The sequence below is a fragment of the Eleutherodactylus coqui genome, chromosome 10 (assembly GCF_035609145.1).
Source record: "Eleutherodactylus coqui strain aEleCoq1 chromosome 10, aEleCoq1.hap1, whole genome shotgun sequence".
In the NCBI taxonomy this organism is placed as follows: Eukaryota; Metazoa; Chordata; class Amphibia; order Anura; family Eleutherodactylidae; genus Eleutherodactylus; species Eleutherodactylus coqui.
The window spans coordinates 143167277-143311455 of NC_089846.1; the positions used below are offsets into that span (position 1 = coordinate 143167277).

Here is a 144179-nt window from a genome sequence, read left to right on the forward strand (position 1 = left end):
GTTTAGGAGGGCCCAAACGCTACAAAATATATTGGCACCTAGCAGGTTAAAAAAATAAAAACCCTCCCAATTTTCAATTTCCCCTCCCCCCACTATTGTAGGCTGCTACAAATGTATTATCCTAAAATGTAAATGCCATACTAACATTAAAAATAAGGCGATCCCATCCAAAAGCAAGAATACTAACGAAGTATTACGAATCAAAACTTCCATCCGTTGCTCCACCAGTTATGTTCTCTATTTACTAGAATGCTCATGCGGCCTACAATACATTGGAAGAACCACGCAGTGTCTACACACCAGAATAAACAAGCATGGGTCCAATACCAGTATTGGCTGTTTAACACACAGTGGTTTTTAAGGTATGGAGCAATAATGCACAACTGTGATCTTAATGCTTTTACTATCCCGGCGGTGGAGCAGGTACCATCTAACACGATGAATAGGTCCGATATTATGAAAAACGGGAGATCACTGGATATATTGATTAAGTACACTAGTGCCGCTAGGACTGAATGATTAATATTCATTACTAATATGTTATTAATATTTCCATCTTTTTAAAATAATTATATGAATATATTTTTTTTACTTATTTATTTAAAAAATGTTTATTAATTCAATAATTAATTGTTCATTTTCTCTTTTTCCAATTTATATAGCAATGCTACTAGGCCAGCCAGTATATATAAACATCCACAGAACCTGACATTTCTGCCAATATTCCTATTTTTTCAATATCTAGGTTTCAGCTTTAATGTGCATGCTCCATAAAAAAGAAAAAACAACACTGCGGGATTTAAACGCGCTTCAACTGCCCTCCTCCCAAGAACCCGCCATTTCTTCTTTCCTGGAAGTACAAGACATGAATATCCAGTAACATCCCTGGTAAGTCCCATTCTGTCTTTTCTCTCCACTTGCTCTTCTGGACATTGCCTGGTGATCCTTACATTTACAAGCACTGATTACACTCCCTGGTGTCCTTACAATTTGTTCAATGATGGTCAAATACCAATGAAGACAATAGTGCTTATTAGTCATTGTCATTTGTACTAACTGTATGAATTCCCTTCTCCACTACCAACCAGCCCTGCCCAACAATTAAACCCCGCAATTTGTCCAGGGATCTGCAGGAAGGACTCACAGAACTAATGCTGAAGGCCCTTTTACACGCAACAATTATCACTCAAAATTCTTTCAAACGGCCGAAAAGTGAGCGATAATCAGTACGTGTAAGCGCGGGCAGTTGTGCATTATTCGTTCATCGCTGACTTTTAGTCCAAATAAAAACTGTTGTTTGGCTGTTCGCTTTTTGCTTGGCTTAAATGACAATCGTTCAGTGATTTGTGGGGAGGGGTTATCATTTTGCGGGGCGTACTTGCTTGCGTCCAAAAAGGCACAGCAAATCATAGGCCGTCCTGATGTTCACCTCAGAAACTACAAAAAGCATTAAAAATACATTCTCCATCTTCAACTTCGCAAACTAACGTCACGGCATCTACATCAAGGATTTATCTGTGGCCGCCAGCTGCTTTCGCTACTTTTTCCAACTAAAGATCTGTGATAATAAACGCTTCAAATGTCAATTTAGAAAACTCCTTGTTTACTGATACCTACCGCCTCCTGATTCTTTCACAATGCCAATTCAGAGAACGCCTAAATCGGATACCTAGAGATTCTTTCAAATGTCAATTCACAAAGCTTTTTTTTGCACACAAATTATACACATCCATCTACTTTCAAAGGCCAATCCACACTTGCACAATAACAATGTTTTTTTCATCGCCGTATGAACGAATTTTGAGCGATAATAGTTGCGTGTAAAAGGGCCTTTAAGGATACCTGCTCAGGCTCAGGTATTCCTGTGTAAATCACCTTATCACCTTATGCAAACTAGTGCCTAAACTAATACTAGTGTAACGTCCCGCAGCAACGAAGACACAAGGCCTATGCTGAGGAGCTGGCGGGGTAGAGATTGCACTTGTCACGGTGGCTCTACCTGATTCCTCCCCAGAGGGATGCATACAACCACAGGCCAAGGTCTCTTCCAGGAAACTCTGGGACAGCAGTTACCTGTATAGGGTTGTGTAGTCGGCCATCGAAGTCGTCACTCGAGACGTCACCGTTCCTTCACACTGTTGATTATCCAGCGGTAAAAATAAGAGAGTTCACACACTGTTATGCTTAAACACCTAAATCACTGGGAACGGGCAGTGACTGGAACAGTGAGGTAGTAGTAGGGGCAGTAAGTCCGAGGGAGGAGCGCACAGAGGATTCAAAGGAAGAGCAGCTGGCCGATGAGGTGACTGACCCCACCTGGTTTGCAACGCCTACTCAGGACAGGTCTTCAGAGGGGGAGGCAAGGGCAGCAGCAGGGCAGGTTGCAAGAGGCAGTGCAGTGGCCAGGGGTAGAGGCAGGGCCAGACCGAATAATCCACCAAGTGTTTCCCAAAGCACACCCTCGCGCCAAGCCTCCGTGCAGAGGGCTTGGTGTTTAAAGGTGTGGATGTTTTTCAGTGAGTGCGCGGACGACCGAAGAACAGTGGTGTGCAAGCTGTGTTGCACCAAGATCAGCCGGGGAGCCACCAGTACCAGCCTCACCACCACCAGGATGCGCAGGCATATGATGGCCAAGCACCCCACAAGGTGGGACGAAGGCCATTCACCGCCTCCGGGTCACACCACTCCCTCTTCCCCTGTGCCACAACCTGGCACATAGATCCAATCCCCCTCCCAGGACACAGGCACGAGTGCCTCCTGGCCTACACCCACACCCTCACCTCCACTCCATCCAGCAATGTCTCTCAGCACAGCGTTCAGCTGTCGCTAACACAAGCATTGGAACGAAAGCGGAAATATGCCGCCACCCACCCGCATGCACAAGCTTTAAATGTGCACATTGCCGTGCTACTTGGTCCCCAGTCGCCATTATTTTTCCCGGTGTGCCGTCCAAGCCCTACACCAGCACGTCTCCCGCTACATTGTACGTGCCCTCACCAAAGAGGTTACTGGGAAGATCCACTTAACGACGGACACGTGGACAAGTACTGGCGGGGAGGGCCACTATATCTACCTGACGGCACATTGGGTGAACTTGGTGGAGGCTGGGACCGAGTCAGAGCCTGGGACCGCTCACGTCCTACCCACACCCAGATCAGCGGGTCCTACCTCAGTGTTGGTATCTGCGGCCTTTTATGTCACCTCCACCACCTCTACCTCTCAATCAAGAAGTGTGAGCACGTTGCCAGCAGACGGTAGAGCGCAGCGCGGCAGCACAGTGGTGGGCAAACGTCAGCAAGCCGTGCTGAAACTAATCATCTTAGGTGACAAGAGGCATACGGCCCCTGAGCTGTTACAGGGTCTGACAGAGCAGACGGACCTCTGGCTTTCGCCGCTGAGCCTCCAACCGGGCATTGTCGTGTGTGACAACGGCCCTAACCTGGTGGTGGCTCTGCAGCTTGGCAGCCTCACACACGTGCCATGCCTGGCCCACGTCTTCAATATGGTGGATCAGCAGTTTCTGAAAAACTTGTCTGACCTGCTCGGCAAGGTGCGCCGCATCACATTTCCGCAAGTCCACCACGGACGCTGCCACCCTCAAGACCCTGCAACGTCGGTTTCAGCTGCCAGAGCACCAACTGCTGTGAGATGTGCCCACACGCTGGAATTTTATGCTTTGCCTGCTGAGAAGTTTGCTGCTAAGCTTAAAGGCTGATGCTTTGCGGTTGGAACAGGAGATGGGGGATAACAGTATGTCACTTGATAGCCAGACTACCCTCATGGCTATATCTCAGCGCGTTTTGGAGGAGGAGAAGGAGGGGGAAGAGACAGCTGGCCACACTGCAGAGGGTACCCATGCTGCTTGCCTCTCATCTGTTCAGTGTGTATGGGCTAAAGAGGAGGAGGAGGATTCCGAAAGGGACAGCAATGTGTTGCATACTGGAACCCTGGCACACATGGCTGACTTCATGTAAGCTGCCTTTCCCGTGACCCTTGCGTTAGACGCATTCTGTCCAACATGGATTACTGGGTGTACACCCTTCTAGACCAACGGTATAAGGCGAACCTTTCCACTCTCATTCCCGAAGAAGAAAGGGGTACGAGAGTGATGCAAAACCACAGGGCCCTGGTGGAAAAAGTGAGGCTAAAGTTCCCATCTGACAGCGCTAGTGGCAGAATACGCAGTTCAGAGGGCCAACTAGCAGGGGAGGCACGGGGATCAGGCAGTATGTCCAGCGCAGGCAGGGGAACACTCTCCAAGGCCTTTGCCATCTTTATGGCTCCCCAGCAAGACAGTGTCACCACTCCCCCATCAAGGCTGAGTCGGAGGGAACACTGTAAAAAGATGGTGAGGGAGTACGTAGCTGATCATACCACCGTCCTCCGTGATGCATCTGCTCCATACAACTATTGGGTGTCAAAGCTGGACACGTGGCACGAACTTGCGCTGTACACCCTGGAGATGCTGGCCTGCCCTGCTGCTAGCGTCTTGTTAGAGAGGATGTTTAGTGCAGCTGGGGGAATCATCACGGATAAGCATACCTCCAGGCTCTGTTACAAATTAACCAAGAACGAGCTGTATCTTCAAAAAATGTTTGTGGGTTTTACCTGCCCTCGGTGCTCAGCAATTTTTCAGGGGTACACTTGTACTCTTGGTACGCCAATTTTTTCATGAGATTGCCAATACTGTTAGCAAACTAGTTTTTCCAGGCTTTGCCTATACTCTTGGTAAACAAATTTTTACTGGGGTCCGTCTATACTCTTGGTACACCAATGTTACTGGGGTCCGCCTATACTGTTGCTACAGAAATGTTACTGGGGTCCGCCTATACTGTTGCTACAGAAATGTTACTGGGGTTCGCCTATACAATTGCTACAGAAATGTTAGAGGTGTTCGCCTATACTTTTGCTATAGAAATGTTACTGGGGTCTGCCTATACTTTGGCTACAGAAATGTTACTGGGGTCTGCCTATACCTTTTATACTGAATGGTTTGAGGGGTTCGCCTATACTTTTGCTACAGAAATGTTACAGGGGTTCGCCTATAGTCTTGCTACAGAAAAGTTACTGGGGTCCGCCTATACTCTTGCTACAGAAATGTTACTGGGGTCCACCTATACTCTTGCTACAGAAATGTTACTGGGGTCCGCCTATACTCTTGCTACAGAAATGTTACAGGGGTTTGCCTATACTCTTGCTACAGAAATGTTACTGGGGTCTGCCTATACTTTGGCTGCAGAAATGTTACTGGGGTCTGCCTATACAGTTTCTACTGAATGGTTTGAGGGGTTCGCCTATACTTTTGCCACAGAAATGTTACTGGACTCCGCCTATACTCTTGGTACAGAAATGTTACTGGGGTCCACCTATACTCTTGCTACAGAAATGTTACAGGGGTCTGCTTATACTTTTGCTACAGAAATGTTACTGGGGTCTGCCTATACAGTTTCTTCTGAATGGTTTGAGGGGTTCGCCTATACTCTTGCTACAGAAATGTTACAGGGGTTCACCTATACTTTTGCTACAGAAATGTTACTGGGGTCCGCCTATACTTTGGCTACAGTAATGTTACTGTGGTCTGCCTATGCTGTGGGTGCACAAAGACTTCCCATCGCGATGTTTTACCTATTTGGCACAAGTACACTGACTGACTTGGGCAGAAATGTGGGTCGAGGCCGAGGTCCTTGCCGGGGTGAAACTCTGCCATGTTTGGGTACTCTGATTTCCTTATGTGTAATACCATCTTTGTGCATCCATGGCATAGGCGAGCCCAAAGAACTCAAAGACTTCCCATTGCGGTGTTGAGCTATCTGACACCTACACAGAATGAATTGCTATGTAACTCGCGACACCTTGGGTCACACAAAGTGGAGGCTGGGACCGAGCCTGACCCAGGGCGCCCTCACGTACTTCCCACACAGAGTATTGCGGGTCCTACCTCAGTCATGTTTTATTGGCCTTATTATGCCACCTGCTTTTCCTGATCGGGGTCTGGGGATCAGTGCTGGGCAACATGTATTTTCTCTCATGTTACCACAGTTATCTGAGACACTGGTTTTGGCCAAACAAAAGGAGTGTTACTGCATTAATGAGAAGTTCACAGCTGCACTAGCATCCAAGTCCGCTTTTTGCCCACGATTACTGACGGTGTGAGCCGAGGTTGAGGTCCTTGACAGGGTGAAACTGCCTTGTTTGGGCGCTCTGATTTCCTTATGTGTAATACTTTTTACTTCACCAGAAAGCAAATGACGACAGCACACGCCAAACCTCAATGTGGAGAGTGAGGAAACCGCTGGGCAAGAAACTGCACGCTTCTTTGCCGGTCCGTCCATTCATAGGGTCTATTTCATGTTTATGGGTGTTTTTAATATATTCACTTTTATGTTGGGTTTTTGTATTGGTTAAGGGGAGTGGTTTATTTACATATAAGTCTGTGTCTGTGTATTGTGTCATTTGAACTTGACAAAGACCATAGCATGGTTGAAACGTTGTTTTATGCTGGATGAATTAAAGTGTTGAGATAAATATCCATGGATGCTGCTTCTCTTCTGATACATTGGTTCTTAATACTTTTTACTTGGGTTCCCGGGGCTTGCCTATGCTGTGGGTGCACAAAGACTTCCCATTGCGTTGTTTTACCTGTCTGGCACAAATACGCTGATTGACTAGGGCAGAAATGTGGGCCGAGGCCGAGGCCCTTAGCAGGGTGAAACTCTGCCATTTTTGGGCACTCTGATTTCCTCATGTGTAATATCATGTTTGAGTTCCTTGGGCTCGCCTATGCTGTGGGTGCACAAAGACTTCCCATCAGACTGTTTTACCTATCTGGCACAAATACACTCTCTTGGGCAGAAATGTGGGCCGAGGCCGAGGTCCTTGGCGGGGTGAAACTCTGCCATGTTTGGGCACTCTGATTTCTTCCTGTGTAGTACCATCTTTGTGCACCGACAGCATAGGCGAGCGCAAGGAACTTAAAGACTTCCTATTGCATTGTTAAGCTATCTGACACCTACACAGAATGAATTGTGTGGGGACACATGGATTTCCCATTGCTATGTAATTCCCGGCACCTTGGGTCACACAAGGTGGAGGCTGGGACCGAGCCTGACCCATGGCCCACTCATGTGCTTCCCACACAGAGTATTGCTGCATTGTGGAGATGTGTAGAAGTGCTGGCACCTGAGTCCCCTTTATGCCCACGTTTGCGGCTTCTGACAATTTTGTGACGGAGGTGGCACGGGATTGGAATGATGATCGTACGTCAGTCTATCATCAATTCTCAACAGCATTGTGGGTTATCGCCCCGCCCCTTTTAAAGAGGGTCGCTGCCTAGCCCTGCCAACCCTCTGCAGTGTGTGCCTCCGGTTCCTCCTCATCCATTACGCACTTATAAATAGACATGAGGGTGGTGTGGCTATGAAGCGAGTGTGTGGCATGAGGCCAGCTGAACGTTGTGCAGGGAAATTTTCGTGTGCGCTGTGGACGCAGGGTCGTGCGGGGAGGTGGGAGTTGGACAGCAATGCCAGCATGTAACCCAGGAGAAGAGGCAGCGGTGTCACCCGCAGGCAGTGATTGTCCAGGGTTGCAGGTAATGTGCTGCTTAGCTAAGATGTGCCAGCGCGTGTGCCTTTTTGATGAGGGTTTGTCCCAAGTAAATTGTTAGGGGGGTGACGCCAGACTCTTGCCACCATTTTGGCTTAATAGTGGGACCTGGGAGCCTCAGATGCACCCATGCATGCTGCCCCTGCCCTTCCCTATCCGTTTCTGTGGTGTTTCCATGACTTTCTGATGTTTTCTAGTGTTTGACAAGTCATCAGATATGCGGAGCATCGGTCCTATACAAAAAGCGGAATTGTGGAATCCAATATATTTCATTGAACAGCGTACGTATTATTGCGGATCATACGATCGCGGAATCCACAATTCAAATCCTGTCTTGTGAGAGCGGCCTGTGTGTACTGACCTACAGAATAAAGATAACGTCATTTTATTGCATCATGAACGCCACAAAAGCAGAAGCAGACGTGTGCAGGGTCACCTTAAAGAGGAGATAAGAGCTCTGCTGCCTCGGGGTAACATGATGTCTACAGGAAGGACTGTTAGTAAGATCCCCGGAGCCAGATGAGCCTGACGTCAGTTCTTGACAAGTTGGTTCTTTCTTACACACAAGTATGTGATATAATGGGCCGCATGCATCCTGTGCTGACATATGCAGTCCTGCCCCATCATATATAGTGACGTCCTACTGAGCTTTACACAACAGATCCCTCCCGGGCCCCGGACTGGAGTTTTCTGGTATTCCTCTACTTGGCCTCCCGGATATATATATACTCTTGATGGTAATTCTCTGAATACTAGAAATATCCGGACCAGTTGGAATTCTGTTGACTTTATTCCGAGGACAAGAAGTGCTGATGTAGTAGCCCAGAGTTAGGGCCTTCTCGTCTCTTGTTTGTCCCCATGCAAATCGCTTGTGTGTGTACGTCTGGTGTCTGCTTTACCCAACTTGAGTGTGGCTGTTCCCTTGTCTCCTCAACTTGGTTGGTGTTACATTTTTTACGTGTGTTTAGGGTGGGCGTGGTAGAAGGGGCGGAGTTGAGTTGGGGAAAGAAAAAAAAAGAGAGATGTAGTTGGCAGAGGAGGATGTGTGGAGAGGGCTTAGGCTCCGACGAAGCCATCCAGGCTAAACTCCATCCTCCCCCACTTGATCATGAGAGGCGATTCCTTGGGAAAATTTGGAAGGAGAAAGAGAGGCAGCATAGTGAGGAGCTGCTGCTACCAGAGGAAGGTTTCCGGAGGTCAGGAGGCAGAGGGTGGTGTTGGGCACACAAGAGAGACCTACAAAACGTGAGTGTAGCTTGCCCCTATGTAAAACAAGGGTCAGGCAATCCTGCAGCAGATCCACCTTTACCTCCATGAACCGACCATCCAGATAACTGAGACTGGCGGGTGGACCCCGTTCAAGTGGAAGAGAGTAGAAAATAGGTAGAAGTGATTTTGCATTGATTAAATGAACTGTTAAAGTAAATGTGTCTCAAGATTTGCAAATTGTGAACTGTTTATGGAAGTTTATCCCAAGAGTTGAATAAACTGTGTACCTTCGGTTTACCTTATCCGCTCTGGTCTGGACTCTTTATTTAGTGCGGGAGAGTTCGGGCAGCCTACAGCTTCCACCTCTATTTTCAAACTCCTGCACTCTGGCACAGAATTTGGCTGCCAAAGAGGGTGAAGAAATCTGCCTTGGTTAGTCGCAGCTACGCTCCGTGCTGCCGAGTGTAGTTGTTCCTATGGCAGTGTGAATCCAGCCCTGAGATGTGATTTAGAGCTCGTTCTCACTGGCATGTATATTTTATTACTAGAGATGAGCGAGCACCAAAATGCTCGGGTGCTCGTTACTCGAGTCGAACTTTTCGCGATGCTCGAGGGTTCGTTTTGAGTAACGAACCCCATTGTAGTCAATGGGCGACCCGAGCATTTTTGTATATCGCCGATGCTCGCTAAGGTTTTCATTTGTGAAAATCTGCAAAATCCAAGAAAGTGCTGGAAACAACACAGAAACGGATAGTGCAGGCGAGGGGCAACATGCTGGGCTGCATTTCAGGTTCCCAGGTCCCACTAATAAGCCACAATAGCGGCAAGAGTGCCCCCCCCCCCCCCCCTACCAATTTTTACTTCGGACAAACCCTCATTAGCATGGCATACCTTAGCTAAGCACCACACTACCTCCGACAAAGCACAATCACTGCCTGCGGGAAACACGTTGCCTCTTCTCCTGGGTTACATGCTGCCAAACCCCCCCGCACGACCCAGTATCCACAGCGCACACCAAAGTGTCCCTGCGCAGCCTTCAGCTGCCCTCATGCCACACACTGGTCTCATAGCCACACCACCCTCATGTCTATTTTTAAGTGTGTCTGCCATGAGGAGGAACCGCAGGCACACACTGCAGAGGGTTGGCAGGGCCAGGCAGCGACCCTCTTTAAAAGGGGCAGGGCCATAGCCCACAATGCTGTACAGAACAATGAGAAATCCAATGCTGTGCCACCTCCATCAGGAGCTGTAAACGTGGGCATAGCAATGGGGAATCCATGTGCCACACAGTATTCATTCTGTCAAGGTGTCGCAGAGCTCAATCCACACTGCAAGGGGAAAGCCGTCTGCGCTCTGCCATCTACCTAAGTCAGTCAGTGTCTTTGTGCCAGACAGGTCAAACACCGCAATGGGAACTAAGTTTGCACCAACAGCATAGGGGGGTCCTAGGAAGCCCAAGACATGAACCAAAAGTGATCTGAGCGGCCAAACATGGCAGACTTGCACCGCGCCCATGGCATAGGCCTCAGCCCACAGATTCAGCAATCCTAGGCTGAAAGCGGACTTTCACTGCACCCAGGACATAGGCCTCTGCACAAACCCTCAGCAATCGCATGCCTACAGCGGACTCCAATGCTAGCGTAGCTGTGCACGTCTCATTAGCGCTGTATTGCTCCTGTAGTTTGTCCCAATGCAGTGCCCCGGATAGTAGAGCTAACGTCAGATTAAATACAGGTGGGCTTCGGCCCACACTGCATGCCCCAGTCAGACCGGGGTTTTTAATACATAGACACAGGCAGGTACAACTCACTAATGTGAAGTCCGTGTGGACCGACAGCATAGGTGGGTCCCAGGAAGCCACCGGCGGTACATAAATATATCCCATTGCATTGCCCAGCCCAGCTGAGGTTACGTCCGAAGAAATGCAGGTGGGCTTCGGCCCACACTGCATGCCCCAGTCTGACCAGGGTTTTTAATACATAGACACTGGCATGTACAACTCCCTAATGTGAAGTCCGTGTGGACCCACAGCATGGGTGGCTCCCTGGAACCCACCGGCGGTACATAAATAAATCCCATTGCAGTGCCCAGCACAGCTGAGTTAACGTCAGGTTTAATGCAGGTGGGCTTCGGCCCACAGTGCATGCCCCAGTCAGACTGGTAATATGTACCTTAACAGTAACCGCGTTGGTGGGAATGTGGTGGCGACTGCGGACCTAGTAGCGTGGTTTTATTTAGTTGGTTTTCGGAATGTGGCCAGGATTAAGTGGGCCATGGTGGGGGGGCTCTGTTGTTGTGTCGGTAAAGGTGAAATTCTTGGACTGCCACCAGACGGACCAATGCAAAGGTATTTGCCAAGAATGTTTTCATTTTTGGAGGAGGAGGGGGATGTTTTTGAGGCACTACGTGTCCGTGGTTATATGCACCTTAACAGTAACCGCGTTGGTGGGAAATGGCCTCGCCACCATCATGTCTTTGGGAAGCCTCCGTTTCCACACCCCAGTGACATAGCATTAGCAGCGGTATAGGCAGAGCCCAGAATTAGTAACATTTCAGTAGTAGCATTAGGGACAGGCCCAAGTAACATATCACTAGCAGCATTATAGGGGGAGCACAGTATTAGTTCCATTTCAGTAATAGTAGCAGTCCAGACAGGCCCCAGTAACAATTCCGAAGCAGCAGTATAGGGGGAGCACAGTATTAGTTCCATTTCAGTAGTAGTAGCAGTCAAGACAGGCCACAGTAACAATTCCGAAGCAGCAGTATAGGGGGAGCACAGTCTTAGTTCCATTTCAGTAATAGTAGCAGTCAAGACAGGCCACAGTAACAATTCCGAAGTAGCAGTATAGGGGGATCACAGTATTAGTTCCATTTCAGTAGTAGTAGCAGTCAAGACAGGCCCCAGTAACAATTCCGAAGCAGCAGTATAGGGGGAGCACAGTATTAGTTCCATTTCAGTAGTAGTAGCAGTCAAGACAGGCCCCAGTAACAATTCCAAAGCAGCAGTATAGGGGGAGCACAGTATTAGTTCCATTTCAGTAGTAGTAGCAGTCAAGACAGGCCCCAGTAACAATTCCAAAGCAGCAGTATAGGGGGAGCACAGTATTAGTTCCATTTCAGTAGTAGTAGCAGTCAAGACAGGCCACAGTAACATTCCCGTTGCACCAGTTTAGGGAGATAACAGTCTCTTTCACATTTCAGTAGTTGCAGTATAGACAAGGCCCCAGTTACATTTATGTAGCAAAAGTGTAGGCCAACCCCACACACCTTGCGTGTTGCAGGGTCCGCAGGGTGTCAGCGTCCGTGTTGGACTTGCGGAAATGTGCGCTGACCCGGCGCACCTTTCCAAGCAGGTCTGACAAGCGTGGGTAGCTTTTCAGAAACCGCTGAACCACCAAATTAAAGACGTGGGCCAGGCATGGCACGTGCGTGAGGCTGCCGAGCTGCAGAGCCGCCACCAAGTTACGGCCGTTGTCACACACGACCATGCCCGGTTGGAGGCTCAGCGGCGAAAGCCAGCGGTCGGTCTGCTCTGTCAGACCCTGCAGCAGTTCGTGGGCCGTGTGCCTCTTCTCTCCTAAGCTGAGTAGTTTCAGCACGGCCTGCTGGAGCTTGCCCACCGCTGTGCTGCCACGCCGTGCGACACCGACTGCTGGCGACGTGCTGCTGCTGACACATCTTGATTGCGAAACAGAGGTTGCGTAGGAGGAGGAGGAGGAGGGTGGTTTAGTGGAGGAAGCATACACCGCCGCAGATACCACCACCGAGCTGGGGCCCGCAATTCTGGGGGTGAGTAGAACGTGAGCGGTCCCAGGCTCTGACTCGGTTCCAGCCTCCACTAAATTCACCCAATGTGCCGTCAGGGAGATATAGTAGCCCTGCCCGCCTGTGCTTGTCCACGTGTCCGTAGTTAAGTGGACCTTGGCGGTAACCGCGTTGGTGAGGGCGCGTACAATGTTGCGGGAGATGAGGTTGTGCAGGGCTGGGACGGCACATCGGGAAAAGTAGTGGCGACTGGGAACCGAGTAGCGCGGGGCCGCCACCGCCATCATGCTTTTGAAAGCCTCCGTTTCCACAACCCTATACGGCAGCATCTCCAGGCTGATCAATTTGGCAATGTGCACGTTTAACGCTTGAGCGTGCAGGTGCGTGGCAGCGTACTTGCGCTTGCGCTCAAACAGTTGCGCTAGCGACGGCTGGACGCTGCGCTGAAAGACATTGCTGGATGGGGCCGAGGACAGCGGAGGTGAGGGTGTGGGTGCAGGCCAGGAGACGGTAGTGCCTGTGTCCTGAGAGGGGGGTTGGATCTCAGTGGCAGGTTGGGGCACAGGGGGAGAGGCAGTGGTGCAAACCGGAGGCGGTGAACGGCCTTCGTCCCACCTTGTGGGGTGCTTGGCCATCATATGCCTGCGCATGCTGGTGGTGGTGAGGCTGTTGGTGGTGGCCTCCCGGCTGATCTTGGCGTGACAAAGGTTGCACACCACAGTTTGTCGGTCGTCTGCACTCTCAGTGAAAAACTGCCACACCTTTGAGCACCTCGGCCTCTGCAGGGTGGCATGGCGCGAGGGAGCGCTTTGGGAAACAGTTGGTGGATTATTTGGTCTGGCCCTGCCTCTACCCCTGGCCACCCCACTGCCTCTTCAAACCTGTGCTGCGGCTGCAATTGCCTCCCCCTCTGAAGACCGGTCCTCAGTTGGCTTATCACACCAGGTGGGGTCAGTCACCTCATCGTCCAGCTGCTCTTCCTCCGAATCCTCTGTGCGCTCCTCCCTCAGACTTACTGCCCTTACTACTATCCCACTGATAGACAACTGTGTCTCATCGTCATCGTCCTCCTCACCCACTGAAAGCTCTTGAGACAGTTGCCGGAAGTCCCCAGCCTCATCCCCCGGACCCCGGGAACTTTCCAAAGGTTGGGCATCGGTCACGACAAACTCCTCCGGTGGGAGAGGAACCATTGCTGCCCATTCTGGGCAGGGGCCCGAGAACAGTTCCTGGGAGTCTGCCTGCTCCTCAGAATGTATCATTGTAATGGAGTGAGGAGGCTGGGAGGAAGGAGGAGCAGCAGCCAGAGGATTCAGAGTTGCAGCAGTGGACGGCGTAGAAGTCTGGGTGGTCGCTAGATTGCTGGATGCACTTTCTGCCATCCACGACAGGACCTGCTCACACTGCTCATTTTCTAATAAAGGTCTACCGCGTGGACCCATTAATTGTGAGATGAATGTGGGGACGCCAGAAGCGTGCCTCTCTCCTAATCCCGCAGCAGTCGGCTGCGATACACCTGGATCAGGAGCTCGGCCTGTGCCCACACCCTGACTTGGGCCTCCGCGTCCTCGCCCCCGTCCACGTCCTCTAGGCCTACCCCTACCCCTCAGCATGGTGTATTACGAGATTAGCAGAAACAGAACGCTGTAATTAAATGTGCCGCTTATTGGCCTGTGGTTGGAGGCTGACTTCGCGTACGTAACGCACTGCAGAGACAGGCAACAATTATGCGCAAGGCTGGGTATTAATTCAACAACTACTCCCCCCAGCAGAGACGCAGTAAACTGAAGGCAGTGACAGGCAGGCCTAATATAGTATTTTTTGGAAGTTTTTGTGAACAACCACACTGCCTGTGATATACAGTGTATTTCGATTTCCCTGTTGGAGGCTGACTTTGCGTACATAATGCACTGCAGAGGCAGGCAACAATTATGCGCAAGGCTGGGTATTAATTCAACAACTACTCCCCCAGCAGAGACGCAGTAAACTGAAGGCAGTGACAGGCAGGCCTAATATAGTATTTTTTGGAAGTTTTGGGGAAAAAGCCCACTGCCTATATAGCCAGTATACCTCTTTCCCTGCCTCACCAGTACTGCCCCTATACTCTGTAAAATGACTGCAGACTGAGGACGCTATGGTCTGCACGCCGGATATACAAAAATAAAAATTGTGCAACACTGCTAAAAGCAGCCTACACAGTACTGCACACGGTCAGATGTGGCCCTAAGAAGGACCGTTGGGGTTCTTGAAGCCTACAATAACTCCTAACACTCTCCCTATAGCAGCAGCAGCATCAGCAGCACTTTCCCTGATCTCTGTCAGAATGCATCTGAGGCGAGCCGCGGGAGGGGCAGATTTAAATACTCGGGTGTCATCTGATCTCCCCAGCCACTCACTGCAGGGGGGTGGTATAGGGCTGGAACGTCACAGGAGGAAGTTGTAATGCCTTCCATGTCTTTCTATTGGCCAGAAAAGCGCGCAAATTTCTCAGAGATGAAAGTGAAAGTAACTCGAACATCGCGTGGTGCTCGCCTCTAGTAACGAGCATCTCGAACACGCTAATACTCGAACGAGCATCAAGCTCGGACGAGTATGCTCGCTCATCTCTATTTATTACATGCGTAATATGCTGCACTGAATCCCCATTGATTTACATTGGGGTATTTTTTACATGACTTTTGGTAGCGTGACAAAAGTGCAGCATGTCCTGTTTCATTGCATATTATTCACCGAAATAGGCCGTAGAAGTGAATGTGGCAGCACAAATATGCAACCAGCAGATGGGTTGAAATACGCAAGGAATAGGCATTTGCTCGCCTGACAAGACGTAGAGATGAATGTGCCGTAGAATATGCCAGTTTGCTCAGCCGGTAGGGACAACGTGCGGGCATGATGGAAGCCCGGTCAAGCTGCTCATTTCTGCCATCAATTTTAAATACAAGTCCTGTTCCTTTAGTGATGCAGTTAGTAGGCGCAGCAGTAAAGTGGCAGCAACACACAGTACAGACTTCAGGTTGTTCAGAGACATTGTGGGAAACGCCTTGAAGGAGGATTGCTGTTTTCCTGAAGTGATGCAAGGCGTTTTAACACAAAAACGCCTCACATTCCGCGGGGACATCGCATGTTGGAGAGCGCGATATCGGGCCAAGTTTTACAGCCCGACATCGCACTCCCCCGTGTGAAATTAGCCTTACAGATGTTTTTGCCTATAAAAGAATAGCCATTACAGATGTGTTTGCCTGTAACTGCCTAACAAAGCTTCTAAATAAATGAGTTTTATTGTTTAACCGTTACCCTGTTTCCTGGAGCACCTTCTCACCCAATACCACCTGTACTGAGTACTACACCATCCTGCAGGGAAGGGGGCAACAACCCCAACATGACCTCTTCCCTTTTTGCTCGTAGCGGGCTCAGGCCTGAATAGGAGAAACTGTCACAACAAAATATCATTCCCTACCCAACCATGTCAGATTTCTGTCAGTCACGCTGTTTTAGGGGAAAGCGGAGCGAGGATGGGTAGCTACCCTGAATGGGTGTCAAGCCCTTAGACTACCACTCGCATCATACACCAAAACACCATCCCCATTCTGGCACACCACAGATTTTGGCGTCACAAACAGGATTAGCCTCTGCAAAACTACCAGCCCCATTGTGGTGTGCACTACAACTGAAGCACTGCTTGGCCATCTGGATGAAGGTAGTTTTCTAATCTTAAATGTCCATCATGTTGACTTCCCATTTGTGTCCAAGTAAATCGAATTTGCACATCAAAAGAGGGGACATCTCTTCTGATTGGCACATGAAACTGGTTTAGCCATCTACTCAGTATATTCCAATCAAAGATTTCAAATCATAATTAAATGGCTCAATAAAATCTAAATAATCATACATTCAGTATTTTCCTAATAGCCTCAGACACATCGCTATGCAGGTTGTAACAGTGCAGTCTGTCATCGGAGGCATCCTCGGAGAACTGTCCTCCCTCCAGCAGTGAGGAGAGGCTGTCTTCCGGTGTTGAGGTTCAGGTCACTTCACTTCATGGACAGTGCCATCTCTTCTCTCCAGCATCTGCAGAAACCCTCAGGATCTGTTGCTTCTATGAAGTTGGGTGCAGATGGGGCCCCTTTTGTATTCTTCTGCTGATCGATTAGCTGGGCTAATCTGTGAGTCGCTGGGGAAAGTGGACTTGATGAATATTTTAAGGCCTCTAGAAGCCATATTATTTCCTTATAAATGGATAAAACCAACCAATCTAAAGTATAACACCACAGTTTCTCCAAACAGTCTTTAAAGTGATATTTAGTATGCTGCTCTTCAATGTTGGAAAGTTCATCAATGGTGGATAGATCCCTTCCTTTGACATCAGAACCTCCTATATCAAATTCTGAATCTTTTAACACTGAAACTTGAATCCCACCCACGGAACATCCCCCCCCCCCCCCCTAACCAAAGTGATTCTATCAAGTTCCCGAACGTTTTTTAGAACTAAGTGACTCTTGCATACAGTGGGAGTCTGAAACAGTAATCAACAAACCCAGAGTTACCCGTAGCTTGTCAATGACCCTCCACCCCAGGTTGAAGACTACAACCAAATCCAACATAGCCAGCCCAGGAGTAACAAAGATCACGCATTTCTGCCGCTCCCTGGTGGGGGGCTCACATATCCCCAAATTAAGAAAAATAACAGAAGAAAGGGGAAACGAGAAGAAAGAAGAACCCATAGGAAGACTAAAACCACCTCGTTTAACGCAGAAATTACAGTCTCCCAGGATAAAGCTGCAAAATTAGGCATATTTAATTTGTCCAAATACACCCTAAATAAGGGCAAGATTCAAGTCCTTTTAAAAGGACTGTCTTTTAGCCCTTTTAGTGAACTAGACCTATTCGAGTTGTATATAGATCTCAATCGGTTTATCTGGAAGTTAACCTTGAAGAGATACTTTTCACAAAAGGAAGTTGAACTTGACTCTGTGGAGAATTCACCATCTGATGAACTGGATCTGAATGACACGGCAGGAGCAGTAATGGAAGCCTCATCACCACCGATTTAAAATGTACGAGTACATTTTACCCTATTGAACATAAATAATAAAGTCTTGGAGGATTTTAAAAAACTAACCAAAAAAGCAGGAGCAAAACATCACTACACTAGGAATTTCAATCCTAAACAATGGAACTTAGCAATAAAGTCTATCCAAAACCAAATAGATAGTGATTAAAAGTGCAGACAAGGGAAGGGGGGATGGGGTAGGTGGTTATAATGGACAAAGAGTATTACAATATGGAAGCTCATAGAATTCTGGATAACCATCATTATTACCAGATCCTCCCTGCTGACCCTAGCCCCCTACTAAAGGAGACCTAAAGAATATAATTGAAAAAACATTTAATACTGAGTGCATAACTAAAACTGAAAGAGATTTGTATCTGAAACAACTGGAAGTAGCCTATTTCTACTTCCTTCCTAAAATACATAAGTCCCTGACTAGACTTCCTGGTAGACCCATTGTGGCCGGTGTCGGGGGTCTGTCAACGGAGACCAAATGCGAATGTTGCCTGAGTCCAAATTAAGAGGAAATATTATATTGAGTACTCATAGTTGAGAACCATTATAATCCACTACACACAGACAGTCTAGTAAATCAGAATGAGTTCTAGTTTATTTTTGAATGTTTGCTAGTTTTTATGCAAGATGGAAAGAAGGCGTTTCCAAATGTTACCTGATACTTAGTTTCAGTCTACTTTTGCTCACCAAGTCCACATTCCAACAGATTACAACATGGCTGTAAATCAAAAGCCTTCTAAACAAAAGGTATTAGCAAAACGGTTTGAAGTGAACATCAAACAGTTACATATGATAATAAAGATTGACTCCCTACTGTCTGAGTACATTCTTAATTACATTTCTTCCCAAACCAGAATGTAATCTTCAAGGTCCATCAACCATTTGCACATCAAAAGAGGGGGCATTGTTTCTAGTTTACACATAAAGAACTGGTTCAGCCACCTACTTAGTATTCAGTACCTGGTCAAGGGTTCAGACTTGTAAGATAGCTGAATAAAATCTAATTAATCATACATTTAGTATTTTAAAGTCATCATCCAAATAAACGCTTGAATATACCTTTTTACATATGATTCTATATCCAAATTCTACTAGCAACTTCCGGAATGTTTTACATATTTTTCATTTCCATAATACATAACATTATATAACCAAATAACTAATGTCACATTTATTACACTGTTTCCTTATCTTTCTTATGTTAGGTTATTAAAAATATGATTGACCCCTATCACCGGCATAGGTTTCTTGACCAGCTGTTTGTCTGAATACGTTGACAAAGAGCTTCAGAGATTCTTCAAGTACCTTCCGGCCTACCTTAGAGACACTGTCATTATTACAGGACATCTCTTGGGAAAAGTCCTATATCCGGGTCAGTCTTCATGTCAGTTCCTTATACTCATGATATCCTGCATGTAATTGGATACAAGCAGTTCAACATTTTTTAGATCAGGATCAGCTAATGCCTGAACGCCAGAAGAATTTTATACTTGAGGTGATTAGTTTTATTTTAAATAATAACTATTTTACCTGTGATAACCAGTTTTATATTCAAACAAGGGGTATGGCGATGAGGACTAAATTTGCCCCACTTACGCTAACTTGTCTATGGGGGCATTTGAAAAGCAGATAACTAGCCCTCATATAAAATTTTATAAGTGTTATATAAACGCGATATCCTTTTTATATGGGAAGCCACACTTGAGGAAGTAGTTGTGCAAGCCAGGATCCTTTGCTTCTCTCACCTTGTGTACAATCAGTTCCTTTTCTTTATAAAAAATGAATGCGACACACAACTTCGTGTGGAAGAGCTGGGTCAGAGGACCTGGGACCTAGGGTATGGAGGATTCTCTCAAGCTCTATAAGGTTTTCAGGTGGACGTTGGTTAAGGTCACAAAACATTTTTGAGCCCATGACTCCTAGTGTGATGCCCCTATGTCCTCACTGAGGCCTCTGATTTTCAAGTTATTTCAGTGGTGGCAATTTTCCAGGTCGTCAATGTACAGAAACGGTTCAGATACTTGGACCGCTTGATTCTGTAAAGCCTGCCTATGTGTATTCTCAGTGGCTCCTGTACTTCCTCGATCTCTTCGATTCTGTGTCTTACATGTTAGCTATCCTGGTGTAAAGCTGAAACGTCTCTTTTGTGGGAAACTTCCATCCTCTGATGGAGACTGTTGATCTCTGTGTCAGTTGGTAGCATCCTTATATGGGCTTTCCAATGCCAGCTGTCATCCAGATCAGGGTCTGGGCAGGGGTGTAGCTATAGGGTGTGCAGAGCTAGCAGTCGCTACCAGGCCACGGAGCCTTGTGGGACCCAAAGTCCCCTCTATCATATCAGAAAGCACCAGCATTATAAATGGCACATACATGGTTCAGGGGCCATGTTACAGATTTTCCATTGAGACCCCCTACATTTAGCGTCTGCCTAATCATTTAAGATTCTAGCAATGTCCTTGCTTGCTAGTGTTACATTGATGGGCTTATTAAGAAACCAGACGTTGCAGAGGAAAGTTGGACTGGGGTTGGGGGGTGGGGCATGCTGAACTTTTGCATTCGAGCCCCTGAACCTTTAGCTACTCATCTGGGTCTGGGCTATGTTGGGTACTATGAGATGGAGCAGTGCTCTGCTGTACTGGGGCTGATGTTTGGACAGAGGCTGCTCCAGGCAGTGAAGGTTTATCTCCCCTGCTAGTTGCAGCTGATATATGGTCTGAGGATGCTGTGTCACTGTCTGCAGCTCCCAGCTCTCTCCCATCAGGGCTCTGCAGGAATGGGAGTGAGGGGAGCTGCACTGATGAGGTCTGTTTAATGCTACATGGAGCTCCTGGTGGTGTGCTTTGTGTTTTCTTGGTGATTACTTGGTTTCTCTTGCTGGGAACAATCACATTTTGTCTTTTCTGCAGACCGCCGGCTGAGCATGAGGCACAGGGAGATGTAGTGCCTGCATTCTCCTTGCTCAGTGAAGCGCCCAGCTCCCCTGCCAGCATGGGCACCATATGCCTGCCAGTGGCAGAGGCTTCTTGGGACTTTCATGACGGGACCTCCTAAGAGGAGCAAAGATACAGCTCCATCTGTCCTCTGTCTTCACCCGTGGGCAGCCGCGGGATGCCAGGACCCTTTCGCTTGCTCATACTTGCAGGGATGGAGCCCATAGCAGTCTGCAGGTGAATGAATATGGTAGGGCGTTCAGGAGCGCAGAGACTCGCATGCTACCCAGACATCAGTAGGCCACGCCCCTTCTTGTGAAATTAATTTTAAAAGTTGGTGCAGATAACCCAAAAGTACCTTTATTTCTTATGTTGGATAAGATAAAAAATATACATAAATTTGGTATCACTATAATGGTACTGACCCAAAGAATAAAGATAACATGTTCTTTTTATTGTAATGTGAATGCTGTAAAACCCACCCAAAAATGTCACAATTGCATTTTTTTTGCATTTCGCCCCCTTAGAAGTTTTTAAATGTTTCTTGATCACTTTTATGGCTTGTTAAATGGTACCATTACAATTTGTATCACAAAACACGAAGCCTCTGTGGGTCAGTACTAGTACGGTGATACAAAATGATAGGGATCACCCAGCACAAAATGGGTTAATACTGTCCTGTTCTTTCATCTACTACAGGGCTGTTTTTTATGTCCATCTCACAGGATATGTCTACACCTATGTCAACAGCGTGATTTCGCAACAACAGAATGGGTGGGGGTGGTGCTGAAAGTTATGGGGAGGGGGCTTCATATCCAGATCATCCCCTCCCCAAATCTGCCCATATAAATATAGCTACTGCTAAGGACCAACAGAGGGAAAGGAGTCAAGTCTATAGGACAAGATGCGCCTTCTACTGATCCTAGCTGTGTGCGTCCTGCCGAGCCACGCTGCCAGTCTGGTGAGTACCCACAATAAACGTAGAGAGAATCAGAAGCCCGGAAACAGATCAGCAAAGGTATAGCTCAACGCGTTTCCCCCTTGATGAAGAGCGGTTCATCAGGAGCTAGAAGGAGCTGACTCGATTAGATAAACTCAGATGTATTATGTTGTTTTTGTAGAATTTGAGAAAAACAACTACCCCTATATCTTCTTACAAAAAGATATAAAATGATATAAAACAGATGATGGCTGATTCTTTAGTATGGATGTAAAGACAAAGACTGATCCTGGATAGGAAAATGGGAAACCCATATAGGCAGGAGTTTCAGTAAAGGGATCCTAGTAGCCTAATAGCCAACATCTTGACTTAAAGTCCTAGATAGGAAATACAAAATTAAGGCTAGAGTGAGGCACACCGGCAGATTGCAGTGTGCAAAGGGCATACTGATTGGAGAAGTGTCAATTGGTTTGCTGACACTGACACTTCTACACTACCCCTTGATGTCTATAGATGAGACCAAGAGGGTTCTAAGAAGAGAGGTCTACCAGAAAAAAAGGGGGAAAAAAGTTCAATTCCCCTAAGAGACACTAGATAGCAATATTCTATATTAACCCCAATGTAGAGGCTAGAACGAAATCTCGAGTATGCCAAGCAGATTACCCTAAATCTAAGGATCCTAATTAAATTCTAGCCAGAGCACCAGAACATGCAATGATACAGACAGACAGATAAGACCTGTGGCTCTGATGGTGAACCACAGGTTGTGATCTCTGTCTCAGCCGCTGTGCTAGATATACCCCGTAGAGAACCTCCCCTAGTGGCGGGGTGAGCTTCTGATTCTCTCTAAGTTTCATCTACATATACACTGTCAACCACATGGTTAGACACTCAGAGCTGTATATCTATATAAATTGACTTATCACACCTATTTGGACATTATAAGTGATCCCGTTATTGTTCCAGGTTTTCCATTAGGTGTTTTCGTACCCCAAGTTCTATGTTGAGTCTGTCTGTCGGCCCGTATACGTTATTTTAAAGCATACCAAATAAAGATTATATTTTTTAAGTCTATATCTGTGAAGGGCTTCCGCTAAAAGTACTTATAGACATTCCCGTCTCTGTGATCTGTGGTCCAATCACAGCGCAGCTTTCATGTTACCTCAGTATAATATATAACAACCAATCACAGCACAGCTTTCATGTTACCTCAGTATAATATATAACAACCAATCACAGTGCAGCTTTCATGTTACCTCAGCATTCTCAATATCCAGGAATTGTCTTGTGATACGTTCGGCGGATGCATCATCTTGTAGTTGAACACGCCTCCCGTTGCTCGTAATGCCTTTTGCTTTCGTGCTTGAGATGGAAATCAAACTATCTTTGTCTGGGGGGCATAACTGTCGACGATGCTTGCACGCGCGCCACCTATCGTAGGATAAATGTACTATGCCAGTAATCTTCCCAGGAGTGTACTCAACAACTTCCCACAGTTTCATGGCGATTGGATTAATGGTGTAGTAATGCATAAAGGACAAACAGACAGAGAGACAGACAGACAGACAGACATTCATTTTTATATATATAGATGACATCATGTAGCGAGAGAATTAGATCCGCACATAAAATGTGGACGCTAATTCTTTTGCGCTTTAAATTGAAAAATCGAGCTGGGACCCATTAGCTTTTCCTGTTTATGACATAATCAATGCTCGTGCCAAATTTCATGCTTCTACCACATCGGGAAGTGAGAGAATTGGTGGCAATGATGGAAATCGAACGATCTACGTGGGGGGGGGGGGCGGTAACTGTCGTGCCACCTATCGTAGGATAGATGTACTATGCCAGTAATCTTCCCAGGAGTGTACTCAACAACTTCCCAAAGTTTCATGCGATCGGATGAATGGTGTAGTAATGCATAAAGGACAAACAGACAGACAGACAGACAGACAGACAGACACACACACACGCATACATTAATTTTTATATGTATAGAAAAGGTCCACAAATAAAATCTGCATGCTTTAATCCATTCGCGGATGGCCATGCATCTCTATGGGCGGCTTGACCTGTGGATCTCGTGTGTGGGTTCCCCTGTGCAGCTTCCGCAAATCAAATTTGCCCGTGGCCGTCGGGTCTAATATGGGCATTATCTTATTAACTATCCCTGATTACATTATGTTCCAGATATTTACTATCTCTGCTTTTTCCACTCCCGGTACAGCAGGAAATATATTTATTGTTATATTATACATCAATATTGCTAATTACTTTGCTTTCACATGAGTATTAATGCTTTATTTTACATAGATATTAACTATTCCCTAACCGGGCACTGAAGTTTACGAATAACCCAACAGCAGACCTGTAGAGATGAGCGAACGTGCTCGTTTAGAGCAATTACTTGATGGAGCATCGCTTTTTTTGAGTAACTGCCTAATCAAGCGAAAAGATTCAGGGGGCGCTGGGGTGAGCGGGGGGATGGGGTGGGGAGTGGGGGGGAGAGAGAGAGAGCTCCCTCCTGTTCCCCCTGCCCCCCGCTGTCCCCCGAATATTTTCGCCTGAGTAGGCAGTTACACAAAAAAAGCGTTGCTCGATCGAGTAATTGTCGCTCATCTCTACAGACCTGCAATTTTTTTTCTATCACTAAGATATTTTATTTGAATTACTATAAAGAAATGTATTTATTGATCTATTTATATATTTTAGTTATTTCATGTATTTATTGTCTCTAGTAACATTATTCAAAGGGTTAATTTATTATTGCTCGAAATTACTGATTTTTATTGTTGTCTCTTGTTCTTCCAACCTTCTACTTTCCATTTCTGAAGAAGGGGCTGCGTCCCTGAAACCCGTAATCTGTGCTGGTTATAATTTAATTAATAAAGAAGAAATGTGGTTAATCCCTTTCCTTTAATGCGCTTAACATTACCAGGGTTTGCGCCCCCGGTCCATCATTTTCTCCTTTCTACAATGAATCATGTAATTTGGCATCAAGCCCCTGCTGAAGCCGGTGTGCCGACGGAATATTTTGAAGGCTCATTTTTTATATAAGTAAGCAGCACAGCAATGCCCATAAAGTCCATAGATTCCCTGGGTAGGCAGCAATGTACCCGGATTTACTCATAGCAGTTAGCAGTTAGCTGAATAGACCTGTTGGATGATTTTTTCATCACCTTGATAAAGGACACTGTGCTGCCACCTAGTGGTTTAATCACCTCAGTTCATGTTTGTTTTTCTAGGAATTTGTCTCTTTTATTTTTTAAAATATTAAACTTTATGCTGCTTTGAACCAAATAGCTGATTTTCACTTCCTAATGGCAGGTTTGGGGTTAGTATTGCATCCAGCACATTTACTGCTTCTTGTGAATAGACCATGTAGTCCTATATTATGTGTCTTGCACGTTTGAACTCATTAATGAGTTTTCAGAGTCCAAATTCAATTATTCTTCAACATAAATAAAGACAATAAATGTGTGTCATGTAAACATATTGCAATAGAGAACTATAAGGCCATATCTTACTTAAAGGGCAGATCTCATCAAGACAACTGCTTTTTATGAACATGTAAGGTGGTGGAAAAGCATGTCCTTCCATTGATGATTGTCCAACCAAAGCCACGCTCCCTACCAGTGAGACCGTTGGGTCGAAAATACCGACAGGCACTCAATAGAGAGGGAGACCCTGTCCCTCTATGATATAGGCTGTGATGTGGCCCCTATGTTAGGGATGTGTTGGGACTAAGCTGCTCTCTGAGGTGACGTGGATTGTGTGTTAGTCAGGGGAAAGAAGAGAGATTATAAAAGTGCCGGAAAGTGGCGGAGGCCGACTGCAACCAAGATGCGCAGAGAGTGGCCAGGGAACCCAAATAAGCACAGGTCATTAATATTATATTAGCGGGGGTTTGCCATTTGGGACCTTCTCAGATCAGCTCTCCCAAGTGGCTGCAGTGCTTGGGCGAGCACTGCAGCCACTTGGCTTGAAATGGACTGAGCTGCTCTTAGGCCATGTTGCCGATGACCATGAGGTCACAGGCCTTTAAAGAGGCCACAACACTAACCTGAGTGCTGCAGCCTCTTCGGTCAGCTAATCAGTGGGGTTCCCAAGTAGCTGATCCTGCTGATTGATATTGATGATCTTTACGTGAGGGCGGGCCATTGATATCTTAGTGCAGGAAAACCACTTGAAATATATTGACTAGAGATGAGCGAGTATACTCGCTAAAGGCAATTGTTCGAGCGAGCATTGCCTTTAGCGAGTATCTCCCCGCTCAAGACAGCAGGTTCGGGTGTCGGCGCGGGGGAGCGGTGAGTAGCGGCTGTCAGCAGGGGGGAGCGGGGGGGGGGGGAGAGAGGGAGAGAGAGATCTCCCCTCCGTTCCGCCCCGCTCTTCCCCGCAGCTCCCTGCCCGCCGCCGACACCCGAACCTGCTGTCTCGAGCGGGGAGATACTCGCTAAAGGCAATGCTCGCTCGAACAATTGCCTTTAGCGAGTATACTCGCTCATCTCTAATATTGACAGGTTCCCTCTAAGCTTATTTTTTACTTGTGTTAATAAATGTCATTAATACTATAACAAGATGTTTCCAGAATTCCAAAGCCCGTTTTTCTCTCTCTGCTCTGTAATGATTTTTTATATGATGTAAACATATCAACGCTGGAAATATAGGAGATAAATATTTAATATCTCATCCCTGCATCACGGAGACGGTCTAATCCCGCCTACAGGGTACTCCATCAGGTTAATGAGCTACTTATAAACTAATACAATCACTTATGCAGTAGCAGTATTAAAGTAAAGGCTCCTCCCCTATGAGACAAAGTATTAACAGCTTCCAGTCTCGTGGACCCGTTCTGACCTTCATGCAAGGACTTGGACTTACAGCAGGGAAGACCGTGGGGCTCACCAACTACTCCATTCTTACATGGACCTCAACTGGGAAGTGTTTTGCAAAGGGACGGTCGCAGGCCTTGCCAGGTTTGGTAGTGGATCAGTACATCATCACGAACAGACCACATGGTCTTTCTTGCTCAATGTAGCTTTATATTAACAGGCACTTCAGGTGCCAGAAACAGCAGGAACCTTTTTCGATCCCTTCAGCATCCAGCACTGAGCTTCGTGAGCAGATGGTGCAGAGTCTTCGGTAATAAGCAGCTTCTAGCACAGATACACTGCTCGGTTTAGTAACGCTTGGTCTATGAGATTCATGGCAGGCCTCAAGAGTAGATTTGCCCCGGTCAGCTGTAAGTGTTATTATTGTGAAGTGGAAGACTCTAAGAGCAGCAACAGCTAAGACCATGGAAAATCACGAATGGGGCTGCGGAGTGCGAATCACCTATCTTCTGTTGCATCATTCACTATAGAGTTCCAAGCTACTGCTAGAAGTGACAATAGCAGCACAGGAATTCTGTGTTGGGAGCTTCATGAAAGGCTTTTTCATGGTAGAGAATCCTAGGATTACCATGTTAAAGGGGTTGTCTCGCGAAAGCAAGTGGGGGTAAGCACTTCTGTATGGCCATATTAATGCACTTTGTAAAATACATCGTGCATTAAATATGAGCCATACAGAAGTTATTCACTTACCTTCCCTGCGCTGGCGTCCCCGTCTCCATGGCTCTGTCTAACTTCAGCGTCTAATCGCCCGATTAGACGCGCTTGCGCAGAAGGGTCTTCTGCCTTCGGGTCTGTCCGGCAGCAGCGGCGTTCTGGCTCCGCCCCTTCTACGCGTCATCGCGTAGCTCCGCCCCATCACCTGTGCCAATTCCAGCCTCCTGATTGGCTGGAATCGGCACACGTGACGGGGCGGAGCTACGTGATGACGCGTAGAAGAGGGCGGAGCCAGAACGCCGCTGCTGCCGGACAGACCCGAAGGCAGAAGACCCTTCTGCGCAAGCGCGTCTAATCCAGGGAGAAGGCGACTTTGGTCGGCGCCATGGAGACGGGGACGCCAGCACCGGAGGGGGTAAGTATATAACGTCTGTATGGCCAATATTTAATGCACGATGTATATTACAAAGTGCATTAATATGGCCATACAGAAGTGCTGAACCCCACTTGCTTTCGCGAGACAACCCCTTTAATTCTCGTGACAGAGATACAATCCTACAGGCTGCTAGGAAGGGAGGCCCTCTATGCTACGACAATGCTGCAGTATCCATCTTCCCAGATTTTTCAGCGGAGAGCATTATTCTCCGGCATTAAACGACAACTCCGAGACCTACAGCTCCCATACTCCATGGCATATCCGGCGCGCCTGCGAGTGGTGGATGGAGACCGTACCCGCTTCTTCTCTTCATCATCGGAGGCGGAAGATTGGCTGAACACCAGACGCCGACCAGAATGACTGTAATGTATACATAACCACCTCTTTCTTTCTCTTTAGGTGCTGGGACTCCTGCACAATATACGGACATACCTTTAAACCACCTAAATACAATCCAGAAACCTTATTCTGGATATAACTTTACCACAGTTGAGCCTGCGGTCGACCATCGGGACTGTCATTGCTTGCTACAGATCACCATGCTCCCTCTCCCTGCAGGCAGCGGCGAGTCACCCCCCCCCCCCCCGAAATTCTTGACCTCCTTCTCCCACCCCCCCTTCCTCCTTCCCCCTCCCATTCCTTTCCCCCCATCCTCTCCCTCTTCTCCCCACTCTGCTGACACTGCAACTCAGCATTAATATAAGAGAAATGATCTTGGGGTGTTGGAGAGAGGGATAGATCCCACCCCACCCCCTCCTTTTAAAAGGGCTCACCCAGTCAACACTCATTAGGTTAATGCCGTTTTTTGTTTGTTTATTGTCTACAGATTACAAACATAATTGTACTTCAAGTATAGCCAAGATTTAAGCTATGCTATGTAGGTTCCCCCTAATTCTAGTTTGCCACGAATACGTAGGCCTCCCTCACACAGGGCGTTTGCAGAAACGCAGCGTTTTTCAACGCTGCGTTTACTGCAGATTCCACTCGGTTTCAGCAGCGCCGGCAAGCTCTGATTGGCTGAAACAGTCAATGAAGGGCTGTGATTGGGCATCGAGCCAGCGCCAACAATCAATCACAGCACTCTATTGCTGGAGGCGGGGTTCTCAAACCTGGCCTATGGCAATAGACTTGTGAGTGCAGGGGAAGCCCAGATCAGCGGCAGAGAGCAGCGGCCCCGACCCAGACCGCAGCGGCTAGGTGAGTATTACTTTCTTTTTTTCTTTAGCCTAGCTGGGACAGATTTTCAGGGTAGGGCTTCTATTGCAAGCCCTTCCCCCGAAAATCGGTGAGCGGTTAACGCTGCCAAAAACGCGGCGCCAAGTGTTGCCGTGTTTTCAGCAGTGCTGAAACCGCTGCCCATTCGTTTCAATGGGTGCGCAGGGCTGAAAACGCCCCAAAATAGAACCTGCATCGCTGTCATAGCACAGCGTTGGAAGGCCTGTGTGAGCAGCCCCATGGGAATGAATGGGAGTGTTGTACAGCGTTTAGCGCTGGGCTGAAAAGGCAGCACTAAACGCTGTACAAAACGCCCTGTGTGAGGGAGGCCTAACTTTACAGAGAAAGTATTTGGTGACTGTTTAATCACAAGTTATTTAAGTTCTAGAGTTGATCGTTCCCTGCCATAATGTTAACATACTGTATGCATCAAGTGCTCCATATTTGTCTTAAAAATACATTGAAATACTATTACATGGTGTATGATAGGAATGTCATTGGGTGTTGTGGAGGGGCACCTGGCAGACAGAAACATATAGGAAGTTTTATCCGGACTCGATTGACCTGTCATCGCCCATGGTGGAGGTAATCATTGTGTCCTGGAATGTCAGAGGCATGGGATCAGCCAGAAAGCGATCGATAATAAATTCCCTGGTACGCTCCTGGAGACCACATATATTATGCTTGCAGGAGACCCACCTCACACCTGATACCACGAGAGTTCTGTCCAAACCATCGGTCCAGCAGTCCGCCCACTCATGTCACACGTCATACTCCAGGGGGGTGTCTTTATTGATAGGGAGATCCCTTAGGGGGGAGGTGGAACAGCTAAAAAAGATCCAGAGGGTAGCTTTATATTTGTGAGAGCCAAAATTAATAATGACCCCTATGTTCTCTAATGCTATTATAACCCGCCATCTGCATCGACAGCCCTCCTAGCTGAGGTATTCTATTTGCCTCATTTTCGCCAGATGCAGCGATTATCTGCATGGGAGATATGAATATGGTAATGGACCCCCTCTTAGATAGATTTGGGGACAGTGCCCGGAGGGAGGGAGACACGAGTATAACCCGACTAGCCTCCATGATCTCAGTGACAGGATGGCCAGATTTATGGTGGGTATTCCACCCACAACAACTGGAATTCTCTTGCCATGCAGCCCACAACCATGCTCTTAGTGGCATAGACTATATGTTCGGATCCCCCTCACTATTCCTGAAAATTAACTCTATAGAATTTCTTCCCCGGGAGATTTCGGATAATTCGCCGATCCGTATGGTCCTGGGAAACCCAGGTCCAGCCGCCATTAAGAGGATGAAAATACACCCGTTTTGGCTCTCGCTAATCGGTCCTAACGAACGCATACCGGACCAGATTGAAATGTACTATGAGGCACATAGAACACACTCCGATATGATGCTGGTATGGGATCCGATTAGGCCTTAGCTCAGAGGCTGCTTTAGATCCTCAATCTCTTTTATTAAAAAGGCCACGGCACGGGAAGGAGAACACCTAGCGGAACAATGTCAACTACTAGAAAAAGAATTTATCTCTGACCCCTCTGACACTAAAAGAGACAGATGGTTACAGATAGGCAGAGATTATCTGCTATACTTGAGAGAAAAGGCCCAAAGGAACCTATTTTTCACTCAACAGTCATTCATCGAGCTGGGTAATCAGTCTAGCAAATTATTAGCCTTTATAGCCCGACAGGAGACCGCTCCCCCATCAATGCTGTGAGACAGTGACCGGAAAAGTGCTGGAGGGCAGATATATTTCGCCTAGGATGCCCTCATATGAGGCTTTAGGGAGCACCTGGGCAGATACGTGCCACCGAGCAGCCTAGGCTCGGTGGAGGAAGCCAACATTTGTGTGTCAGTAACACTAAGTTACTGACATGGTGTAGTTTGTAAGTGGCTCCAAGCAGCATAGTCCGGGCCGGCTTTTCATGGAGTGGTCAAAGCGAAGGGTGGGATGGCCACTTCCACATACCAGGTGAGGCTGGTACCAGGCCTTATAAAGCCTGGGCCTGCAGGTCTTGGAGGGTGTGGTGAGACCTCTGCAGGTCTGAGGACCAGACTGGCTGTGCGCAGCAAGCAGTGTTTTCAAAGTGAGTAGTCAGGATCAACCTATGCATAGCGAGTGCTCAGACGAGTAGGTGTTCATTTCTGTTGGCCTGGAATTAAGGTCTGTTTTACTTCATTTGCTGCTGAATAAACCCAGGCAAAGCCTGGACTAAAGAACTTTATCTCCTTGTGTCACTGTCTCTGGCCGTGGACGCCCGGCTGCTACCTTATCCTGACGCTAATCCCTCACAGTGCTTAGGATCAAATCAACCGAAGGAATAATATTTCCAGATCCCAAAGATATTCTAGATAGATTCCAACAATTTTATAGTGACCTATACTAGTCCTAAACAAACTATTCCCCCATAGAAGTAGAAAATTACCTAACCAACATAAAATTCCCAATATTGCAAGACACTCGCAAATCCCTACTAGACTCCCCTATTACATTAGAAGAAATCAAAGAGGCAATGAGAGACATGGCGAAAGGTAAGACCCCAGGATCAGATGGCCTGCCAATAGAGGTTTACCTACACTACAAAGAAGAAATTACACCGCACCTACTTACTTTGTATAGACATATATTTGAGAAAAACTGCATTCCAGAATCCATGTTGGAAGCCAACATTATCCTTATACTAAAGCCAGATAAAGACCCGGAGGAATGCGGCTCATATAGGCCTATCTCTCTCCTAAATACAGACTACAAAATCCTCACTAAAATACTAGCTATCCATTTCAATCAAGTCATAAAAGATATCATACACCCAGATCAGGCCGGCTTCATCCCTGGAATGTCCACATCGGATAACATCAGAAGGACACAGGTGATCACGCAGGTGGGCTGGAGGTGGAGAGCAGACTGGGCCTTGGCCTCGCTATATGCTGCTAAGGCATTTGACTCTGTAGAATGGCCATACTTAATGGGGGCCCTCCGAGGATTCGGATTTGGAGACTCATTTATTAAGTGGATCTCTATTCTGTACTGATCACCGATGGCCAGAGCAGTGGTGAACAATCTGACCTCCACCTCCTTCCCACTCCATAGGGGGACTCGACAAGGCTGACCAATCTCCCCACTTCTATTTGCAATTGCCATAGAACCCCTGGCTCTGAGAGTCCGACAACATCCATCGTACAAGGGCATTCAGATAGGACCCAGAGAAGATAGGATAGGATTATACGCAGACGATATAATATTATACATGTCGGACCCCAGATACACTCTACCATTGGCTATCTCTCTAATAGACGACTTTGGGAATTTTTCAGGATCACGCATAAACTGGCAGAAATCTGCTTTTATGCCCCTAAAACCAGAGAGGTGGCTAATGGAGGACGTATTTTGCAAACTACAAATCACCCCCCAATTTAAATACCTCGGGATCCATATCACCAGAGACCACACCCTAAGCCTCGACCTGAACATTACCCCTTTATTAACAACCCTACAATCCAAACTAAAGACCTGGAGCTCCTTACCGCTGTCTGTGGCTGGCAGAATAAACTTCATCAAAATGATAATCCTCCCCAAATATCTATACTGTCTAGAACACGCTGAAACAACTATGTCACAGGAATTCTTCAAAAAAACAAACTCGCTGATAGTATCATTTATCTGGAGGAAATCTAGAGCCAAGCTCCGTATGGATACCCTACAGCAGTGATGGCGAACCTTTTAGAGACCGAGTGCCCAAACTGCAACCAAAAAACCCACTTATTTATCTCAAAGTGCCAACATGTCAGGGGGCGGGGCTTATCACAACATATTATTTTTACCTCTGTCATTCTTAAAATGACATGGTTGCTTCAAAATAGACCGGGTGCAGGTTTTGACTGATTTCGGATGCGAAAATGCTGTGGAGTTTGCATTTGAAATTTCCGCTGAGGACACTCTGCTGCATTTCCGTCTCGTGTAAACATATCCTAGCAGTGATAGTGTCCCCACCAGAGCGGCCCCAGCAGTAATTGTGATCCCCCAGAGTGGCCCCAGCGGTAATCATAACCCCCCCCCCCCCAGAGCAGCCCCAGTGGTAATAGTGACCTATCAAGGGGGTCCCCAGCGGTAATAGTGATCCCCCCAGAGGGGCTTCAGCGGTTATAGTGACCCCCCAGAGTGTCCCTAGCAGTAATAGTGACACCGCACAGTGGCCCCAGCGGTAATAGTGACATCCCACAGAGGCCCCCAGCAGTACTAGTGACCCCCCCGAGCTGCTTCAGCAGTAATAGTGACACCCCCCCCCCCCCCCAGAGCAGCTTCATCGGTTATAGTGACCCCCCCAGAGCGGCTTCAGTGGTTATAGTTACACCCCTTCCCCCAGCAGCCCCAGCGGTAATAGTGACATCCCACAGCGGCCCCAATGGAAATAGTCACACCCCACAGTGGCCCCCAGTAGTAATAGTGACATCCCAAAGCGTCCCCAGTAGTAATAGTGACATCCCACAGCGGCCCCCAGTAGTAATAGTGACACCCCACAGCGGGCCCCAGCAGTAATAGCACCCCTCCTGAGACCCATATACTTGGCCCCCATCCTCTCTTCGGCGCTGCTAGAAGTGCTGATCCTGGGTGCACACTGTGTCGTCAGTGTGTGCTGCCATTCGCCTCCTTCCCTGCTTTCATGGAACCAAGTAGGAGATGTCAGGGAAGGGGATCCCAGCTAAATACTGACATCACAGGGTGCGCCGGGATCAGCGCTACTGAGTGAATACTGGCAGGGAAGCCGCGGCTGCTGACAGTATTCACTAGCGTGGTGAGTGGCCGACGGTGGCACGTGCCAGCAGGGAGGGCTCTGCGTGCTGCCTCTGGCATGCGTGCCATAGGTTCGCCACCACTGCCCTACAGCGACCTAAAGAGATGGCAGGAATGGCATTACCTGATTTTAAGATCTATTACCTAGCAGGACACGTCAGATACATCCGTCACTGGTTGTCGGGCGCCTCCCTCTCAAACTCCGAACGCCATCTAATGACTATCGCTTTCGATCCTCCTGGAAAAACCAGAGCTACTGACCAGACAGATGTTAACTATCCATAAGCTCGCGGTTAACGTATGGCGGCATGTAAACGGCTGACTAAACAGGTGGGCACCCCACTGGAAACCCCCTTATGGGACAATAGAACGCTACCCCACCTGATGAATCTGCCAGATAAACAGTTCTGGTTGAATCTGGGAATTACTACACTGGAACACTTGTATATTGATGGGGTACTGGCCTCCTTTGAACAACTACAGCAGATATACCAAGTCCCAAGAACTGTCTTTTTTAGATATTTGCAACTCAGACACGCCCTTACAACACAATTCCCAGAACCCAGGCAATCCTTCTCCCTATACCCATTGATAGGTATATTGCATACCCAAGGACCTAAAGGCGTCATACCGGTGCTATATACTCATCTATTACACTCCAAGATCCCTGATACACAATGGCAGTAGTAGAGAGATGGAAAGAGCTTATTCCCTTCCTCACCACTGTGGACTGGGAGTCTGCAATGGCCATATACACCACGGTATCACCAGCTGCAAATAATAAATTAACCCAATTATATATTCTACACCAATGTTACTTGACACCGACCAGGCTTCATAAAATGAACAGGACGGTGACTAGCCAATGCCATCGCTGCTGGACACCCAATGCAAACTTCAACCACTTAATATGGATCTGCCCAGACATTTACATTACTGGGGAGAAGTCACTGAATTCTTGAGCCAACTACTGGAGCTGCCGGTGCCACTTGATCCAGCCATATGTTTATTGGGCATACTGGATGAAGAGCAGTGGCAGTTCCACGATAGGATATTTCTTACCAAGGCATTATTTTATGCCCGTAAAGTGATAGCACTACGTTGGATGGACAGGCGCCCCCCGATGGTATTGAAATGGCAGAATATTATGAACTCTACCTTACCATACGAAAGAATAGTCTACAAAAACAGAAAATGTCCAGAAAAGTTTAATAAGGTATGGGGGAGATGTGCGGGTCAACAAATACAATCTTTACACAAGAAGTGTTTCAAAACTTATTAGCGGGAGCCATGTCCAGATCTACCTCCTAAAGCGAGTACTAAATACTGAGCCACACTGACACCATGGATAGATGAACACACTGTGTATGTATATATACAAGATATGCAATGTACCTTGTTTTCAACACTTGATCTCAAAGAGCCTCTGATGTATGCAATGTTTGTTTACCACATATTGTACGAAATATATATCGTTCAATAAAACGAGTTAAAAAAAAATAGGCTGATTAGTACCGATGCAAAATGATCGCTCAAAACTGTCAGTTTCTGATGAATTTTGAGCGATCATCTGTGGGTGTAAATGTACCTCAAGTCTGGGTGATATTGCAGTGAACAAGACACAAGGCCCACGTTGAGGTGCTGACGTGGGTACAGATGGCACTTGTCATGGTGGCTCTACCAGACTCCTCCCCGGAGGGAGGTATGCAACCTCCGCCAAGGCACCGATAGGCTTCTTTCAGGCAACGCTGGGACAGCAGTTACCTGTATATGGGTGTAGGGCCGTGATGGCGAACCTATGACACGCGTAGCCATAGTCGCTGACACGCGGCCGCTCTCCCGTTAATGAATACTGGCAGGGGCCGCGGCTCCCCTGCCGGTATTCATTAACCAGCACTACTAACAGCGCTGATCCCGACGCACACTGTGATGTCAGTGTGCACCAGGATCCTCCTCCCCCCGTCCCCCGACGTCTCCTACCTGTTGGTTCCGCGGGAGCGTCCGGGGAGAAGGCGTCCTGCAACACACTGACGTCACAGTGTGCGCCGGAGATCATCGCTGCTGGCGGCGCGCCGGGCACAGGAGGAGCGGAGCATGCACAAGGTAAGTACATGGGTCGGGGGTGGGTCCGCTGTGAGGGGGCAGTCACCGCTGGGGGAGGGCATCTGTGTGTGGGCCAGGTAATGCTGGGGGCTGCTGTGTGTGGGGCAGGTAATGCTGCTGGGTGCCGCTGTGTGTGGGGCAGGTAATGCTGGGGGCCGCTGTGTGTGGGGCAGGTAATGCTGGGGGGGCGCAGTGTGTGGGGCAGGTAATGCCGGGGGCCGCTGTGTGGGGCGCAGGTAATGCTGCTGGGGGCCGCTGTGGGGGGCAGGTAATGCTGCTGGGGGCCACTGTGGGGGGGTGGGCGCTGTCGCTGCTGGGGGGCGCTGTCGCCGCTGGGGGCTCATCATTACTAAGATAAGTGAGGGGGAGGCAGCGAGAGGCGAGGGCTTGTGCTATGGGTATTTTGGGTTTATTAAATACAGTTATATATTACAATTATACATATTTGTTATTTAAACTATAAATATCGCGAATTTATGGATTTTTTTCTCGAAGTGACACACCAACCGTGTTATGCTCGGTTTTTTGGCGAATTCTGACACACCGAGCTCAAAAGGTTGCCCATCACTGGTGTAGGGACTAAGAGCCTGATGCCACCGTTCCTGCTCACCGTTGATTCTCCAACAGTAGAAATAATGGGATCCACACCCGATTTAACTTTAGAAAACTCAATCACTGGGAAGGACAGTGACTGTAAAACTTTACTTCTTGATTTCAAGAAACAGTTTTACTCACGATTGCAGATAAGACAGTTTAGCAGATGGTCAGGGAGGAGGACACGGCTTTCTGTATGACTCACACACTCTGGGATGCAGGATGACACCGGAGGGGGACACAACACTCCGCAGACACTCACTTGAAAATTAGCAGATTAATTGCGGCACGGCGGACACCTTCTCCTCTCTCACTCCTCAAAGATGGTTCCTGGAATTGGGGACCTCAGGATACCTCTCCCCAGCTGTTTGAAGGTGCCCCCATGTGGCCAACACTCTGACTCCACTCTCAACCGTTGAACAAGTTAGAAGACCCAGACATCCCTCACACATATCTATATCATACAACATCATGTGACTAGACAAACTTGTTACTGTTCCAGACATATCCCAGCTACTTTCAAACATTAACCTCTTGCATGCTGCAGCTGTGCAATATACATGACAAGACAAGACACTTTGCACAGTGCATCCACATAAAAGACATGACATGTATGACAATTATGGAGGGGCCAGACGTAGATATCACTACAGCTCTAAGAAAACATTCCCTACACTATTACTCCACCTCCACCAGTCTGAGCAGTAACACAGGAAGGGGTCATTGATTCATACTGCTTGCACCAAGTTATGACCTCCCATCAGCGCAACAGAAATCTGGATTCATCTGACCAGGTGATGTTTTTCCATCTGCTCAGTGATCTGATTTTTGTGCTCTTTTGTCCACTGGAGTCTTTGCTTTCTGTTTGTGTGAGAGAACAATGGCGCTGGAATCCATGGCCTACTGTCAAGGCCCATTTATACGCAGCAATCATTGTTTACAATTCGTTTACAAATGAGTGAATGTGAGCGATAAATTTTGCGTGTAAATGTGAAGCCGCCATCATTTGTGTACTTGTCATTTATCGCTGAGTTTCAGCCTGCATAAAAATAGTCGCTAGTTCGTTCGCTTGTCATTAGGTTTAAGCAGCAGTCTTTCAGGGAGGGGTGATTGTTTGCCCAGATAAACAACATGACTCAGGCAGCAGAAGACAATGGCTCTTTCTTCATACTAATTAAAACCTCCCACCTAGAGATTCTTCGCATATACACATGCCAACCTGAGCAAACAACGTGTACAGTTTTTACATATAAACACTACCAAACGACCCAATTAACGCAGGAAATGGCAAGGATTTCAAGCAATTATCTTTATGTGTAAACACTCATCATTTGAAAGCAAAAAAGTTGTTGAGTTGTTCATTCGTTCAAACGACAATCATTGCGTGTAAACGGGCCATTAGTGTTCATACAACTTTGCACTTGTTCACGACTATAGACAATTTACTGAAATAATGAATTAGTACAAGGATGTGTTTCCTACTTAACTTCAGACTGCCCTATATCTTTAAACATTGCGCTGATTCATATATGACTGCAGAGACATTTATATATGTCTATGCAGAGCTTGCGGCTGCATGGAGATTGTGGAGCTGTAGGGAGGGCTGTTAGTCCAGGCTCACACAACCATATGCAGAAAATGACACGTGAGTCACACAGGATTTCCCCCTGTGAAGCTGGTGGTGAGCCTATTGCTGCCCATGGCATCGATTTTGTCCTACCCATTAAAGCGTATCTCACGCACGCTGTCATGCGCAGTCTTCCTGATTTCTTTTTTTGTTTAAATTTCCCGTTCAGTCATTTCCCAGCGGCGTGTATAAACGCCATTCATGCGCAATCTAATTGCATTTTTGCAGCGTTGATTACGCACCAATAAAGAACAAAGAATAAAATAGTCCAATACCAGAAAAGTATATTTTGGAACAAAACCGGGAATGGTTGATCTTGTCCGTTTACTCAAACTTCTAAGGTCAATAACAGTTGCAGAAATCACAGCAGACAAGACTTCTATCTCGGTGGAGCTCACGGGTATTGGAATAATCCACAGTCCAAGTTATCTGCAGGTCCTTTCACTCAGCAATCACTTTTTCCATCGGCAACAACACTCACACTTGCTTTATTCTCTTCTCACTAATAAGCGGTTCCATTCTCTCCGTACTCAGCAGTAGTACAGAGGATTCCTGAGTTGAATTGGCCCAGGCTGAGTAGCAGGCAATCGCTTGGCCCCCTCCATTGCTCCATACACACAGACTGACAGTATCTCAGATTTTCTCCTCTCTTGACGCAACTGCACTCTCTGACTGCTGCATTGCCTTCTTGCAAAGACATATATCAAGCATCATCATGCGCTCACAAACGACACATACAAAATGATACATTTTCCAGACAGTACTAGACATACCAGACATTAACCCTTTCCAATCCACTGTCTGACGTCTGAAGACTGAAGCCTGTACAGCTCTGATGTCAGAAGACGTCCAGCAGGGTATTCTTACTGTATATTATTGGCTACTCTATTGTTGAGGGACCTCTCCGGCATGTCACATACCGCAGTACTGGCTCTAGCCAGCAGATGGTGCCATTGTAAAATGGCATAAAGAGAAAGACCCCTAGGAAACCCTGAATCCGAAATTGGATTGCAAAGGGTTAACTCTAAGTCCTGCAAACATCCAATACACATAAATCAAATGCACTCCACAAACAAGACAGTGACAAGACAGTGACACGAGACAGACATAGAGCATTCTGGAGGGGACCCCATTAACTCTGGGCCACTACATTGGAAAGCGGAGTAACTCGGTGTGTGACTAAAAAGATGAGAGAGAAGACATATTTTTGAGCTGAAGCTCTAGGTAGAAGACGTTCCTCTTGCTGAGAGACGGCAGAGAACTGTGCAGAAAGGATACAGCCACCACGCGAAGCGAGTGCCACACGCCACTACCATTATTAAGGGGAACCTCAGTATCCCGGACAAGGACTTTGTAATTTGTTTGACTGGAATGAAGTTTGTTCAGTAACGTTTTGTTGCAGGCAATGTGGCCACTTGCTGTTTTTGACCTCCACATTGGCTGTTTCCTCTCAACCAGTGTACCCAGAGCTGCTTCATCCTGTATTTCCATGCCATGGTTCTACCGAGGGTATGGGAACAGTCCAGCCTTCCTCAACACTGAGCCATGCCATGACTTAAGTGGAACACTACATTAGTCCAACTCTTGGCACCCCCACTGATCAGCAGACTTAAGGGGCTGCGAAATGTGCTTCATTTTTTTAAACCAGAGACGACTCTACAATATTTGATTAAAAATAAGCATTTATTTAAACATCCAAACTTTTCTATCAGCCGAGTGTAAAGAAATATATATTTCATTTCATATACAAAAAATATGCAGGTACATTCATAACAAAATGGGTTGTAAAAAGGAACCAGAACATCCGCTCGTGGATAATTCTGTAAGGTAAATATGTCACTTCGTCCCAAAGAGGTTTCTCCACATGAATGTATATGTAGGAACATTTGATTGCACTTGTACAGTTAATACAACTACTGGAATGTCATATATAATAACACATAGTGGTCCCTTTGCTTTCAATCTGTACAGACGATTTTTCAAGCTTCTACAAACCTTGTAAAAGCTTAAAAGTGAGAATCCGCCTTCACAACCTTTTTAATTGCTCCAAACATCTCAAAGGAAAAAGTGAAGCAGCTTTACAAAAGAGTCTCATAAAAACTTATATTGTCTTATGTCTACAGTTCCAATGATGAGCTATGTGTCTCCATAGTAACAGACTACAAATCCTCTGTAGTCTCATCCTGCAGGTATACTACCATCCATCTGTCCCCTAAATTTGCTAACCTACTGAATGCTTGTTAGTAAGAAGTAGACAGATGGCAATATGGCTGCAGGGTCTGACTACCGTCTTCCTGCAGTCTGATACCACAGAGACACATCAGTACTGTAGACATAAAGAGATAGGAGAGTTTTATCTAGACTATTTTCAGAACTGCCTATTTTTTCATTTTGAGTACATTGGAATCGGTTGTGAAGGTGGTAAGACAACTTCCTGCCCCTTTTTATTTTTTAAGCTGAAGAAGGAGATTGGAGCTTGTGTAAATCTTAGTTGGTAATAAGCAGCCTCTTAGTAAGACCAGTCTTAGGGATGATGCTTCTGGTTGAGAATATCTCCTAATACAGTGCCATACCAGGGCACCATACGCCGGCACATGGATTGAGTATGGCTACATGCTACCGAGTCAAGGAACTCTGTGTGATGTTCAGGGCCATAAGAAGCATCTTACCAATAGAATACTACACAGCAATAGGTCCGTAACTTCTTGGATCCTCTGTTCACAGAAGGGGTGTTTATAATGTGCACACATTCTTCTTATCATTATCTTATCGACACATTTTATATTACTATGTGGAGCTTTGTCTCAGCAAGAATTTTCATATCATTAGTCCAGATTTACATGACCATAATGCGCTGACCCCACACGATTGTACCAAACTTAACTTAAACCATAATAGGGTTCCATGATGCTCTAAGGTATGTTAAACCTTGTATGATCCTGGCATTGTAGTTGTCTTATGGCCTCTTAAAGGGATTGCTCCAAGAAGATAACCCCTGTTCACATGTGCTGTTAGGGCATATGGACATCATAAAGCAGGCTCTCCTATGCAGAACCCCCATCTACGAGTCAGAACACAGAGCGGCTCTATAAGAGAGGCCACGGCTCTAGCAGACTTTGAGCCGCCCTTATATTTCAAGAACAGACAGTTATCTGAATGTCCGCCATGTAATACTACTTTTCCCCACTGCAGAGAAATTGCTGGCCGCGGCTTCCCCCACAGTATCACCTGTATACCAGTGATGTCAGGACTGACCACATCCTAGAAGGGGTTACGTCTGATGGGACAACCCTTTTAGGCTAGACTGTACTACCAGTGGCCCTGGCCCTTTTAGGCTAGACTGTACTACCAGTGGCCCTGGCCTTACACAGGAGAACTGGGATGTCCCATATGTATATTCAGTATAGTTGAGGTTTGACTGGTTAAACTAAAATAGTATGTGGTATTTCCTCTCTAGCACCGATAAGACAATACTCTCCATTTTGCATTGTTAAAGGGGTTATCCGGGATATGAAAACCAGGTCTTATTTATTTATTAAAAGAGCACCACTCCACTCCATAGGCTGTATTTGGTATTGCAGCTCGTTCCCTTTCTCTTAAATGTGGATGAGATGTAATACCAATCACACCCCATGGACACAAATGGTGCTATTTCCAGAGGGGAAAAAATAAAACTTTTTTTTTCATTTCCAGACAGTGCCCTTTAAGTAATGGAGAAAGGCGTTGGGGACAAGTCATAAAAATAGGTATACAAAGAGTGCATTGGTTTGCGGCAGTGACAACTAGCTGGTGCTACATACATTACAAACAGAAAAGTGGTAACAACATGTTGTATATCAAAGAGTTTATCCTCCCAATAGAGAGTGTCGGAAACAGAAAGAATCAGTGAGACGGAGTCCATCCATCACAGACAGAAGTGGCCATTCTACTAACCCCTCCCACTGCAGGGTCACCTTGACTCCAATATATTAGAATACATAGAAGCTGTACATCCCACTGCAAACTGGCAGATAAACAAGGATGTCATTAAAGGGAATTCTGAAGGACTTGTTGGTGGAATGACGATAATTTACATACTAGTTTTTGAAAAATGTAAATGTCTTTTTTAAAGCATTTTTCTAAAATATTTGCATCTCAAAAAAATAAATTCTGTATACATTTTTATAGGACGATTTCATATTTTATACACAGTAAATTATGTACATTGATAACTTCTAGATGGTTGTGAAATTTTATATGGTAGCGGCCGTGCAGGTTACAAAGAATTCAACGCTAGGGACATTCCTTAGAGACCCCCCCCCCCCCCCCCCCCCCCCACAATGATGGCAGTAAAGACCACCTATATAACCCACTACTGTCAAGAACCAGCAAGCTACTGGCCCTATGTGGAGCCAACCCAAATTTAGTTTTCTGTGTTACTGGCTCTCGAAAGTTTAGCTAGGTTTCCTTTACTTGCTGCAAATTATTTTTTTTCTGCCCTAGCCCTGTAGCTAAATATTTTGGCAAAGGTATAATGGGTTGTTGGCACCCACCTTACACCCATCATCTGGGGCACCGGTCCCTGGCTATGCCCCTATGGCACGCTCTTTTTGTAAAATAACGGGTAATGTGATGTAAAATAAAGGATGATCCCAAAACTAAGACAAAAACTGCCCTCATCCTTTATACAGAAACCCATCTTGGATGGTGTTCCCTTTTCTGAAGTTTGAATTCATATTCTGTGAGAGCGACTATATCATAGTGCAACATCACTCTCCATACACAGTTACGTCATAATACTGATAATGACATCATCCAGTAAGGAGTCTTGCTCATTGGATTTGTTCATTTAGCGTAGCTGTTCCTTTTATTTTACCATAGTTCCTCTTCAGGACAAGATGATAAATTGCTTGAGGCACTCAACAGGAGTAATGTTGGTACTAAAGTGCTGCTTACACATCTCCATAGAGGCCAAAGTCAGAAAAATAATCTATTTTGTTCATATTTGCACCTAAAATCAATACTATTAAATAAAAGTTACCTAAAATATGGTAAAAGATGTAGCAGATGTCGGCTGCATGTGTCATAGAGAACCAACTACCCATCAAACTATGGAAGAAGCCATTTCAACAGGCACATAGTAATAGGGGGTGCAAAGTAGTAGTTACACTGGGACTTGGTGAATAAGCGGCCCAAAGGTCTCTCTGATACATTGGAAGACACCAGTATTATAAATGGCACTTTGTAGGTGGGGGCCCAGAATCTGTGTTCTGCCATACTGGGTCTGTGCATGGGCCTTTTAAGACAACCACACTCAACTTTAGCAACCATCCATCTCCCCAGTGGAGGCTGACATTTTTGATAAGGCTAAAATAGAAATGTATATTAAAGTATCTCAACCTCCATAGTTCAGATGTGGAATATACTGCCTTGCAAAAAAGCAATACCCTTGTTGGTCTATTGCCAGCGCTCATCTCTCTTCACTTGTAAATGTAAAATGACCTAATTGATTTGTGAGGGTAGAGTTAAAGGGGTTGTCCGATTTCATCTTTTTCACATTCAATGGGGTTGTCCTACTTCTAGTTGTTCTTTTGCAGAAAGCAAGCAGCTCCATAGACTGTGCAGTGGCCCAGGTTGGTACTGCATGTTGCGTCCTGAAGTGAATGGGTGTGCAGTACCATTGTGGCCACATATGGAGCTATCTGCTTCCAGTGCAAGCCTTTAGGGCTATCTAAAAAGAAAATCTTATCTTAGAATCATTAGTGGTCCCACAAACAAAATGAACACATTACCCTTATTTGTAGCAGATTATCACGTATGATGGTATGACGTACAGTAGATGGAGAAAAATATTGTAAAATAAATGTAAAGTGTGACTCTTACGAAATCTTGTAAGTCATATGTAATTCGAAAAGATAAAAAGTCAAGAAGTACTTGTGTCCGTGTCATTATTCATTGATTACGTTTCCCTTTGACCATGGGATGGAAATGGTGTTTTTATTGGAGTTGTAGAATCATCAAGGACAAAAGAATGAAAGCCACCCGGAAGCGCAAGTCCTCGGCCCAACTCAATAATATTTCATTGTATGTTGAGTTCACGTATTATTGGGATGGTCTAAGTCTCTGTACAATTTTTTACACAGTTTATTGTACCATAATATAAATGGCATGTGCAGCCATCGTCAAGGTTGTGCCGTCATGACCTTCTAGCCATTCTTCATATATCATCATCTTTTTACCAGAATTGGTGATCAGCACTGTAAGGATTGAAAAGGTGGAAGACTGGGGAAACGTTTGGCTTCAGAAGTGCCTTAGTATGGAAAAGGAATGCTTGGGGTCATTTAAGAAGGTAGTATTTCACCTAAGTCAAGAATAAAACTCTTGGAGAAGTCTTTAAAAAACATTTAACTTGTGCTGATTATCTGGATCCTTGTCCAGCCAAGAGCTCTTCCAAAGTTCCCTCCTCTATAGTAGAACTGGAACGTGGATGTTCTGTGGATACATTTGTGAGGAGTCTTGTGGCTTCATGACTGGGGCACATCACATACCGGTTGGTGTTCTCAGGTTGATGAACCTCAGCTGTCACAGAAGTGGCTTTTAAGAATAGGTCATCGCCAAAATCCTTGGCATCTAAACCACCTACAGCTCCAAGTTCCCCATCATCATTAAAGGATGAGGAAAGAGGCTCTTCCATGTTTACGTAGAGAATTTCTTCAGGGTCTTTAGCCGGAGGCAAATTCTTAAGAATTTTCTCCAGTTCTCTATGGAGTGTTTCAAAACTTGGACGATCCTTGGAATTTAACTGCCAACAGCTAGCCATCAACTCATATCTAGAGAGAAGAGAGAGATCAGTAATCAGACAAAAAGTAGTTTATCAACTGGAGAAAGCATAAAGGACATAACTAATATTTTGTAGCTTGTAAGAATAAGGAAGCATACTAGTATTTCTATCACTGTAAGTAATAGGAATATCTTAGTAGACCAAGCAATGAAGACTGAGATTTAAGGGCCATTTACACCGGACGATTATCGTGCAAAATTAATTTGAACGAACATAAATGCGCAATAATCGTTACATCTAAATGCAAAACATCATTTACTATTCATTGGTCGCTCACTTTCAACCAGCATACAAATCGTTGCTGGATCGCTGACTTCCCGCTGCGTATAAACGTTCCCCAAGGAGTCAGCAATAGTCAGTGATGATCTGCCTGTATAAACGCTCTGCACAAGCGCTAACAACTTAGCGGTGGCGTCAGTGCTTGTGCAGTCGTTGAGCCAACCGTCCCTTGTAAATGAAGTGTTAATCACATGCAGTTTTTGGAGCACCTTTTTTCAGCTAAGCACAATCGGGAATGCATAAGGGGGGGGGGGGGGGGGAATTGTATCCACAGCAGTGTATGGTTCCAGTCTTATGGCTCCAAGACTTTAACATCACTGTCTCATTAGCTAAGATCTGACCTCTAAGAATTGCTCCAATAGAAGCACAATCCTCTTCATTGCTTACACATACAGGTATTCGGTACTACATTCAAGTGAGTAGAATGAGCTACAGTACATAAGATAATTACCCATATGGATAAACTGCTCTGACTGTTAACATCAAAAGGGTCACTGCTTTGTTCAGTAGGGTTTTTATAATTTGGACTCCAAGGATGATACATTGATGGCCTACACTAATAATAACAATCTTCATTTATATAGCACTAACATATTCCACAACGCTTACAAAGCAGGGGAAACAAACAAAACCGCGGCTACATAGTAATCAATTGATGGAAACAATAGGGGTGCGGGTCCTGCTACAACGAGCTTACATACTACAAGTAATGGGGTGATACAGAGGGTAAAGGGGCTGGAGATGTGGCTGGTATGGCGAGGCGGAGAGTGAGGGATGCTATACACACAGACAATGGTCAGACTTAAATCAATCAATCAGCTGTGTAAGCAACATGTTATCAGGAGGAGTAAAGAGGGATTTGGTTTAGAAGATGCGGTATGCCTTCCTGAAGAGGTGCGTTTTTAGAGCACGCCTGAAGTTGTGTGAGTCAGGATTGCTCGGATAGTTTTGGGTAGCGCATTCCAGAGGACTGGAGCTTCTCTGGAGAAGTTTTGGGGGTGGGAAAAAGAGGTTCGAGTTATAGGATGATAATGTCCTGGAGAACCCACATATGCTAGATGAAACACTGGGAACAATCAGCTTGCTTTGGGGTTGTATGCGTGTGTAGATATGTATTTAGATGACATATATGGATAAAGTACATGATATAAGAGCTGGTATTTTTTGCATTTGATTTTATTTTATGTGGGTAGCATAGATTTTGTCCAGTGCATTCGGTTCTTGTGAGTTGTTCATTTTGGTAAGGTAAGCTGTCCTGGCTATCTATTATTTCATACATTATATTTGAAGCAAAAGGTCTGAAATTACATGATAAACAGTTCAGGACTTAATGTACCATTGGAGACCATTTTACTAACTATACAAAAAGTTTTGAAATATTTTTACATTGGTTTTATATATTTTGTATTTATCTTAAGTCACAGTCTGTATTATAGTTCATTCTGCTTTATTGAAGTTCATTTGTTACTTGTTTCTGAGCTCAGATCTCCTACATTCCCTGCTTGTTCAGCATTAGTACAGAACTTCCACTGCCAATTTATAATCCAAGCGCAGTCTTTCCACTATAATAATATGAATTTGCAATGTACATTTTGGTTATTCTGTGAGAATCATAGTGGGTTTAACCGTGGCACACCAACACGTACACATTCCTTCACAGACAATGTGGTTCGACCTTCAAAAGCTTCTGTCAGGAATCTTTTTGTCAGACATCCTAGATGGCTTGACTAACAGGATGTGGCTTAATGTCTTTCAGATCAGGAATGAAATAATTTCCTATTCTGGTTCAAAACCAAGGTGGATGGCAATCAGCTATCTGAGACGAGTTAATGATTATTGTAGAGAAAGGCAATCTAATAACTTTCAGAGGAAATTCAACTGGAATTTTCCAAAAAGTTAATACAATGTATAAGAATTTACATTAAGAAAAATTGTGTGAATTACAAAACCTATTTGGTAATTCATTATCCCGTGGAGCTCACAGTCAAGCCTAAATATGTGGCAGCACTTAGCAATATACTTACTTCATCAATATAGAACATTAGTAATGCTGCTCATGTTATTTTCAAATTTTTTTTAAAAAATGGAAAAATATCTTTAAAAATAACCTAAAGATAAGTTCAGTCCATGACAATATTACAATCAAATTCACCCAAAAAATATCCGTTTACCTACATTGTAAAATCAGAGGGACACAGAGGTAAAATATGGGCTAGAAGAGTTACATAGATGGCATGAGCCATGGATCCCTTTAATATGGCCGGTGCTTGGAGCTTACTCCAATCCTTGACTTGTCAAACAAACATTCTTGATGGTGGATTGGTTTCTTCTTTGGAAAGCCAATTTGGTTAAACTTTTGAACCAGCCAATGACAACGCTAATCATCTTTATACACCGTATCACAATGGCCACCCAAGACATACTCGAAGGACCTCCATAAAAAATACAACAGTGTGGTCTTACAAGTGTTCAGGATATGAGGGGATTACAGGTCCACTAAAACTTCTGTGCTAGAAAAATTGCCGATTTTTTTTTTTACTCTAGTGCCATATTTGGAGAGTGAAAAAACAAAAAACCCTGAATTAGGATGGTTTCACATGATCTTTTTTGTAAAAACACTGCATTTTTGTGGCCTTTTTGCTGGCATTCCTCTTTTCATGTTTTTTGTGGTAACCCCCACCTTTTCTGCATCCACATGTTACTTGTAAGTCAATAGGGAATTATAAAATGCACAACACGAGAGTGAGAGGTTTTTTATGGTGCATTTCTTCATTATTTGGGGATATCTCAGCATGCTCTACAGGCAAAACAAAACACCCTCCAAAAACTCTGTGGTACCAAAATGCTTGCAGAAAAACACATGAGGTTTATTTTTCTTTTTCTAAAAAGCCTCATAACCTTCGGCAAGGAGACTCTGTGTGAGGCGGCAGCGCATGACTCCGAGAGTCAATTAACACCGAAGAGTGGATCCCTTTATCATGCCCCTCCCTCTGAGGTTATGTACTGGGTGTATAACGTTTAGTACTCCTCCAAGGGATTCCTATTGCTGCACATACAGTAACAGTGTGGTTCTCGCTCCAACAGTAAATGTATAGTAAATTAGATCAGAAGGTTCTGTCCTTATAGTTACAGTAGAACAAAAACCAATACTCACAATCCATCCAGGCAATCTGGTGGCTGCTTAAGCCGGTTCCCTTGTCTCAAGTAGTCATAGATTTCACTGTTTTCCACCCCAGGATATGGTGTTTGGCCCCGTGTTGCAATTTCCCACATGGAGACTCCAAACGACCACTGACAAGAGAAGAACATCAGTCACTTTATGCAACTTTGGACCATCCCTATTTTTCAGAAGGGTCCCAGACAATCAACGGATCTCAGGGAGTGGAATCAACTTTAATCGGTAGGGAAACCTGGGAACAGGAATTCAACTTATCTGCAGTGCCCCATCAGGTGAAATGAAGCATTACACATTACTCACTGAACTCAATAAGCTGTCTGTTTAATGTGTAGAAATGTTGTGTTCTCCTGAAGGAAAGGTGCTTTTTGGAACTTTGCTTTGACCAATTAGGATCCTGATTGGGTGTCTGTCTATTAACTCAGAATTCCCTAATAGCATATTTGAAAATGTGTTTAATGAAAAAGTCTACTCTTAAAAAAGTTCAATCACTCCAGCAGCTGTGGTTATTTTTTACAAAAATTTACATTTCCGTAACCCTAGGATTTCAAGGCATGCTAGTTACATATTAACTACGCAGAATTACATTTGGCCTCATACAATAGCATTACACAGCGATTTGACTCACCACATCACTCTTGGTGGTGTACACACGGTCTGCCAGGCTTTCTATTGCAATCCACTTGACTGGCATTTTGGCAATCCGACCTTGCCTATAATAATCTCCATTGTAGATTTTCTTGGACAGACCAAAGTCGGCCACACAGACATTCATGTTCTCATTTAACCTGGGTGAAGTGATAGAGATTATTTGTGAGATGGAGGACAAAAACTGAAGGACGGAGAAATCGTCACTAAAGTAGTAGTACTCAACCAGACCCCAACACCTTGGGGGCCGGCGGGCCATCCAGCCGATTATAAGAAGGTTGGGCAATGGTCCTTTGACCAATAAATATACAATATTGTATAATTAATGGAGGCTCTAGAACGTATGGCAGCAATATGTCTGAGGGCTACATGGAGGGTGCAGATATTACTTTAGCACTAGATTAAAAACCAACCCAGTGACATCCTTGACTTACGCTTGGCCCCATGGGCTCTATGTATTGGGAGTGTCTGTGCCTTTATTTCATGCACAGACACTCCCACATCTATAGATTCTTGCATCTTCTGTCTTCGAGATTGGACATCAGATGTACTTTCAAAACACACTGATAAATACTATTAGATGAATTACACTTTTTTGCCTCTGAAGATGGTAACAAAGGTCTACCCAAGATGGCTGAACCATTACAGAACATTGTTAAAACATTGCAAGAATATGTAAGAATCTTACATGCAGTTTCGGGCAGCCAGGTCTCGGTGGATGAAGTTCTTGCTGCTCAGATACTCCATGCCACTAGCTATATCTGTCATGAACTTCACCAGCATCTGTGTTGGAAGGTACTGCAAGCAAATATATTATACAAGGTCACAAATTGTTATCTAATTCATAACTTTAACTGTCTACTTGCATGGATTCCTAGGCCCCCTGCCAGTGTGGACAATGCTGGAAGCACATAGTGCTATCCATATTGCAGTGGCCCAGGTTGGTACTGCAGGCACACCTCCCACTGAATTTAATTGGAGCTGCACCTTCCATACCAACTTGAGCCATTGCAATGTTCACAGCACTATGTGCTGCCAGTGTTGTCTGCACCATGCAATAGGCATGGCAATCAGCTGATCAGTGTGGATCCCAAGTGGTGGACCCCCAACAATCCTGAGGATAGATCATCAATAGTAAAGTCCCTTTAAGGACTTGTTATCTCTCTTGGCATGTCTGTTTTGGTAGGAACAACTCTCCATTGTGTTGTTCCCCAGTTACTCCTCCTAGAAATATATACATAAACGAACAACTGGGTATCACCATTCTACTTGGTAATAGGGCACTCCGACACTGTCACCACTAATTGGATATTGTCAGTCTTTGTAGGGACTCGCCCCAATGACAAGAAGAATAGCAATACCCAGTTGTAAATTTATTCATGCATTTCCAGGAAGAATAACAGAGGCCCCATCTGCATTACACATTGCAACAGTATTACATACCAAGGGGGCATCTCCGAGTCGAGAATATAGAAGGAAGCTGTGCAGATCTCCATGTTTCATGAATGGCAAAATAACAACAGGTGACGGATATCCTTCATTCTCTGTATTCTGAAGACAAACCCCTGAATGATGGAGAGAAGAAAAAAAGGGCAGTATTAGACAAACTGTTCACTATAGATGGATTATTCAGGTCTGCCATGGTTGCAGGGGAATCCTGTGAACTGTGGTCCTTACAGGTGGTCTACATTGCAAGAAAAAAATAAGTGAACCCTTTGGAACTACCTGGAATTATACACTGTTTACTAACAAAATGTGTTCTGATTGTTATCCAAGACACAATCATAAAGAAACACAATGTAACAAAGCTAATAACACACAAACAGTTGTACCGTTCATGTGTTTTATTGAACATAATGAAGAACATCCACAGAACAGGGAGAAAAAGTAAGTGAACCCTTTAAATTAATAAGCTTTCAATTCCACTTTAGCAGCAATGTATGTCCAGGATTCAACCAGTATCCTCTATAAACATCAGCCAAGCTGTATGGACACAGGAATGAATGCATGAATGTTTGTACACGAGTTTTCTAGTGTACAAAAGTTGCAATTTTGTCGCTTTCACGCCAGGCCCTGTTACATTTTTCAAAAAGTGGGGGGTGTCTAGGGTGAGAACGTGCGGCTAAGTGCGGTCCGTCACATTTACTATAAAGTACACCAGAAACTGGCATAAATTATAGCAGGAACCTTCAGCAGCTTGGAGCTGACATACCTTTCAGTTTGATGTATGGTGGAGGTGCTGACGCACGCGACAAGTGTAGTGAAAGGCTTGCGCACCGCTGGCACGTTACTTAAGGCCAATTTAGACACAACGATTATTGCTCAAAATTCACTCAAAAGCCGTCTTTTGAGCGATAATCGTTGTCTCTAACTGCACAAAGACAACAATGAGCCTTATCAGGGATTCACAGCGGGATACAGCGGATACTATTGTTTCATCCCGATCCCTGATGACAGGCGGAGAATGAAGAACAGAGCAGTCCAGCTGTGTTCTCCATACCCCACATGGAGCGCTCCGCTGTATAACAGCCAGGTGCTCTGTGCAGAGAACAGCTGGATGCAGAAGACAAGCGGGGCCTCCCTGCTTGTCTTCTGTATCCTCCGCTCGCAGCGCTCGGCTGTATAACAAGTTTATTACTTGGGGATGAAGGATATTAACATACAAAATTAAAATACAGACATATTGGGCATATTTCTATAGACCAAAGTTTCACACATCAGTCTAATGAAACTATGCATCAGGCCAAAGTGACAAATGTCTTAACAGGTGCAAAGAGGTGCCAGATCTTAATTTTTGAAAAAGTGGCAGGGATTGGCCAAAAATCTCGAAAAGCTGCAATTTTGGCTTGTGCACCAAAACTGTAACTTGTGTATGCCAGAAAACTGTCATACAGCACTTGAAGTGAGGACACGTGGCCCCTTTAAATAACATGAGACGTGTTACATTTCGTAACTAAGAAAATCTATTTAAAAAAATTCTTGGACATCATTTCGCAAAGCTGTCTGTTTTTCTCAGAAGTTAAATGGCCATAAGGCAAGTGGTGCCATAACTTAAAGACATCTATTACGAATTGAAAAACACTGTGGTAATGGCGGCACACCCAAAATCAGATGGTTTTGGTGGAGAAAAATATCTTGTTAGAATCCAGGGATTGCAGTTCAGAAATGATAGATTGTGTAAGGAGGGTGGAGGCTGCAGTGTGCTTTGCCAGATGAGTTTTTATGAAAAGTGCAGTGAACCACGTCTGCCACTAGGTGGCGACAAATGACTTGCTTTATTATACAAGAAAGGGAATATTGGGCAATAGAAACTATGTAACGGTCTTGAACAAACCAAGTTTCTAATACAATTTGCCACTATAATAAACTCCATTATAATGTATTGCTTGATTCTGGTTGGATAACAGGCAGATCTACAGATGTCAAACTATTAAAATATTCATTATCATAGAATATCAATGCATTGGCTACCAACACACTAATGAACGTGTCTCATGCAGCCTTGGAAACATTCATATAACATTATATTAAAAAGTTGCTAAAGAGGCTTTACAAAAGTGAAGCTAAACTTTTGCAAAAGGAAACGTTTTACAAATCTCCAATGTCCTTTATTGTACATTGCTGTCAGTGAATGGAAACATTCTAAGAGATTAAAAAATCTTTCCTGGTCATATCCCCTGAAAGCTATTGTACCAGAAAAGACTTTTTTCTATTATGCGCCGAGTCCCCCCACCTACACCATTAGTCAGGGTTACATGTCCCCTTCTTCTCCTCATTGCGGGCTTGCTGCACCCCCACAGTGAGGAGGAGATTGGATGCAGCGGCAGTCACGCATGCACGGTGCCGCTCCATTCATTTGCAATGGGACTGCTGAAGATAGTTTAGCGCATGTACTTGGCCACTTCTGTCAACTCAATTGAAATGCTGTGCATGTGCAACCGCTGTTCCATTCAATCTGCCGTCACTGCGGGGGGGTGTAGCGAGCAGCGAGACCCCCACCGATTAGACTTGTTTTCCCTATCCTATCGATAGAGGATAAAAGTCTATTGTGGTAAATTCCTTTACCAGCCCACATCTGCATGGGGACATGATCTGGGTAGATGTACAATCTCTGGATGTGCATAAAATGCTTCCATTCATTGATAGCAAGCTGAAATTTTAGAGAGGACAGAGATAATTACTCTAATTACATATCAATTAGTTCAGCTGCATTAGTGGTCATGTCACACTGGTACCGCCACTCACCAATGAGACGCATGACATTGGGATGATCAAATTCCTTCATACACACGGCCTCGCTCAGGAAATCCTCCATCTCGGTGCGGGTGCAGATGGCAACTAACAGAAGGAGAAAAAGAAATTGCAAAAACTCACAAGCAAGAATCTTCCCAACGAACAGATACAGTTCCATAGAAAATACAGAATGATTTAACTATTGGGAGAATCATAAAAGTAGACCAAAAACAGAGTGCCCCCCCCCTCCCAATTTCTATGAGATGCAGGCTCTAGAGGAATCAACCAAAATAGCCAATCACTTACTCTTCATGGTCTTCACAGCCACCTTGAGAATGTAATCATCTTGATTCAACTGACCCTCCATGACCGAGCCAAACTCTCCTAAGAAACAGGATCAAAAATCATCCTTATGGGTTGTCTGTTCTCTCCCGTTACACCAAGGTGCTCATACATACAGAATAAAAGGTGCCCATGACATTCATACAACTGGCGGTGTAAAGTGACAAACATCAAGCCGTGATGACATCATTTGGAAATATCAGCTGCTTATTTGTAAAGCGTTGTATCTCATTGCAATATCAGTATATGTCATCCATAGTTGATGGGACGGGCTCTGCTGCTCAGGATTCTTGTCTATCAATTGTTTGCCCAGACTGCTGTCATTGCAGACAGAGGTGGAAGCAGGTAGCTCTGTCAATATTGTAGCGGTGGGTTGGTAATGCAGACACACTGAATCCAGTTCAATACTAACCCAGGCCACTGCAGCATGGACAGAGCTACCTGCTTCTGCCTCTGTCCCCAATGACACTGGGCCCGATAATAGCTGATCACTGGGGATATGAAGTAGCAGACACCCGCCAATCAACTACTGATGACTTACCCTAAGAATAGGTCATCAATAGTAAAGTCCCAGAAAACCCTGTAAGGAAGAGAGTTGTCTCTACTGCCACCTATAGGTAACTGTTCTGCAAGTTAATGTCCAATCCTTTTAAGAGTCTTGAAATATGGCTGAACTGATGAGGGGCAAGAATCCCAAAACAACTGCCAACAGATGGGTACGTCATGTTTTAGGGCTTTTTAATGGGTCAGACATGGATTTATATTGTAGCTACCTATAGAAGGCACTAGAGAGATACTGCAGTTTTATTCCTTTTTGAGGAGAGCGACTGTAATTTGAATACTCTCTCTACCTAAAACGAAACCTCTCTAAAACTGACTTACTGGTATTTCCGCCCTCCACTAACCGACCTCATCCTGACATCTCCATCTCAGTGTGTGGCACCACCATAACTCCCAAACAACATGCCCGCTGCCTTGGGGTCATATTCGACTCCGATCTCTCATTTACCCCATACATCCAATCTCTGGCCCGAACATGTCAGCTGCACCTCAAGAACATCGCAAGAATCCGCTCTTTTCTCACCATAGACACGCTGAAAACACTTACTATTGCCCTCATCCACTCACGACTCGCTTATTGCAACTCATTGCTGATCGGCCTCCCCTGCACCAGACTCTACCCTCTCCAATCCATCCTGAATGCGGCAGCCAGGCTCATCTTCCTGTCCAGCCGCTACTCGGACGCCTCTGCCCTGTGCCAGTCACTGCACTGGCTGCCCGTTAAATACAGAATTCAATTTAAACTTACTACCCTCATCCACAAAGCCCCCCACAGTGCAGCGCCCCCCTATATCGCCTCCCTCATCTCAATCCATCACCCAGCCCGGGCTCTCCGCTCGGCAAACGAAACTAGACTGCACACCCCTCTAATTCGAACTTCTCACTCCCGCCTCCAAGACTTCTCCAGAGCAGCACCAGCCCTCTGGAACGCATTACCAAAGGCTACCCGGGCAATCCAGGACTCGAAAAACTTCAGGCGTGCTCTAAAAACGCACCTTTTCAGGGAGGCATACAGCATACCCTAAACCGACTCCTCTGTATGCCACCTGATAACATGCTTCCTGACCTATTGACTGCAATCCCTGCTAGCTGTCACAAACTGCCCCTGCAGTCATACCGATTCTGCCATCACACGGCCAAATATCTGACCATTGTCTATGTGTATAGAATCCCTCACTCTCCACCCCGCCATACCGTGCACATCTCCAGCCCTTTACCTTCTGTATCACCCCATTACTTGTAGTATGTAAGCTCGTTGGAGCAGGACCCTTCCCTATTGTTTCCACCAACTGATTACTATGTAACCGTGGTTCTGTAATTTAATTTTTTGTACTTTTGTCTTTCTGTATCTCCCGTCTATGTAAGCGCTGCGGAATATGTTGGCGCTATACAAATAAAGATTATTATTATTATTATTACTTTTTCCCATGATGCATTGCTTGTAAGCTTACAACAGTTGGATCTCCATGAGGAGAATCAGTACCTTAAAAACCTAGAAAAAGTAACTCTATTACAGAAGAGAAGCTTTCCTTCCCTATCACAGAGATCCATCATAATTCTATTACAGAGGGATATAGCTATTGTTAACTCTCTGGGACCCGTTAGCAATCAGCAGCCACTGGGTTAACAAACTGCCCTTCAGGAATAGCTGGGACAAATCTGGCAAGACATCAGTCTGCCAGGAGGACGCTGAAGGAAACCATTAGAGCAAGAGCTGTTTTCCGATAGCTTTTCCAGACTGTGTAGGATAAGACAGGGAACGGAAGTGGGGCCTGCGAGGCTCGTGTTACTGTATGACCGTTCCCACAGTGTGGATGAGACAGCAAGAACCTGTCCTATGAGCAGGAGATCGGAGGTCAGATGGGAAAGATGGGAAGTCCTAGAATTGCATAGGAAGTCTCGGAGGAGATTCTAGTTTACTTTACTTCCCACAGAATGTGACTAGTTCCAGATACAACTTTCTACAAACTAGGAACCCACAATAGATCAGGATCATAAATCAGTCCCTCAATGCAGGGAAGGGTAAAGTAGTGGGGACACATTTTAGGGAAATTATTTTTACATATCCACAGTTTCAGCAAGTGTTCTTGCAGATTTGTTTATATGGAAGAAGGTTGTGCGCTGCACGATAAGAGGAGGAAGCAGAAGCCCTGGATGACCTCTCTCATGGTTGAAGGAACATTTAAGGATCTCTCTCATGGTTCCCCGCAGTGTGTAACTGTCTTTATATAATGTATGAGGAAACAACTCCAAAGGATATAACATTTGTGATCCACTATTAGTGGTACTGACACAGAAATAACTGAGGTGCTTCCTCAATACTGTGGTTAAGGCCAGGTCCACAAAATGTGATACAGGTGGGCATGGAGGCTCTAGTACCCTGTTGTACCCCCTCTAACTTAAATACAAGATGTGATACAGGCGGGCATGGGGGCTCTAGTACCCTGTTGTACCGCCTTTAGCTTGGATACAAGATGTGATACAGGCGGGCATGGGGGCTCTAGTACCCTGTTGGGCCACCTTTAGCTTGGATACAAGATGTGATACAGGCGGGCATGGGGGCTCTAGTACCCTGTTGTACCGCCTTTAGCTTGGATACAAGATGTGATACAGGTAGGCATGGAGGCTCTAGTACCCTGTTGTACCGCCTCTAGCTTGGATACAAGATGTGATACGGGTGGGCATGGAGGCTCTAGTACCCTGCTGTACTGCCTCTAGCTTGGATACAAGATGTGATACAGGCGGGCATGGAGGCTTTAGTACCCTGTTGTACCGCCTCTAGCTTGGATACAAGATGTGATACAGACAGGCATGGAGTCTCTAGTACCCTGTTGGGCCGCCTTTAGCTTGGATACAAGATGTGATATCGGTGGCCATGGAGGCTCTAGTACCCTGTTGGGCCGCCTTTAGCTTGGATACAAGATGTGATATCGGTGGCCATGGAGGCATACAGGTTCCACATGGTATACTGTGGCATATTGGTCATTTGCTGTAACTGAGCCTCTAGATTGTGAAAATTCATAGGCTGTCAAAGCTGGCATCCCAAATGGTCCCATACAGGTTCTATTGGAGATAAATCTGGTAACCGGGCAGCCACAGAAGTGGGACAATGTTATTGAGACATTCCTGTGACCCCCTTATGTGTGCGGCCAAGCGTTATCCTGCTGGAAAATGCCTCTTGGAAGCCGCCATGAGAGGAACACACGTGGTTACAGGATGTCCTGAACATATCGCTGAGCTGTCATTGTTCCCTGTACCACTAGGGGTGACCAACTATCGTATGCGATGGTCCCACTCAGACCATCACACCAGCAATGGGGGCAGTGTGCCGCTCAACAGACAAGACAGGATGGAGGCGCTTATCCCTAGGTCTCTAGACACAAACATGTCCATCGCCAGTGCTGAAATTATGTCTGGATTTGTCACTAAAGGCAATCGGTTCCACTCCGTAGCAGCCCAGTTTCATAATTCATGACACCACTGCAAACAAAGGCGCCAATGGGTGGATGTCAAAGACAGTACACGTAATGGACACCGTGAGACCAAATGTCCTTTAGTCAAGCACCTGAGAATGGTTCTGACAGACACAGGAGCCTTAGAAAGGAGTATCTTCCCACAGCACTCACAAACAGGTAAGACTCCAATCACAGGAGGAACCTCTCAATAATTAGAAAAATGCAAAAGCCAATACTGAGTTGTGAACTGTCAACCCAAAAATAGTCCGATATATAGAAGATCGGCAGCATAAAATGGTGCAACAAACTTTATTTGTTCCATAGATAAAAATACAGGCAACGTTTCGGCCAATAAATGGCCTTTATCAAGCCGCTATCCAATGAGACTGTGCAAGAGATCCATGCTTCAGGACCCTACAAACAAGGAGCCTCTGAGAGCCTTATATATATATATGTGTGTGTGTCATACTGTAATGCTAATGATTCATATATTCACTGCTCTCCCTATTTCTTCTCGCTCCCCTGTCGCTGATTGACAAATCTCTCCATATGTATAGTAATAGAGCAAAACTTGTCAATCGGCTGCTTGAGGTGGGGAAGGTGTGGAGAGCAGTGAATATATGAATACTCGGGAATCTCATTAAACTCATTTCGCTGGGGCCTACAAAACAAATTCTTCAATGAGTATAAGTAACGGACTGCTGAATTCAGCGGGTCTGTCACAATACTGTGCTGCCTGTAGCCAGGGCAGCTTTAGGGATCTGTCAGCTTGCCTCTAATGTATGATCATCATACTACAGTTTGTATCCACATATATCCTACATAAGAAGACAAATAACTTTTTATTTATTGCATTGCCTATTTTCTGCCACTCCTTGGACGCATTCACAAATCTGTTGGTTGTTTGGCAACAGTCAATGAGCTTATTGACAGACAAGTCCAGGAACTACCCGTCCTTTCATTGCATGTGCATTTTGATGCATTTGGGTTTTTTTTGCTAAAAGTAAGAATGAATTCAAAAATGGGAGACTCATACAATTTTCAGTCATACTTCTACTCCACGCAGGATTCCCTGTCTCGAAGAAGGGGCTCCTAAACATGTTTATCCATCTGGGATGCCCATTTGCCCTAATAGAGCATATTGGAAAGGAGGTTGTGGGCTATGATATGCCAGTGCGGGTAACATTCACAAAAACTTAAAAAGGTGGAATTACTTATTAGCTTAAAAAACAAGCTGATACCAGAAAAACTGATCAATGCAGTGCCTCTCTCTACCTTCTCCAAGGGTCTTGCCAAGCGTAAGTTTGTGCCGATCCACCATAACATCTCGGAGCTTCTCTTTAAGATCATCACTAATGCCCAGTCGGTTCACTGGAATGTGGAGAATAATCAGTTACTTTCTTCATGGAGACTTTATTCTAGCATAGACCAATAAAGACATTCAAAGCAGTTCACTCAGAAACAATGTAACAACCACTTCGGGAAACGTATGAAATGTATACATTTATCAGTTGTGCAATACAGTAGTTGTTCCTCAAAATGTATACAATATTTTTCCTCGAAAACAGCTCCCTCCTGCTGAAGAGTCCCAGAAGAATCTTAAGTTAGATTGACTGCCTGGATGAAGCCATCCTAAGAGCAAAGTCTTTCTGTAACCATGCAGCCTGAATCCCAGTGTTATTCAGCACAAAACATGAGCAGGAATTTCCTGATGTTCAGCCAAGTGGATGGAGGATGAACAGATTCTCTGCAGACTCTTCCAGATCTTGAGTCTATCAATCTGGTCTAGCAGGCAACCCCACCTATCCCTGTGCTTATTCCCAGTATTACATACCCTGTCGTCTGTACACGGGGGGCTATCCTGACATCTGGCATATTAGGCAAGTCATAAATATTTATTTGTTACATAAGACTAGACTCAACTAAAATCTAAACCTTATTTCAGCAGAAAGCAACAGGATATTCCCATAGCTTACTAACCCTTCAGACCCATAAGTAACTTTATGCTGCGAGTTGGTTAGTCACTGGTCATTGGATTAGACTACTAGTCAAAGATACTCAAAAGGAATTCAACTTGCAATGCTGAGTACTATGAATAGAAGCATGTGAAGCCCATTTTTGGAGATCTGTGACCATATATAGGTTAAGGTGTTGGTTAAACAAAGGAGCATGTCAGACTTACAGGTGGCTTCTGTGGTTCTTCTACTGTAAGATTTCCTTACTCGGTACCGGACCACAAGTTCTCCTTGCTCCACAGTTGGTTCAAAGGCCTCCCTGAAAATATACATGGCACATCATAAGTATTATTGACTTGTATGCAATGTTTTCCATAAACCTTTGTGATTTATTACAATTTAGTACTCACCCATATTGTGTCTCCTTCTTTCGGACACGTGCAAGGAAAATAGCTCCTACAATGGCACCAAAAACTGCCACGGCAACCACCAGCATCACGTACCACCAATGCCAGGAAAAAAGTGGTGAGGCTTTGACAGCTGTTGAGAGAAAATACAGAGCTTGTTTTTGAGCCTTTCATTAAATGGTTTCATATAGAGAACAGAGGTATAGGACAATGACTCTCCAACGCAAAGTAATGCAGTCAGACAGTGGGTAGGAGACATTTCCAAAGTGATAGATATATAAGGGTAGCTATGGAACATAGATTGGTAAGTGCATGGTGCTATAGACAGAAGAGAGCTGTACAACAGGCCACATATTAGAGATTTTAGATGGCCGTTTTCTAAATGACTTCTTCATGGTTGGTTTGTGAAGGTTGTCGTCTTGGATGTCATAAGTTAAAATGACAATTCGGACAAAATTACCGATTGATGCCTATTATGAACTATGGTCCACTATAGCCTTCTAGTGATGGGATGCAAATCTGTCATCAGCTTTTGAACGCTAACTACTAGAGATGAGCGAACGTACTCGTTTCGAGTAATTACTCGACCGAGCACCGCGATTTTCGAGTACTTCCGTACTCGGGTGAAAAGATTCGGAGGGCGCTGGGGGGCGGGGGGAGGCGTGGCGGAGTGGGGGGTAGCAGCGGGGAACAGGGGGGAGCCCTCTCTCTCTCCCTCTCCCCCCACTCCCCGCTGCAACCCCCCACTCACCCACAGCGCCCCCCGAATCTTTTCGCCCGAGTACGGAAGTACTCAAAAAACGCGGCGCTCGGGCGAAAAAGGGGCGTGGCCGAGTAGGTTCGCTCATCTCTACTAACTACCATTGGTCATCATCTGTCACACTCATTAGACCATCCAATATCTCTAGCCTATGGCTTGCTTAAAACTATGAAAAAAATTGACCTCCTGCAGAATACAGTGTTTTTCAGCCAAATGCCCCATAACCAAGGCTATGATCATAGATTTTGCTGCAGCTACGTTCCGCTTCATTCCCGAGCCATTATTGATTTTTTTCATTGTCTTTTCCTTCCCACTTTCAAAAATCATAACGTTGTAATTCTTCTTTCAACCTAGCTTGTTTTTTTTCTGAATGAGTTGTATCTTTTAATGGTTCCATTTAATGTACCATATAATGTACTGAGTGAATGGTTTGGCAAAAATAACATGTTAACTTTATTCCGTGGGTCAGTACGATTATGGTGATACCAAATTTATATAGTTTTGTCGGACTACTTAAAAAAAAAAAAAATTATTATTATTTTCTGCCACCATCATCTGACCCCCAAAACTTTTTTATTTTTCTACTGATGCCGCTGTGTGAAGGCTTGTTATCTGTGGGACGACCCATAGTTTCTATTGGTATCTTTTTGGAATACTAACACATTTTTGAATGGTTTATATTAAATGTTTTCTTGGAGACGGGGGGACCAAAAACTGCAGTTCTGGCTCTTTTTTTTCTTCTGGCATTTACCATGTATGTTTAATAGTATTCTCAGTAGTCTTTCTTTTCCTTACCTTCAGGAGACTTTGAATCTGAAAAAACAAAGTGAAATACATCAGAAACCAGATAACAGTATACAAACTGTGATATATTAGATGGCTGACTGAAGCTCCTTACCATAGTTGGTGAATGTAGCGATAATTGGATCACTCCAAGGACCGTCCCCGGAGACTGTGTAAGAGGAGACCCTAATAGTCAGATTGTCCGCAGGCTGCCTCGTCATGTCATTGGTTAGGCCAACGTCTACCACAACCTAAGTAGTAAAGACACAACATTGAGTGAATGACATAATATTCATATATTCTAAGCCTAGTATATACTTTGTACTCATACATAGTAGAAGTGCAACATAACGTTCACAAGCATTGATACATACAACTAGAGTGCAAGCACAGGCACAAGCCATCCTACAGAGAAGAGGATATGGTAAAGCGACAATCACTCAACACTATCACATATACACAAATAACTCAAATAAAAGTCCTACATCATAAGAGTCATAAAACTAAACGGCATAGCGGGTTCACACATTTATCATGGAAAATCCAACATAGCTAAGTACATCAATGGCGCAGAGGCAGCCATGAGTATAGCTATAGGAGGTGCAGAAGTACCAGTACTGGGGCCCTGGTGTTTCAGGAGGCCCAAAGATCCATCTGCTACATTAGAATATCCCAGCATTATGAATGGCACATGATAGGTGTGGGCCTAAGAGCTCTAATTTACACCCCTGGATGCAGTACTAACCCTACTCAAAAGGGACATAGATAAGGGGGTCGGGGTTGGTGAGGCATGTTGTATAGGGGTGACAATGAGAAGACAGTCCTGCAGCAGGTCTCATATAAGATCGCCTTATTACACTTCTTCAGCCATACACACTAATCACACCACACTGTATCATCACGCACAGACTGGGTGAACAGGTTACTTTCGAGTCTTGTACCTCTGGTTGGTCCTTCGTTTGATACGACACTTTGTAACCCTTCAATACACCATTCAATGGCGCTCTTGGCTCTCTCCACAGGATTATGATAACAGTCTCATTCATTATCGCAGTGACATTTTCAGGTGGGCCTGATGGGACTGTAAAGAGAAACACAAATCTCTCATGGCCCAGCATATGAACACATCATCTAAGAATGGAACTGTATGAAGTTAGAAGAAAGGTCTGTTTTCTTAACACAGAAAGGGCGCCACTGTTGTCTGTGGTCGGAGTCTTGAACTGCAGCTCAGCCACACCAAATGGACTGAGCAGTAACACAAGACACAGCCCATGGATAGGAGAAGTGCTGTTCTCAGATAACCCCTTAAAATGCTTAGATGGTAATATGCTACGTCTTAAGTATATTAAGCACTGACTAATTAACAGACATTAACATGGAAAAATAAACTGGTAAAAGTTGAAGTGAAAAAAAGACGTCTTACAAGGAGAAGTGGAAGAAAACCGTGCCAGGAGCCAGCAGGGCGGCTGACACAGACAGTATCGTTTGTGTCTTGTATACTAATTACTACGAGGGGCCGGGGCTGAAAGGGAGCCCCTCTCACTAGTTCACTTTCTTTTATTTCCTGCCAGGGAGGGGAGAACAGGCCGAGGAGTGAGCGACACAAGTACCCTGATGATACAAACACTTAAAACGAGACAAATGTTGGATTTTCTGCAGCTGTATGCTAAAAATAATTGATGTCAAATGTGGTAAATTAAAGTTCCATTTTGCCTTCAGCTGTTAAGCACTTCAGCCTTTCATTGATATCTTAATGGATAAGGCCTTAACGCAGGCATAAAAATCAAACGACATTCTATGTATAAACAGGCCGTCATCCATCTATGAACATCTGCCTGTTTACTGTGAATGGAGGTGGGCGGCCGGAGCGATCTCTTCCCGCTCTCCCTCCATTCACTGAGCGATTCTTGCTCCTTTGAGAAGGCACAAGAGCGATTATTGCTGGGTGGACTATCGGGTGTTTAAGCGCCCAACAGTCGTCCCATGTAAAAGGACCCTTAGGGACCTTTAACAAAAGCAGAATAGATCTGCAAGACGCTTGATGACCTGCAGGAAATTCTGCACCAAAATCCACATATCTAATTGTGGATTCTGATGTGGAATTGAAAAATGGCTTCATTCTGTTGGCAGATCTGCATCAAAATCCGCATTTAAAACATGCAGATTTTGTTGCGAATTTCTGAAACGGTAGATACCGCTGTGTGCCGCAGAACAATTTGTGAAAGTTTCCTTACAGTTTTACAGCTGATCACTGGGGTCAGCCTAATATCTTGGGACCCTACTAATAAAAGACATTGTCCAAAACAGACAAGCCCTTGAAGCTAATTTGTAATACAGGCCTTTTACTTTTTTGCTTCCTTTATTGTTTTCTCAACTTCATTAATTGTGTATATGTATTGAGTTCAACCATTAGGAATATATTGACTAGGGAGTTGGGACGGGGTGCAGACATCTGTGTTTATGGTAGTGGGCACAAAATTACAAAAAGGACAGATTTTCCTTACTATGTTCTCCAACTGATTTACTCTTGAACTGCAACAAAAATGTTAACTTCAAGTCCCCCATGATTTCATACCTCCTTCCATGGTTGCCATTGGGACCCAGTCTGTCCAGTGGGATACCCCCTCACTGTTCAGGCAGGCCACGCGAACGTTGTAAACAGAGTAGGGGGTGAGGTCACTGATTAGATGGGTGTAAGGGGGCACGTTGATGTTCTGGTTGTAGATCTTATGGTGAGGAGCAGTACTGAGGTGGTTATGAGGAAGAGTCGCCTAAAGGAGGAAAAGGAGAGAGAGATTGCAAGAGAACACAAAACACGGAGACAGAAAATATTAGAAGTGGGCACTGCTGAAGTTCTCCTTTTTAGTTTCAGTAAAATCCTGTAACAATAAAAACCCCCTGTTAAAACCACAGCCCACCAGTAATGAGGAACGGAGAAGAAAACAAAACTGGATACCTGCTGCGAGATAACATCCCAGCGGACATGACCACGATACAATTGAATTATGCTCTACAGACAAAGCATACCATGACCGGTCCTGACAGTTACTGGCTATTTCATGAAACAATACATCACATAATCACGTTACAAGTTTACCCAGTGGGCTTTGAGCATTTTTTTTAAGTTAGAAGAAACCGTTGACAATGAGATAATCAAAGGTTTCCAACTGCTGGAACCTTCAGAGATGATGAACTAAAGGGGAACCAAGCAAAAAATGTTCAACTCTTCTGTAGTGTCCGCACAGATCGCAATGAATAAGCATTGCACAGTTATCACTGAAATCAATGGGCTGTCCGACTAATATGTTGATAAATTAACCGAAAACTTAAATAGAATTGCTAAGACTTTGCAGTAACTAAGGGTTAATTCACTTCCAGTATTTAAGTTTAATGTGCTTCTCTGAGAATGTGACCTTGAGTAGGTTCATCTTTATCAGCAGTTGGCATGAACAATAGTCTACATAAGGAAACCTGTATTAACCAAACGCGAGCTTCTGTTTTCATTTTCTACAATAATGTATGCATACAGGGGCGTAACTATAGAGGGTGCAGGGGATGCGGCTGCACCCGGGCCCAGGAGCCTTGGGGGGCCCATAAGGCCTCTCTTCTCCATATAGGGAGGCCAGTACTATGAGTAAAGCATTATAGTTGGGGGCCCAGTTATAAGTTTTGCATCGGGGCCCGGGAGCTTCAAGTTACGCCTCTGTATGCATACATTAGTAGCTTTTAACTTGTTAGTTTGTGTTCTCATTGGTAGCCAACACTTATTTCGCATCGAGTGGTTGGTTTAGCTTCATATGACCCTACGAAATGCTCTCCCAATTTACAGAACAGTAAAAAGACTGATTGACAGAGCCTCCGTTTAACCTTCATCTTTACTTCTTATGCACAGGTTTATTGAACCCCGTCAAATCTTGAGGCAGCAATTCGGTTATGCTCCACCCACCTTTCCATCTCCATCTAGTTCAATATTGTTTTAGTCAACTACAAAGGAATCTGGAACACAAACTCTTTCACCTGGAAAGACTAGCAATGAAGGATAACTTGAAGCAGAGGCTGTTCCTAGACTTTAGCTACAGTACACAATTAGAGATGAGCGAGCGTACTCGGAAAAGCACTACTCGCTCGAGTAATTTGCTTTATCCGAGTATCGCTGTGCTCGTCCCTGAAGATTCGGGTGCCACTGCGGCTGACAGGTGAGTCGCAGCGGGGAGCAGGGGAGAGCGGGCGGGAGAGAGGGAGAGAAAGATCTCCCCTCCGTTCCTCCTCGCTCTCCCCTGCAGCTCCCCGCTCCGTGCCGGCACCCGAATCTTCAGACCCGAGCACAGCGATACTCGGATAAAGCACATTACTCGAGCGAGTAGTGCTTTTCCGAGTACGCTCGCTCATCTCTATACACAATGCATTTAGAAGTCATATCATATGTATCTATATTCAGTCTTAGTCTAAGTCATCAATGTAACGCAACCACTTGTCAAATGAGTACTTCAAGTGTATCAGTCTCTGTATGGACACTAAACCATTCCCAGATGGATGTGTGTAAACAAGGTGGCCACAATGTGGTTTGGGAGTATCTTTCATGCAGCAAACGCCAACCCAAGTGTCTAGGATTCAGTGAGTCAGTCCCTGATTCCCAGCACTGACCCGGAATACAACATGTATGTCATATATTCTGATGAAAAACGCAGAATAGTCTTGGGCGTTATACCTAGAGTTAGTTTTGGAGGTGTGGCTAGGATAATACGGTTTGAGGAAAATTTTACTATGGCCCTTGTTTCCAGACTTTCAAGTTCGATTTAGGATAGCTGGCCTTTATGTAGCCCACAACAGGTGATTAGCTGTCCGCCTCTGGCCTCCACGTAAAATAATCCAAGGCACCTGAGTCCTCATCTACCACCTGATCACTATATACTATTATAGTACAATACTCTACGCATTCTATACGCTACTCACACACTGTAGATGGCCTGCAATCTGAGAACTACAGGTCTTCAATCTTTATGACTTTATGAGTTACCTATACTCCATGGAGGCATGACTTTGCACTAAAATATTTGACAATTATTTGATACTAGCAATTAAGGCTTTTGTGCAAATACAACCGGCTCTAGATAAATGTTGTTGGTTATTTATTAAATTTTTCATAAAGCATTACAATACAATATGCAGAAGTATTGGCAAGGTGGTAATCCACCCAGCGAAGAGGTGTGGACCCCCTCCCTTGTGTTGCACCACAACATTTAAAGTTTTTGGCTTTTAGGCTACGTACACATATGGCAGATTTTGGTGAGGCTCTACATCAAAGTCCGTGATAAAATCTGCATCAAAATCCTCATGTAATACACAGGTTTCGACTCTCATTCTGGTGCTGACCTCTTCAAATGAGGGAGTGAAATCCACATCAAACTCAGTGTCAAGATCTGCATTAGAGATGAGCAAACCTACTCGGCCACGCCCCTTTTCCGCCCGAGCGCCGTGATTTTCGAGTACTTCCGTACTCGGGCGAAAAGATTCGAGGGGCGCCGCAGCGGGGAGTGGGGGGGGAGAGGGAGAGAGAGAGGGCTCCCCCCTGTTCCCCGCTGCTACCCCCCGCTCCGCCACGCCTCCCCCCGCCCCTTTTCACCCGAGTACGGAAGTACTTGAAAATCGCGGTGCTCGATCGAGTAATTACTGGAAACGAGTATATTTGCTCATCTCTAATCTGCATATTACATGCACATTTTGATTCAGATTTCCTTAAGTAGTGAGTTGTCACCTTTATGTCTTGCCTTTTTAAATGAAGATGCTGTTGATATCTTCCTGTTGCATCCTCTACCATTGGATACTGCAGCCATTAGCAAAGGTTCAGCCACTGGCTTGGTTCCACTAATCTAATTTCCTTTTGACTTTCTTTCTACTAATAGGGAAGTGAGTAGTTACTGTCAGCAACTAATTCTTCCCCTTTCGATCTCTGTTTATACACCAAGGACAGGAAGTACTGTATCATTCATGCAGCACTGCGGACTATGATTTGTGAATGGGAAACACTGAGCTCTTTGTGACCAATGCTGCTGACCACTGCAATGCTTCTTTACCAGTAGGGGGCGATGTTCTTTTCTGTTTAACTTGACTATTGTATGTCACATACATCTTGGTGTTCCTTTTTCAGATGTTAATCACTTCCATCAATAGGCATTTATGGAAAATCTTCTTTAAAGGGGTTGTACAAAAAAATGAATTTCATCACCTATTCACAGGATAGGTAATACAAGTCTGATCAGTTGGGGTTTCACCGCTAAGACCTCCTGAGAACAGGGATCTCATGTCCCCCTTTTCTCGTCAGGATCGCTGCACCTACCCACAGTGATGTCAGATTGAATGAAACAGAGGTTGCACATTCGTGGTGCCACTCCATTCATTTCAATGGAGCTAAAGGAAATAGTCGAGTGCCAGCACTCTGCTATCTCTGGCAGTCCCATTGAAAATCAATGGAGTGAAGCTGCGTATTTGCGACTACGGCTCCATTTAATCTTCACTAACGGTGGTGCAATGAGCTCTCAGTTAGGAGAAGGAAGGGAATGGCACTTCCGTTTTCAGGATCGGTAGGGGTCTCAGGTGTGACAAACCCACCGATCAGACTTTTATCACCTACACTGGATAAGTGATAAAAATCATTTTTGGTACATTGCCTTTAATAACCAACTCCTTAAGGAATACTCAAACAGTAATGATCTTCAGCAGAAACATGAGATGCAGATCTGCCACACAATCTGCAGCAGATATCTGTAATTAAGGGCTTCTTCACGCGACGTGTTTATGCAGGTATTTGCACGCTAAGACGCAGTGAATAGAACCCATTGATTGGTTTGTTCTCATAAGTGCTTTTTGCATGCGCATTTCGCAAGGAAAGGAAAATGTAGGACCTGCTCTATTTTCCTGCCATTTGAACGGCAAAAGTCTATGGGAGGTGCAAAAATATGCAAGGGGAAGAGTGAAACACCGCGCAAAATGCAGAGAAACGAACACATCTGGACCTCGTTAGGCTTTAAATAGCCATGAAATCCATGGAAATGATGCGTTACACGCGACTATGAACTGGCTTTGCGTGCGCAAAAAGTACAGTACTATGTGCAGACACGCACAACACACAGATTATGTACCTCTTCAAATCTTATTTATGCACAAATATGCTGCGCGGCGGCAAGCGTTTTTGTGCATAATCGTGTGAAGCCGCCCTTAGCCTCAGATTTCTGCTGGGGATTTGTATATTCTGCTGTGCAGCCGCTCGCGGATCAGCGCCATTGAGTTCATGCGGAGAATTGCACGGAATCTGCATGAACACGTGACATGTCAGAGATTCCCATAGAAATTAATGGGATGCAGATTCCATGTGGATTTGATAAGATATGGCAAATTCCACTGTGTGAACATGACTTTAGGTTCAAGAGGCATGCGTCATATGCATTGAGTACGTATGGAGGCACTGAAATGTGTCACCATACGAGGTCTCTGTACCACACAATATTACACAGTTATTCTTCCCTATAGGCAATGCTTATCCCATAGAGCATGCCATATCCATATATTTCTATGAGGTACAGAAGGGCCCCATACACTTACATGGATGCCATATTACAGATGCATACAAATCAGAGATCGTCCAGCACCATAGTATGACTTGGGATGAGGAGGCCGAATGCTTGTCTACTAGAGATGAGCGAACGTACTCGTCCGAGCTTGATGCTCGTTCGAGTATTAGCGTGTTCGAGATGCTCGTTACTCGTGACGAGTACCACGCGATGTTCGGGTTACTTTCACTTTCATCTCTGAGACGTTAGCGCGCTTTTCTGGCCAATAGAAAGACAGGGAAGGCATTACAACTTCCCCCTGCGACGTTCAAGCCCTATACCACCCCCCTGCAGTGAGTGGCTGGTGAGATCAGGTGTCACCCGAGTATATAAATCGGCCCCTCCCGTGGCTCGCCACAGATGCATTCTGACATAAAGGAGGGAAAGTGCTGCTGCTGGTGCCAGAGCTGCTATAGGGAGAGCGTTAGGAGTGATTTTAGGCTTCAAGAACCCCAACGATCCTTCTTAGGGCCACATCTAACCGTGTGCAGTACTGTTGAGGCTGCTTTTAGCAGTGTTGCACAATATTTTTTTTTCTATATCGGGCGTGCAGAGCATTGCGCCCTCAGTCTGCAGTCATTGTACAGAGTATAGGGCCAGTACTGGTGAGGCAGGGAAAGAGATATACAGGCTATGAATTAAAAACCCCGGTCAGGTTGGGGCATGCAGTGTGGGCCGAAGCCCACCTGCATTTAATCTGACGTTAGCTCTGCTGTCCAGGGCAATGCAATGGGATATATTTATGTACCGCCGGTGGGTTCCAGGGAGCCACCCATGCTGTGGTTGCACACGGAATTCCCATTGCGGAGTTGTACCTGCCTGTGACTATTTAGAAAAAAAATGCGGTCTGACTGGGGCATGCAGACACCTTGACAGAATGAATAGTGTGTGGCACATAGGTTCCCCATTGCTATGCCCACGTGTGCAGCTCCTGATGGCGGTGGCACAGGATTATATTTCTCATTGCTTCTGTACAGCAATGTGGGCTATCGCCCCGCCCCTTTTAAAGAGGGTCGCTGCCTAGCCGTGCCAACCCTCTGCAGTGTGTGCCTGCGGTTCCTCCTCATGGCAGACACACTTATAAATAGACATGAGGGTGGTGTGGCATGAGGGCAGCTGAAGGCTGCGCAGGGACACTTTTGTGTGCGCTGTGGGGGGGGGGGGGTTGGGTAGCATGTAACCCAGGAGAAGTGGCAGCGGAGTGTCATGCAGGCAGTGATTGTGCTTTGTTGGAGGTAGTGTGGTGCTTAGCAAAGGTATGCCATGCTAATGAGGGCTTTTCAGAAATAAAAGTTGTTGGGAGGGGGGGGGGGGGCACTCTTGCCGCTATTGTGGCTTAATAGTGGGACCTGTGAACTTGAGATGCAGCCCAACATGTAGCCCCTCGCCTGCCCTATCCGTTGCTGTGTCGTTCCCATCACTTTCTTGAATTGCCCAGATTTTCACAAATGGAAACCTTAGCGAGCATCGGCGATATACAAAAATGCTCGGGTCGCCCATTGACTTCAATGGGGTTCGTTACTCGAAACGAACCCTCGAGCATCGCGAACATTTCGTCCCGAGTAACGAGCACCCGAGCATTTTGGTGCTCGCTCATCTCTATTGTCTACTTACGTTTGAGGATACATCCATGACAGAGTGTATCTGCCCTTCATCCACGGTACTTTAGAGCAGCTCCCTGACACAGACGTGAGATCTTATCTATTGTTAATGTTCGATGACAGCTGCTCTGCTGCTTACACATGGCGATTATTGTTATGCACACTGATGGTAATATGAATATAATTGCTTTGTGTAAACCAACAATCAGCACAATGTGTCTCTTGTTTTAGGTAAGCTTGACAATCTTTTCAACACTTCATGTCTCACCTGAGAAAGCATGCCAACCCCACCCTCATATCCTTCACCCCTCTCTCTACTCATTATAAGGACCTGTTAAATGACATGTTGTCCTGCAGGATATATTATGCTTATCAGATACCATTGTTGAACCTGAGTAACCATTATCCCTGACTGAGATAATCCCTCACCGCTCAGTAAAAACAAGGCCTTCCAAGGAATGTAACAAACCAATTAGGTCTCTAATCTGGTAATTAACCAGTTGATTTAATTAGCAAGGTAATGTGTACAGTATGGGCAGAGATGCTTAATTCAAGAATGGAAGCAAGGTTGGCATTTAAAGGTGTTAAAACTGGATATTTGCTCAGGACCCCTAATTCCTAAAGCACCCCACTGATGAGATCCCCAGCAGCCACCTCACCATATATCTTGAATAGCAAAACTCTTGGGATGAGGGCTATAGTTTGATTTTTGCCCAGGACTCATTTCCTTTAAAACTTGCCTTGGCCATTGATCTGATAGGAATTTTTCATCCCCCTTAACATAAACGATCATCAATATTCTTGAAATGAAATTATATGATCCTGTACCTACCTGTACCGTGCACACATACACTGGGTGAGCGCCACTCTCTCCAGGCTGCCATGATATCTCCAGTTGAGTCGTACTCCGAGTCACCAAAGTCAGTTCTTTTGGTTGTCTGGGCAGAACTACAATATGGAAGAAAGGAAGAGTAACATTAATAACAGTGCCCAGAACCATGCCAATTATTGAATATGAGTTGTCAAAATTGTATCCCTATATGGACAACTATGGATATGGTGGTCAGGTGATGGCAGGCAGCATCATATGAGATACAAGGGTCCTAAATAGTAATGAAGGAACTTTTGAAATGTTCGGTTTGGCCGGTTCACCGCATTTGGGCAAAGAGCTTAGTTGAGGCAAAGTAGTTTCAACCAAACTGGGACTTCACCAATACCCCTAAAACTGATGTATAACACCATCTATGAGCCAGAAAAGCCCCGTATAACACACTTAGGTCCCTTTTCCTTCTTCTTTTTCTTTTTTCCTTTTCCTTCTTTTAAAAAGAAGGAAAAAGGAGAAGAAGAAGGAAGAAGGAAAAAGGAGAAGAAGGAAGAAGGAAAAGGAGAAGAAGAAGGAAGAAGGAAAAAGGAGAAGAATAAGGAAAAAGGAGAAGAAGGGAGAAAAAGAAGACAAAGAAGAAAAAGAAGACGAAGAACAAGAAGAACGGAGAAGGAGACGGAGGGAGAAGGAGAAGAATAATGTTAATGGGTTTGGCTGAGCCAAATCATCCGAGGTTTGGGTTCATGCAGAACTGAACTTTATGCAAAGTTCAACCCGATACAGGGTTGGACTCAGTTTCAGTTTGCTTAGCGCTAGTCCTAAACATTATCCAGGTTGTATAAGTCCCATCCAACATATAATATTAGTATAATAATACAAGAAATGAGAACAGACATCTACGGTACTATGGAAGCAAGTGATAATTGGAGACAAGCCATAGTTGTTTAGAAGAAATCATGATAAACTGAGTCATATAAACTAAGAAGTGGTTAACTCCAGCCTACACCCCCCTCTCATATCCCCGCACAGATGCCAGTGAGGTTAGTGGGCACTGAGTCAGACCACGCTGGATCTAAATAAGTGAATCAGCTACATTCTTCCTGCAGGAATCTTCCGCAGAGATGTGTCACCGAGTCAATAAACAGGTGGGAATGATCAGTGTGAAACCAAAGCGCATGGGTTCATAAAAAGAGTCTTTCAATCTGCACCTTATCGACCGTCTATAATGTGACACTGATTATTCACGGCCGAATAGTTAAAGGATGATTGCATATGCTACTGCTCACACAGAACCATAGACTGTAAGAGCTGTACAATGCAGGATTTAACCCTCCCCCTAAGCAATACAGAACAGAATTTACAGAGTACAGTACAGAAACAGGGGTGTATCTATAGGGAATGCATCTTGAAGATGTATGCTTGAGGGGGTCAAAGGCTCTTATGTCACATAAGATACCAATGTTATAAATGGCACCTAGCAGGTGGGGACCTTGTTGCAGATTTTGCATTGGGGCTTAGGAGCTTGAAGTTACACCTCTGTATAGGATCCATCCTCTTCCACACTATATAAGCCCCCTTAAATTGTACAATGCAGATTCTGATCCTCCCCCCGCTATATAATACCGGATCTGATCTTCTTTATAGTTCACCTTTAATAGTTGCGGTCCTGGATGTGGTAACACCTTTCCCATTATGAGCTTCACAGGAGAACAAAGAGGATTTATTAAGACCTGAGGGAAGAAAGGAAACAATAAGTATTGTGTGGTGCAACAACGTATTATACGACATCAGTCAGATATATCCCAACATACTGCAATGTATATGGCTGCGCTCACATGTGCCATTCTTTTGTTCAGGTTTTCAACCACATTTAAAAGCCCCAACAAAGAAATGCATACGTTTTTTCAGAAAATGTTTTAACATGACTTTAACATTGTTTTTAACAATACATGCGTTTAAAAAAAAACATGCAGTTTTTTGAAATACCGCATGGGTATGAGAGAACCTCGTATTTTTAATGCGGTTTTTAATTGCTGTTGAAAACTGCAACAAAAACTGCCATGTGTGAACGCAGCCTATGGGTCTCCATCAACAGAGGAGGAAGACAACATGATTAATAGGGATAGATGTAAAAGTAGGATCTGGCGTGTTATCAAAAAGCATATGAGAGGAGAAAGTCCGATATGTTCATCTCACACATCAGTGATACTATTCCTGCCTTATATATCGCCCTATGCTAAAAGCTATTAAGGCCTCTGGCCTCATTCATGGGGAGAGCAAATGTAACTAAATATCAACCCACTTACTCATCATTATGGTCATCATTACCTCCATGTCCAGTACATGCAGCGGGTCAGTGCTCTATCATTGTTCTGTACTGTCTTCTATTGTCTAGCCATCGCTTACTACGGACAATTTCAGTATCTGCAATGGGTTGTACAAAATACTGCAAGGTGAATAGCTGACTGACATTAGTTCTAGAGTCAGGATCTTCGAAATATGAATTTCCTATGAACATGGTAAATGCGTTCCCTGTAAAAACCTGTAAAATCTATGTGTGAATGCAGCATCCTACGCTCCTGTCATATTCACAGGGGTCCAAGAAGTTGTGATATGGAGAGTTGTTTGGTATGGTCTTCACAGGTATTGTTCTTGTGTTTGCCTGTAACATATAGGGAATCATGTGATCAACAGTGAACCTCTTTCTCTAACAATGATTTCGCTCTGCATGATTAAAGGGGTTGTCCATTTATAAAAACCTGTCTCATGTACCCTGTTAAGAAATTCTGAGTTAAAAGAAGGGGGTCCTCTCTTCTCATCTCTTGGCCAGGGTGGAGAGCAGTTACAAAGAGTGTCTCTAACTCTGGAGGACTGGTCCTGTTCCGTATTACACAGACAACCTATTGATTTGCCTGGGCAGTATGCAATGTTTCACCTCACCTGTGGTGGCGCTGCAGGGAAACTGGACACTTAGTGTCAGACTTCCTCACTGGTTACAGCTAATCGCTGGAGTCCCTGTAGGGGAACACTTCGTGATCCTCTTATTGTCAAAGTTTCCCTTTTGCATGGGACAATTGTTGGGCTTCTAGTCGCCCCAAAAATGATCACTCCTGTGCTTTCACACAGGAGAGGTAATCACTCACTGAATGGAGGCAGAGAGTGCCAGAGATCTCTTCTGGCTGCCCCCCTGCATTCAGAGTGAACAGGCAGCCGTTCATAGATGAACAGCTGTCTGTTCATATGGGCTGATTATCATGTGGTTTTTATGCATGCATAACATGAATGAGGCCCGTCACAGAATAGACAACTCAATCTAAAAACTAGATTTAATTTTATTGATATTGATTAAAAATTTGGGCACAACGTGTAAGACAGCGTCACCATGAGCGACATGATGACGAATACACACACACAACCCCACTCTATCACCTAATCGGGGTGTGTACACAGGTAAAGAGTGGCGGTCTGTAGCCTAGTGTGAGCTCGGGGAAGCGAGCCATCAATACCAGTGGGCACCACCAAATGATGTATGATGCGTAATTTTAACTGCACAGTTTGCACACCTGTGAGGCCAGCCTCGTCAGAAGATCATCCCCTTTAATAGTCCTTTAGCTGCTTTCTGTTGGGGAAGAGTATTCACAGGTAACCAACCTGTTATCTCCATGTCACAGGGATAACTGGCATGAAGAATTTCTATAATGGGTAGACCCCACTAAATAATCTGCCATATCTGAGCTTTCTGGGCTAATTTATTACGTAGAGGAGAATGGGATATTGGGGTATTTGGCTTTAAGCATTGCAAATGTTTATGGTTGCAATGTTTTTTCTCACATGGCCGGTCCTAGCTATCTACAACCCATGCGGTTGCACAGGGTGTCAACCACCAACTTGTAGGTGAGGCACCAGCTGGATACAGGCTGGGACAATCACCCTCCTTAAGTCCATATGGTCAGATGATGTTCCTCTGTGTGGCAGTGTCATGTAGAGCTATATGAATCATCATCTTCTTAACACTATTTCCTACCCTAGGATGTTCTGAGGCACTGCTGTTAGACCATCACAATTGCTTAGTTCTACTTAGCTACTGTATTTATATAATGAGCTTGGTTCTGGGGCTATATTTTTGTTATGAGCTTGGTTCTGCTATTGGGTCTGTGTATTGAGGTTGGTGTGTGCTGTATTTATGTTTTGAGCTTCGTTCTGGTGTTATATTCATGTACTGAGCTTGGTTTGTGTTGTATTTATGTTATGAGCTTGGTTCTGGTACAGTCTTTATTCACTGAGCTGTTCTGGTGTGGGTATGTTGCTATCTTGCTACTTTCTGCACAAGCAGATTACAGACAAACAGCCTATTATTGCAATATATAAAAAATATATGTATATTTTTGCCCTTATGATGGGGGTGCGAAAGCAAATTCCGCACAGGGTACCATCTGACCTAAGTCCGGTACTGTTTTTTTTATTTTTTCCATAGAAATAGGCCTACAGATAATAACCCATTCTGTGTGCGTCTCTGCTTGGAGAAGGCTGGCACAACCACTGCCACTCCCCGTCTTGTGCGCTGAATTGATATGATTTTTGGCACAACTTGAATATAGATTTTCCCCTGAGGGAAATCCTTCACTGGGAAAGGCAGGCATGTCTAACTGTTCTGCTAAACATGATCTAATAGGTAAAATGCTCCAAAACAAACCATTTTCATACGTCATAATCTGTATCTGCCCCCACACACAGGAAGAGGGTCTACAAGAATGTGAAGACGCAAAGAAAAGGCGAGATTTACATGTGAATAACAGGCCGTCGTCCTTGTTCTAAACCAAGAGCCAAGATTGAGTTTTCTGTGACCTTAGTAGAACTGTTCTCCATTTATAGCATGTGAACTGAGACCAATGGGGCAGGGGGGCATGTAACTACTCCATAATACTCCGTGCAAATCTGTAAGACCAATCAGTCATGCCTTCCAACTGCAAGCAGGACTGGATCTGATCATGTGATTTATAGCTTCATTACTGGATTATGCTAAATTCTGCAACTTTTTAGTACATTTTGTGCATCACCATTTGAAAGATCTCTGCTTGTTGACTGTAAATGGAAACATTGTTTGGACCCATCTTCTTTACACAGGTGCATGGCTCGTTACAATGTATCGTTTCTCTCTGGTGTAACAAGCTGTTTACCCTTCTCAGCTAGATAAGATTGGAACAAGTTTTCAATCTCAAAATGTGAATCAGAATGTTCCCTGACAGCACAAAAGAGATCTTGACAATGGGCAGGCATTGATGTCTTCATGGCCAAGGACTGTATAAAACCTCATTTGTGTTGCATCCACAAAAAACTGAGTGCAATTTCTGATGCCATCAGCATGTGGTCCATGTGCCCATGTTTTTTACTTCAGTATGCCCTCTGTATTCAGTCCATGGAGGTAATTTACTAAGCCTGGCATCTCTTTATGCTCTATATCTCTTTATGTATTAGGCCTGTGTCTAGCGTTTTGCACACGCAATATGCAGTGAAGAGAACCCATTGATTTAATTCTCATAGGCTTTTATTGTGTGCGCCTATTGTTCGTGCCAACAACTATGCAGCATGCTCTATTTGCCTTTGACTTTGCACATGAAAATAGCACATATTGAACTAATTAACGTAATTGCCCATTACAATGAATCGGGGCATGCTTGTGTGGTTTTTTTTTTGCAAATACAAATGCGCATGATTTGTAAAATCAGTAAGGCCTCTTTCACACGAGTGATGCATTTTCACGGAGGTCACGTCGTGTAAAGATATCGTGGCAACGCTGCATTGGCGTGATCTAATTTTAAAAGGAATTAGCATTTTCTCGTTCATTCACATAGCCAGATCACGTGAAAAGGACGCTGCAGCGGCGGTCAGCAGAAGGGCTCTATTCAGCCTAAATAGCTAAATAGAGACAGCTGTTGTCTTCAATGAGTGCAGGAGCAGGAAGAATCCCTCCCCCTCCTATTTTTTCAGCTCCCATAGAAATCTATGGGAGCTTCATGCAATTTTTGTCAAAAGATAGGCCATGGCTCATCCTTTGACGCTGCAAGGAAAAATTGCAACTGAAAATCATTGACGATTTGGCTATTTTCAGTCACAATTTTTTCTGTTGGCTAATAATGTCCCATGTAAGTAAATGCATTGGAATGTAATGCTTTATCTGGTCTTGATTTTCTGGCGGCTAACAGCTGTGAGAAAACGCTTGTCTGAATGAGGCCTAAAACATGCACATGTGTGCGCAAATATTTTGTTTATAAGATTCCTAAGAAACCCAAAAGGGAATCCCTTTAAGATTAATTTACATAACCGACAAAGAATTTCTGATGATGAAAGATAAATGTAATGCAGGACTGGAAACAGAAAAAGCGAGCTTTATTATCTTACAGACAATGTTCAAAACCACGGCTGGGTCATATTTTGCATGCGGGATCCAACATGGTGGCCGACCAGAGACCCCAGAGTACCTCTCCACCGTCTTCTAATCTGTGCTGCGGATGTGCCAGACAGCGCTCATGTGCAGTACAGATTGTGCCATTGCTAGGCGATGATGTCGATCCCGCCACCTTTCCACAATAATGATTGCGGAAGGGTTGTGGGGTGGACAGCTTCCATTGACTTCAATAGAAGTCGTCTACATGGAAGCCATACAGAATTGCAGCATGCTGTGACTTTTTCTCTGTGAGCATAAAATCGCAATCAATTTCCGCTCGTGTAGAGGAAATCGCACTTTTCCATAGCATGCTATGGGCGGCATTTGCTGCGGAATCCGGAGGCAGACACCCGGCTCGGAATTAGCGATGCAAGGCTGCCCGTGTGCAGGCGGCCATACAAGAGGTACATGGTTGAATGGACGGTACGTAAAATGTATGGGGTCACCGTATGATTTGGTTTGTGACCGCCTGCCAGTCAGAATCGTCTTATGTGCCAGTCTGCATGTAGCCTTGTGGAATGTACATGCTTCCGGTTTCCCCATAAAGATTTATATTTCTCAGCATCGATGATCTGTATGCAACGTTACCGCTGTATCCATGTATCACCTAGCAGCTTGCATTAGTTGTCTCTTAGCGCAGACACTAGCATTGTGTCTCGCAATAGGATTCATCTGGATTTCTTGTGTCATGGAAGGGAGTTAGTAAAGTGTACCTACCGCCGCTGATTTACGGAGCGATTATCACAAGACCCTTTAGTGCACAGATCTATTTATTACAATAATTGCATGAATTCATTTGTGTTTTTTTTCGAATTGGAACCAATGAGTAATGCATTGTTATGGTAATTTGTCTTAAATTAATTCCCTTCGGTTATTTTAGTGCTGGAACAAGCAGCTCCGCACACACATACCCCCATACAATGCTGGGGAGATGTATTTGGCTCCTGGATAGATATTTCTGTGGACACCCTGTGTATACTGAGCTTATGATATAGTAGCAGCACTGGGTTTGCATTGCATGTCTTTGCATCGTTTTGTGCAGAGAATAGTGGGTTAACCTTTCGATTTTAGCATTTTAATAAAAAGCAGCAATTGGTTGTGTGTAAATTTAGCTGGAAGGAAATGCTTTTAATAAGTATGTGCCCAGAGAGCGTGAGAGTGAAAATACCAGAGAGAGGAATGTGAAACAGACAATAAGTGAGGGGTGGGGAAGGGGGGAGCGCTCCAATATGTACAGAAGATGGGAGACCTAAATACCATGGGGCTGGGGGGGGGCGCTCGTATATAAAACTCATCACTTCCATCTGCTGCAGCCACCTGAACTGGACATTAGACCCCTGTATATAGGTTCCCGGGGGCAATGTGGTCAGAAATCTGTCTTCATCTGGGCACCAGCTCCCCAGTTTTCTGCCAGATGTGTTACAAAGGGACTGCGGCATCTGGAATTGATCAGACCTTGGTTTACACCCCACCACCCTCTTCAGACAGAGGAATAGAGACAACAACACAGCTGCCTTGTGGTCAGCCCAATGACGTCTTGTATGGAGGAGAGCTCCCAGCACCGTTCTACTGAGCTGTTATATAATGCTCTTGGCCTGTGTTACTGCCTGTGATTTACTGAGGGACTGACCTTTAAACACATTGGCTTGTCATTTACTATGCTTGCATCATTATGCTAAAGAGGGACTCCACCCTGGGAGAACCAACTCCATTCATGGCCTCCTTGGGGGTTAAGGGGTCCTATACAGAACCACTTGTAAGTTTAGGACTTTGCAGAATAGAGGTTTCTTTTATCTGGCTACATGGGGATGTAATAGAGCAAAGTGCTGATAATATAGGCAGAATCTTACTGTATTTGTAACTTTCATAAATACATTCAAAGAGTAGACGTATAATGATGAAGCAAGTGACCGGCACACTATATTTGCATGTAGGCTCTTTATTGTTTGTCAGTTCATACAGTCCTACCCAAATCAAATTTTAACTTTAGGTGGGAGACGCTCCATGTAATGTAAGGAGGAAGCCTTCAAAAAGTGTGGGGCAGCCCTATATGGTTAACAGGTTGCTATGTCAATGAACAGATATGTGCTAAAAACTACATCTAAATACCACATGCACCAGAAATTGTGCCAAATTTCAGTGCTGTAAAATTGAGCATGCCTGAGGGACTGTTCTTTGGTAGGCTTAGAACCCTAGTATAAAAGGGAAATTCTTGCTGTGCCACAAGAGGAGTTCAGGGACAGTTGAAAAGAGTGGAGCTGCTGCTGGACAGCTGAAGTGCTGCTAAGAGTGCCATAGCCTGTGGACAGGAAAGAAACACGGGAGTTGGGATTCCAGAGAGAGAGTATCTGGAGGACAGTGGGTACTGCATTGAGAGACTGGAGCCTGGATGCTGCCAGAGATGGAGAGAGTGTGAGACTGCACTATAAAACACACAGCTCAAGACCAAGAGAGGACATCCAGGAGTTTATCAACATTGGATTGAGTTCATTGACATTGGGTTGTAAGTGAGGCCGGCCTCCCTAAAACTAGAGATGAGCAAGCATACTCGCTAAGGGCAATTACTCGAGCGAGCATTGCCCTTAGCGAGTACCTGCCCGCTCGGAAGAAAAGATTCGGGTGCTGGCGGGGGAGAGCGGGGGGGAACAGAGGGGAGATCTCTCTCTCACTCTCTCCCCCCCGCTCCCTCCTGCTCACTCCCGCAACTCACCGCTCCCCCGCGCCGGCAGCCGAATCTTTTCTTCCGAGCGGGCAGGTACTCGCTAAGGGCAATGCTCGCTCGAGTAATTGCCCTTAGCGAGTATGCTCGCTCATCTCTAACTAAAACGCAACACCATCCACTAATGACAAAAAAATTAGAAAGCTTTCTGAGGTTAAAGGCTGAAAAGGGGGAAGATCCCTTGGACCCTGCAGAGGACCACATCAAGTGGCAATAGGGTTATGGGTCAATCTGTCATTTATGTTTTATTACATACAGTTCAAGAAGCTGCTGAAGTTCAGGAGTCCAATGTACGGGACCCTTCATGCCTTGTATGCTACATCATTGGCATGGGGGTGGTTGCCTATAAATATCTTCCTGGACCTACAATGTATTGTTACAGACGAGGTTAAACTAAAGATAGTACTGGAAAGTTTTCGGCGCAGTTCCTTTTAATTACATGAAGGTTCTTAGCAGGTCCCCAAAATATGTATCTGTTAGTACCTCCTGGTGACTGCTGTTGTAAATACTGATTGTCCTCAGTTATGTGTTTTTGTCTTCCCATTTCTTGACCCCTGTTATGGCAATGTGGTTCTGGTTTATATTTGTTTTTAACTTCTCTACCTTTTGCCAAGTCTGCAGAATTTTTGCTGCCATCAGAGCTTCAAGACAGATGTTAGTGGAAATTGTGAATTTCCCCTTCTAAAGAGACAAATGCAAGAATTCTAAGAATAGGAAGAGAATGGAAAAGTCCCTGGAACACAGTCACAGAATGGGGGGGAATCAAATGAGGACCAAAGGAACGATTATTACAGACTCCCTTTTCAGCCCGAAGAGCCTAATTATTAACATCCCTCTGGAGCAGTTCCTCAGCCATATAAAATACATTACCAGCCAGGTCAATTCAATCAATTAGATAATTCAGCTTGACCTTAATGGTGAATCAACTACATTATATGTCCCTCACCCTCCAGGAGCAGATCTCAAATTTCCACCTTTTTAGGGACACAAGCTTCTCATGCACAATAGATTAAATTAATATTTCAACTATGAACCTTTGTCACCCAACTACAGAACAGGTTATAAATATATATAATTGCTGGGACTTTTACTCCTGGGATCTCCACTATTACTATAATGGGGTCCTGAATTCCCCCTTCCTTCTCACTGCAGATCCACCATGAAGAGGGGTTTGAAGTTGAGCATGTGTACTGCTGCTCTTCTTAAAATCCTCCTTAATGATCATACATTCATCACCCAGCCTGGGCATAGGTGATAAATATTTTTAGTGAAATACCTTTTGAATGTTGGTGGGTCCTGTCAACAATTTAATGTGCCATCGGTGCCTTGTGACTGTGGTACTGATGGCAGATTTCAGGGGAGACAAGGATCAGCATATTCAATTTCATCATATTTAGATGAGATTTCCTGGGCTTAAATACTGATGACCTATCTTTTGCATAGATCATCTTTATCAGATCAGTGGAGGGCCGACTCCTGGTATGCCCACTAATAGGGTTTTCAGGCAGAGCTTCATACATAGCAGTGCTGCCTGGAATTGCAACTCAATCCCATTCACTTGAATGGGATTAAGCTGTAGAAATGCCATTTGACCATTGATCATGACATTACGAACCAAAGAAGAGGACAAGACACTTGATTGAAGTTAGCAGCATGGGTGCTGGTAGTAAGACCCCATTGATCTGATATTGCTGATACAGCAGGAATCTGATTGGTTGTTGTTCAGTCTAAATTCTCATTTGTTCTGTTTTTGCGTGCATAAAACTGAATGACAGATCGGCCCATTTCAACAGGCAGTCATTCATTTATGAACAACTGCCTGTTTACTGTGAATAAAAGTGGGCAGGCTAGAATGATCCCCAGCCCGCTCCACCTCCATTCACTCAGGAATGTTCAATGAAGCACAGAAGCAATTACTGGGACAACATGCTGGGCATCTGCACAAAACAGGTCATCCCGTATAAAAGGACCTTTATCCTATGGATAGGTCCTCACTATAAGTCTCAGATCATTTAATACTTTAGTTCTGTTGGCAGATAAGCCAATGCAAGAAGTGTTCATCAGTAGCTTGTCTCCCTCTGCAATTGAAATAAATATTCATGTTGAGCTGCATATACATCTATATGAGGGGTGGGGGGCTGAAAGAACCTATGTGCTGTATATTAGCCGGCTAGTAAAGTAACAACCATATGACAGCATATACCAATATTTTTGGACAAAGTTCACCAACAATCTTAAACTATGGGACTGCCAGTCTCTTCCCCAACATGTGATGTTTGGCAGAAATTAATAGGACAGGCTGAACTTTGCTTGTGCAATTTTGTAGCTTTCCTCCAAGATAAGTTATATCTCCACAAAGATTCACCTCTACAATGTTTGGCTGACCAGAATCATCACTTTGTCAAGCAAGAGCTCCATGTGGACTACAACTGTCCATATAAAGTGAAGTTTAGATCTCAAATGAGTTTGCCTAGAAATCTCTGTGATGAACAATCAATGGAGTCAGAAGGCAGATGTTACTGTCTCCACCTAGAGATCTTAGATCATCTGGAAAAAGGTCAAAAATCTTTCAACACATCTGACATACAATGACTTATAAGGATCCAACTGAGCCGTCAAATGAATAATTAGAGAATTTTCTTTTTAGTACTGATTACAAAATAGGCGGTTCATATTGGGAAATGTCACTAAAAGTAGCCAGCAGCAGTCTGACCTAATGGCCTTGGTGAGGAGCATCTGAAATCTGTTACAAGTACAAAAAAATTCTGTATCTATGATAATGAAAAATAAAAATAACAGACGCCTGCAAGATACACAATAAGCAATCTTTACTTGTGGTGGGAATGTCAAGGACATTTATTTTGCAATGAGCAGATCTTTGAGCACACTGTATTCTGATCACAAGGCTCCTGGAGGAGACAAGCTTACGTTTTGGCTATTGACTTTATTAATTCTGTCCAGACGTTTATATAAGAATGACCACATAGATAGTTTGTAGCATAGATAAGACTGAGGATGACGTTACAAGAAGTAAGCCCAAAATGGCATTAAATTGACCCTCTGGTAGCAGGACTGAAGGGTGAGGTGAGGTTATATTACCTGGTGCCTTTCTTTATTGCTGTACCGCAGATGATCAGTTGGGTCCTGGGGCCATTATCCTCTGCACCCCCTATAGTTACGTGCTCGGAACTAGGTAATGTAATGCCCTCTGATGCCAGGACAAAATTTAGACCTGGGATTGGAGGGTCACTTTAATAGTTTCATTGTACCAAGTTGCTTGGAACATATGTAGATGGATGGTGCAGGGGTTGTGACCCTAGAAAGTATCTTCTGTAGAGAGGATATTTTGTCTTTTTGAACCCCACCCCCAGTCCTGGGACTACGTTTTGTTTGCTTTGAGCTAGGGGTAAAACTGTAGGTGTTGCAGGGATAGCAGTTGTGTCCAAGATCTGGTATTAGGGGTAGCTCAATGACCCCTCTTCCCTATAAAAATACACCAGTACTATAAATGGCACATGATAGTGGAGGCCTTGTTATTTTGCATTGGGGCCCAGGAGCACTGCTTGTGGGGCACCAATTGATATCATGGTCACAACATGAAACAACTGTTCAGCCTATAATGAATGCGGTCTTTACAAAAAGACCTTCATGGACATTTATGATGGCTTTATGCCAGAATACTGCCCAGAAAAAGTTGCACAATTTAGCACAAGGCCTGCTTGCCTAAAAATTTGCAACTTTTCTGCCCTCTGTACAGCCTTGTGCACCAGGGGAAATTATTCTAAGACCGTTGGAAAGCTTGTCACGTTATTTGGACCAAGCTTAACACTTCCCTAGAAATCAATATATAACATTACCAAGAAATGGATCCAAAGACAATCCAAAACTTCCCCAAACAGATCTCTCACCTTTCACTTGAAGCAATGAAGGTGTCAAAGCCAGTTCATCTATGAGGGAGTTCAAGGGATAACCATCTTGTAGCCATATCACCAGTACAGGACCAGGAGGACCATGAGCATCACAACTGAGGTTAAAGTGTTCATTGGAGTAAACATGCATATCCTTTGGTTCATCGGTGAAGATTGGCAGACCTAGGCATAACAAGTAATAGAAATATGATATCTAAAGTCAATGATACATTAACATTGAGGGTCATGAGGCTCCCATGTATCTGACAATTGTAGTTCATAGTCCAAACAAAATCTAATGGTCTCCAGATACAGTGGGTGACTCATAGTACCCAGGACTGCAGCAACATGACTGATACAAATTGCAAATAAGGGAGATGGAATAAATCCTCCACAGTGCCACCTATTGAAAGGCAGCATTCCTTCGAGTCAAAGTGGGACTTTTTATACAAGTCTTGTTACAATGACTGGGAATCAAAAGCAAAGCCAGACTCCATTACCCAGAGGAGCGTGCGTGGCCATTTGAGTCTCCTCACTTAGTTTATAGTATATAGTTGCTCTCCCTAAGGAGAAAAGAGCGTTTCTGACCCCTGTCCCAGGCCTCTCACTAGTAAAAGCCAGACTCCTACTGTACACTGATGATGGGCAATAACCCGGAAACAGCTGTATGTACATGGGGTCTGGCTTTGCTTTTGATTCCCAGTCATTGTAACAAGACTTGTATAAAAAGTCCCACTTTGACTCGAAGGAATGCTGCCTTTCAATAGGTGGCACTGTGGAGGATTTATTCCATCTCCCTTATTTGCATATTACCCAGAGGAGCGTGCGTGGCCATTTGAGTCTCCTCACTTAGTTTATAGTATATAGTTGCTCTCCCTAAGGAGAAAAGAGCGTTTCTGACCCCTGATACAAATTGTACACAGGGTATGAGAATGGGTGTTCAATTTAACTCTGAAACAAGTGCATGCAACCACTATAAAACTACATTGTTGTCAGGAAAATCAAGCACCGGAGTTGTCGTTTTGCTGCAAACCTGGCATGCAGTTCCATCTCAGGCAGATATGCAAATGATTAGAGTTGTTTTGTGATTCGATGAACAGTCTTGTCACCTGACAGTGGTTCCCCCTTTGGCCTATAAAGAGACTCTCAGAGGTTACTTGTGTGTATGCCTTCACAACATTGTCTCACTTCCATGGCCTGTTGATCATCAGATTTATCTCCAATAGAACCTGTATGGGATCATTTAGCATGCCAACTTTGATAGTCTATGAGTTTGCACGATCTAGAGGCTCAGTTAAAGCAAATGTGGAGTGATATGTGGCAGGATACCATACGGAACCAGTATGCCTCCATGTCTGTCCATATCACATCTTGTATCCAAGCCAGAGAGGAACAACAGGGTACTAGAGCCTCCATGCCTGCTGTATCACATCTTGTATCCAAGCTAGAGGAGTACAGCAGGGTACTAGAGCCTCCATGCCCACCTGTATTACACCTTGTATCCAAGCTAGAGGCGGTACAACAGGGTACTAAAGCCTCCATGCCTGTGCGTATCACATCTTGTATCCAAGCTAGAGGTGGTACAACAGGGTACTAGAGCCTCCATGCCCGCCCGTATCACATCTTGTATCCAAGCTAGAGGCGGTACAACAGGGTACTAGAGCCTCCATGCATGCTGTATCACATCTTATATCCAAGCTAGAGGAGTACAGCAGAGTAAGAGAGCCTCCATGCCCCCCCCCCCGTATCACATCTTGTATCTAAGCTAGAGGCAGTACAACAGGGTACTAGAGCCTCCATGCCTGCCCGTATCACATCTTGCATCCAAGCTAGAGGTGGTACAACAGAGTAAGAGAGTCTCCATGCCCGCCTGTATCACATCCTGTATCCAGGCGTACAACAGGGTATCAGAGTCTCTATGCCTGGCCGTATCACATCTTATATCCAAGCCAGAGAGGAACAGCAGAGTACTAGAGCCTCCATGCCCCCCGTATCACATCTTGTACCCAAGCTAAAGGCGGTGCAACAGGGTACTAGAGCCTCCATGCCCCCCGTATCACATGTTGTATCCAAGCTAGAGGCGGTACAACAGAGTACTAGAGCCTCTATGCCCCCGTATCACATCTTGTATCCAAGCTAGAGGCTGTACAGCAGGGTACTAGAGCCTCCATGCCCCCCGTATCACATGTTGTATCCAAGCTAGAGGCGGTACAATAGTGTACTAGAGCCTCCATGCTCGCCCATATCACATCTTGTATCCAAGCTAGAGGCGGTACAACAGGGTACTAGAGCCTCCATGCCCACCCGTATCACATCTTGTATCCAAGCTAGAGGCTGTACAGCAGGGTACTAAAGCCTCCATGCCCCCCGTATCACATCTTGTATCCAAGCTAGAGGCGGTACATCAGGGTACTAGAGCCTCCATGCCCCCCGTATCACATCTTGTATCCAAGCTAGAGGCTGTACAGCAGGGTACTAAAGCCTCCATGCCCCCCGTATCACATCTTGTATCCAAGCTAGAGGCGGTACAACAGGGTACTAGAGCCTCCATGCCCCCCGTATCACATCTTGTATCCAAGCTAGAGGCTGTACAGCAGGGTACTAAAGCCTCCATGCCACCCATATCACATCTTGTATCCAAGCTAGAGGCGGTACAGCAGGGTACTAGAGCCTCCATGCCTCCCCATATCACATCTTGTATCCAAGCTAGAGGCGGTACAACAGGGTACTAGAGCCTCCATGCCCCCGTATCACATCTTGTATCCAAGCTAGAGGCGGTACAACAGGGTACTAGAGCCTCCATGCCCCCGTATCACATCTTGTATTCAAGCTAGAGGCGGTACAACAGGGTACTAGAGCCTCCATGCCCCCGTATCACATCTTGTATCCAAGCTAGAGGCGGTACAGCAGGGTACTAGAGCCTCCATGCCCCCCGTATCACATCTTGTATCCAAGCTAGAGGCGGTACAGCAGGGTACTAGAGCCTCCATGCCCCCGTATCACATCTTGTATCCAAGCTAGAGGCGGTACAGCAGGGTACTAGAGCCTCCATGCCCCCCGTATCACATCTTGTATCCAAGCTAGAGGCGGTACAGCAGGGTACTAGAGCCTCCATGCCCCCCTATATCACATCTTGTATCCAAGCTAGAGGCGGTACAGCAGGGTACTAAAGCCTCCATGCCCCCCGTATCACATGTTGTATCCAAGCTAGAGGCGGTACAGCAGGGTACTAGAGCCTCCATGCCCCCCGTATCACATGTTGTATCCAAGCTAGAGGCGGTACAGCAGGGTACTAGAGCCTCCCTTCAAGTGTTCAGTTTTCTGCAATAAATTATCCTTTTCCTCTGATATTACAATCTCACATAGAAAATTTCCAACTCCTTCTAGGTGCTTAATTTTTTTTGATAATGAGTGTATTTCAAGGAATTAAAACAAACCAAACGATGCTTAATGGTGAATATCCCCTTTGAGGGCGAGCACCCACTGGCGTTTTTTTACCTGCGTTTTGTGTTTTGCGTTTTTCCTGCACAGGCATAGAGATAACATGTGTTCCTGTCCACTGGCGTTTTTTTTGCGTTGCGTTTGCGTTTTTAACATAGGAACTGTCAGTTGCATATGTGTCCTTATTTTTCTCCTAATGCACCCATGAAAGTCAATGGAAATTAATGGAAAAGCCGCGAAAAACGCCGCAAAAACGCCGAGAAAAACGCTGCGTTTTTTCCCCGCGGAAAACGCAAACGCCAGTGGGTGCTCGCCCTAAGGCTTAAAATAATCTGGGAAATTTACTAAACCCGACATTTGCAACAGTGGCTTAGTATGCTTTCCCCCAGCATGCGGTGCGCTTAATACATGAAGAGGCGCAGGCGTCTTCATGCATTACTCACATCCGGCAGCTCCATGCACCTTCTGAGGACCGTACGCCATGTCTGACCTGGTGTACATTTCTGGCATAATTCAAACATAAATATTTTGGTCCAGGGCAGCCACACCCTGCGCCAACAAGCTCTGCTCTCTTTTTGAAAAAGCGGCAGGGCCAGCGCACAAAGCTGAAAAGTTGCTACAGTTGTTGTATCGTAGCCAAAAAATGCACAAATGAGAAAAAGCCGAGATTGAGTCGCGGCTAAAATTAGTGTTTTCTCGCCCATTCACATAGTGTGACATATATACGGAATTCCTTCGGTCAGCATAAATCCTTGGAATTACTTTAAATGCCTACATAGAGCCAGCCGTGATGCTTTAGCAGTGCTGCCCACTGCTAAACTCCCTATAACTCCCTTTTTCTGCAGCTCCCATAGAATCCTATGGGAGCCGCCAGCATATCTCCGGTCGTGTATAACATCAGCCACCAATGGCCTATTGTTTTTACACAGCTAAAAAGTGGCCATCTGGATGAATTTACTGGAACCCAATGCTTCGGTCGGTCACATTTTTTTTGTCGCAGATAAATTAGCCACGTAAAAAGGCTTGTGTGAAAGCGGCCTTAAGGTGGCCATTCACACTAAATGTATATCGCATGAACCTGCTGATTTGGGGGGGACTGGACAATCATATCAATTGTATGCTGTAGAATGAAATCCAGGGCCACCATAGGCAAAGAGAGCCATTACACAGCTTTGGTGTGATACTTCACTTTAAGGCTCGTTCACATGAGCGTGATTTTTGCGCAGAAATGGTCCGTGAAAAGACCGTATCTAATAGAACTAATGGTTTCCTATAGAAACGTCCAGACGAAGGAATTTTAGACACGCAAAAAGCTTGCTCCTAACAAAGATACAACATGCGTGTGCAAAGCCCGCATCTAAGGTCCGTGCTGCGAGAAAAGATAGGACCTGGCCGATCTGTGGTGCAAGCTGCGCAGGAGCTCCCATAGACTCCTATGGGAGCTGGATAACACGCACCATGCAGCTCCCGACTGTGTGAACGGCCAATTTCACTTCTAATTAAGCTCAAGACATAATAGCTGGAAATCGCCCGTTCACGCTATATTAATGCAGTACAGCCAAGATCTCTTCGCGCTCCTATCCTCGTGTGAACGAGCCCCTACCTGTAGAGGCACTGCAGGAAAATGAAGCACTTGCTGCTTGGTTCATTCATTCACTGACTAAAGTCTGGGCTTGCCAGCAATGAGAGGCCATAATTAGTTTATCTTCAGGCGATGGTCCAAAGTCTAACGACATCTGAAGTAAACAACATTTTATATTCCTTATTTTACAAGAGTCAATAAGCCTTTTCTCACCTTCCAATTGCAGGAATGCAGACTCAGACAAGATTTTCTCCTTCTCGCCCTCAACAGCACACTGATACCAGCCGGAGTCCGACAACTGTAGTGAATGGATACTGGAAAGGGATGGAGAGAGGAAAAGAAATCAATAGGAAGCTGCTTCCAATAAGGGCTCCTTCACACGGGCGTACGTCTTCCCATTTCTGCATGTTGTGGGTGCATTTCAGTGATGCAAAAAACTCAGCATGCTCTACTTTTCTGCCCATTTGCACACCAAAGGTCCCTATAGAAGTCAATGGGGGATGTACAAATGCACGTGCAATAGGAAGGAGATGCGTAACACGCTCTGTAATGCCACCAAAAAAAGAACACATCTGGAACTAATTAGCCATTTCAAACGGTGTGTCCTGTTTGCTGCGCACAAGTGAACATGCCCTGCAGGCGAAAAATGTACAGTAAAATACGCCAATATGTGCGCAATAAAGCATTGTTCGTTCTGCAAAACCAAAGCGCTGAGGCATATGCTTGTGTGCAGGATACCTAACTCTGTTAGCTTTAGGGTGGAGGAGGGGGTACATAAGGGAAATATATTTGATTACCTACACAATATAAAATATAGGGCAAGTTACAATTCCGTGATGCATGCAGCATACAGTATGAAGGAAAACTGAAACACATGGCTATCCAGATAGTTACTTATTGACTTATGGATGGAACTTATAAGAAAGACCAAAAGAAAAGCTTAAGAGATATGTATGGGTCAATAAAGGAAAAGAAGGGAGAAGTAAAGGTGATCTCCATTCACAGCCTTAATGGCATCTCCATAATCGGAGCCAAAATTGTGGATAGGATAACTGGGGATGCTTTAGTAAAGAAACACTACTTGAAAACTGATGTTTTATCAGGTGCAGGTCCTGAGGGGAAGAGCATGGTGGTCTCTGAATTCCTGTGTCATGCTCCTGATGGCTCAAACAAATCCATATTGTATGGGAGTATATACTGTGTCTGTAGCTAGCACTGGGCACCAGATGGCATATGCTCCAGATCTCTTGGCACAAGCACAAACCACTTTTAGGGCCTGTTCAGACCTAATTTTTGCCTCCAAAGAGTTCCTTCAGGGTTCCTGCTAAAAATCCCGAAAACAACACCCATGGATGGGAGCCAACCTTGACCAATAATGTAAACTACTGAAACAGAGACAAATACATCTACGTTTCAAAAGTTTTAGTGGCCAAGATTGTTTCATCCAGGGGTGCAGTTTTCAGGATTTTAAACCCTGACAAACCCTTAATAGCATTTATTCACTCCCCCTTTGCCAGTGCTTCAGGTATCTCCGGAGACTACCAGCCCTCCTGTATTCTATACATTTAGTAGAGCTGTTTTGCAAGATGATGCTAGAATTATTGTATCTGGGTAAGAGAAAAGAGGCAAGATGATCCGCGCCAAATATATATAATCAAATGGACTTACCTGGTGCTCAGCGGGAGCCCTCAAGAAAAATTGGGCAACCCGCCTGCACCGGAGGTCCTAGTTAGCCTGTAGCTGGTGCTTGGAATCTTCTGAGGTCCGGTAAGCAGCAGACAAAAATGTTTATACCCCAAAAGGAAAAAATTCCCAAGTGGGGAGTATATGAAATTTAGGAAGGTAGATCCGCGCTATTGCCGGTGGTTTCAAAAAAGATTCTTCTCCAGAAGACTTAATATTCAAAAGTGCCCACAGCAGGTTTATTAAAAAGTATCAAGCATCAAAAAGGCGTACTAAGACGCCGAAACGCGTTGCACCTTGTTGTTGATGATAGTATCTTACTGCTTTGCTGTTGTCAGTTTGATACTTTTTATTAAACCTGCTGTGGGCACTTTTGAATATTAAGTCTTCTGGAGAAGAATCTTTTTTGAAACCACCGGCAATAGCGCGGATCTACCTTCCTAAATCTGGGTAAGAGGGGACAGCAGGCGGTAATGACGGGAAAACAAATAAGGGAAGTACATAATCCACTGTACTCAGTCATAGCTGTGTGTATATGATTAAGACGGGTGCATCAGAAAGTATAAACGAGAAATAGAGGGTCATCATGACTATCACAGATATTCAGGGACAGCAGTCCTTGTAGTCATAGATTTCCTTCCACTTTCTGATGTGACCTATGCTAAGATCTCTATCCTACAGCTGACTCATTCATGTTTACATAGATGAAATTCTCACCAGCCGGACATATTCTGAGCCGCATTCCTCAAGGCTTGACACGATTTCTCCATTACATAAAGTACATGATGGGATCTCACTTAGATATTTGTAGTGTTATATGGCCTTAATGCTGCTTGAGATAGCATTACATGAGATTTTAACCATTGCTTTCCTAAACATATAAACCAGTTGTATGAGCCAAGTAAAAAAATGAACTCTATCTATCTATCTATCTCATATCTATCTATCTATCTATCTATCTATCTCATATCTATCTACCTATCTACCTATCTATCTATCTCATATCTATCTATCTCCTATCTATCTATCTATCTATCTGTCTCATATCTATCTGTCTCATATCTATCTGTCTCATATCTATCTCATATCTATCTATCTATCTATCTATCTATCTATCTATCTATCTTCTATCTATTTATCTATCTATCTATCTCCTATCTATCTATCTATCTCATATCTATCTCCTATCTATCTTCTATCTATCTATCTATCTATCTATCTATCTATCTATCTCATATCTATCTCCTATCTATCTATCTATCTATCTATCTATCTATCTATCTATCTATCTATCTATCTATCTATCTCATATCTATCTCATATCTATCTCCTATCTATCTTCTATCTATCTATCTATCTATCTATCTATCTATCTATCTATCTATCTATCTATCTATCTATCTATCTCCTATCTATCTATCATAGCTATCTATCTCCTATCTATCTATCTATCTATCTATCTATCTTCTATCTATTTATCTGTCTATCTATCTATCTATCTCCTATCTATCTATCTATCTATCTCATATCTATCTCCTATCTATCTATCTATCTATCTATCTATCTTCTATCTATTTATCTGTCTATCTATCTCCTATCTATCTATCTATCTATCTATCTCCTATCTATCTATCTATCTATCTATCTATCTATCTCCTATCTATCTATCTATCTCATATCTATCTATCTATCTCCTATCTATCTATCTCCTATCTATCTATCTCATATTTCATATCTATCTATCTATCTATCTATCTCCTATCTATCTATCTCATATCTATCTATCTCATATTTCATATCTATCTATCTATCTATCTATCTCATATCTATCTATCTCATATCTATCTATCTCATATCTATCTATCTCATATCTATCTATCTATCTATCTATCTCATATTTCATATCTATCTATCTATCTATCTCATATCTATCTATCTATCTCATATCTATCTATCTCATATCTATCTATCTATCTATCTATCTCATATCTATCTATCTATCTCATATCTATCTATCTCCTATCTATCTATCTCTCTATCTATCTCCTATCTATCTATCTATCTCCTATCTATCTATCTATCTATCTATCTCCTATCTATCTATCTATCTATCTATCTATCTATCTATCTATCTATCTATCTATCTATCTATCTCCTATCTATCTATCTCTCTATCTATCTCCTATCTATCTATCTATCTCCTATCTATCTATCTATCTATCTATCTATCTATCTATCTATCTATCTATCTATCTATCTATCTATCTATCTATCTATCTATCTATCTATCTCATACTTAGATCTGCCTAGTGTCTGTCTGTCTATCCATCTATCCACAGATGCAGCACCTTAGAACTTGAATCCTATGACATACTTTGTCGTTAATGTATCCATAGTCATTAACTGTTCTTTTTGACAACCAAGTGGTTGACCAAATATGGCGGATCTCTGCACAAAGCGCAGGTCAGTATATTTTGTGCTGACGAATTTACAGCGTAGGACCCAATTTTACGAAGTGCTTGATGTAATGCTAGCCACCAGGGAAAGCATTGGATGAAAGATGAGGATCAATAGACAAGCATTCTACTAACCTAAGTTCACTGATAACCAACCAGGTATTCTCATCTTCTGGCATCTGGATCTGATTGATATCAGCATAGGCCAAAGGTTCATTATCTCTCAACCATTCCACGTCGGGAGTCTCTGCATCACCGATCCCTTTGACTGTGCAGCGAAGTACAATGTCCTTCCCGATAGAGGAGGTGATGTTGGATGGTTCCATTGTGAAATGGATGTCTAGAACAGACAAACATGAGGTTAGATATATACTTCAAATTATTAAACCAATATTTCTGAAACGTCTACTTGATGTGTTTTGATGTCTATTAGAGATGAGCGAACGCGTTCGTCCGAGCTTGATATTCGTGCGAATATTAGGGTGTTCGGGATGTTCGTTATTCGTAACGAACACCATGCGGTGTTCTGGTAAATTAAACTTTCTTCCCTGAGACGTTAGCGCTTTTTTTTGGCCAATATAAAGACAGGGAAGGCATTACAACTTCCCCCTGCAACGTTTAAGCCCTATACCACCCCCCTGCTGTGAGTGGCTGGGGAGATAAGGTGTCACCCGAGTATTGAAATCTGCCCCTCCCGCTGCTCGCTATGGATGCATTCTATATGCGCTCAATGGGGCCAGCGGCAGCAGCGCTGACCCCATTGAGAACATATAGAAGACAAATCCTTCTTCTCTGGCACAGCTGTAACAGCTGTAGCAGAGAAGAACGATGTTTGCCCATTGAATTCAATGGAGCGGCAATACAGCATGTTCCACTGAATGCAATGGGCTGCCGGCGATCGCAGGATGAATGGTCGGAAAGGGGTTAAATATATAACCCCTTTCCTGCAATTCATCCAGAAATGTGTTACACTAAAAATATATACCGGCGTATAAGGCGACCGGGCGTATAAGACGACCCCCCAACTGTCACCTTATACGCCGGTAATACAGTGGAGCAAAGAATAAAAATCATTACTTACGTTTTTAGATGATCTGCGGCGCTCCTGCAGGCTGTCACTCCCTCCTGGTCCACGGCAGACAAGCTTTCTCCACGAAAGACTTTAAATCCCTGCCTCCAGAAGCACACGTGCCTTCAGCCAATCACAGGCAATGACAATGATGTCATTGAATGGCTGTGATTGGCTGTGTTTCTGGAGGCGGGGATTTCAAGGCTTGAAATCCCCGCCTCCAGAAACACAGCCTATCACAGCCATTCAATGACATCATTGTCATTGGCTGTGATTGGCTGAAGGCACGTGTCTTCCTGGAGGCAGGGATTTAAAGCCTTTCATAGAGAAAGCTTGTCTGCCGTGGACCAGGAGGGAGTGACAGCCTGCAGGAGCACCGCAGATCATCTAAAAACGTAAGTAATGCTTTTTATTCTTTGCTCCACTGTATTCCCGGCGTATAAGGTGACAGTTGGGGGGTCGTCTTATACGCCCGGTCGCCTTATACGCCGGTATATATTTTTAGTGTAACACATTTCTGGATGAATTGCAGGGAAGGGGTTATATATTTAACCCCTTTCCGACCATTCATCCTGCGATCGCCGGCAGCCCATTGCATTCAGTGGAACATGCTGTATTGCCGCTCCATTGAATTCAATGGGCAAACATCGTTCTTCTCTGCTACAGCTGTTACAGCTGTGCCAGAGGAGGACGATCTTTATGCTGACAGTGGGGGGGGGGGGGGGGGGGCACTCTTGCCGCTATTGTGGCTTAATAGTGGGACCTGTGAACTTGAGATGCAGCCCACCATGTAGCCCCTCGCCTGCCCTATCCGTCACTGTGTCATTCCCATCACTTTCCTGAATTGCCCAGATTTTCACACATGAAAACCTTAGCGAGCATTGGCGAAATACAAAAATGTTCTGGTCGCCCATTGACTTCAATGGGGTTCGTTGTTCGAAACGAACCCTCGAGCATCACGGGAAGTTCGTTACGAATAACGAACACCCGAACATTTTGGTGTTCGCTCATCTCTAATGTCTATTGTAAATGTTCTGCATATTTAGGGAATCTCATCATAGCACCCAATCCTTTTGTTCACCCTAGAGATGCAGTAAGCCCCCACCAGAGCTTTTTGGTTGTGGCTTTCTCCATTGTCCCATGTGAAACACATGAACATTCGGCTGTGCCATAATCATGTGTATGAGGAAGTTGGAAGAAATAGCTGTTCGGCCAACAGCTATTGAAGGTATACGGAAATCTTAAAGGTGGAAAAGTGGCCATACAAACAGGGTCATTTTAATACCCCAGTGGGCCCAGTGCTCAGGTATTAAAACGAGCCCCCACCGCCCTCCAACCGTTGCCTTTTCCTCTCTGTCCCTAAATTTTTTTCGTAGTATAAAGTAATAAACAGTAATTCTCACCCTATCCTGCAGGCTGCACTACTGCGTGCCGCTGTCATGCTGTCTCTGCTCACTACCGGGTCCAGCACTCAAGTGGCCATACAAGTGCGTGATTGCTGCACCCGGTCACCCACCTCAAAAGGTGACTAGCCACAGCGGTCATGTTCTAATATGGGCACATGACCATTGAACCTGGAAGTTAGCAGAGACTCTGGGGACCAGAGAGGCAGGGCCAAGAAGAGGCGAGTATACACTGTATTATTATTTGTTATGCTCCTCAATACTCTACAACTGTATCTGCGTTCTGAGGATACGGATCTAGTTTGAAAGTTGTAGTGCGGTTAGGAAACCAATGCAGATGCACGGTCTGCCCTGTGGTTGAAGCAGCCCTGCATACACTGTACATAGGCCGAACCTGAGCATACATGTGTAGGGGTGAAATAACTGCAAGATCATTGTGAAATAATGAGTGTTTAGCCAACAGCTATCTAACATATATTGTTGAAAGGAATTAAACCCCTACAAAGGGATTTCCAGGACTATAACATTGATGGTTACGAGTAATTGGAAGCAAATGAACTCTAGCAGCTATTGCTTTGTGCAAGTACATGTTTAGTAAAGTTTGCAGGATGGTGCATAGAAGTTAAAGGTGGAAAGCATTTCAATATTGATTGACAAAGTGTTGCTAATGAATGCCCTTCTCTTGCTTACTAATCTATAGCCTGAGCCCGAAAACTTGGCTAAAACCACACACTAGAAGAAAAAAATTGTTTTGTAGACTTTATCTATAAAGATTTGATTGTCCTTGGGTAACAGCGTAATGAAAGGCTGAGCTTTTGACCGATAATTCTCTCTGGTGAAATCTTTCTTTTCCGCTGAATGATGAATGAACTTCCTCATGCAGTCGCTTTGTGCATCTTGCCAAAGACCTACTGATTCACTCATCAAGCACTGCACTGGCATTGTCTTTGACTTTTCATATAATTCTCTGTACTAGCGGCTAACTGCTGATCCTGACAAGAAGTGATATAACAGACACAGATGCTGTATTGTATTATACAATGTAACTTATTATTTATCATGTAGATGGATACACAATCGACTCTATATTGTAACATTTTTACAATAGTCATTACAGAAAGTCCCGCTTTCATATATGGGTATGAGTACAGCTATGACTAGCAAGAGGAGGGTGACTATTATCAATGCAATAGATAAAGTTCATTCTGAGGGCTCTCAGGGTATTTACAAGGTGGAACAGAGTGATCATTGTCGGGGTATTCATGTCTTATTGTTGCCATCATATAGATGATTGATGACCATAATGTAGAATTTTGTGTTATATAGATGTGGGAGAAATCAGAGCATTTAGTCTGCGCTGGAGAAAAAAGACAGCGGCTTGTAAGACTGATGGTGCCGGGGCTTTCATATGCATAGCTTATTGAGCTTAAGCAAACACTGAAGATAAGCCAGCTATTATACTGACCACACGCATACCACATACTGCATTACTATCAGCCATGTCAGTGATTCCAGCGGGAGAATTATACTAAGGGGACCTTTACACGGTACGACTGTTGGCCGCATACACGTCTGATGGCTGTACTATCAGCTCCCGGTAGACTGTTGTTCTGCTGAATGGAAGCTGGGGATTGTTCCAGCTGCCCGCCTCCATTCACAGTAAACAGGAGTCGCTCATAGATGAAAGACTGCCTGTTCACACTCAACGAGAAGCTGCTCAGCAATCATTTTGGGAGAATGACTAGCACCAACTGAACGACTTTTCACTTACTGCCCTGTTGGGGGTCGTGTGTAGACGGGATGGAAATTGCTCATTTGAGCAATTATTCGGGTGACTTTGGCCCGTATAAGGTTACCTTAAGGTCAGCCATTCACATTACATAGCTATCAGCTGAACACTCATTTAGCTGGCAGCTATCTTTCTGACCCTCCACACACAGATATTTGGCTGGGGTGTAAGAGGGTAGTGCTGCACAGCGCTGACCCATACACAGGAGTAGCTTCCAGCCACTTAGATCAGTGGCTATGGCATCCGCTAAGTTAAGCCCCACACACAGGTACAGGGAGTCCTGCTGTGGAAAGAAGTCCCCCTCTGCAGGCCAGAGTCACAGAGAGAAGGGGGAAGAGGATAGCGCTAATGAGTGCTGCAGTTGGACGTTGAAGAGCGCCAGTTCCATTCCCGGCATCTCCCTGCCAACTAGCATCTGGGAGCAGAGGAAACACTTGCAAGCACTGCTAGAAGGAGGCTCTGCCCTGTACAAGTTCTGCCTTCCTCCCAAAACACAGGAAAAAACCTTTTGGCATCACAGGCGCATACTAGATAAGAGCTGGAGATGCGTCAGAAGCAGCTTCAGCAGAATAAAAACCGGGTCAGAGCTAGCAGTAGTAAATGACCTTTTTCAAAGTGGCAGAGGCCTGTTTCAGGGAGTAGTGCAGTGGTAGTTTCTTCATGCTGAGGAGCGGCCAGGGAGCAGAGTGACCAGACCAGAAAGGGCCCTGATGATCTGGGGGCAGAAAATGGAGAAGCAGCCAGACTCGATGTGTGATGCATTCTGTTCCTACGTGGCATTTAAAGTTGGGGCCTACGGCCCTAGATGATGTATGTAGCAGTTAAGCTGAAGACAACAGAAGTTTTAAAATACACTGATCGTTATGTGTTAGTACATGTACCTTGCTGCCGTCACAGAAAGAAAGGCAATGAATATGTATATGTTGATTCAATCTTTTTTTTTTTTTAATGTCCACCATGTAATACCACATTTCTCTGGAAGAGGTCCCTGTGTGAGAAATCTGTAGCTCCATACAACTTCCCATGAACAGTAACTCATTTACAGAAGCTCATCTGGACAACACCTAGAAGGCAGATGTGAAATTTACCCAAGGTACACTTGCATTAAATTATAAAAATTACATATTTAAACAGGGACATCAAGAGCAACTCCTGCCTGAAGAACCTGGTATGTCCATCCATGGTTCAGACAACCCATTCATTATAATGAGCACTGTGCAATGTTTTACTTCTCCTGTGGTGGCGCTGCAGGTAAATGGAACTGTTGTCTTCCTTACAGATTACACAAGGGGTTCCAACCATCCTGGATTTGGCTAGTCAAACCTTGGATTTTGGAGGTCATGCCTCCTTTCTAGGAGGCCTACAGCATGGACCGCGCTCAGTCAAACCCAGCAATGGGCCTCTGCTCCAGTCTATCCAGCAGCATCGGTAATAAATCCGTCTTCCTCACTCATAGCACGTCCAGACGCCATGCTCTGCACACTATGAATTCTGCCCCCTCCCTCATAATTGTAGTGACCCCAAAAGGGTCATACATAACATTGACACTGTTTTGAGGTAGATCAGACACTTACGTGGGCCTTAAATGGTTAACCACAGGTTAACCTACCCAATAACAGGATTAGGTGTAATCTGCCCGGCAACCAGGCCATTTTCATTGGCTGCTGACAGTCCTAATTCTCATTGGCCAGTTTCCATCCAGAGAAAAATTTTAGGATTAGCTACCAGACAGTAGGGTGACAAATGAGAGAAAACCCATGATTGGAGGAGAATAAAGAAAGCGAAGGGAAAGTCCTGCACAGGAAGTCAGTCAAAGAGTCAGAGAAGTGCAGTTAGAGCAGTTAGCTAGTGGATAGAGACTTAGTGAGAGCAGCGGTGAGGAGAAGACGGCGAATGGAGACGGAGCGAGGAGGGGACAGCAGAGCGATCCTGGAGCAGGTGAGCAGCAGTGAGAAAGGAAGTGCAGGAGCCCTTCTTCCAGTCAGAGTCCCAAGGTAAAGCGCCTGAGGCCGGGTATAGTCACCTTGGGTGAGTGAGTCAGCAATGCAGAAGTCAGCGCCATAGTCAGTACTACCACGGAAAACCTCCACCTAATAAAGGTTACTCTAACTCTAAAATGGTTTTCAGATTCTAGATTATCAGTTATTGGCCAACAGCAAAGAGAGAGCTTGAAAATGCCAAATGGCAGTATATTAGAGACTATATTAGAGAGTACATTAGAGAGTTGGAGAACTCGGATTATGTTTTAATTACATAGAAACAGAAAACACCTATTCATCCATATGCTATCGGTTGGATCTCTGCATGCACGACGTCCGTTACGTATCGGCTTCGCTTACACAATCGCCTCGCTTTCTGATGAATAGTTTTCCATTTTGATCCTTGAACACTTTCCACGGCACAAGTGGAAAATTCCTCTGTTGAGTCAAAAACATTCCAAGAAAGTGACCTCCAGGCCTCCTTAATTAATGTCTAGATGAACTAGGGTCTCTGTTCTCCCCAGTTCACATGCTGCATCTGAAGCAAGCAACTGTCACTTTAAATGGTGACAACAACTAACGCCACTGCTGGAATATCTCGGATTGTGATCATGAGCAGTAATGTATTGGCACCCATTCAAAATGATTACCTGGCCTCGGCATTCACCTGACACCTATCTGTAGGTTATGAACGTCTCTGTAGGTGAGGGGTTCCCCCGGAGGAAAACACGATCACTTGTACAGTATTTCCTTTAGAAGTGAGTCCATTGTACTAAGTTATATAGCTCTGACACCTGCAATCAATGACAAGCGGTATTACTTATATGGCAAATGGGGGACTCATTGACACCCTGCACCACAACATCCCAATATATCCTAATATCCTTTGGATGAACCTGGCCAAGGGATTAATAGGAGATGGACTTCTCCTTAAAGTCAGTGTCCACCATAAGATCTAAATAGCTCCACATTTTGGGCTGATTCGCTTCATTATTTTTTTATAGTTTTAGTTTTTCCTGATACAGGGCATATATGTGTAAGGTCGCCTGCACATGGCAGAGCCTGATTCAGAATGCCGGAAGCCAACCCTGGCAGCAGCGGTGCCCGCTCATACCTGTAGTTTCTTTTCTTTTTTCCGCACTGTGGATGGTCAGCACGGCTTGCTGTCGGACATGCGCAATGCAGATTATTTTTTTTAACTCCTGCCTTTCCTGTGTCACTGCCTAGAGATGACGAAGAAACCACGACCTTTCCACAATGTCAATTGCAGAAGGGTTGCAGGTCAGATGGCTTCCATTACCTTCAATGGAAGCCGTCCACTCAGAATCCGCGCAAAAATGGAGCATGCTGCGATTTTTCCCACATGAGTGGAAACCGCAATTGGTTTTCTCTGATGTGCAGGAAGAATTGATTTCCCATAGCATGCCATAGCCGGTATTTGCTACGGATCCGTGGTGCTGAAGCCCACCATGGATATTACAGCAAAAATTCACCCGTTTGCAGGCGGCCTAAAACCAATGTTTCATATGCCTGGCTTAGAGAAGTGCTGCTGGAATAAGATATGCCCAATGCCTGAAGAAGCCAAGTCTCTTAATACATTTGCCTTATGTCAGGTTGTCCCTTTGCAATGAATCAGCCTTGTGTGGCGCAGAGTGTAAGCTCTTGCCTACGACCTGAAGGTTGCAAGTTCCCCGCATGCGTTAGGTAGCCGGCTCAAGGTTGACTCAGCCTTCCATCCTTCCGAGGTCGGTAAAATGAGAACCCAGCTTGGTGGGGGGTAATAAGTAATAATTACCTGAAAGCGCTGCGGAATAAGTTGGCGCTATACAAATACCAAGATTTATTTATCTGATTTGAACTATAATTTGAATGTTTGGTATAAATTATAGTAAACCTTTCCCTCTTGCCAAGCCTCATCCCTTTTTCTGCCACTTTCCAAAAATGTTTTAAAAAGTCAAAAATCACAAATTTCAATGCAAATATGGCACGTGCTAAATTTGTGACTTTTACGCTTCAGTAAAGTGCCCCACAGTTTTAAAGCGACCCTGTGGTCCATGGACAAAGTACTGTCCCAGAACTGGAGGAAGAGGGTATACTGTCTGCTGTTATGCCAGTTCGGGATCTCGTTTTCAGCCATCACAGATGGCCACAGTCATTTTCCAGCTAGTAGACACTGTGTGCTGCTCTCTGATTAGGCAGCATTGATCACAAGAATGTTGCTGACCAATCATAGTGCAGGTATAGGGCGTTGGTAGTCTAACACTAGCAATGCATTGTGGAAATTAGGTAGTTTGAACATTGTTTCAGCCATCTTGGCTGGAGGAAATTGGGACCCAGAACCATCAGATCAGAGAGGGGCATCAGCAGAGAAGACCGACAACAGACTAAAACCAAAGGGTAACTTTAACCCTTTCCAATCCACTGTCTGACGTCTAAAGACATTGTGATTGAAGGCTGTACAGCTCCAATGTTGGAAGGCATCCGGCAGGGTATTCTTACTGTATATACCTGGCCACTCTGTTGTCGGGGGCCTCTCCAGCATGTCCCATACTGCAGTACTGGCTCTAGCAACAGATGGCGCCATTGTATAATGGCAGAAAGAGAAAGCCCCCCCCAGGAAACCCTGAATCCAAAATTGGATTGCAAAGGGTTAAGTGATAAAATTCTGTTTGTCTGCAGTTATCAGTGAGGGGAGCTCTCTGCACACTCTTCATCCGCTGAACTTGGTAAACTCCTTAGTCCCGGAGCTCAAATGCCCCGTATGATTAGCATTGTGGGGGGATTAGCGTTTAGGGGCAGTAGCAGCGTGGGCCTCCGCGGCCAGAGACAGTGACACCGGGCAACAACGTTCTTTAGTCCAGGCTTTGCCTGGGTTTATTGCAGCAGAAACAAAACCAAAAACGGAAATACAGGCCTTAACTTCAGGCCAACATAAAATAATCACCTGCTCGTCTGAGCGCTTACTACACAGAGTCCGGCCCTGACTACTCACTGTCAGAATACTTCTTGCTTGCTGCACACAGCCAGTCCGGTCCTCAGACCTGTGGAGGTCTCACCACACCCTCCTGGGTGTTGAGGTTAGGGGCGTCACCCTGTCAACCTCTCCTTTGGCGCTCACAGCCCACACGCTGGGCTAGCCGGGCTCCTTGCTCCACAGAGCCCTCTCTCTGGCTCTCAGCCAGACGCTCTCTCTCTGGCTCTCAGCCAGACGCTCTCTCTCTCTCTAACCTGCAGGCCCAGGCTTTATAAGACCTGGTACCAGCCTCACCTGGTATGTGGGAGTGGCCATCCCACCCTTCGCTTTGACCACTCCAGGAAAAGCCGGCCCGGACTATGCGGCTTGGAGCCACTTACAACACTACAACGTGTCAGTAACATAGCGTTACTGACACAGAAATGCTGGCTTCCTCCACCGAGCCCAGGCCGCTCGGTGGCACGTATCCACCCTCCAGCACTTTATCAGTCACTGTCTCACATACCCTCCCCCTCTGTTCGAGCCCATGGGTTCGGACACTTAGCTGTCCTGAAATGCGTCCTTGACAGGGCCTGGGTGTTGGGTCTTGGTCCCACGCTTAAAGTCTTTTCTTCTTGGCCCTCCAGGGTCAAAGCTCCAGGCTCGGGGGTCTCTTTCTAGTGCAAGAACCTTGTCTCTGTGTTCTTCCAGTTCCTTTACCTCTGACTGACTTTTTCTTGGTAGTATTCAGTTCGCTGATGAGCTGGTCCTTGGAGCCCGCATCCCTGTGATAGGCTTCTACCACTTGGACAAACAGTTTCTTCACTTTTGGGGTTTGCTTTTGTACGTCACTATTCTTTTGCTGCAGTTCTTCCAGGACTTCTGCGGCCACTTGTGAGACCTTCTGAGCCTCAGTAGTCTCCTTTTGTAAACATAATTTGGCATTCTTTACTACTTGTAACTTTTTCAGATTCTTTAACAAAATCCCCTTTTTTCTTTTCTGTCTAAACTGGGTTTTAGACATGTCTGGTCTCAGAACCCTTCTTTCAGCCGCTTGGCTATCTGATTTACAGCATTTTATCTTCGTGCACAACTTCTCTGAGAACTGCTGAAGCTCTGCTCTGCCTGACACTACTTTCAGGGGGCGCTTCAGGGTTAGCGCTTCAGTCTCTTTCTTAATATTCTCCAACAAGGACTCCATTCCTTCTACCGATTGTTGGAACACCCCGTTTAGCTTTCCCCGTATCAGGGTTCTCTTTTCAGCATCTGTCTTGGTGCTTATCCAGTCTTGCATTTCAGTGTGCACCCGCTTGTTATGTTTTTCTTTTGCAACTTTAGGAAATACTGACTTCCCCTCAGTAAGCCACTGTTCACACCTCTTTTGCTTCTTCTCCCAGTTGGATGCCATCTGACATTGGTAACCAAGCTCCACACTAATGTCTTCTACCTCCTGCTGAAGACTCACTGTAAACTTCTGAAGTTCATCATAGATATCAGTTTGAAGACAAAACAGCGGATTTAGCGCTTCCACTTCTTCTAGGATTTCACTGTCTTGCTCTTCAACCGTGCCCCAGCATGCAGGGTTCTCATACTGTTTCTCTTCCCTCTCTGAGATCATTTTCAGGGTGGGCGTTAAAGTTAACACTTTGGCCTCTTTCATAGAGACCCTTTCTTCAGCACGCTCCCATTCAGTGACATATCTTGCAGACCTGATTTTCTCCTCTGTAAGCTGCTGTTCACATAGTTGCTGTGTCTTTCTTAGTTTGGATACAAGGTCCTTTTGGAGACCAAGCTTCACAGAAGCACCTTCTATCTCTTGCTGAAGATGTACTTTAACCTTCTCGAGCTTGTCACAAGCAGCTGTCTTCTCTACACATTGCTGCCTTGTAGTTTCTAATTCTCCTTGTATTTCTCTTTTCTGCTCTTCCACAGAAACCAGACACAAAGCACTCTTCTCCAGTCTAACTTCCAGATCCACCACCTCCGCCTGAAGTGTTGCAATCTGCTCTGATAGGTTTCTCTTAGCTTTTGCATCCTCCCCTACTTGCTTGAGGAGCATATTTTTCTCATCTTGCATAGTCTTCAGGTGTGCACTGAGACCAAGCTTCTGCTGCTTCTCTTCTTGCAGTAACTTCTGAGACTCTTCAGTCTGAGCTTCCAGCTTCTCCTGCAGCCTGCTCAGACAATGCTGTCTGCACACGGTCACCTTCAGCTATTTTTATTTGTAGCTCTTGAAGCTGCATCTCTACTGTGTCTTTCTTGCATTCATATGCATACTTGTCTTCCAACAACCCCTTCACCTTTTGGGTCAGCCCAAGACACTCATTTTCCAATGTTTCTTTCACTTTTTCAAGTTGCTTCAACAGCTTGGACAGTTTCCCCACAGCTACAGCATGACTCCGTTCCAGCTCCTGGATTTGGGTTCCATGTACTTCAGCTTCCTCATCCAAGCTCATCTGTAGCTGGGACACCAGTCTCTCAAGCAGCACTTCCTGGTTTTCCTTGTGACCCAGTAAGTCTTCCAAGAACTCTGCTTGCTTTTTGGTCTGACTGCACGCAGCTTTCTGTATTTCCAGCTCTTCCTTGAGCTGACTTACTTGGCGCTCCCAGTCACCATTTTTCTTTGCTAGCTGCATTTTCAACTCTGCAACCTGATTTTACAAACCTGTAGTTTGATTCCGTGCATCTGTAGAAGCTCTTTCTAACGTGCAACACATCATCTCCAACTCTTGGGTTTTCATTTGCAGTTTCTTACAGTCCTGTTCATACTGCGCAGCTTGTGCCTCCAGACATACTCTGCGGTCAGCCTCATCTCTGGCTACATCTCTGAGGTCTTGTATCTCTTCATGGGCTGATGAAAGATATCCCTTTAACTTTTCTTTCTTACTTCTCATCTCTTTTAAGCGCTGTTCATACTGAACATTCATCTGTTGCAGCAACACTCGGCGATCAGCTTCCTCCTTAGCCAACCTCTCAAAATGCTCCTTCTCCTTTAAGAGAGCTGCACTTTTTGTTTTTAGCTGCTCCACCTCTTGAAGACTACTTTCTTTCTCAAACTGTGTTTTCAACTTTTCACACTTAGGGGCTTGTTCTCCCAACACAGCCGTGTGATCAGTTTCAGTTTGTCGTATAAGGGGCTCATTCCCTGTAGTCTTGAGTGACTCTGTCAGTGCAGCCAACTGTTTTATTAGGCGTTGCCTTTCTTCCCGCTGCACCCGCATAGCCTCTCCATGGGCTTTCAGCTGCTGAGCCATGGCCTCCTGTTGTGCTTTCTGCTGCTGAGCCACTGTCTCCTGTTGCAGCACTATCTCTGGCATCCATTGCTTCAGCCATTCCTCCATACTGGCTGTATCTGGTTGCTGCACCGTTGCAGCTTCCACCCGGGACATGGGGTTATGGCACGCTCAGACAATCTCTGTTTGGGCGGTTGCCCTTAGCAACGGTTCTCCAGTTGCTGCAGCAGAATGTCCATTAATTGGTGTATGTCTCTTTAAGACCGCTGCCCACATCAAAACACCATATGTGGGGGATTAGCGTTTAGGGGCAGTAGCAGCGTGGGCCTCCGCGGCCAGAGACAGTGACACCGGGCAACAATGTTCTTTAGTCCAGGCTTTGCCTGGGTTTATTGCAGCAGAAACAAAACCAAAAACGGAAATACAGGCCTTAACTTCAGGCCAACATAAAATAATCACCTGCTCGTCTGAGCGCTTACTACACAGAGTCCGGCCCTGACTACTCACTTCAAAATACTTCTTGCTTGCTGCACACAGCCAGTCCGGTCCTCAGACCTGTGGAGGTCTCACCACACCCTCCTGGGTGTTGAGGTTAGGGGCGTCACCTTGTCAACCTCGCCTTTGCCTCTCTCAGCCCACACGCTGGGCTCCTTGCTCCACAGAGCCCTCTCTCTGGCTCTCAGCCAGACGCCTTCTCTCTCCTCTGACCTGCAGGCCCAGGCTTTATAAGGCCTGGTACCAGCCTCACCTGGTCCGTGGGAGTGGCCATCCCACCCTTCGCTTTGACCACTCCAGGAAAAGCCGGCCCGGACTATGCGGCTTGGAGCCACTTACAACACTACAACGTGTCAGTAACATAGCGTTACTGACACAGAAATGTGGGCTTCCTCCACCGAGCCCAGGCCGCTCGGTGGTACGTATCCACCCTCCAGCACTTTATCAGTCACTGTCTCACAGCATCCTTACTCACAGAACGTCTCACATGTCGTAGACGTCACTAAAATATCCAGAAGTCTTCACATCACACTACCGGCGGCCCCATTACCATGTTACACATTACTCTATTTGAATCACATTACTCAAATCCTATGTCCCGTGCCTCACTGCGCTATTCCATATACCGCATCATAAACACATCAGCATACACTAACCATCATATACATCACACTTCAGTATAACACTTTACGTCATATCACATCAATACAAACGCTTTATATAACATCATATGAACCCATACATTATCCTGCAAGTCCTTGTGTAACCCCAAACTATGGCACCATTACTATTCTATGCTCTCTCTCACAGTCCCGCGAGTCCTCGTTTTCCCACCCTGGCCAGGGACTTTTCGCGATTTGTCCCAGAGGTTATATTTCACTTATGCTCTTTTGGAACACATTTTGCTGCTTGCTCTCGCTTCTTTCATTGGCAGCGTCCACTGTGCATGATCTTCTGCCCCAACGCTGCGGTATACGGTAATAACTCCCTCTCCTTCCACGCTCTGCAGGACATTTCACCTCGAGGGTCGGTCCTTCTGCTATTCTTGTGTCGTTGGTCTGCAGCTGCCACTCTGCCCCTCTTCAATAGCCGCCGCCACCATGTTCTACCTCTGTCTGGTGCTGCGTCTGCCTGTTGGATCTGGAGCTGTGTCGCAGCCCCCAAGCTTTAATAGATGCGCCATAATCTCCCATGCTTCATGGAATGTTGACCCCATGAGTGTCATGGGGTCAACATTAACAATAAAGTTGAACTTTTTAGGAAGTGCTGGGATTTTTGTTTTATTTTTTTGGATCACTATACGTATCTCCAGGGGGCCATTGGATCATCCCTGTGCACTACTCTAAGCAACATTCAGGTTGAGAGCAACATTTGCAAGATTGGGTGAGCTGACCTTTTTTCAGTTCTTTTTTTATTTCCTCCAAAATGGTGCTTGAAGTGCTCCTTAACCCCTGCTTGCTGCCGCTGTACTCTGACAGGGGAGCAGGGGATTGGACCGTTGCCTCCGTTCGCCCTACTGTAGCACTCTCTTCCTCCCTGGCTGTAGTCTTGATCTGGCAGAGGGGGCCCTTTCCCCCAGCAGAAGTCCCACACCTGGGGATGGGGCTTAACACCATGGCCCTCCGCCGCTCTGACACAGTCCCTTACACGGACTCCAAAGACTTTCTATGGAGCCATATACGGGTCCGAGCAGCGATTAAAAGGGCCAAATGAGCACAGCACTCAGCTGAGCACTTCTGTCCGCTCATTTCAGCAATCGGTGGGAGTCTCAGCACTCGGCTCCCACCAATCAAATCACTATGATGCTTTTTAAAGGTTTAGTTACACTTTAAGAAATCAATAAGTACCAAATGTTGAACCAAAATGACATCACAATAAAAAACGGACAACATGTTGTTCCATGGAAAACTTCTTAAACCGAGAGATTGTGCAATGTTGCATTCGCCGACCCTTTACTCGTTGCCCGCCACTATCAAATCAGAACATTTTAATTACCAGAAATTACCAGGAATCCACAAGTTTACTATATGACAAGCTCACATGCGTCAGTAAAATAACAATCTGCCAGTAATTATTTCACTGATGTTGACAGATTGTCGCAATCCATAATAATTTATAGGTGAAACACATTTTAGACTTTAAAAAACATGATGCCGACAATAAGAAGCTGATGAGGCAAGTGTTCTATTTAGGGCAGTAAATCGGGACATACTATCACATGGGCAGAAGTGATGGTGTAGAGTAAGAAGTAAGGCTTGGGCAAATTTGTCTTCATTGTTTAAGAATAGTTGGGGGAACTGCTCTCACATCATGTTATCATCCTGAAGATTCATCATGGACCAGGGGTGGCTCAAAGCTTAAAATGCACCTCAATCTTGTACTGGTTGGTATCACACACCCCTACTGACATGGGAGAGAAGGACTTAAAGATTCACACGGGCGCACAATACGCAGAGAATAGAACTTATTGATGTCAACTTTTCTGCAAACTGGGAGTTATGGGAGCTGAGACCTGACCTTGGAGCCTGGGGGAGCAGGAGAGGTCCCTCTGCCCCACATGAGTACTATACATTAGGAGGCCCTGTCATTGTGGCGTAGGGTCTTTAAGTTTCACCTCCACTCCTTATGCGCATTCCTTTGCAAAATAAGTTACAAAATAAGCTTTAAGTATCTCCGTATCTATCTTTTCAAATCCTCATTTCCCGTCTACCCAATAAAAAGTAAGAAACTTCTATTCTAAGACATGAAATACTTTCCATACACAGTGCAAGCAGTCGGCTGAAGAACAAGCTATCTCTGTATCTCTGCAGACTCCAAGGCCAAGAACAACAATGAGAAAGACGAGAGATTTCTAAAACAATGCTGAAAGTCAGAGGAACGTGATGTACCCTAATAAGGTAGAATGCCGGCTGCTCGGGTTTGGTCGGAGATCCCCTTAACAAGCAGCAGCCTGGCGTTACCAATGCTCCTGCGAATGATTCACATATTGGCAGCAGACTCATTCTATCACATTAATGATTTCTAAAGAAACAAATGACTAACATTTAGGAGATGCTGTCTTGACATGGGTGGGTGAGAGTGCTGCGGCAGAAGAGACCGCATTAACAGAGAAGACATAAATGAGACCATTCTGGTGCCAGGATGTAAGCTGGGTAATGCTGGTGGACTGTGAGACATCTGCCCATCCTCAGATCGTCTGCCCAGACAAGGCATATTCTATCCCTTTACTATAATATTGAGCACTATTGATTTCATTTTTTTTTCTTTTTTTTAAAATCAAGGCCAGTTCCATATGCCCAATTCTACATACAACGAGGCATATGAACCTAAATACCATGCCACCTAGTTAAAGTGAACCTCTGTGCCTGGAGAAACAAAGATGGCCACACCAGCTTCTGTGACTACCTGATGCGCACTGTGTATTAGTATGCATCATTAGTTAACCAGTGCTGTCCACAGCAGCAGTGCTGACCCGGAAGGTCACTTTAAATACCATTATATAGTGCTGAAAATAATACTGACATACAGTGACAAAATAACAGCTTCATATTACATCACTATACAATATTGAAATAATATCGCCATGTAATTAATTTTAAGTTTTATAGTAGTTGCAAGCCTTGGTGAGCGGCCAAAGGTTCCGCTCCCTTCAGCAGATATGGGTATTGCACGCTTTGTGACCGCTCTTGTTGCTCCACCCTTAGCCCGGGCCGTATGGCTGCAATCCCTATTACACTAAGGTCAGGCCTACATGGTGCCATGTGTCGCGTGACAAAACATTTGTGCGACTTGCTGTTAAAAAACAGCCCAAACGTAGACAGGTCACAGGCAAATCACAGTGCAATACTACTTATATGTCTATGGTGGAAAGCTAAAATATCACGCAGCCTTTAAGGGGTTGTGCCAAGTTCTAAAGTTATCCCCACCGATCTAATGAGGAGGGGTCCTGAAGGTCCCCACCCGAATGGAGTGGAGGTCACACAAGTGCCCACTGCTGCATTCATGTTAACAGGAGCGCTGTAAATTGCAGAGTACGAGCGCTTGCCAATCTCTAGCAGTGTGATTGAAATAAATCAAGCCGCGGCGTACATGCACAACGGACACTTCATTGATACGGGGACATTTGGGACGCCTGTTCTTGAGATTGGTGGGGATCCCAGTGGTCAGACTCCACAGATCTTAAAGTTATCCCCTGTCTTGTGGACAGAGGATAACTTTAGAATTTGGTACAACCCTTGTAAAGGGAACTCATCATATTGAGCATGCAGTGCTATTTGTTTTAAATGGGAAATAAAGCTATGTGGACTCAGTGTGTGTATGTGTGTGTGTGTATATATACAGTATATATATATATATATATATAAATATATATATATATATATATATATATACATACATACACACACACACATACACGTGTATCTACAGAAAAAAAAGTCAGTAAAACTTGAAATGTATTTGTTTAAACCCCTGCTTATTCTGGGCTTAGGACCGCCCACTGGACTCCCATCAGTAATTGACAGTCATCTCTGTATGCACATACAGGAAAGGCTGTCAGTTACTGAGTAGGACCGCCCACTGGACTCCTAAACTCCTAAACCCAGGTTTAAAGGAATAAATTACAAGTTCCACTTAATCTTACTCTACAAATATGTATATAATCTGCTGAGCCGCTCCTGCTTCATAGCATGCTGCTCGCGGATCGGACAGCATTTTCCTTGTGACAGGGTCCCTTTAAATGCATCCCAGTTTTCAGTGTATCTCTCTGAGCGAATGGTGTACTAAGGTACAAAGAATCCTAAATATTTTCATGAAGATTATGAGTCATTTATTCCGTTGGCAAGCAATGTGGGCTTTTTGTTTGCATGGGCACGCCATGCGATTGGAGGTTACGCTACTCTCATTGTTTCCAGATTTATAGATGAAGGAAGTTATTCACATCCTGTCAGAAGTGAGGAACTTGACCTCTTATCTCTCTGACATGTTTAAGTGGTCCTAGAGACGCTCAATGGTTTGATGCATGAAGGTAATAATGAACCACATTTCAATCTAGTGGTAGGAGTGTTGCTTTTCTTAAGGCTTCTGTAGTTGGGTAATTTGTGACTGCAGTTTTGCGTTTGCAAATCGTTTGCGCAAACCACAGACGATAGAAGCCATTGATTCCGATGGGTTCCCTCATGTTCCATAATATACATGACATGCTCTATATTTATGCACTCAAGGCACCATAGGATCTTGTACTGAGCTGCACGATTACGCAGTGTTATTATGTCATGCTATCATGAGCGCATCTACTCATACACTCGTCTGCAGGAGCCCTTATACAGGTGAAGAGTTTGTAAAGTCTTAGAAGGGGAAAAAATAAACCTATGACACCCCTCCTAACCCACATTGCAGGCTTCTCACCAGCTAAGCCAGAAACCTACTGCACACTGATGAGGACTATACACCCTGAAACAGCTGTCTCTGTATGGTTTTCTATTCCCAATCATTGTTAAGGCTTGTTAAAAAGTCACATTGATTTGAAGAAATGCTGCCATCCAATAGGTGGCGCTGCAGAGGTATTTTTCCATCTTCCTCATTTGCATAAATTACCCAGAGGAGCTTGCATGGCCTTATAAGTCTCCTCACTCACCTTCTAGGTATCCCCACACCCCTTTTTGGTGCTCTCCTTGGGGAGAGACTATACCATCCCCGACCCACTCACCCCCTCTGTGTCTCCACACACTTTTTGGGTGCTCTCCTTAAGGAGACGTGACACCCCTCCTGACATACACAGTGAAAACACGGTCGTTGGCATGAGCCCTAAGTGACTGGGCTTTGACAAACCTCATTGGCTCTCAGCAGGAGAAAGCCACAGTGGGAAATAATTGTGCTGCAATTTTCCAATCTGCAGTATGCACTATTTGTCTGTCATGGAAAAGTAAGGCATCTGCACCATGGATTTCATTCATTGCACTGCAGTGAAAACACATACTAACATGTGCAATGAAGTCACAACTACTGCGGCCGGGGACCGAGCTGTCCAAAATAAGAAGAAACTGCTCAGAATTCTTCGAAAAAATGCGCATAGAGGAATCTTGAAAAACTACTGCACATTTGGTATTAGTGAGTTGAAAAGGTCACTTCAAGGAAGCAGCCGCCCTAAAAACCAATTACATTTCCATCTTCAGGTTAAATTTGTCCACTTGTTCCCATAAGCGGCCCTCAGACTGCTGAATATAACATTAGCTGTCATCCATGAGACGTCAGGACAGAAAAATGAAAAGGAATCTAATCTGATGCTCAAAAAGCACACAGGTCGTGGTTGCACCACATGAAAAGACTTTTTACTAAATCCCTTAGGCTAGTGGTACACGGATGTATATTTGGGCCGTGTACTGTCCATGTAACTAAACAGACAGCACACAGTCCCACTATAGCTTAAGGGGGAAGCATTTCCCAACGCTCCCCTTAAAGCTGGGGGTGGCTCAACCACTTGGAGCAGTGGCTCCAAACACCACCACTAAGTGTTGCCCCCTCTGGCAAGTGAACCAGCTAGGAGGAGGGACGAAGAGAGAAGACAAACCAAGTGCCGGGTAGGCTTCCAACTTCCCTGGCAGTGTAGTGGCAGGGAGCCAGGAGTATGAAAGTCACAGGGAAGTGCCATTGGGGGGAAGGCTCCACTGCCTTTGATGACACGGGCGATGATGTGAATAGCTCATCATGGCCCTGAAAACTGCCCTATCATAGGGAACAGTATGGAGTGAATCCCTGCCCTTCATTCAGAATTTGATTGAATGCTCCAAGGCATTGTAAAAGGAGTGACTGCTTCATCACAAGGTTGGAGAGGGCGCAGAGACTTTCATATGAGCAGGAGTGCTGTGTGCAACAAGAGAGATCTGGGGACACAATAACCTACAGAGGAGACTGTGGGGACCTGTGGCTATGCCGGAGTTACAGTAAAGATGCTAAGGACCACAAGCTATAGACCAGAGGTGACCTAGAGTTGAGGAGGGGAGTTCCAGAGGTGCCACAGACTACAGAAATACTACCATCCTGGGTGCAACAATTTTCAAGCAAGAAAGAAAAGGCAGGCGCTGTGTCTTCAGCTCCAAGAGGAATGTTCATCAAGATTTTGCAGCACTTGTGGTTGAGGAATGCATCCAATTCCAGATTAGCTTGAATTGGTTGAGGCCAGTGGCCACGCAACTACCGTAAGTAAGGCTGGCCTAATTGAAAATGGATCGGTGTTCACACCAGTAAGAACATGTTAGAGATCCAGCAGGCCTCCTGCAAGTGGAATGAGATACTACTTATCCATACAATAGGGATTTATTTAAGAACGGGTAAAGGATCTGGGAATGTTTAGCTTGCAAAAAAGAAGGCTGAGAGGAGACTTAATAGCGGTCTACAAATATCTGAAGGACTGTCACAGTGCAGAGGGATCAGCCCTATTCTCATATGTACAAGGAAAGACTAGAAGCAATGGGGTGAAAGGGAGGAGACACAGATTAGATATTAGACAGTGAGGGGGATCAATGAGTGGAACAGGTTACCATGGGAGGTGGTGAGTTCTCTTTCAATGGAAGTGTTCAAACAAAGACCGGACAAATATCTGTCTGGGATAATTTAGTAAATCTTGCACTGAGCAGGGGGTTAGACCCGATGACCCCAGAGGACCCTTCCAACTCTACCATTCTATGATTATTTTGGTTAAGCGTGAACTATTGCTGGGACTTCTACCGTAATCGAGCCTAACACTTATATTAAACCAAAGTTTAAGTAGGCTGTTTCCATGTGTCATAGCTATAGCGGTTTCACTCATTTTGGATAAGAATCAAGTTGCTTTCATAATACTGATTTGCCAAAGTGTGATACTATTACTGTTGTGATCACATATGGGGTAAAAATGTATGACCTAAATACTGTGTGTGTGTCCCCTTCTAAATAAGGGAGATGGAATAAATCCTCTACAGTGCCACCTATTGAAAGGCAGCATTTCAATAGGTGGCACTGTAGAGGATTTATTCCATCTCCCTTATTTGCATATTACCCAGAGGAGCGTGCGTGGCCATTTGAGTCTCCTCACTTAGTTTATAGTATATAATTGCTCTCCCTAAGGAGAAAAGAGCGTTTCTGACCCCTGTCCCCTTCTATGAATGGTGCTAATGCCCTTGCCTTTCAATGCTGAGGTCCTAATCCCATCAAGGAATTTGAACCTAAGACCACTTTGAAAAAAACTCCATCTAGATGTTGTCATTGGTCAGATTTGAATCTACAACTCCAGCACTGCAAAGCAGCAACACTAACAAATCTACCTACAACCTAAATACATGAGCGGTATTCAAGTGAAGACTTGCTGATGCAAGAAGCCGCAGCACTAAGTGTTCCGTTGTAGCACCACAACCATCGAGAGACCACAGCAGCGAATGTATCTTCAAAGACCAAAACCAGCCAGACACTGTAGCAGTGTTCTTTCGAAGACCTGTAGGGATTGTTCAGTTGAGGACCACTCACACCATATGTTTTCGGGAACCAATGAGAATTAGGTGGGGGGGGGGGGGAATGTTCAATCAGTGTTCGGTGGAAGGTGCACACTGAACGAGTGCGGGGCTCCCTGCAAGGTTGTTGGCTGGTTGTTGAAAGTCAATGATTACCTGCTTACATCAGACGATTTGTAGGTGGGCTGAAACAATGCGACTGGTGAATGAATTCTCGCTTGTCACCTGGTCTATCGAGCAACTATTCGGACAATGGTTGTGTCGCGTAAAGCAGCCTTAAGACTTTGAAAGGAAAAATCTATGCAAGGAACACTTCTCTGTAGAAGTACACAGTACAAGAGACTATATCTAGCTATCCAGCGCCTCTCATGTTTAACAAAGCTACAACTGTATTCATTGGACAAACATCAATGAAACCTGCAGGTTCTGTTAATGATCACATATATGTGAAAAATGATACCCAGTACAAACTGGTTGGGTGACATTTAGCTCTGTGACAAGGAGTCTTCACACGGTGACATGCAGGCCGCTTCTATTATTTTATTACAAAGAATCAATCAAAGCCAATTGTTGACATGTTGCTACGGGAACCTTTTTATTATACTGTAATCCTTATAAAGAGCAATGCAGAAAATGTGTTTATTCTCTCTGGATTCTGTCCAAGGGGCGGGTTTGGTACAACAGACACAATTGCTGTGTAGAAAACAGCTCTAACAAGGTCCAGCTACACAACATCACGATATGAAAAAAAGACAAAATATCCTCTGAACAGAAGATACTTTCCAAGGTCGCAGCCCCTCCACCATGCATCTGGGAATGTTCAGAGGAACAACGTTACATGTAGGCCTCATGTCCACGGGGAAAATCAGGCCCACCACGGATTCTCTATGGAAAATCCGCAGCAGGTCCCTCCTGCCCCGCAGACATGAGGGCTGAAAATAAGAATAAACTCACCTGCTGCGGTCCGTGCGTGTCTTCCTTCGTTCGAGGCCGGATCTTCTTTCTTCAGCCCGGTGGATGTGCTCGGCACGCTGGCTGCGTGCCGCATGCATGCGCTGGGCACATCCACGGAAGGATGTGCCCGAAGGAAGGAAGACCTGCATCGCCCGGAGCAGGTGAGTTTAATTCAGGCGCGGGTCTCCTGCAGATCCGGACGGCTTCCATAGGCTTCAATAGAAGCCTGTAGGAGCCGTCCCCACGGGAGACCCGCACCTAAATGGAGCATGTCCGGATTTGTTCCTGCACGCGGGACCCGCGCCTGCAGGGAAAAATGACATCCGCAGGTATTTAACTACCTGCGGGTGTCTAATGCATCCCTATGGGACGCGGATCCGCGTGCAGGAAAAACGCTGCGGATTTAAAATCCAAATTTGCCCGTGGACATGAGGCCTTAATGGTTTCATTGTATCATAAACTGGATTCAGCAGAATACCTTGAAGACAAATATGCATTCCCTAGCTGAATAGCTTTATCAACCGCTAGCAGATTATTTCTTTATGGACCATAGGATTAACTAAAATGATAGTATTGGGCAGATGAACATAATTCTAAAACTGCCCATAGGCCCTCTGTCCACGGCTAGCGACTGCATGAATGCTGACGTCACCGCTAAGGTAGTCAGCGCTTGTGCAGAGCATTCAAAGTTCTGCTGGCGGACGTCTCGCTCAGCGCTCCAGCCTCCTATGGGAAGAGGTGTGTGGGGAGCTTTTAAACAGGACGACAAGCTAAATAGTCAGCGAGTGCTAACAAGATTTTTTAAGCTGACTGAAAAGTCACTTATACAACCGCGAATGACAAGTGAGCGTTTTTTTTTTTGCTTCACACTGAACGATTATCGCTCGTTTGAACAAATTCTGAGCACCAATCGTTGTGTGTAAATGGACCTTTAGTGTTTCTGCAAGACAATATTATACTTCAAGCCCTAGTGAGACTGAATGACTACCTCTGTGTACAAGGAATATTCGTGCTGTATTAACAAATGCATAAAAGTTAAAACTGTTAGCAATAATTCAGAACATATAGAAACCTTCCGACTGGTGTGCCTCCTCCAAGGCTCTAAACAGCAAACTGTCTCCAAATGTTTTATGTACTCCATTTGGAAATCAAGTGAGTATTATGACAAATCCAATAAACCTAGAAGACCAAAATTTCTTGAAAAACTCTAAGAAGGATAGCTGAAAAAGATGTTCCTTTGAGATGTACTACCACCAAGACTTGGAGGCATACACCTGTATGTATGTCAGCATTAAGCTTTTTATCTGCATTTATAAGACGGCTTGCCCTTATTAATGACTTTCTGTGTCTATTAGGTGCTGAAAAGTCTCAATCTGATGGAGAACACAAGTTATCACCAACTGCATTAGGAGGAGGTGATGGATCTAAATCCTCATCTCTAACTACTCCTATGAAGAGATCGGTTTCCGTTGGCTATGCATGATGAGACTTTTAGCCCATTAAGATGATTGCACACCCATTGTGTCAGCTGCAGAGGTGGGAAATGTCTCGCTGGCTAAAGGTGTTGGTGGGACATCTCTCTTTGTGCATCACTAGCCTTAACATTTGGTGATAGACCATTGCTCTGAACTTGAGGTTTGTATATTAGACTGTGGTGAGAGATGCCTGTCTTGATGTCCTTGCATTAGGTGGAGGTGATAGATCTTAGTATTAGTAGGACAGAAGAGTCTGTGTTTTAGGATATGTATTCGGAGGAAGGTATAAGCTATGCCGTATTGTCTTTATATTAAGATATTACAGAAAGGTGTGTTATGCCATCTGTATATTAGAAGTAGAAGAGGGGTATGTGTCTTATGTATATTGGGGAGTCTATATCCGGTCTTCGAACATGAAGTCTATACCTGATCTACATGCATTTCCTAGTGTACTATGTCTTCTTAGGAAGAGTTCAGTGTCCTGATATATTTACAGTATATTGAGAATTCATTTGGAATTCTGCCTATTTGCAGAAACCCACTTAGTGTGACAATATATTAACAGGAGTCCTGAATCCTGTTGTTCATGTATTAGGAATAGGAAAAATGTCTGTTCTGCTGTCTCTATTTTGGGATGAGGTGATGAGGGGGGTTCTTGTGTTTGTCTAGCCTGCTGCAACACATTCTTCTCATTGTTTTGTTGATAATCAGTACACAATAGACTTGTCTGTACTCACCATTCTGCCCTAATACAGCTCCCAATGTTACCAGGAGAACCAGCACCTCAGACAGGAGTCCCATCCTGAAGATGACAAGACGTAGTCCCATTCCAAGACGACGCTAAAGAATGCTAACTCCACATCTGAGCCAAACAGTCCAACCCTGAACAACTCCTACCAAGTCAAAAATATCCAAATTCACGATTTTCACTTATTTTCCAAAACAATGCAAGCCGGTGAATTCTCACAGAGAATAATCAGGTCCAGTACAACAAAAAGAGGAGACAAAAATCCCAACTCTGCAGATCTGTCCAAATAAATAAAGCTTAAGAATAGAACATTGAAAACAAAGAAATACACTTTACAAAGTTAACTTTCCTGGAAGAGAGGCAAACTTCACAGAGTAGTTGAGGAAAGCAAGTTGGGAAGTGCACATTACAAGGGGCGGTGAGTGAGAGGAAAGGATTGTCTCTGAGCTTTGGAGTCTGCCCCTTTATTTGTGACTCACACCCACTGTAACTTTGTACAATAGCAGAGGGGGAACATTCCTTTGCTGGAGCTCATACTACTCAGAAAAGGAGGGAGGAGAAAGAGAAGGGGAGAGCCGTGCACTACTCTAATGCCAGCCATAGACAATGATACAATTCCTCCAGGTTCCTCCTGCATTCCAGAAGCGCATACAGGTATATTGGTCCTTGTAGACTTGGAGCCCCAGTGGGGAGCAGGGACTGGTGAGATTGATTATAGTCTGCTTGTGCAGTGCTGCTGAATAGGTTGAAGCTCCAGAAGCACTTGAAAAGAAATTTATTATAAAAAATTGTCCACTGTATCTTCATATTAGGAGTAGAAATGAGCAAAACTCAAAAATGTGTTTAGCTGACGAGTGGATTTCCTATGACATTAATGTATTTGCTCAACAAAAGACAAAGAAAGCTGAAATGTAGATCTATACTTCTGTATTTTAACCCTCATTGTCTTTTATGTGTCATATATGGCTCCCTATTAAAGGGGATGTCCAGGGAGGCTAAATACTTAACGTCTGAACCTTCACTTCCAGCAAGGTTCTGACACCAGGTCATGTAGTATGGACTCTTGCATTGCCCATCACGTATTTTCAGGGGGCTGACTATTGGGCTAATTTCAATATCTAAATCAGCCCCATTCTCTGTTTCTGCATTGGCCATGACAGTGAAGATAGCTGGCATAGTTATTTAAATAAGCTGGACAGCCACCCCCTACAATGATGTGATAGGTAACAGAAAGAGCCATGCCATGTGACCTGGTGTTAGAACTGGACCTGAAGTGGAGGTTCTGACACCACCGGACCGGACAACCACTTTAAGGGCACATTCACAAGTGGCAGAAAATTGTGCAGATTTTCAGCAGCGGAAATTTCCATCATTTCCGTGTCAAAATATGCATCATTGGATTTTGAAGTAGATCCGCAGCAGATTTCACCCTTTTGCACCCAAATCTGCGTCAAAGTCTGCATTAATGGTGCAGATTTTGATGTGGCTTTTGACATGGAAATCCATTCCAATTTCTGCTGCTTGGAACATACCCTATTACGAAATTCACCAGTTAGCTACTTTAATCTTTTTGTCCATTTAGCACTTTTTCTCATATGCCCGACCCTCCAGTCTCTTTTTGTCGCCAGCATACAGATGTACGAATAGAGAAACATTGTATGCATGTCCTGTAAAAGGCATCAGGTGTACAAAGTGCGCAACTTTGCTATCAGTGGGCAAATAGAACATATATGTGTGAACAAGCTTATGCTGCAGCACACTGGGTTTATCTGATACTCTCACAAGCCCAAAGCATTTTGCATTTACTCAAAGAAAGCACATAAAAGCCAACAGAAACAGTAACACAAAAATGTATATTTTGAAGTACATATTATAAACTGGGTCTCGGCCAGAAGGAAGAACTCTGTTCACTAGTGCCACCTATTGGTGGTTACCCTGTAAGTCAATGTCTGACACATTACAAAATCTTGAACTAAGGATATCAACCAAAACAGAGATGCCCATCACTAGACAGCAGTGTTTCAGAGTTTTTGCTCCCCATTAGTACAGAGTAGGGTTCTGTTTGGTTTAGGTGAAATGCCTTTATACAGCTGTTGCAAAGCAATGACTCTCCTACAGGTGGCACTAGACACAATTTTCTTCCCTCTGGAGGAAAGCTAATTTGCATACTTCTTCCCAGGGAGCATTGCTAGTAAGACTCCTTGCACTAGTTTTGCAAGAAGAACGTGTACCTTCCAAGATAAGAAATATACTGAAAAGGTTTAGTGTGTTCAATTACAGCTGATCTTATCTACATCTGTACAAATCCTCCCTCTACTCCTTCCAAAGACCATTTTTTTTATGCAGAGTGCAGGGAGTTAGGTGAAAAAGAAAGCAAGCAAATATGAAAATCCAAAGCAAAGCTCAAAATGAGCTCCCCATTGTGCCAGTGAGTTATATTTCCCCCCGAAGCCCTTTTCATGATGCCATACCTCACCCCATTACTTGCCAACAAGGTAGAGAGTACCGCACACGTCCTTGGCATCCATTTGCCTACTTTTTCCCATGGTGCATTGCCTGCAAGTAAGTCTGCATATACCAGCTGGATCTTTTCTATGAGAGCCAGTACCCCCAGCGCTATCTTAGGATATGCGCACATGTTCTAGGGTGGCACCAGCTGTAACCGCTGCCTCATCATCCTTGCATATTTCAAGATTAAACTAAAGCTGTTAAACCCAACACTGGGCTTGTCTGTTTTTCTCATTAAAAGGGCTTGACCTATTGACCTGGAAGGTTATAGCAGCACAATTAACCCTATAACAAGGGAAGCAAATGATACCTGAAACTGAACAAACTTTGATCCTATCCCTAGAGGTGCAGAGCTGTCTGTCTTGGTGGTGAGGGACCAGACCTCTTAGCTATTTGATATCCTTATGGACTAGGGACATCAGGGGTGGTGTATTAAGGATTTTAGAACCTCAGATGTCCAGGGCACATTTGACAAGACTTTTCTGACAGACACAAGGACATCCGAACCTGGTTGTGATCAATGAAAGTGACTCAGCAATGAGATGTTTGGGGCATTGTCCTCTATTTGAAAGGAAACTCTGGTAGAATCAAAATCTTTCCATGATATTTAGTCTTTAACCTCTTATCTTTTTGTAGGCTATTTTAGGGTTTTTTTTACTTTTTTTATGTTCCTGTAGGGGACTTAAACTTGCAATCCCAAGATCACTCAGATAATACACTACATGCATTATCACTGTTTCTGCCTATAACAAGCCATGGCAGACCTGGATACCATTGATAGTATGACAGAGGGAGTGCCCTCCCTCTGTTAAACTTGTACATGCCATGCTTAACATTGATTGTAGCATGTAAGGGGTTAATAGCGGGACTCATTGAATTCAATGGGAGTTGCGCCTGCAACAGCAACCTGGACCACTGTGCTATGGTTTCTGTGCTGACTGCACTGACAGCAGCCCCAGGAATCAGCTGATCTGCGGGGATCCGAGTGGCAGGTCCCTGACAAACATTAATATTGGTCATCAATGTAAAAAGGTCCCCTTTAACCTCCTGCCTCCCATGACGTACATATATGTCATGTGGCGTAAGGGGTTAAGGAATCCTTACACAAACAGCGTCACATTTGTCCATGGGTTGTATCGGATATTGCAGCTCAGCTGCTTTGAAGTGCGTGAGGATGAGCTGCGATATCATACACAGCCATTGAGCCATGTTTTCTAATCCGGAACATGTTTTATATGTTCTGTTAGGAAATGCAATGCTATGACACAGCATGTCTAAACTGACAACAGAAGGAGGGCCGCTGGTACCCAGGAATAGAGAGATATAGAAGAGCTAAGCTTTTAGTCACAGGTGGGGCATAGAAGGACACATGCAAAAACCAATAAAAACCACCGTCCAATACTCTAGATGGTGTGTATCAGCAACCTAAGGACATATAAGGTAGGTATCATTCTCAGAGGGCATTCGCTATAGGGGGCAGTTGATCCACTTACCTCTGTTACATTCATGCAGGTCTTATTCATCTTGCCTACACAAACATAATATATTTAGTGGCTGAAAGGGAAGATCTACACACAATCGGATACTGTTCACACCAAACATAAACTGATCAAGTACGCAACAAAGGGGAAAGCAGGGATGTAAGACCCTACACAACGCCAGATGACCAAGTACTTTCTAACTGTATCAACACAACAAGCAGATGGAAACATGAACAAGCACGGGGAACCAGCCAGCACCCTGGCAAAAGCATACCAGCTCACAAGCCCATGTCAAGGGTCATTGCCATCCAATGAGTCTCCACATCAACAAGACAACTAAACCTAGAAAAGGGGACCCTACCTACAAGCGAGACAGTCGTCCCAACAAGGACGGCCCCACTCTGAAACCCAGGAGACCACCTATCTCAACCTAGACAGGTATAGGCAGGAAAAACAACATAGGACACAATACACAGCAAGCGTCTGCACAGACACAGGGAACGCTAACAACAGAAATCTGCACAACCACAGACAGACACTGAACAAGACATTGATAACACCAAGCAACTGTACACCTCCAGACAGACACTGAACAAGGCATTGTTCACATCCGCTGTCTGCACACCTACAGGCACAGGGAAATTCCACCCAGAACCTCATGCTTGCATACATCGAAAAATACACAGTTTAAACATCCACACCCACTCACTTAAGGGGCAGCGCCTCAGACATCACCCATCTGAAAGAGATGCGACAAGGTGGCAAACATCACCCATCTGAGAGCATAAAGGACATCCCATGTCCGGAACCACACTTGCTAGAAGGGTAAGGGAGCAGGGAACTTGCTAACAGGGAAATCAGGTGTCCAGACCTTCTTCAGGGAGTTTGTGGGAGAACACAAACTAGCCTAAGGTTGGGTTCAAACAGGGCGGATTTGCCGCGGAAATTCCGTCTGAAAGCTCGCAGCAGCAAATTTCTCAGAAATCTGGTCCACACGGGGAGGCGAATCCATCGCGGCAGAAGCCGGCGCTGCGAATTCGCCAGCTGCAGAATGTCCTTTTATTTTTTTTATTCTGCTGCCGCCGCACTCTCTTCTATGGTAGCGCCGGCCGCAGCAGAAAAGTGAGCGGCCAGGCCGCTTTAATACCCGCGGCTAAGAGTTCTGAGAGAGAAGGATAATGACCAGCACACTCTTACAAAAGGGGCTGGTATTTATATGTACAGACACTTGGTATTTGGCTGGTTGGAGAACGCAGCACCATCAGCCAGCCAAATGAACCACACCTGCAGCAGTGTGCTCCTGGAAGTACATAATACTATAGGTCCCAGCAGCACAATATGACAACCTCCTTCCCAGACAGCCTATAGGACTTCCTCACCTGTCAGTAAGGAATCCACAAAGACCAGACTTTTATTTATTGCAGAAAATTCATATAAAAAGTCCCATACAATGAGTTTTGGAGCTTCACAGTGTACCTCCTATTTCAAGTGTAATGTATCAATCATGAGAGACGGTGATAAAACCGCTGGTGTGACTCTTACATAAATTTTGCCATATAATTCTATTGGAATGCAACTCAATGGGAAAAACGTACATGAAACTTGCTTCCTGGGATTTAGGGCATGCCACTTGTCCACTGTCAGGATTGCAAGCTTGGCCCTGACTTTATACTACTGAGGTCTTATTACACTCCTACTTGGACACAGCCAGGCTACAGAAAAGGGACAGAATAATGTACTGCTTGTACGAATAACGAAGTTACTTTCCTATATTTTGGAAAGCATTTTGAAGCTGACATGGGATTTCCTGCAGGTAATGGTCATCTTAGGGCTAGTAAATTAAGTCTTAGGGCTCCCACCCACTAGCGTTTTTTTTTTTACTGCGAAATTCGCACGTTTTTTTTTTCTACAGGGGGTCTATGGGACTTGTAAAGCTAAAATCGCGATCGCGCAAAATCGCGATTTACCGCGAAATCGCGATTTTGCGCAATCACGATTTTAGCTTTACAACTCCCATAGCCCAAAGACCCCTGCAGAAAAAAAAAAACGCTGCGAATTTCGCAGTAAAAAAACGCTAGTGGGTGGGAGCCCTTAAACAGATTTCCTCAGGGAATGATGAGAAAAAAGGTCAAAGAGCTGTGAAATGCCTGCTAAACCTGATTCTGTGACACACAGGTGAAAAATGGAGAGGGGAGCACAATAGACAAAAGCCAAAACTAAGTACTGGCTAAAAGGAGAAGGAAGGCTCATCTGTGGTTCACACGCGTCTCTTCTGACTCAACTTTACTCGATGCACATGGGATGGGTTAACTGGGGTCAAAGAAATCATTACTATTAGAGATGAGCGAACACACTGGTCTGAGCTTGATGCTCGTTCGAGTATTAGGGTACTCGAGATGCTTGTTACTCGAGACGAACACCACGTGGTACTCGAGTCAATTGCATTTCCTTCCCCGCATGTTTAGCGCCATTTTCTAGCCAATAGACATGCGGGGAAGGCATTACCACTTCCTGCTGTGACGTGCCAGCCTTATCCCACCCCACAGTAGTGAGTGGCTGGGCCGATCAGGTGACCGCCGAGTACTTAAACTAGCCCTGCCCGCGGCTCGCCTCAGACGCATGCTGGCAGAGGTTAGGGACAGTGCTGCTGCTGATATAGGGATAGTGATAGAGTAGGATCCTGTCTTCAAGAACCCCAACGGTCTTTCTTAGGGCTACTCTTCATAGTGTGCATTACTGTTGTGGCTGGCTGGGAGCAGTAGTGCACTAAATTTTTTTTTTAAGTATCTCGGGCTGTGCAGGCCATTTCAACTATAGCGTTCTCAGTCTGCAGTGCATAACGCAGAGTTTAGGGACAGAGCTGCTTTTATAGGGAAAGCTATATAGTCCTGATCCTCCATACAAGAACCCCAATGGTCCTTCTTGGGGCTACATCTGACCATGTGCTTTACAGTTGTGGCTGGCTGGGAGCAGTAGTGCACCAACTTTTGTATTACGCATCTAGGCCTGTTCCCCGCATTTCTGTAATAGCGTTCTAAGCCTCCAGTGCCGCACAACCAGCTCTCACCGTGAAACTGCACTTTAACATTTCCTAGCCTACTGCAAACTAGTTCAGTTATATTGTTCTATGTCTGCAGTGCATTAGACAGAGGTCTCACCGCGAAACAGTACTGTAATATTACCAGGGCCACTGCAAAGTATTTCAGCTCTGCCACCGTGCAGAGTGTCTCACAATACCCTTTCCTTGGTGGGGTTGAGATCGCCGCAGTTACCAGCACTATCCACTGGCTTTAGAGTCCTCTTGTACAGTGGGGTAATTTACTTGGGCCATGCTCTATTCTTAATCTGCCATGATGAGGAGCAGGGGTAAGGGTTGAGGACGCAGGCGTCCGAGTGAGGGTGTGGGCACAGGCCGAGTTCCTGGGTGTGGTGAATCACAGCCGGCTGCTGCGAGATTAGGAGAGAGGCAAGTTTCTGGGCACCCCAGCTTCATATCACAAATTACGGGTCCGCGTGGTAGACCCTTATTACAAACAGGGCAGTGCGAGCAAGCCCTGTCATGGATGGCAGAAAATGCGTCCAGCAATGTATCGACCACCCAGTCTTCTACGCAGTCCACTACTCCCGGCCTAGGGACTGCAACTCTGAATCCTCTGGCTGCTCCTCCTTCCTCCCAGCCTCCTCACTCTATTAAAATGACATATTCTGAGCAGGCAGACTCCCACTTGGGTCCCTGCCATGAGTGGGAAAAAACGGTTCCTCTCTCACCTGAGGAGTTTATTGTGACCGATGCCCAACCGGGTGATGAGGCTAGGGACTTCCGGCAACTGTCTCAAAAGCTTTTTGTGGATGAGGATGATGAGACACAGTTGTCTGTCAGTGAGGTAGTAGAAAGGGCAGTAAGTCCGAGGGAGGAGTGCACAGAGGATTCGGAGGAAGAGCAGCTGGATGATGAGGTGACTGACCTCATCTGGTTAGCTAAGCTTACTGAGGACAGGGCTTCAGAGGGGGAGACAAATGCAGCAGCAGGACAGGTTGGAAGAGGTGGTGGAGTGGACAGGGGTAGAGACAGGGCCAGAGCGAAGAATCCCCCAACTGTTTCCCAAAGCACGCCCTCACGGCAAGCCTCCATGCTGAGGGCTAGGTGTTCAAAGATGTGGAAGTTTTTTAGTGAGAGCGCGGACGACCGACGAACAGTGGTGTGCAACCTGTGTCGCGCCAAGATCAGCCGGGGAGCCACCACTACCAGCCTCACCACCACCAGCATGCGCAGGCATATGATGGCCAAGCACCCCACAAGGTGGGACTAAGACCATTCACCGCTTTCGGGTCACACCACTGCCTCTTCCCCTGTGCCACAACCTGGCACACAGATCCAATCCCGCTCTCAGGACACAGGCACAAGCGCCTTTTGGCCTGCACCCACACCCTCACCTCCACTGTCCACCACCCGATGCAGCAATGTCTCTCAGCGCAGCGTTCAGCTGTCGCTAACACAAGCGTTGGAGTAAAAGCGCAAATGCGCCATCACCCACCCGCATGCACAAGCTTTAAAAGTGCACATTGCCAAATTAATCAGCCTGGAGATGCTGCTGTACAGGCTTGTAGAAATGGAGGCTTTCAAAAACATGATGGCAGCGGCGTTCCCGCGCTACTCGGTCCCCAGTCGCCACTGTTTTTCCCGGTGTGCCGTCCCCGCCCTACACCAGCACATCTCCCGCAACATAAATCGTGCCCTCACCAATGCAGTTACTGGGAAGGTCCACTTAACCACGGACACGTGGACAAGTACTGGTGGGCAGGGCCACTATATCTCCCTGACGGCACATTGGGTGTACTTGGTGGAGGCTGGGACCGAGTCAGAGCCTGGGACCGCTCACGTCCTACCCGCACCAAGAATAGCGGGTCCTACCTCGGTGCTGGTATCTGCAGCGTTTTATGCCACCTCTTCCAAACCCTCCCCCTCATCCTCCTCCGCCACATCTACCTCTCAATTAAGAAGTGTGAGCACGTCGCCAGCAGTCGGTAGCGCGCGGCGTGGCAGCACAGCGGTGGGCAAGCGTCAAAAAGCCGTGCTGAAACTAGTCAGCTTAGGTGACAAGAGGCACATGGCCCCCGAGCTGTTGCAGGGTCTGACAGAGCAGACCAACCTCTGGCTTTCGCCGCTGAGCCTCCACCGGGCATGGTCGTGTGTGACAACGGCCATAACCTGGTGGCGGCTCTGCAGCTCGGCAGCCTTTCACACGTGCCATGCCTGGCCCACGTCTTCAATCTGGTGGTTCAGCGGTTTCTGAAAAACTACCCCCACTTGTCTGACCTGCTCGGCAAGGTGCTCCGCGTCTGCACACATTTCCGCAGGTCCACCACGGACGCTGCCACCCTGAGGACCCTGCAACATCACTTGATAGCCAGACCACCCTCATGTCTATATCTTAGCGCTTTCTGAAGGGGGAGGAGGAGGGGGAAGAAACAGCTGGCCACACTGCAGAGGGTACCCATGTTGCTTGCCTCTCATCTGTTCAGCATGTATGGGCTGAAGAGGAGGGGGAGGATCCTGGAAGTCATCTTCCTAGTGAGGACAGCGATGTGTTGCGTACTGGGACCCTGGCACACATGGCTGACTTCATGTTAGGCTGCCTTTCCCGTGACCCTCGTGTTAGACACATTCTGGCCAACACGGATTACTGGGTGTACACCCTTCTCGACCCACTGTATAAGGAGAACTTTTCCACTCTCATTCCCGAAGAGGAAAGGGTTATGAGAGTAATGCAATACAACAGGGCCCTGGTGGAGAAAGTGATGCTAAAGTTCCCATCTGACAGCGCTAGTGGCAGAAGACGCAGTGCAAAGGGCCAACTAGCAGGGGAGGCGTGGGGGTCAGGCAGCATGTCCAGCGCAGGCAGGGGAATACTCTTCAAGGCCTTTGCCAGCTTTATGGCTCCCCAGCAAGGCTGTGTCACCCCTCCCCAGTCAAGGCTGAGTCGGAGGAAGCACTGTAAAAAGATGGTGAGGGAGTAGGTAGCCGATCGTACCACCGTCCTCCGTGATGCCTCTGCTCCATACAACTATTAGGTGTCAAAGCTGGACACGTGGCAGGAACTTGCGCTGAACGCCCTGGAGGTGCTGGCCTGCCCTACCACTAGCGTCTTGTCAGAGAGGGTGTTTAGTGCAGCTGGGGGAATCATCACGGATAAGCATACCCGCCTGTCAACTGACAGCGCCGACATGCTTACCCTCATAAAGATGAACAAAGGCTGGATTTCCCCAGACTTCTCTTCTCCACCGGTGGAAAGCAGCGGATCCTAAAGAATCTTTTCGCTGCAACAGGAGAAAAATGCATCCTCTATCACCAAAAAAAAGGGGAGAATTAGCTCTGTGTATCTTTCTCGGATATTATTACTCTTCCCCCTCCTCCTAAAACAGCATGTCATCACGCTGAACTGCCAATTTCTATGTGGCCCAAAATGCTCTTTTTAAAACTTTTTAAAGTTTTATCAATTTTTAAAGTTTTAAAAGTTAAACTTAAACCAATTTTTGTGGAGGGCTGCCTCCAGGCTCTGTTACAAATTAACCAATACTGAGCTGTATCTTCAAAAAATGTTTGTGGGTTTCACCTGCCCTCGCGGTTAAGCAATTTTTTCAGGGGTACACTTGTACTCTTGGTACATCAATTTTTCAGGCCATTGCCAATACTGTTAGCAAACTAATTTTTCCAGGCTTCTCCTATACTCTTGGTAAACAAATTTTTACAGGTGTTCGCCTATACCCTTGGTACACCAATGTTACTGGGGTCTGCCTATACTATTGCTACAGAAATGTTAGAGGTGTTCGCCTATACTTTTGCTACAGAAATGTTACTAGGGTCCGTCTATACTCTTGCTACAGAAATGTTACTGGGGTCCGCATATATTTTGGCTACTGAAATGTTACTGGGGTCTGCCTATACCTTTTCTACTGAATGGTTTGAGGGGTTCGCCTATACTCTTGCTACAGAAATGTTACTGGGGTCTGCCTATACTTTTGCTACAGAAATGTTACTGGGGTCCGCATATATTTTGGCTACTGAAATGTTACTGGGGTCTACCTATACCTTTTCTACTGAATGGTTTGAGGGGTTCGCCTATACTCTTGCTACAGAAATGTTAGTGGGGTCTGCCTATACCTTTTCTACTGAATGGTTTGAGGGGTTCGCCTATACTCTTGCTACAGAAATGTTACAGGGGTTCGCCTGTACTTTTGCTCCAGAAATGTTACTGGGGTCTGCTTATACTTTTGCTACAGAAGTGTTACTGGGGTCCGCCTATACTCTTGCTACAGAAATGTTACAGGGGTCTGCCTATGCTGTGGGTGCACAAAGACTTCCCATCGCAGTGTTTTACCTATCTGGCACAAATACACTGACTGACTAGGGCAGAAATGTGGGCCGAGGCGGAAGTCCTTGGCGGGGTGAAACTCTGCCATGTTTGTGCACTCTGATTTCTACCTGTGTAATACCATCTTTGTGCACCAACAGCATAGGCGAGCCCAAGGAACTCAAAGACTTCCCATTGTGGTGTTTTGCTATCTGACACCTACACAGAATAAATCGTGTGGGGACACATGGATTTCCCATTGCTATGTAACTCGTGGCACCTTGGGTCGCACAAGGTGGAGGCTGGGACCGAGCCTGACCCAGGGCCTGCTCACGTACTTCCCACACAGAGTATTGTGGGTCCTACCTCGGTCATGGTTTCTCGGTCTTATTATGCCACCTCCTCCTCCTGCTTGGGGTCTGGGGATCAGTGCTGGGCAACATATATTTTCTCTCGTGTTACCACAGTTATCTGAGACACTGGTTTTAGCCAAACAGAAGGAGCATTACTGCATTAATAAGACCTTCACAGCTGTACTAGCATCCGAGTCCTCTTTATGCCCACGATTCCTGAGGGTGTGAGCAGAGGTTGAGGTCTTTGGCAGGGTGAAACTGCCTTGTTTGGACGCTCTGATTTCTTTATGTGTAATACTTTCCTTGCATTCCAGGGGCTCGCCTATGCTATGGGTGCACAAAGACTTCCCATTGCGTTGTTTTACCTGTCTGTCACAAATACACTGACTGACTAGCGCAGTAATGTGGGCTGAGGCCTAGGTCCTTGGCGGGGTGAAACTCTGCCATGTTTGGGCACTCTGATTTCTTCCTGTGTAATACCATCTTTGTGCAACAACAGCATAGGCGAGCCCAGGGAACTCAAAGACTTTCCATTGCGTGTTGAACTATCTAACATCTACACAGAATGAATTGTGTGGGGACACATGGATTTCCCATTGCTATGTAACTCGTGGCAGCTTGGGTCACACAAGGTGGAGGCTGGGACCGAGCCTGACCCAGGGCCCGCTCACATACTTCCCACACAGAGTATTGCTGCATTGTGGAGATGTGTAGGAGTGCTGGCACCTGAGTCCCCTTTATGCCCACGTTTGCGGCTCCTGACAATTTTGTGACGGAGGTGGCACGGGATTGGAATGATGATCGTACGTCAATTTATCATCAATTCTCAACAGCATTGTGGGCTATCACCCACACTTTCAAAGAGGGTGTCTGCCTAGCCCTGCCAACCCTCTGCAGTGTGTGCCTCCGTTTCCTCCTCATCCAGTACACACTTATAAATAGACATGAGGGTGGTGTGGCTATGAAGTGAGCATGAGGCCAGCTGAACGCTGCACAGCGAAAATTTTGGGTGCGCTGTGGACGTAGGGTCGTTCAGAGGGTTGGACAGCAATGCCAGCATGTAACCCAGGAGAAGAGGCTGCGGTGTCACCCGCAGGCAGTGATTGTCCTTGGTTGCAGGTAGTGTGGTGCATAGCTAAGATGTGCCAGCGCGTGTGCCTTGCTAATGAGGGTCTGTCCAAAGTAAATTGTTAGGGGGGTGACGACAGACTCTTGCCCCCATTTTGGCTTAATAGTGGGACCTGGGAGCCTCTGATGCAGCCAAGCATGCTGCCCCTGTCCTTCCCTATCCGTTTCTGTGGTGTTTCCATGACTTTCTGATGTTTTCTGGTGTTTGACAAGTCATCAACTATGTGGAGCATCGGTCCCATACAAAAATGCTTGAGTCGCCCATTGACTTCAATGGGGTTCGTTACTCGAAAAGAGCTCTCGAGCATTACAAAAAGTTCGACTCAAGCAACGCGCACTCGAGCATTTTGGTGCTCGCTCATCTCTAATTACTATCCCTTCTGTAATTCATTGTGGTCGGACGAAGGCTGGAGTGTCTTGGAAAAGACTTAAAAAAAATAGGAGACTTTTTGGATTTCTATGTGATGCTTTGCTCAATGCACCGAATGACCGTTTAATTAGAGACAGTGTCTTAACAACTGGAGCTCCCCGAATGGAAATTAGAGCCGTGACCTTGGAGTGCAGCATAAATGCTCGCAAGTTTTCTATGGATCAGTTTCTGTGTAAATCCACATTAGATGGGAATATCCAGCGATATGAATGACTTCCAGCACGGCCTGGTCATCGGTGCTAGTCTAGCCTGGGCCAAGATTTCAATGCCAACCTTGTGGGATTTTCTTGTGCCACGGTGTGGAGAGCATACCAAGAATGGTGTGATGAAGGAAAAGCATCCAGCGAAAGAGAATCCTGTGGACATAAGCAACTCGTCAATGGAAGGGGTCGGAGGAGAAGAATGTTTCCCATTCTCCCTGAGAAGACAGTCATCGGTATTACAGATCTCATAATAACTCAGAAAAATGATACCAAAGACAGATTTTTGCGCATTTTTGTAATCTGATGGTAAATTGTACTGTACATTATTATTATGACCAGTCACGTCCGTAACCAAGACCACCCTGCGCCACTGAAGGGACAAGACAGCTGCTGCACCCACACGCTAAATCTTATTTTCTCTGTTGGAATAAATTAGCCGCGGCATTCAAGCACAAACATCCATGTCGAGAAAGAACATAGGTCAAAAATGTGACTGCCCACAGAAGGGCTGTGCAGTGCCTTGTAAATGGCAGACTCCTTGAAGATACTAACGTCTTAGGGCGGCGTCAGATGGCCGAGTTTTAGTACGTTTTTGCACGCAGGAGAATTCCGCCTGCAAAACATTGAGAATAGAATGGGTTAATTCTCGCTTTCTTTTTTTCACGTCTGCGGCTCTTCCAAGCGCAAAAAAAAATAGGACCTGCTCTATTTTGTGTGTATTTGCGCACCAAAGAGCCCTATGGAGGTCCATGGGAGATGCACAAGCTTGTGCACCTGCACACATGGGTATGCACAAAATGCCTGGCATACCCGACTCCTTAGGATAATTAGGCATTTAATTCAGGATGGGGTGATTCCCCTGCTGTGTGAACGAGCAGCGCCTGTACAAGTACGCACAGTATTTGCCCAGACACATGCAGAAAATACACTTGTTCTTTGCGCAAAAATGTTGCGCAGTATCGAGCGTTTTTTGATATGGCTTCTTGCAAAGCACATTTCTCCTGTAAATATGGGTCATATCTATTAACACCACAGGATGTCAGGTTATGTCATGGCAGCGTGGTACTTAACATGACAGGACGTCACCTTACATCCTGTAGGTTCCACGGGATCAGAAGTGAGCCCGCTCCATATGGCAGCGGTAGACAGCTGTTACTGATAGCCAACCTCCCTCTGCAACAGCGGGGGTACATGAGGACAGCGACTCCTGCTGTTAACCCCCCTCTGAGTGGGCATATACTATTGCTGCAAGACAGCGCGCATGCGAAGTTGCGACAGTGGCCGGCATAAGATTCAGCATTCCCTGCTAGGCAGTGAACGCTACGTCACTAGTGACCGGGTACACCTACAGGAAGAAGAATGCTGAGCATGTACGCTACATAACAGGAAGAAGAGGATCCTGCCGGCTGGAGGTGACCTGGGGACTGAAGGAGGCAAGGGAAGATCGTCGAGGAGAAGATGCGGAAAGAAGACTGTGGAGGAATAGGGAAGTATTGATTTTTCTTTTCTAATGACAGAACCCCTTTAAGTGGTTAAAGTGACAGTTCTTTTAATAAACCCTGAAACAACCCACAACCTAAGGCTTTATTCCCACGGGCGTATATCGGACGGGTTTTCACGCCCAGCCAATATACGCTCCCCCTCTGATGCATTGGCTTACAATCCATCAGTGCACAGGGGTGTATTTCTGTGGCGTAAAAGCGCCCGACCGGGAACTCTTACGCCGGCGGCGGCAGCTGCGTGGATCCCTATGGGAGACTATGCTAGCTGTCGGAGAAGGGAGGTGGGAGGTAGTTTAGTAGCGTGACTGCTAAACTCCCTCCCCCTTCTCTTCTCCTCTCTGCCCCTTGCCGCAGTTTGCAATGGGAGGGGTGGGGTGGAGCTAAGCTCAGCCCCTCCCATTGCAGGCTGCAGACAAGGGGAGGGGTGGGAGCTTAGCTCCGCCCTGTCTCACACCCTCCCATTGCAAACGGCCAGAGGAGAGAGGAGGTGAACCGGTGAGGGGGAGGGAAGGGGGAGTGTCTCCCCAGGCCCCTCAGCATTGCGGCTTTAGTGTATATGCGCCAGGCCCTTTGCCGTTCAGGGGTTTGTACGGCACTGGCGGGCACACGTAAAATGCGTATGGTCGTGTAAATTGGCCCTAAGAGTCATTTTACATGGGACCTTTTTTCTCTGTTAGCTGTGACATTCCAATTGAAACATCCATGTTGAGTCGAGAAGTCTACAATCCGCAAGGGACTGCGCAAAAAAAGGCTTCTTTTATGACTTCTATTTATTCGCTTCAGCCTGATAATCGTCCCAGCTGTAATCGCGCTTGTGCTTTCACGCAGGAGTGAGCATCGCTCGGTGCATGTAGGCGGAGCGCGCCGGACATCGCTGTGGCCACCCCCTCCATTCGCAGTAAACTGGCCGCCGTTAACACGGGCCAATTTGTTAGATTTTTATGCCTGCAAAAACTGAATGACAAACAAATTATCGCCCTAACTTAACCCTTCGTGTCAGCAGAATATAGATGACGGAGGTGAGCAGGAGGCGGCTACAGTCTTGGTAAGTCCATGCCCTATTAGGTAAATGCTTTGGGAGGTGGGGGTTTATTCAAGCCCCTCTCTATGAGCCACTAAGTATGCCGGGCAGCCGGCTAATCCGTGTATTTCGTGGGCAGCTCTTCTCTTGTATAGCCGTCATACTGTACTACATTTCCCATGTGGCTGGCCAAAACTTTATCTGTACCCTCAGCTGGCTTTATTTCATAAGAAGGGTTTTCTTCGTGATCCAACCCCTTTAACTCTGCTGTATCGGTAATAATCCAGCTTTCCTGGGGTCCTGAAACTCAGCTTAGTTATGCAGTGAAAGCATATTTTTCGCATACTTTTAAAAACAAACCACTTTTTGCATGTCGCTGAGCACGGCGGTCCCCTGGAATTAATAAAGGTCATTTGTAGTTGAACGTGGGGGAAAGGCACTTTAAGGATAAGCGCATAAAAGCATAAGCCAAATAAAGCATGGCACTGGGCACAGTTGGCAACGGTTCTGCTAGGGGCACTGAAAGGAATAGATGCAGCTGAGGACAAGAAGGGATACTGGCACAGCAAAGAGAGGCTAAAACGCATTGTGGGAGAGATGGATGAGAGAGCAGGTAAACAAAGGGGAGGGCAGATCTCATACAGAGAGGAGAGAAGGTGGGGTAACATGAATGGGGGGAGGAATAACAGAAAGCATGAGAACTCAGGCAAACTCTGACATGCACAGATCAGTGACCTAGAAATGACTCAGTATGAGGGATGGGAACAAGAGGCCAGAATAAAGGAGCCACCGGGCATGGGGAGTGAGGCCGGGGCTTCACCTCAATGCCAGTACTGCTCTGCAAATTCATCGGGTCTCTGCAGATGGACAATATATAAAGCGTTCGTCTAAACTTTTTTATTTTGTATCCTCAGTGCTTGTTCGCCTGTTAACAAGGACCTATATGAGGGCCTACAGGACTGCCCAGTGCCGGAACGAGACGTTACTGGGCCTCAATGCAGAATCTGTAAAAAGCTTCTCAACTGTTACCCTAAATTGATAGCATTGGCGCCCCATTTTACCATCACAACGTCTACTTTCGCTGTAGTTATTGTGTTCTCCACTTTGGACAATCCCTGCTTGTTAGAAGAGTCCCTTAACAATAAGCTGGTTACAAAATGTCCCCAGCTGTAATCTGTGAGGAAGGCTGGCAATACTGTAAGTGTTCAAGTTACCTGCAGTGCCCCCACAGGAAAAATCAAGCATTACACAGTGCTCATTCATAGAGTGAAAGACACTCTTTGTAACTGCTCTCCGTTTTGGACAAGAGATAAGAGTCCAAAATGGGGTATACTCATCTTTACCTCAGAACCCCCTAAAGGTATATGACACTGGATTTTGTAAACTGAAGAACCCCTGTAAGGGGGATTGAAGTATACAGCGCCTGGAAAATCCTGCAGAATCCTGGTCTGGTTTAGTGATAGGTTAAGTCTTCCACATCAGAACTGGTGATAATCAGAGACTCCTTGTTCTGGAGCATAGAAGGGAGCCCCAAGCGGGAATCCCTCTTCTGTAATGTCCAGGGCAATAACAAGAAAAATGCCAAGGGGGAGCCCCACATACACCTATTCACACAGGTTCCTTTCAGTTCAAGCATAGCTGTTGAAATCTGTACTGAAGGAGTGCCCCCCAGTGGCAAAAACAGGCAAAAATCCTTTTATCAGGAGACTCCATGGATAGTTGTTTTTTTTATCCCAAGTCCATTCAAACAATAAAGCATTTCAAAGGAGGAGAATAACGATTAATCTTAAAGTAGGTGAAACATTTCTGATCTAATAATAACGACACATTGTTATAATTTACTAAAAACTTCTGTACATTTTTAATATAGTTTATGCTTAAATTTCTCACTGCCTTCATGATCTCTGCTTGCAGTCTGTGAATGGAGCCATTCTTGTGAAATCCTGTGCCAATAAAAGTGATTTGGGACCAAGCAGGTTCGACAACTGTTGTGTAGCTTTCCCTGTTCACTTATGAGGGTGACTACCCACTGCTGTTTTTTTTCGATGTGACCTCGCAGCGTTTTTTTCTTCTGTTAATGGGACTTGCTAATGTTAAAATTGCAATGCACAAAAATCGCAATTTACCGCTAAATTGCGATTTTTGTGCGTTGCGATTTTAACATTAGCAAGTCCTATTGACAGTTGGAAGAAAAAAATGCTACAAGTTCGCAGCGAAAAAACACGGTAGTGGGTAGTCACCCTAATGGTGCAACTGAGGACGGCTTCATATGACTATGCACAAATACACCCGCTGAAGTGCAGCGTATTCGTGCATGAACAACGTCGGAAGAGGTAGACAATCTGCTTGCTGCACGCATGTCTGCACATAGTACTGTACTACTGTTACACGGTCGTGTGAAGAAGCCCTGTAACATAGTACACTCTCTCCTGGGAATTAGTGTATTCTGTGTCTGTGCGCAGGCACCGCTTGTTCACATGGGCAGGGGAATCACCTCTCCCTGATTTAAATGGCTAATTTGCCTATTGAGGTGCCGGTGATCTTGGGCATGCACCACGTTTAGCACATACATGTGCGGCTCCTTGGTGCGCAAATACACACAAAATAGGGCAGGTCCTATTTTTTTGCGCCAGCAAAATTAATGGGTTCCATTCTCTGCGTTATGTGTGCAGGAATTTCCTGTACGTAAGATCGTGGTGTATCACGCTCATCTATTTAAGCCCTCAGTCGGGCGTAAAATCTTAGTGCCTGCCCATAGGGCCAAATTAGCCATTTAAATCCGGGCGAGGTAATTCCCCCGCTGTGTGAATGAACGATGCCTGTGCAAATGAAAAATACAGTCATTCACTGCCCAAAACAATTGTGCATGAGCGAGCGTATTGCTTTACATGCTTACCTGTTAAAGCCGTTAGGCCACTTTCACACGGCCGAGTTTTGTGCGTTGCAAGACGCAGAAATCTTGCACGAAAATGAGACAGAAAAACACCAAACTGTATTTGCTAGTGTGAATGAGCCCTAAGCGTTAAGCAGAGGAGGCAGCCCATCATGCATGCTCCAGGTACAGGCTGCCTCCTCGGATGCCGTATTATGTCATGCACTCAGTCCACAGCTCCAGACTCCGCTTCCCATACGTCATCCTCTTCCTCGCCTCTGGGAATTAGTAACCAGGGTAAACAGCCAAGTGTTTGGGCTCTTACAAAATCTAGGAAATATCCAGTGCTCGTCCCGAATACGTGTCTGCAGCAGTGACCAGTCCGGGGGAGTCAGGGGGGCTATGTCCATGTACTCCATAATAATGGCTTCCACAGACCAACGTATGCGCAAATATACTCGCCGCAACAGAGCGTATTTGTGCATGAACAAGGTTTAGAGATGCAATACTCAGGCAGATGCATGCCCGACTGCGCATAGCAGTGTAATTCTTGCCCTCAAAATGCCACGCGGGCGTGACGCTCCCTTTCCATGGACTAGAATGGCTGTTAAAGCCTAATAAGGGCAGCTGTCCTCTTTCCCCGGGGTTGTGCGCAGTGTTACAGCCGTCACCTTGGGGGTTTTTAACCTGCCGTAGACTTCTATGGCAGCTTTCTGTGTTAAACGCAGAAAGATTGGGCAAGTGCTATGTGAGAAACACGCTCAGGAAAAATCAATGAGTTCAATGAGCAAAAATGTGCGCAAACACGGTTGTTTAAGCACTAAGAGGGTTTCTTCGTACAAGCGTAGGCGCAAAAACGCTCACCACAGCGCAATGTATTTGTGTAAGAAGGAAGTTGCTTAGGGTGGTTTGCACGTGTCTACGCCTAATACTGCACTTTGTGTGCACACAGGGCCAGTTCACACAAACACGACACACCCTGTGCAGCATACTTAGTCCCTGGTGGGAAATTGCGCAGTTTCATTACTGATGGCGGCACAATCTTTTGTACAAGTCGAGATGTGCCGCCAACAATAAGGATTTTTGCGGCAGCACAAACGAGACGATCGTGTGACAAGCGAGCGTCAGACTGATCTGGGGCGTATTCACAGGGGCCAGTGATCAGACAAACCATATGAACATCTGTACCCAATCACTGGCCTGTATTAAAGGGGCTTTAGGACACAGACATTGCCTTTTACATGGGCCAATGACTGGGCAAACAGCCATATTTTGGAATGCTCATTCCCAATCGCTGCCCCGTATAAATGTACTCAGTGATCAAACAACAAACAGAGGCCGCATAACGGGCCGAGACGGACCAGGCGATTTCATGGGGATTCCCGCGTTATTACTACGGCCAGAACAGATCGGACGTGCCTGTCTTTCTCACCTGTAGATAATACTTTGTGCGAGAAAGATAGGGCAGGACCTACATTCCTGCTCTGTGTATCAAACTCGTAGCGCCGAGCGTATTAATGCGAGCCTCATGTGTTTTTGCACTAAAACACTTTTTCTTTTTTTAATCACATTTTTGATGCTGGTACAAAAATGATCATTTGTTGGCGACACAAATGGGAGGCGTTCTGCAAACAATCATGTAAACTGTTTCGTATTGACAATCAGCTGAATTATCATTCGTACGAACCGCTGCATGATCATTGGTAACAGCATGTAAATGGAGAGCCGACGAGTGCCGACCAGCTTACTAGATTGTGGGAAGGGATCTGCCTATGTAACGGGACTCAGGGCTCTTCCACACGCGTGTATTTGCACGTTTTTATTCGCAGAAATACGCTTGCGCAAACTGCAGACATTAGAGCCCATTGCTCACATTACTCGTTTTTGCGCGCACATTTACGTTGGACGAAAAAAATATGCGACGTGCTCTATTTTAGTGCACACCAAATGCCCCATAGGAGTCTATGGGGTGCGCAGATGTGCACAAACTACACGCAAAACTGTGTGAAAAACAACGTAATTGCACAGCCACCTGTCAGGATGTTAAAAAAGTTTGCAGCTAATTGCAGGGAGGGCACGGGAGCCATTTTGGAGACTCATAGAATCATAGGATGGTAGAGTTCGAAAGGACCTCCAGGGTCATCGGGTCCAACCCCCTGCTCAGGGCAGGATCACTAAATCATCCCAGACAGATATTTGTCCAGCCTTTGTTTGAACACTTCCATTGAAGGAGAACTCACCACCTCCCGTGGTAACCTGTTCCACTCATTGATCACCCTCACTGGCAGAAAGTTTTTTCTAATCTCATTTTGGAATCGTAGTTGAGCAGAGGCCGGCACTCTGGGACACCAGAGAATTAACCCCAGACCACCGACTGCTCCGTCTAAGAAAAACCTCCACTGTCTCACGTGATGCACAAATCCGGACAGCACACAGCTTCTAAATACGTTAGTGTGCCGAAAGGCCTTAAAAGAAGTCTGTTAACCTCTAAAGTATCAAGGTGGTAGCTGAATTTGAAGAGTTTTGCCCTCAATAAGGCGCCTGGTACATAGTAAATTTGGCCCATAATTTTTCGCCATGCTTCTTAAGACTGGTGTTCCTGACGCCGGGACTTGTGTGATCTCCCCCAGCACACAGTGCGCCGCATAGACGCACGCCTCTTCATGTATTCAGCGCGTCCCCGGCAGCTCCGCGCGCATTCACAGAAATATACATTTGCTCCCAACAAGGTATATGTTTCTGGCAGTTCTTGGCATAAATTATAAATAAATCTGTCGGCGGTCCGGGGCAGCCAAGCCCTTTTTAAACAAGTGTTGGGACAGGAAAAAGAAAATTTGTGACTTTTATACGCCCATACTCTGGTGTACGGACTTTAGTAAATATCCCGCTTTGTGTCAGCAATTCACCACCCCAAACTCCATGGAAGCAGCAAGCACCTAGGATGCCTTGGCCAGCTTTGCTCCCGCTTGCTCTCAGGTGGTCCCACCGGTGGGCTCCCCGTTGTAGTCGCTTCCTGTGTACGCAGGGCACTCTTATCAGGGCTTTTGTCATGTTTTGGGGCCAACTGAGATCTGCAGCAGAATCTCCATCTGCCCAGAGCTATCGCTGCCAAGGAAGGGCGGACATAATCTACACCCTTATTTACGCCACTGGGTGGAGGTCTAAGCTAAACTGCTGATGATGCAGATGCATGTTCCAGAGCTTGAAGAAGCCATGTTCTGTAGGAGGGGGTCTCCTCCCAGACGTTGTATCATGAGGGCGCTCCTACTTTCTCCACATGGGGAGGACAGCTGTGCTTAGAAGAGTTGTGGTCCAGCTGGGACAGAGTTAACTCTGCAAGGGTCTCCCTTATGTCATTTGGGTGGGTCAGAAATCCAGACCAGGAACGTCACCGCAGGCAGACTGCGAAACAAGAGCTACACCCAATAACTGTGATGTCCTACAGTTCTCAGAAGACTATGGCTTCCTAGAAATATTACATCCAGAACACGGAAATGACCCTTATTAAGGGCTTCTAGACATCAGCGTTATATAACATTCTCTGCCCTTGTCACCCATAGCAACCAGCCAGAGCACAGCGCTCCTCCCTTTAAGGTAAAGTAAAAGCTGCGCTGTGATTGGTTGCTGGGGGCCGTCTGTCTTTGTTACAGTGTGTATAAATAAGGCCGTATGTTGTTAGCGGCCACCATTCCCTGAGTGCATTAACGCCACGTACTGTATATAATATACTGCCTGGTACTGGGGGGCCATTGTATAATGTCTGTCTGGGTGCACGGCAAGTAGCACACCCGCCCCCTTGCCAGATATGAATGTGTGTATATATATATATCAAAATGGACTGATTTTTCCATGTTAGGCTGGGTGCAAATATGGCAAAATTGTAGCGGAATTTCTGCACAAACTTTCTGCACGGAAATTCCGCCGGCAATTTTAAGCCTGAGATTAGGCAGACAAGTGGATGAGATTTGCAAAAATCACGTCCAGGCGCTGCGTAAAGCCTGTTGTGGCCAGGCCGCACTGAATCTTATATGCCGTGGGAATGAAAGCCGCGGCATGTCAATTTTATCCCTGTTTTCGCTGCCGGCTCTCTCCTCCCTATGGAGATGGCCACAGCGGAATAAGCCGCTTTCAAAACTTCAGCTGCAGAAATCTTGCGGAGTTTCTGTGCGGTCGTGCTGCAGATTTCCGCGGGATTTACGCCCTGTGTGAACCAGCTTTAGGGCAGCTTCACGCGATTGTATGTGCAAATGCGCACACCTCAGCATAACGTATTTGTGCTATGAACGAAGTAGATTTGCGCACGTATCCACGCGTTTAAATGTACTTTTTGTGCACACAGGGCAGGGTTTTTTGCACAAAGGATGTTGCCATTTAGCCTAATGAGGTCTAAATGTGTTCTATTTTTCACTGACTTGCGCAGCATATTGCACATTTGCGGATCCCCCAGAAAGATAGAGCAGGTTCTGTTTTTTTGCACACGTGAGAAATACCTGCACAAAAAAAAAGTGAATTAAAAAATTAATTGGTTCTACTCTCTCCGTATTACGAACGCAGTTTTTGCGTGTGCAAAATGTGAACAGATATGCCCATTTGAAGACGGCCCTAGGCCTCATTCGCACAAGAGATTTTATGCGGCTGTTTTGCCGCAATAAAATGTCAGCCAATGCATTCACTCACATGGGGGATTTTCGGGCACATCAAAAGAATCGTGCCATGAAATTGTCCAATGGTTGATTTGTCTTGCAGCGTCTTTTGATGAAAAGCGCAGGAGGCTCCTATAGACTCCTATGGGAGCTGAAAAAAAGGAGAGGAAGTTAACCTGCGTCGGGCGCTCGGAAAAGAAGACAGCTGGCTCTATTTAGCTATTTATTTTTTAGGCGATACGCTCCGGTGAATAGACGAGGAAACACTCATTAATTTCGGAATTAGATCCCGGCTATTCTTCTCTATTGGTATTTTCGGCCGCGTGCGGCCAGTATGAGATCGCACATGTTCACGTGAATGAGGCCTTAGGGTGTACTCACATGAGTAGGTTGAGGTGCCGGTAAGAGAACACTTAGGGCACTTGCGATATTTTCTTTCTTGCGCTGCGAGAGCACAAGAAAAATCTTGCATCGCAGCGCAAGAAAGAGGCCGGTATAGAACCGGCATATCGCAAATGGTTTCAATGGGGCCAGCGACAGCAGCTCTAGCCCCATTGAAAGCATAGGGAGAATGCCGCGGACTTCTGCCACAGCTGTGACAGCTGTGGCAGGAGTTTCCTTCATGAAACTGATGAAGCTGTGCCGATCCCATTGAAAGCAATGGAATACAATGCCGGGGACCAGAATAGAATGAGGCCAGCGGCAGCAGCGCTAGCCCCATTGAAAAGACATGGAGAATGCCGGGGACTGAAGCTGTGCCGATCCCATTGAAAGCAATGGAATAGAATGCTGGGGACTTCTGCCACAGCTGTGACAGCTGTGGCAGAAGTCCCCGGCACTCATTGAAAAGACTGGCGATATGTCGGCGTGATGCCAATATCCCCGGCGTCATGCCAGTTTTTTTTCTCGCACTGCGATGCGAGACTTTATCTTTAGAATCACATCGCAGTGGAGAAAATATCGCCAGTGGGTGGGAGCCCTAAAAAACGCACTATGAAAACCACAAGCATTTTTCCCAGTGAAATGTGGTTTTCGATGTTTTGGGGTTTGTACTGAAACTGCATCAAAAACTATGGAGAAAACTAATGCGGTTTTCGGGGCTTCTTCACACATTTGCGCAGGTATTTTCGCAAGTAAAATCTGCACACACCAAAACCATTGATTTCAAAACCGTTTTGTATATATATATATCTGTGTGTGTGTGTGCACTTGTGTAGACCATTAATATGCATGAAAAAGGCTTGATAATAAGCCGAAACGCGTCGCATTGCTTTCAAAGAATAAACTATTTGAGGATTTCTGTGCATCCACCTCCGGTGATTTTGTCCATACAGCACCTTCTGGTATTCGGGGTGCACTCTTCAGAGGCCCCCCTCTGAAGTAAGTTCTTCACATTTTCCCTCTTGAATCCGTTCACTGGAGCGCTGGTCCTTTCTTTGGTTTGTGCTGTTGTTGTCCTCACAACGTGATTTTTGGTCTGTTTTAACTGCAACAGACAATCTGCTGAGGGCTAATTCACACAACAGTATTTGCAGTTCTGCATGCTGCCCGTGTCTACAACTGACTAGACTTTCACAGCATATGGAAAATAATGGCCGTCATCTATGTGTTGTTCATATTTCAACAATCTGCTGTTATGTGATGCCGAAAATAATGAACTGGGATCTGTATCATGTTTTTTGGGGGGGGTTAGAAGTGATATCTTTTCTCCTTAGGGAGAGCACCTTGAAGGTGAGTGAGGAGACTTAAAAGGCCAGTCATGCTCCACTGGGTAATATGCAAATAAGGGAGATGGAATAAAACCTCCACAGCGCCACCTATTGGAAGGCAGCATTCCTTCAAGCCAAAGTTAGACTCTTTATACACGCCTTGTAACAACGACTGGTAATTAAAAGCAAAGCCAGACACCATGTACAGACAGCTGTTTTGGGGTTTTTGCCCCTCATCAGTGTGCAGCAGGATTCTGCCTTTGCAAGAGAGAAGCCTGGGACGTGAGTGGCCTTATTCACGCAATGAATACATTTAGGCTGGGGTTACACGGGACGGAATTCCAGCGGAATTCTCGCGGAATGGCCGCACCGAAAAACTGCGAGAATTCAACGGGAAAAGCACAGCTTCAAAACCCGTGGCCTTTAGCGGTAGGTTTTTAAAGCGGTTTCACCGTTGGCATTTCGCTGTGGCTTTCTCTCCCCCATAGAGAGAACAGAGGCCGCTGCAGAATTGAAAAAATAATTGACATGCTGCGTCTTTGTTTTCCACGCTACATGTCTGTTTCCGCTACGAATTGGCTGCAGCATTTGGACAAGATTTTTGCATTAGGAGCTGCAGGCAGGCGGACATTCTGCATGGAAATTCCGCTGCCATTCCGCCCTGTGTGAACCCAGCCTTAACGTAGTATCTAAAGAATGCCCCCTTTATACGACCGTATGCGCAAAAACGTATTTGTGTCGTGTATGAGGTTGGATGAGGCGGATTTTTGTGCGTATTGGCTCGTAATACTGTATTTTTTTGTACACACAGGGCCAGTTCACACCCCTTCTGTGCTTTAAAAGGATATTTAATGAATAAGGT

General features: G+C 45.3%; 1 protein-coding gene across 1 annotated transcript; it reads right to left on the reverse strand.

Annotated features, from left to right (window-relative positions):
• Nucleotides 1-42155: 42155 nt before the first annotated feature.
• On the reverse strand, nucleotides 42156-118521 carry AXL (AXL receptor tyrosine kinase). The gene is made up of 20 exons (XM_066582015.1): nucleotides 118105-118521; nucleotides 93670-93874; nucleotides 89609-89709; nucleotides 84373-84555; nucleotides 72950-73030; nucleotides 71310-71425; nucleotides 63845-64040; nucleotides 62211-62350; nucleotides 61385-61520; nucleotides 61282-61299; nucleotides 59730-59859; nucleotides 59547-59638; nucleotides 58640-58735; nucleotides 53313-53390; nucleotides 53019-53111; nucleotides 50217-50338; nucleotides 49462-49571; nucleotides 48754-48913; nucleotides 48105-48241; nucleotides 42156-44660 (listed from the first exon to the last, which is right to left on the reverse strand). The coding sequence occupies exons 1-20, from the start codon at nucleotides 118193-118195 to the stop codon at nucleotides 44249-44251; spliced, it is 2697 nt and encodes an 898-aa protein (XP_066438112.1). The 5' UTR covers nucleotides 118196-118521; the 3' UTR covers nucleotides 42156-44248.
• Between the last annotated feature and the right edge of the window lie 25658 nt (nucleotides 118522-144179).

Excerpts from the sequence above, each read along its gene's own strand:
- AXL (XM_066582015.1), bottom strand. The coding sequence starts at position 118,195 with ATGGGACTACGTCTTGTCATCTTCAGGATGGGACTCCTGTCTGAGGTG. Across the intron at positions 59,639-59,729 it reads AAGAAGGAGACACAATATGG|GGAGGCCTTTGAACCAACTG; the intron begins GTGAGTACTAAA and ends GTATATTTTCAG. Across the intron at positions 49,572-50,216 it reads GACTCGGAGATGCCCCCTTG|TACCTTCCAACACAGATGCT; the intron begins GTATGTAATACT and ends ATTTGCTTGCAG.